A 132,818-nucleotide genomic window follows, 5' to 3' on the forward strand; every position below is an offset into this window, starting at 1 on the left:
ATCCAGCAGCAGCTGGACTCCTCTCTAGGAAAGAGTTTAGAAAGCAAGGGGGTTCTTTCCGTCCCTCATGACTCAGCAGAAGAGCTTCTCTAATAAACTTTAGCTGAAGCTCCCATTCTGCCCCCCACAGCAGTATAACCAAGGCCAAAATTATGCAGATCAAGAAACTCTACACACTTGTATCACACTGATTTTGAGTTATGGGAGGCCTGGGCAACCCAAACTGGGAACCAAAATGGTGCTGGGATCTGCACTAACTTGCATTCCACCTCATGTGATCCCGCTGTCTTTCGGCATCAGAACTGAAAGCGGGAGATGTCGTGGCCCTGAGCTCTGGCTCCTCTCTAGCTGCTGACACACGTTAGGGACAGCTTGGCAAACAGCTCCTCTACAGAGTGTGCTGAGGAGCCAGAGGGTCCCGGCAGGTGCTTTATGTCCTGTGCAGTAAGACTGAACAAGAGCCATACATTTGCCAGGGGACTAATTTGAAACGTATGTTTTGACTCATCGGCTCCACGCAGGCACTGTGATCCTGTCTGTAGCACCACAGAGGCTCTTTCTCATTATTCTCCTCCCTGGGCCACATAGTTTACATGTGCTTTTATCTTTTTTTTCGGTATAGGATTCTTGTCATATCATTTGTGGCTGAGACAGATCTACCCAAGGAAGCAGAGAGAGTTTCATTCTTGCGGCTTGAATCTCGACTCTGTATTCAAATCCCTGTGATCTTGTGAAGAGTCTGAGGGCAAGATGTGCATCACTGCTGCTCTGGACTGTCGCTGGTGGCACAACATGGTGCTTCTCAGGGGGACTCTGAGAACATCACAGTTAATGCCTGTGTCTCTGGGTCTTTTCAGCCAAATGGGTTTTCTTTCCCCACTGTTTTCAGACTGTTACACTGCAACACTGCTGCCTGGCCCCGGGTGCTGCTGGGGAAGTCCTGCTCAGCTGGAGGGAACTGTGGTGTGTCACCTTGTGTTCAGGACTGACTTCAACCTACCCCCAAGCTAACCAGCAGGCAGGTCAGTTTTAATGGTTTTCTACAAAAAAGCTGCGTGTGATCCCTTAGTTCATGAACTTCCCTGAAAACCGTGACTATATTTGGATCTTCTTGTAACAGAGGGAGGCTTTTGTGGCCAGACTAAGGAAGAGGCCTGCTCCCAAGCCTTGGTGGAAAATACTCTGGGAGGACTGCTCACAGGAGATGGCAGCTCAGATGTGGGTAGTGTCATAAATAAAGGACAGTTAATTTAAGAAGGGGAAAGATGAGATGAGAAAGTGTAAAGCACAATAACCAGAAGTTAAAAATCCCTAAGGAAAATATCAAGTCAATGTTAAAGGTCAGAGTAATTCTATTTTTCAAGCCAAATCATTGCCTTTACTAAGAATAAAAAGAAATGATAATGTAAATATCTTGATACTGTGTTTTCGTTTCAGGCTTGGTATGAATACTTGTATAAATCACTGTCATTCAAGTCCCTCCTGTATGGATCAGGCCCATCTTTTCCACATTGTTTCTGTGCTTTTTCCATTTCTATCACATCAGCCCATTCTGACCTTGAGGAAGTCTCCTCCTGTATCTCTGTTCCCTTTCTGAAAAATGAGGGTGATAGTACAGCAAAGCTTCAAGGAAAAAATGCCCTGGAAGTACAATTTCATAGTGGGTTCTGTGAACATAGCTCAAGGAAATATGCTCTCAAGCACAAGGTGAATTCAGGTTTCAAAACAGCTTTGATGACAAGTCGATCTAAAATTTCTGTTCCACTTGCCCTTGGCTTCTTGGGGTGTTCAAAACCATATTCCAGTGAAGGACCCTGGGGCAGCAGGCAGTGCAATGTGGCTGAGGGCTCACACTTGCTGGTTCACATCAGTGCCTTTACTATGTAGGGCTGTCTGCCAGTCAAAGGCTCCCCTCTTGCAAGCTCAAATTAACTTCATGTCGTTCAGCAATGCCTGCTCTGCATGCATCTGCTGCTTCACCTCTCATGTTTAGACTAATGAGGACAGAGCCCACACATCTTGTTAAATGTTTGCTGCAGTGTTCACTGTCACATTCTTGGAGAGGCTTGAAAAAAAAAAAACAAACACAAAAAATTAAGGCCAAGATTACCAGGTACCCTGAACTTATTATTGTATTTGGTAAGAAAAGGGGTTCCTATGTTCATGAAGATGCTGGGAATATCACAGAACATCCTGGAGACCCGAAGGACGTGAAGGTGGTTAGAGCTAGAAGCCAGCATGAATACAGCAAAGGAAACCTTACTTGTCAAAACTGATAATCCTCTGTGGTGAAATGACTGGGCTGGGACATGAGGGGAATACAGTGGGCATTGTCCACTTCAGGAGGACTGTCTGCCACAATACTCTCATGGAGAAGCTGAAGAAATGTGGGCAGGCATAGCAGAATGGGAGATGGTTTGAAAACTGGATAAGTGCTGGGCCCAAAGGCTGGTGGCCCAAAGTGGCACCAGGTTTATCAGAGATCAGGACCAGCAGTGAAGCCCAAAGCAAGGGGAAGTGAAGACCAACAGGTGGAAGTCTTCTCTATGTCCTGATTGCTCCCTTGTGTGTCTGCCATCCATAACATTCCTTGAGAAAGAGATGAGCTGCTACCCTGCTGTCTGTCCCTCTGCTCTGAGCTCTGCCCCAAGAACTGTGGGTGCTGAGTGGTGGAAAGAAGGCAGTGGGGCAGGAAAAAGGGGAGAATGACAGCAGCAAGGACATCTTTCAGCTGCCTCTGGCTGTGCTGAGGTGATGTGTGGCCACTGGGATGAGCTAGCGTGGGAAGGAGGGAGAGAGGGTCCAGCTGTGTCCCTTGGGGAACATAGAGGGTTGGAAAGCCACCAGGAACACCAGCACAGCCCTGCTGGTGGTGAGGGGAGGAAATCTGCCATGTGGGTCAGAGAGCCCCAGAGGGCAGAGGGTCCCAGCTCTGCCATGCCCAGGCTGCTGGGGCTGGCTGGCAGCTCCCCAGACACCCTTTCTGTGGCAGGGCTGCTCTGTGAGCACAGCCTGGCTTCTGCAGGATGACTCCAAGCAAAGGGCTCTGACTTCACCCTCTGAAAATGGGAGTCTTGCTGCTCACCATTTGAATTCTGGAAAAAAAGACAGGGTGGGTCTTACCTCCTGAGCTAACACATCTGCAGAACTGAGGATGGCGCTGCTGCCCTTTGCCAGAGGAAGTCGGTGCCCATCATGCTGCAGCAGGACAGAGGGAAATCCTTGGGACCCTTCCAGAGTGTTGAGCACTCCAGGTGCTGCCTGCTTCAGCTCTGTCCTCAGAACTGGGCAGATGGGTCCCTGCACCTCAGCTGAAGCTGGGAAGAGCTGTGTTCACTTGTCCCCTGATTGCTGTCATGCAAGTATAGACGGAGGGCATCTGGGAGAGAGAGGGCATCCACTGCACATGGTTCTGTGGGGACACACAGCTTGGAGGAGGGCAGGCCACGGCTGGACCGGGCTGTCCTGGCCATGTGCCAGCTCTCAGGAGCCTCCAGGCCACAGCCATGGTTCCAGCTGCTGGCTCCCTGCCCATCCTGCTGCATGGTGAACCCTGGGCAGGGCAGAGCTGGGAGCACTGCCTGGTTGTCTCCACTGATGGGCTCCTGCTCTCTTTTCTTTTGCAATGGGAGGGATCAGCAGCAGGAGGAGAAAGGGGCTGCCCTGGCCCTTTGGTCTGTGGCAGAGCCCAGTCACTGCCCAGGCTGCCAGAGATAAACTTCCACATGGGATGGTTTAAAATATTCCCCTCAAATGGAGCACCTGCTATTGATCACACGGAGCTGCAACTGGAAGATTTCATTCAGTTTGCACAGAATGACTCAACTAAATGGTCTGCTGTCTGCAGAAAGGTAATTTTAGCAAGGAGCTTAAAGCACCTGAGCTCTTGTGAACTGTGCTAGGTTCTTTGCCCTTGATGAGAATGGTAATGCTCCACACTTGAAATGAACCATTGTCAGGGTGCACTGACTTGTTAATAGTCCCAGACACTGGCAATGAGAAGAGGAGCACTGTAAATATCACTTTTTCCTGCCTTTGTGACTCCAATTCAGACAGACCAGAAGGGAATAAAGTCTTTAACAGAAGCAGAGATATGAGGGTGATGAGAGCTGGGGACCTCAAAATTTCAGGCTTGTGTTTTTGTGCAGCCACTCAAGTCAGTGCTAGAGAAATACAAAATGCAGACGCTCTGATTTTCTGTCATTTCTTACCCTTTGTGCATTTTGTATGAGGGACTTTGAAAACAAGAAGAGAGGGAGAGAGACTCTGGCATGAAGGGGGAGATTTGATGTGTGAATATGGCTTTCCCTTGAGAAAGGAAAAATGACTGCTTGCCCATGGCAAGCAACCAGGGAGATGCATCTGGTACAGTATTAGGAGTACACTGCATAAAGTGAGGCAGGATATCTGTGAGACTTTGAAAAAGATGCAGAAGCCAACAATGGGTGGAACAAATGCAGAGGGAGACCTTCATAGGAGCATTTTGCACAATATTACATGTGGAGATGAGGGGAGAAGAGAAACAGGATTGTTTTTCTTTTAGATCCAAGGTTTCTGGGTTCCTTTTGGTCTTCCCATCTGGGGGCATACTGAAACCTCTGTGTCTGAACGTGGAGAGATTTTCACTGAAATGCTGCACCTTTTAAGCAGCCTTATACTTACAGGTCTGATACAAAGCACAGACACAGCAGACTTTGAGAATGGCCACAGGAACCACAGAAGATACAAGGAGTTTTTAAATCCCAGTAGTCCAGTGGATAGTAATGCTGGAGGCAGGTTCATGCTGTAATTTGTATTCAAAGCCTGAACATTAAAGAGAGACCATTTCTAGCACCTGAAATTCAGAACAGGTCTGCTATTCACAGCTGGAAGTTAACAAATAGATATGATCTCTTATCAGTTTAATATTTGAAATGAGACACTTGAAGGTTTAATTTTCTCCAAATAATACAAAGCAATCTATGGGAGGAAGAGCAAATTGCAAAAATGAGTAAGAAAATATTGTTCATTCTTTGTTATAACTCAGGAATTAGTGAGAAACACATGAAACTATTAATCACAATAAATGAAACTAAGAACATCTGCACACAACATATAATTAATATATTATTGTACACCTCCTTGCCGCAGGATGTTTTGGATAGAAGCAAGAATGGGCAGAAGAAGCAATTAGACAGAATCAGTAAGAAAGGTCTCTCATGGTGCATTAAGCTCTGGGAAGCAGGAACAGGCTCCAGAAGACTGAACTAGTGACTGTCAGCAGATAGAGAGCACACCAGGGGAAGGAGCATGCTATGCTTATCCCATTTCTCATGCTTTTCTCCTACACACCTTTCACTGTTCAGCCTCAGAGACAGGATGCTGAGCTAAATGAACCTTTGGTATGACCCCGTGTGGCTATTCTCATGAATTATCCAAGGCACAGTTTATACATGCTAGGGATGCAATTCACATTCACACAGAGCACCGGCTTATGGCTCTGCAAACTCTGCTGGGTATTTACTGGGAGAATTTAAGCAGAGCCTAAGGACTGAGTTCATGCATTCATGTGATCCCATCTTGCCCTATCTGAAATTGCACACTGCCTCTTCTGTGGCTGCTTTTTGGCTTGGGTGCAATTTTAGATGCAATTAGTCAAACATCCTCTCCTGCCATATCTGCCCTGTTGTGAACAATTAGTGCTGCATAAGGGAATACATTCTGAAACTCAGATCCCGGGGATTCCTGTCAATTTACACTGATAGTATGCTTACAAGGAAGGAGCTGACAGTCCAGCTGGAATTAAGTGTTAGCAGCCATGGAGGCCACCGTGCACCAGCCCACAGATGGTCCTCCAATTCTTGCTCACATTTTCAGCTTTGCCTGCCTTGAGCATCCTTTTGTTTTTATATGTTACACAAGGTACTGAATATATTTGAATGTCCAGAAATGCATTTCTTAATGTTTCAGCCACAAACAGAGTTAGCAGATATTTTAATGTGCAACTCATGGGAAGAAAATAATCAGGTCATTAGTTACATACAGGACATTTTCTTCTTGCCAGAGGAGAGGGGACCAGCTGTTAGGAGGCTGACCTGCTGCAGTTCCCAGGGTGGCCAAGTTGCCTGAATGCCAGCTCCACCTAAAGAAGGGACAACTTGACTTAGCAAGAGAGAACAATTTGCTCTTAACAGTGGTTCTCCAAAAGAATCATGCTTTGTGGTGATGAGTTTTTCTGCACATTAAAGCCTGCTCATGGCTAGCTGGGTATCTTACAAACCCTTGTAGAAGTTACTTATCAGAAAGGAAAAAAAAAAAAAAAAAAAAAAAAAAAAAAAAAAAAAAAAAAAAAAAAGACAGCAAACTGCCAAGTCTCCCAAGTCTACCCTCATCCAGAGCTAAATTTTCTGGGGGAGGGCAAGAAGAGGTCGTTTTTTTAGTGATCAGAGCTCATGTGTTGGAAAAGTTATCAGATGCTGTCTTTTTTTAGCTTTGTAAAGCTATTTAGCTGTGTTCTGGAAGTAATTGCCTTTTAGTACTCCGGCTAATCAGATCCCTTCTTAGTTTATCCTGGACTAATTAACTCTCATCTCTTCAAATTATTCCCAGTGCAGCTGATCACCTAAAGACCTCCCATCCCCATGCAGCAGCTGCTGTCCATAGCTGATAAGGTGAGACATTCTTCATCACGAGCTGTCTTCCCAAGCAAAAAATAGAACTAAATGCTAAGCAGTGCCAGAATAATGTACCAAATAGCAGCCTTTTCTCTAGCTGCAAATTTTTCCTCTCTGGGGAACACTGCCTACAGTTCTGGATGCTGTTTTTCTATTATATGGGTTGTAACATGTTACCAGGAAACAAGACTCCATGCACAAGGGACAGCTCAGCCTGATCAAGCATCTTTGCCCTCTCTGGCTGATGACCTGCTTGTGGTAGAAGACTGCAGCTCTACTTGGGTTATAGCATGAGGTGTGCTATAAAACACCATTTTCCAAGCATGAGCAGCAATCCTGGGTTACATATCACTGCTCCTCTGCACCTCTTAGACACGGGTGTGGATGCAAAGGATGGGTAAATTAGCTGAGGCTGTAAGAAGAAGACAAAGCCACACAGCAATATTAAAGTTCAGGATTTGTTGCTTTGGAGACCTTTAGAAATTTCAGGCACAAAAAACCACCAGTTATTTAATGCTAAAAGATAGAGTGAAGTGGGATGTTCTTTGGAAAAGAGAGAGTGGAGACCATTGAAAGAGTTTGGGTTAAACATTCTTAGGAATGCCATCCCAGGGGATTTGTATTTCCAGTGCCATAGCTGTGAGTCTATCGCCAGAAATTCCCTGAGAGCACTCAAAAGAGTCACAGAGAAGCTATGAAAGTCCACTGTTCAGGAAGCTTTTGTTAATCTTTCTCTCTCTGGTGCTAAAAGAGAAGATGTAACCTGTCTGTTACTTGTCCCTGAATTCCAGTCCTGAGGCTCAGTGTCATGTAAGGGAAGGTGGCACCAAAACTGGCTGAAGCTGTTTGCTTGTCAAAGCAGTCCCAGGTGGTGATGCAGCTGCTCTCTCCACCCAGATGGCCACAGAGAATCCTTTGATATCTTTTCATATGACCCCTTCTGATTATTTACCTGCCAGCACTTGAGTAGTCAACCTTGGCATCTTCAGCACTGGAACGGAACCCTGTGAAAGCCTTGACACTGAACCCAAACTTTCAGAAGGGCCCTTCCTATGTGAAGCACCCAAAACGAAGTTCTGAACAGCTGCTGTAATCAGTGGTGTCTGAAATCCATCTTTGGATCTGAGCATTGCAGCACGGCCTGCGAATCTGTGAGTTATTAACCTTCCAGATGGCAAGCTGAGGACACATCCCTCGAAAGATGGATGTACAGTGAAATTTTAATTAACGGTCAATGACCTTTAAGAGTGAGACATAGTGGTCTATGTGCTATACAAGACATCACAGATACCCTAGGAAACTACTGAAATGATGAAAAATACTTTTCTTTTTTTGAAGTGGAACATTTTTCTAATAAGATTTCAGCAATCTAATGCAGATTGGAAATGTTGTTTTTCTGCTTTTTTCCTCAAGGATTTTAACACCTTCTCAAACCTTCAGCAGACGGATCATGAGATGATCAGATCATAAGATGATTGGATGGTCCCCCAATGTAGATTTATCAGTATCCAAATCCATCCTTTATCTTTACTTGTCCCAGGACATCAATGGGGAGTTAATCCACTAAGTGTGTCTTCTTGAGTAGGTTCAGGCGTGCTTTGCTTCATTCATATTCAAATGTCTTCCACTCTTACTCCAAGTCTTCCAGATACGTCAAGCACAGGGTCTGAAGTTTCTTGAGATCAATGATCCCTTTTCTTAGGGTTTTGCCTGTAGAAGTGTTGAGACCACCAGCACTGAGGGTACATCAGTATTACTCCAAGTGGTGGGTTGCACACCAGGTCTGGTGATCAGCATCGAAGGGAGAGGAGAGGATTTCTGCAAAGGAGCCGGATCCCACCTGCTGAACAACCACAAGGAGGCAGGAGCACTTTGAAGTGTTTGGTTTGCAGGGAACTGCTCGGCTGCTGTAATCTGCCTTGCCTGATAGCTACACCTCCCTTGAGGAGGCAGCCCCACGACATTGATAGTATTAAGTATGTGATTCCTCTTGGCTGCGATTTTTCTGGATTAAGAAGACATAATTTGCACAACGCCATCTAAAAAGGATGTAGATTCATCTGTGTGTTCAGACTACATCTAGCTACTTTGAAATTGCAGGAGGCAGTGTGGAAACTGGAGTTTGGGACTGTTATTTGATCCCTAGTGCAATAACTAGCTTGAAGAAGCAGAATGGATAAGATTTCCACTGTCATTTAGTCATACCCACCAACCTTTGCCCATAGAGACTTGATGTGTGTTGAGGGTTGGGGAATAATTAGATTTCTGTCTGCTCAACTTCTGAATTGTTATGACTCAGCATGACCAGTTCAGCTGAACAGTTCCCCTGATGTTAAGGGATTCAACTAAAGAAAACTCAAGCTCATTTTAGAAAGTCAAATACATTATCACTAGTTTTTTTCACAATGAAAAGGAATTAATAACATGCAAGCTCATCCAGCTATCTTTCTACTGCAATGGTTGCAGCAAACAACATTCCTGTTATAAAAAGAAATTAATTTCATCATACCACTGTGGCATTCCCTGTTTGCTCTATTTAAATATAAAAGATTTGTTTTGGGCCATATAATTCAGCCATACAGATTTTGAAAGTTGATAAATGGTCTGAGAACTGAGGTATTCAAATTCCTACAACACAGAAAACCATTTATGTTTACAGTGAGTATCCTCACAGTAGTGGGAGCAGTGATTCACCCCACAAAAAACTGCTTGCTTCACTTATCTCTCTGTCCAGCAAATCTGCAGGGTATTATCTAGAAGACCAAAAATCTTGGCACTAGAAGATATGAGAACCTCACTATTTAATGCATACAGAATACTAAAAATGAAGAGGGAAAATGTTAAAGATTTTCATTATGCCTAGTGACCCTCTCTGGATTTAAAATTTGGATATCCTGTCCAAGATGCCTAGAAAACATCTTATTCCCTCCACTCCCAACAAGATGAGACTGTTGAGATGTATATGAAGTAAACCTTTTTACTCTTTGTTCTGGGATTAGCAGTAGAATGTGGGGCAGCGTTTTCAGAAGTTATTTGAATAAGGCTCAGTGAACTGCACATGGAGAGCAGCATCCTTTTGTACCTGGATGTGAGTTATGATTGCTTTTTTATGTGTTTTCTGCTTCAGGCTTTTTAGTGCTGCTGGGTACGAAGGCTTGCAAGGTTTTAAACAAATGCTTATTTAAATTAAATGTAGAACTATATCCATGCTTTGTTTCTTATAGGGGCTTGGGTTGGGCTTTTTGCTATTATGTGTTTTAGCCAGTGGGGAGAAAGTAAAGAGAGAGAACCAGTAGCTTGCTGGCTTCTCTCTCAAAATGAATGCACACCTGACTGCTTTGTACAGGGTGATATATCCACTTTGCTGTTATAGATTCTTCAGTGACTGCACCCTAAACAAAACATAAACCCAAATATTGCTACAAGAGGACTTTTTTCCATAGCTTTTGAGTTTTCAGTATGAAACTTATCATTTCATAATTGTGTATGTTCATTTTTGTCTAAGAGACTAAAGAACTTTCAGATTTATCTCAAGACTTTGGAAGAAAATGAATGTGGCAATGTGATGTCAGAGCTGGTATCTTTCAAGCATGTTTCTCTGTTGTTTTCTTCAGAAACTGGTGGATCATTTCTATGAAAATAAGCACATAATCATTCCTAACTCAGCTTTCCTTCTCATCAGAGTCAAACTTTATAGAGAGCAAGAAATTTATGCAAGACATAAACATAAACACTATAATGTGATTTGGTTTTAATATATTCCCTCCTTTTGCAGTTAGAATGGGATTGAAGATTATTTCTTCTACAAAGACTGTAGACTGGTCAAGTATTTCTTCTGTTGTGCAGAAAACACTTTTATTTTACTGGTGTCAATGCACGGCCTTTAACTTTCCAATCTGTAATTCTAGGCAATTGAGCATGGTGTGAAGCACTTTACATGGAAATGCTCACTTGGGGATTCTCTGAGCAGGCAGCAGACTCTCAGACTTCCTTGGTGCCTGCAGTGGCAATGCCCACTGTGGTTGTGCTTTTCACGGCTGGAGTCTTCCCTCACATCCTTGAAAAGGTTAATCCATCATCATAGGAAAGTAATAGGAAATTCATTATTGCAGTCTCTGATAAGCAAAGCTGGCAGCAAACTTTCGGGGAGCTGGCAGGGCCAGTCTAAGGACAAAGAGAATTCAGCCAGAGGAGACTCAGTCTCGGGGCATTAAGCAGTTTAGCTTCTCAGAGTGCAGGAAGTCTTCTATTTTAGAATTATTGACAACAATTGCACCTGAACCAAGAAATTAGAGCTAGAAATGACTCCAGAATGATTATCACAGATGGATATGTAATGTAACAGCCAGAGGTGAGAAAGATAATGCAGAGGCTGAAAAGAAAGTGGCTCAGATCAGAAGTCCTAGGATGCTCATTTGTTCTGCGACTAGAAAGAACAGAAGCCACCTTGAATTTCTTCTTTTCCAAAGCCATTCAAGACATTGCTTGATTGGAGTTGAAGTGAAATCAGAGCTGATGTGAGTTAGAAGCACTTTGGACTATGGTTAGTAAAAATGTTAGGGCTATGAACATCTTTTCCTGAAGGAACAGAAGTAGAAGCCCAATTCAGCAGCAGCTAAAACCTCATTGTTGCACAGTTGGAATTAGAAGATCTGTGGGCAACGTTAAATGAAGGTATCATTCCTCAATAGTTTTAACAGTACAGTGCAAGCATGACAATGATGAGATAGGAGGCAGATATGGGTGACAGCCTAGGAACTAAATCTGCTCTAATCTACTTGAGTGTAAATCCACTTACTTCAGCTGGTTAACTCTTATGGAGTGATTCCAGGGTGAGAAAACAGAATTTCACCCCACTGTACTCTTTTGTCGTTGTGTGTTTTTCTTTATGATTTTTACCTTGTAGTCGCAGCAGATAAGGTGAAACTGTAAATTGTTTATTCTCAGAATTGTATATTCCCAAGGACTTTTCTGTTTGTAAAGCTGGAATGTGTTCAAGCATAGGAGGTACAGTCGAGATAACCTGTGCTAGTACAAACAGGAGCAAACAGAGTGCTGAAAGATTTCAGTAATGATCCTCTAACTGCTGGGGACAAAGGCAAATCCCCATGAATTACAAAGGACTTGTGATCTGGGTTTCCAGCAGGTGCCTAAAGCTGTTGTGACAATCCTGCCTTTGCTTGGATAGCAGTGAGAATAAACAGACTTGTGAAGGGACAAGGAAAATAAAGCCTCTTTCTACCAGGATTATTAAACAGTTCTTCCTTGCATTGTGCACGCTGATTTTAGGTGGAGACTCAACACTCTGTGGGTTTTGCCTGGCCTCAAAAGCAGTGTCTGGGGGATGTTCGCAGCTCTGCCCCAGCCACAGCCAAGGGCTGCTGAAGGAAACAGAGTTGGGATGCCTGGGATGGGAAGAGGACATGGGTGCAACATCAGTCCCCCTCCTCACAGAACAATTTGGCAATGTGATAATTGTAATCACGCTTCAGGATATATTCTGAATAGCCCATAAATTCTTATGAATCAAATTGCCTTAGTCAGCACTGCAGCTTGTTAGCATTAAATTACCATGGTATATAATCCAGAAGGTAAAACCTCTAAATCTTTTGAAAGGTTTGTTCTTCTGACTAGTAATTTAACAATCTTGTAAGAAGCCGAGATATAAGAGCTTTCTGGCAGAGAAATAGAGCAGAGGCAATGAAAAAAGTGTCATGTACTCATCTGAATCAATTGTAGTGTCTAACTTACATTTCTAATGAATTATGAAAGGTGAGATGATTTCTTCCATTTTATTTTAAACTAACCTGAGATCAGACATTGTGATTAAATCTGTATTGAGCCTTGCTCCCTTACCTGTATGTGTGTGTGTGTGTGAGAGAGAGAGAGAGATATCCAGTGTGTTTTTTTGCAGGACAAAATATATATAAAATCAGGATTTTAATGTACTGTGTGTGCTTTGTTGCATTTGTTTGCTGTGTCCTGTCCATGCTTATGGAGATGACTGAATGATTATCAGTATTTGATGAATGTCTTCATTTCAGTGCTCCCTTACATGTCTCTTGGGCTTTGCTCTGTTTGGGTTTCCCACTGGTTTTGAAAATTATAACCTAAAAGCTTGACACAAAGCCTAAAGAAATAAATAAGCATATTTCTTTGGCCTTGAATGACTGAAGAAGTAGGCAACATGCTAACTCACTACAGGGTCAGGCAGCTTTTAGTTTTGCTTTTCCTATGCTGATATTTTTCCTCTGGGAATTCTGTAAATGTTGCCTAGAAACACCTGTGCCTCAGAAGCATCTGAAGCACAGCAAAATAGCCATAGAATCAGGTACGTGGAAAAGCCCATCTGTTCCCACCAAACTAAATTTGAGGAGACAATTCCCATATATTTGTACTAATCAAAACAGTGTTTGACCATTTTTTTTTCCTCAAAGGTGTTTAACTATGTCTTGCATCATCCCCTAAATTTACCAGTCAACCTTGAAAATTTAATAAGTGCAATGCATTAATATAATATTCTGCTCATTCCTGAATAGGTATAAGTAAAGGTTTTAATTACTAAAATTATGCAGTTACAAAAAATGATTTAATGAAATTATTCTTCCTATTTGCATTCAGGAGCTGTCTGTATGATGAGGTGTGGTAAATGGCACTGAACTGTGGTGGAATAATTCCCAGAGCTGTAACTCTACCTGAGGACTGAGCACCTCAATGGTTTCAGCTCCCAGCAAAATCAAACCACGGGGAAGTGCTCTGAGTGCATTATAAGGAGGGCTAAACATAATGTATGGCTTTTGAAATCACTCTCCTTTCAGTTTTATTGATGGCCTTAAGATCTTGGCATGGATAAAATGGTCATAATCCAAAGGGAAATGTCTCTGCTTTCAGCAAAGTCCTTTCTGCAACATTTTTAGCCATGACTGGTGCAGAACACGTGCCTTGCAGGAGAAGGGTTCTGGATGATGCCTTAATTAATGTGCATCCTCTCTAATCTGCAATGATGTCTGTTTATTTCAAAACTAATTACTTCATTATGCATTCCTCTGCTAAAAAATCTTTGGTGCCTGAATGAGACTGCAAACTCTTTGGGGCAAAGACCACATATAATGAGATAGCGTTATGTTTGCTAAATAATGTAAAAGGAAGAAAGCTTGTGAATAAAATATATGCTGAAGTTTTGTAACTCTGGTTATAGGTAAAATTTCACAATTTATCCTGCATTTGTAGTCATAAATAATCCTTTTTCTCAGATTTATAAATAAATCACCAGCTGAAATACAACCTGCTACCCAAACAGTCTCAAATGTTAGAAAAATAATTTCTGACTTGACAATGATGGACTGAGCAAGAACTCCTGGATTTAAATTGGTTACCACAAAATTTCACCATTTCCCTTTTCTTCATAATCTTTGTGTAAGGAAAGAGCTGCAATATCCTTCAAGACTATTCCAAAGGCATTTTTTTCTTTTCTAAAAGTTGCAAGTGTAACTTTCTAATCTTGAGCATCCATCCCAAACAAGTCTGGACCCTTCTGTTACAGGTAAAGCTAAGTGGTCAGCCATGGAATGGTAATCACTGCTTGCCAGTATTTACAATGGACAAAAAGAAAATAGACTTCTACACATTTCCAGTGTTTCAGAAGGACTAGTTTCCCACAGATGAAGAGAGTGATAGTGAGAAAAAAATCTCAGAAGGAGCAAATGTGATGGAGAACTGTGAGCTCTTTCAAGAAGAGCTCATTAAACAGCCAAAAAGCTGTGATTCCAGTGCCAAGAAAGATGACAGCATTGCCTGAAAGCCAGATTCTGAAAAAAAAAAATAATTAAAAAATGAAAGCAGTAATTAGGAATAAGCAGTGATATGCAATCAATAAATAAGGGCAACATATAAGGATCAATTATAGATGAGAATATATAAAGTGTGCGGAATGGAGGAGGGAAAAAAATACATGACAGTGAAATCTTTCAGCTTGTTTCAGGCTGGGCACAAGGCAGTTTGGGCTTTTCTTTAGGGGCAGGACAGCCCAGTGCTGGGGCTGGTGGCTGCCCTCATCAGCAAGGAGAAACCCCTTTGAAAAAGGGGCTACTATGGACTTCTCAATAGTGAAACCAAGCCTGAGGGTTGAAGCTCCAGAGAAGAGAAGGAACCACCTCTTAAAAGAGGAATGTCTGTCTCTTCCTGCCCTTTCCTGTCAGGACTGAGCACAGTCTTTTCCACCTCAGAACAGTCTTCTCCCTCCCTGCACAGCAGCTCACAGAGCCAAGCTGCTGGCAGTGGCTGGCAAAGGTGGGGACTCAAAGCCCTCCTCTCCTTGCTGCTGATGATGCAGGAGCCAGCTCAGCCAAGGCCTTCTCTGCCCAGCAGTGCTTCCCCTGTAGTGCCACAGCAGTGGTGAGCACAGAGGTGGCTTGAGCAGGTCCAGACCACATGGGCCACCAGCTCAGGCATGCCTCTGTCACAGAACAGAATCAGAGAATGATCATCTACACCATCTAGGAGTCCTGCCCCTGCTCAGCCTTCTCTGTGCCAGGTGGCCCTGGAGCTGCTCAAACAAGCTCCTTTTTAATACTCTCAGTGTGAGAAATTTGAAGACCTCGCTCTTACCTTAAAGGATCTTGTGAAGTGCTTCAAATGTGGTCTTGAAGTATTTTCATGAGAAAAAGTACAGTTGTGAAGGGACTCCAAATGAGGGTAAGGGGAAATCCAAGTGAAAAAAACCTCTGAGAAATCACTGTTTGTGAGCTGAAACAGAAAAATCCAGTTTGGATAGTTGGAAATCTTATTTTCATGTGGAAAGTAACCGAGTGTTTGAACAAAGTAACACAAGTAAACTGGATGTCCTGGAAACTTCGGTTTAACCAGATACCAGAGAGCTTCAGCATGCAAAATATATTGGAGCAACTGAGAGAAACAGAGAGGTAAGGGACATATGGAAGTTTTGAGCTGAAGAAGATGTAACTAGCATTAAATTTTGAAAGCCTGTCATGTGAAAGTTCTTGCCATCTCACCACCACACATTGTCTGTGTATACCACACATGTCCATGTATTTGATACCTGATGCTTTTTTCACCAAAAATGTGTTGAAATTGTTATTCCAAAAAAAGTCCATTTATGTTTCAGTTTGTGTTTAACACCTTAAACAAAACAATCACATATAAATAACATAGCCTTAACACCTAAGTACAAAGAAGGGCAAAGCTTTATGTGGCACTAAACTTCATGAAAAGGAATAATTAATATTATGACAATTATTCTGTTGAGGAATATTTAACCTGGCTGGATTTGCTTTTCATTAGAAAGCATGAAAAATCAGATGACTCCCATGGGGATCTAAAGATCTGAAAGTCATCTTATGCATGACAAAAAAAAAGCAGAATTCCTTTCTCTGTACAGCTAGGCTGGGTTTCAGCCATTGCTCTGGGGAGCTGCTGTCCCTGGAGGATGCAGTAGACCTTGTGCAGAAGAGGCAGGGATATGAAGAAAAGAAGAAAGCAGCACCATTTCAGAGATCTTTCCAATCCATGCTGTTGCCACTTGCAATAAACTGTCCCTGGCAGGCTGCTGCCCTCTCCTCCAGACAGTGGAGGGTTTGCTCTCACGCCCATGCTGTCTATTCCCAAACAGATTATCACAGGGTAACTCACCCCAATTTCAACAATTTCCTTTTTTCCTCACCCTCTTCTCCCACCTTCTGTTGCTCCCTACCCACAGCTTTGCCTCTATGGACCAGAGAGGGCAGGGACAGCCACCAAAGTGACAACCCCACATAGAACCTTCAGGGCTGGCTGGACTTTTCCTGACCTTCTTGCACCCCTCCTCTCAGGAACTACTGGTATAAATTTTTTGTTGTTGTTTGTTTGTTTGTGGTTTTGTTTTGTTTAGAGTTTCTTTTGTCAAAGGAGAATAGCTAATCGAACCTAATCTAGTTCAGGCTTCAATTCAAGCTAATCCTCTTGTTGCTATGAATTTCAGGGTGGCAACAGCAAGCAGGAATGGTGATCATATATTTTCCAGACAGCTTTATATTTGTTATTATCTCACCTGATAAGAGCTGACAGATAGTAAACTACAAAAATGTGTCAGCAAAAAGGAAGAAAAGGATGACATGTAGGGAGGAACCTGAACAAACCTGAACTGTTGCTTATACCGAGAGCCAGATGAACAGCCGATACAATTGGCACAACTCAGTGGTAATGTGGCTACAGCAGAAGAGAGTTATTTTTGTGTCTGTGTGAAAAAGGTAGAAAATAAACATGGAAATTAAAGATGAGAACAGCTCAAATCCAAATCTCTGCATATTCAAGGTCTGCTCATATCGAGTTATGTCTAGGGTCTTTCTTTCTGCTGCCTTTCTTCTGGCTGCGCTAATTCACACTAAATGGCTGTTGCTTCACATTGTGGACTTTTGGAACAGTTTTGGAGCCTGATACTGTGGTTTTCAGTGTGTGCATCAGAACAGATGCCAGAGGAAGTTACAAAAATTTGAGAGTAACACTGACAGAACTATCCTCTTGCAGCTTTTCCACGGTTTTGCTATGAAATGAAGTTAATGCAAATTGCTGTATGCCTACCAAGAAACTTAAAAAATGTGTAGACATGGAATACATAAGATGCATGTAAATTAATTCTTAATTCTCTGAATTCATATTTGACCATATGTTATGAAGCTAAGGTTTTGCATGGCATTTAGTGAGGACTCAATATAAAAAATTTCAGCATCTTAGGAAGTCATTATGCAGCGCTATAAAATTGTGACATTTTAAATTTTTCTGTTATTCTACCTTTAGGATTGCAAAGGTAGAGATATTTGCACTGGAAGGGTTCTCAACCAGCTGCTCTATTTTTGTCACAGCTTTTCAAAGAATATGTTTGAACATATCTGCTTCAGCTCTCTCATTCTCCTCTCTCATGGGGACTGTGCTGCAATTCCTTATTCTTCTTTCCTTGTGTCCTCAAGGAATACATAAAGCTGCTCTCCATGCAGGGGAAAAGGTAGTGCACAATTTTTTACTTTGCTAGGTGGCTTAGTTAAATGCTTCTAGGCAAACACACTCTGTCTACACCAACTCTGCAGAGACATGAGATGCAAGGGCCAGAATCCAAGGGCCGTGGAGGCCGATTTCTTCTGTGCCTGAGTGGAAAGCTCAGCTTCTCTGTTTGGACAAAGGAAGGCACATCCCTTCTGGTTTGAAAGACATTTTGCTTATCAGAAGCATTGTGAAAGCTTCTGTGAATCCAGCACATAGAGGTACAACCCTACCAAACCAGCCACAAGATCCCTGCTGCCAGGGCTGAGCCCACAGCCTGAAACACAACCACAAACTCCTGGGAATTTTTGCTAAGAGATAGTGAAATGCCTTTGATTTAACTGCAGCTGAGCTGGGGTCTGGAGGCTGCAATTTTGAATGCAGGTACCTTTTGGGGGAGCTGAGTCTGAGGGACTTGGTTGTAGCTGTAAGTTCAGGCAGTGGTGGGAAGGAATTTGTGTCTTGCTGTCCCTGTGCAGCTCCCTGTGTCAGGGGCTGTGCTGCCCACCCCAAAGGCACCGTGGCACCCAGGTCTGCTTCTGCCAAACTGATGGAGAGGTCTGAAAGTGTGATTTGGGAACTTTTCCAGGGGGTAAATGGATGGGGCTGAGTACCTTAATTTAAACAGACCAGTGAGTAATAAACTTGTGAGCTGAAGGTGAAAGACACTGGGATCCTCTTATGCAGAACTTCAGGTATCATAATGCAAAGGAAATGAACTGTGCCAAGTGTGCTGTGGGCATAGGGAAATTGATCATGAGTGTATCCTTAAGGGTGATGAATACCATTCAGGGCTTAGAATGGTGTTGCGAATAAAACACTACATATTGCATTTTGTGTTTTCAAGCTCCTTCTCGAAGGAGAGGGGGGAAGAAAGGTCTGGGGAGGGGGTGGGGGATGAAATGAAAAGCACTCATAATTGATTTAAATAGTTTCAGCTCCTGGAATTGTTTAATTTTACATTTTTCTGCTGGAAATTACTGGAAAGCAAGGGCCAAATGCAGTCATAGGACTAGTGGAAAGTTCAATTTGTCTGTAATCAGAAGAGTACAAAAATCTCCATGTGTTCAGCTGAAGAATTGGCCTCCCAGTATGTGTGATTTGGTTCTGTTCTCCAATTAGCTAGGTATAATCTATTTCTGTGATTTCCTGTAAACTATGCTGATGGAAATAAAAATAAAGTGTGGTTTTCTGTTAACTAAAACTTTTCATTAGTAATGTAGGTCAGTAGGAAACAAAAAGTAGTTTAAACTCCATCCTCCCTACACTGCCTGTTCTTCTAATGAAATGTAATTAGCACTAATTGGTAAAACTACACTGATGGCTGGTTATTAATGTTTGTGTATTGGTCCCAGATGTGAGTTTAGGGCTGTCAGTACTAATGGCTCAGTGAAGGAAAAAGAATTCTCCTTTCATATTCCTGTCATTTTCTTCTGGGTGACCCCTGCTCCCTTCAAACATGAGTGATTATGTTTAGGGAAGAGAAAGGTTCTTCTTAAATCCTAACTTTGTGAGAAAAATAATTCCTTCAACTCTCCTTTGAATTTGGTATGATTTGAAAGGAGCCAGCACGATGTAACATCTGCAGAATCAGGACTCTGCAATTTTAGGGCTGCTTTTCTTGAGCCATCATAACTGTTAGTGGTTCAGAATTCATCAAAATAATTATCTTCCTAATGGCTTACCTGTTTTGAAAGCACACTTATGAGGGAAACCTCTCTTATAAGCAATCACCTTAAAGTATTCTGTTTAGAATAATTGCTTTCCTGCAATTCCTGCAATTACTGCATGTCCAGCAATCACCCTCTTCATGCTGAGGTAGGTGAGACAGCTGGCCTTTTTAGACATGGATGGAGGGAAATTATGAAATCAAGGTTTCCAGTGCAAATCTACCCAGAGACATGTTGGGGGGGCGGGGGGTCAGCCTCCTGCAGAATCAAGCAAAGGCAATGTCATGGTGAAGAGGAGGGTCTCCAGGAGTACCCTTCTGGGGACCAGAGCACACTTGGGAATAGATTGGAAAGCACTCAGGAACCCATTAATTCCTGAATATTAACAGTAGGGCATCACCGCTAACATCTAAGAAGATAAAACCTTTCTTTGCAAAGCACCTATTTGTTCTTACATGGTTTAATAATGGGCAACTCCCCAGGGTCACCCATGCACACCTTATTTTTGTGAAATATCAGCTCATTAATATTTCTAAGTTGAAAGGGAAATATGGTGTACTCCAGGTATGAAGGAAGTGACTGAATGCCTTATCTGATGTATAAGGGAGTTCAACAAATGAGTTTTTACTTGAAAATGCCTGAAACTTGAGCCTGTTAAGAATACAAGTAATACAGCATATCTCAGGCTATTATCTTTCATAAGGACACAACAAGGTCATTATGAATCTTAGCCCTGAATAGTTTTGTGCCTTCCAATGCATTCAGAACTCCCTTTAGCAACTCCTTGCATTTTGTTAGATGACACTTGAGCACTTTTTCTTAATTTTGTGTGCAGAATTGTGTTTACACCAGTAAATACCTGTGAGCTCGAGGCAACAGCTCTTCCTTGTGGCCAATGAAATGGGAAGCTGGTCTGTGGCCAGGAGGTCTGGAGGATGTTTTGCAACAATATGTACTTACAGTCTGGATTGATGCTCTGCAGCCAAATCTCAATGCCAGTCATTGCCATTTTATATTTTAAAATAATTAATTGCAGACTTCTGTGTTAAGCTGTTCTTTTCCTCATGGACTGACCACACCTTTCTCATTCCACTGCCACTAACATGCCCTGGTGTCTGTTTTTTCACAGTCCCACACTACCACAGGTAAATTCTCTTTCCCTCAGCTACAATCCTCCCCACTTCCTTTTCACCCTTTCTGGAGCCCAGTTTAAGGATGAAACTTACCTACCCAGCAGCCACATCACCAGGACAATTCCTTCTGGCCTTGTTTTTGAGCAGGTAAGAGAGAGGTAAAATAGAGAAGGAACATCTTAATGTGGTAATTAAAACCCCCAAACACTTAATCCAATACCCAATAATTTGGGTTACATTTTGCTAGCAAATAAAAGATGCCCATGACCACTCATGCATGCACTGAGGCCAACCAGAGCGTACCCAAGAATTTGGAATGCAAAGCCTCCTTCCCAGCTGACTCTTACCACAGTGTTCTGGTTTTGGCTGGGACAGAGCTGATTTTCTTCTTAGTGGGTGGTAAGTGCTGGGTTCAGTATGAGAACAGTGTTGACAACACACTGATGTTTTAGTGCTTACGCTAAATCCAGGCTTTTCTGTTTCCCGTACTCTGCCAGTGAGGAGCTGCACAAGAGGCCATGAGGGAGCACAGCCAGGACAGCTGATCTGAGCTGGCCCAAGGGATATTCTACACCATAAAGAGTCATTCTCAGGATATAAACTTAGGGGAATTGGCCCAGAGGGACAGAACATTGCTGGACATCAAGGGTGGTGAGCAACTGTGTTTTGCATCACTTGTTTCTCTTGGGGCTTATTCCTCTTTCTCTGTCTTTTTCTCTCTGTCTATTTTTCTCATTCTAATTATTATTATCATTAGTATTCTTACTATATTTTACTTTGTTTCAATTATTAAACTGTTCTTATCTCAATTATTAAACTGTTCTGATCTCAACCCATGAGTTTCTTCTCTTCTTTCCCCAGTTCTCCTTCCCTTCCTGTCAGGATGGTGGAGGACTGGGTGAGTTCATTCATTCCCTGGCTCTTTTTTTGAGTGAATGAATTTGTTCCCTTTGAAACAATACCTATCAGCAGTTGATAATAATTGAGTCCAGACACCTTCCCAATGAGCAATGTGAATGAGACTACAGCAGATTTGGCTTCTCCTGTCCCACTTTCGTCCTGGTTTTTGAGCATTCTTGGATATTTTCATGTTCCATGGCAGCAGCTGTGCAACACAGGTTCATTTTGCAAGGGCACCGCTTGGATGGGTGATGCCACAGACTCTCACATTGCCTTGGGTGCTTTGAAAGATAGTCCCTACTTCTTGACATACAGAGAAAATGACTGTATTGTATCCAGAGGGACAAATGCTGCGTAGGGTGGGCATGGCCTTCATATTCCTAGTTCCGGGCAGAGTCAATGTTGCTGCTCTCTTCACTTGGCTTGGGGTGAGGAGTCACTTTTAGGGTTGGATGCATTTAACTGAATTTTCCAATCTAGTTCTTTACCCAGTACAGACCTTAGAATAAGATAATCAATTACAAGAAGGCATGTGAGAAGATAAAAATAAAGAGAATGAAGCAGATGGGTGTGTATGGCAAGACAAAACTGAAATCCTGCAACTACAGGAGTTATACACACAATTGTTTATTCATGAAGGCGACTACAGAACCCCAGGAGAAGATGAGCTGTAAGCCCACAGCCAGCCAGAATCTGGCTGGGATGCCCACCCTGCACTTGCTAGAAGCAGCCAGGAGCTGACTGTGTGCACCAGCTGGAGCAGAGCTGAAGCCTCTTCCCTCCAAGGAGAGTGAAGCTGGCCAGGAACGCCTCTCACCACATGGCAGCACCCACAACCTGCCACAAGGAAGATGTGATCTCCCCCATTCCCATCACTACCTCGATGTTCCTGGGCCCAAACAACAGAAACCTGAGTCTGGAGGGTGCAGATGAGCACTGGCACTTTTCATCTTCATTCTGAGGGGTGGCATTTTTTAGCTGCAGAAGCAGTGCAGGGAGATGAAGCAGTTTTGTGAGTACACATGAAACAATAAAAATGTCACATAATCTCTCAGACTTGTTTCCAGCCCATCTGCACCAGCACCAGGGAGGGTTTATCCCCACCAGAGGCAATTTAGGGTTAGTCCCCACAGGTTTGAGGCTCATCTGTAACCTGCTTAAAAAAAATAGTGGAGGGGAAGCCAAGTGTAGGAAGGCACAGAAATCATGACAGAAATCTGGGTGGGATAATCAGGGGACAAATCCTCCTGTATTTTACAGTCAGTGCTATGTAACAGCAGCTCAGAGATTCAGGTCCAGCCTGCTGATCACTGCTCTGGCCCCACTTCAGCTCAGGAGGATGCACTAGAATTGATTACAGATGTCAGATTTGGTCACAGAGCGGTTGTAGCCCTTCAGGCAATCCATCCATCCCTTCCAGAAAAAAAGTCCAAGCCAAAGTGAAGCAGCTCCTTCCCCTCTGCCTCTCTGTCGTCGGGGCTGCCTCAGGCTTCATCCTCCTCCACCTTTTGCTGCTCCTCACTCAGTTTAGGCTTTCCTGGGCTGCAGGAGCCCTTCCCTGCTCTTGGCTGACATGGATTCCTGCTAAACTCCTTCAGCCACTGGAGGGATTCCCCCAGCCCCTTCAGCCACTGCCACTACCTTGCACATACATGCCCTGCTCAGCAAGAGGTGAATTTTTACAGTTCACTAAGATTTTGAAGAGGAGCTGCTGCACAAGAAAATCTTGATTTCCTGGTGCTGTTTGGACCAGTGGTGCTCCCCCTCACGTGGGGTGGCTGACAGGTGCCTGGAGCACTCAGTTGTCTTTCCTCAGGCTGAATACTGTCAGAGGTACAGCTGCCCACATAGGATATCCTCTCACAGGGGACAGGAATAAATGGCAGAAACAAGGGTTAAATAGTAACTATCAACACTGACAGACATTAGTTCATTTGCCTCTTCCTCCTCAGAAGTATCTGGGTGCCCCATCCACACCGAAGGTAAACATTGCATCCAGCACTTTGCATTTTAATTGATGGAGAACACAAATAGCACCAGAATGCTCAGGATATTATCTCTTGCTATTTTGATTTCAAAAATTAAACCTACCAAACTAGTAAAATAAAGATCCTCTTGTTACAGATAATAGGAATTGCTGCATTATTGTTCTGTCCTGCCACTTGTAGTAGCCAATGGTTTATTGCTTTTGAAGAACATCTCTGTCATGTAACTGTGCCTGTGCTGTATTTGCACAGCTTATGAGGGCTATTTCTGACCTGAACTCCCTCTTTGGGCTGGCTGGGGAAATGAAAACTGACCTGATCAGGAAATGATGCTTGGTGAAAATGCTCTTTAGTTTCCAAATTTTCCTGTTTAAAAGGAGCAGCAAAGGTATTTCAGAGATAGTACATTCTCTTAGCTGAACATTGGCCACATACTTCCCCATTCTTAGCAGAATACCTGCATTTTACTGTGAGATGCCCATTTTCTTCAGGGGAGATAAAGAACCGTGCTTCTTATGCTGGCCTTTGAACCTATAAATGGTTTGAACTAAAATCTCTCATGAAGAGCCTTAAGTTTTAACTTGGAGGAGACAGCATCAGGTAGCTGAGACACTTGAAAAGAACTTCACCGGTATTTACTATTAACTTTGAAGCATCAGGATGTGCTATATCCACGTGCTGCTAATATTATCCCACATACCTTTGGGTCTGTGTTTGTACTGAGCGTAGGTATGTTTCATTACAAATGTGTATTTCCCTGTGCCTGGTTTTGCTCCACTTGCTGTGTCCCAGGAGTGTGCCAAACACCTTCATCTGCTTAGCAGAGTCCTCTTCAGCTAGAGGACACCCTCTGCTACCTCTGAGCAAGGGAAGAGATGCAATGCCCGGCTGCGGGCAAAGGGGCGATACCCCTGACAGCACGCTGGGAATGGCAGCAGGAAACACAGAGCTACCACAGCTGCTGGAGCCACGAGACCGCGTCTCTGATTCAGTGATTCGTGGCTGTGAATTTCACAGATTCACTAAATATAGCCGGATGCTGATTCCTAACAGCAAATCGCTCCAGCCGGCAGGCCCAGGCGTCCTGCCGTTCCCCAGCGGCAGCTGATGGGTGAGAGTGCTCAGGAATACACCTTCCCACTCCCAAAAACTGTGAAAGACGCAGCGCTGCCACCAGCGCTGCTAAACTGCGTCTCGTATCTAACGTTCTGCCTACGTGACGAAGCACAGGGCATTCCAAAGATGCTCCCTCAGAGCTGCGCACCACGAAACCGCGTTTGAGGTGAAAAACCGGCAGAGAAACGTAGCGGAAACTACCGGGAGCGAAGCCTTAACTTCGCCTTCCCCTACCCTGGGCAGCGTTGGGGCGCCCCCCGGCGCGGGGCCGGGGTGTCCCCCCGGGCCGGGCCGTCCCGGGGTGTCCGGGCGGGCCGGAGCGGAGCGGCGGCGCGGCCGTGCCCGGCTGCCATGCGTGCTCTGCACGCCGGGGCTGCCCGCGCTCCCGCCGCGCACGGCTCCCCGCGCCTCCGCTCCGCTCGGGCCGGCCGGGCGGGCCGGGCAGGTGCGCGCTGCGGCGGCCGCTGCCCCGCTCCCAGGTAGGGCCGGCGGGCTGCGGGCTGCTGCGCGTCCCTGTGTGCGTGTGCGGCGTGTCGGTGTGTGTGTGCCAGTGTGTGCGTGTGCGCTCCGCCCGGCCCCGGCAGGCTGCCGAGCCGCAGCGGCGGAGGCGGCGGCAGCAGCCGCGGAGGTACCGCCGGCTCTGGCGGGGGGGCCCCCGCAGGTAGCGGCGGCGGCGGCGGCGGGGGCAGGGCCGGGGGAGCCGCGGGGCCGGGAGGGCGGCGGGAGCGCGTCCCGGGGCTGGCGGGGGGCGGCGCGGGGGCAGCCGCGCCACGGGCGGCGGGGGCGACCCGCGGAGCCGGCGCGGAGCCCCGGGCAGCGGCGAGGCGGAGCGGCTCTCTCGTTGCAGGTGGCGGCGAACCGGATGCCTTTGGCGGGCAGAAGATGTGTCATGGGAAGCAGGCGAGCGGCGGCGGTGCCCTCCCGGCGGCTCGGCGGCGGGCGCTGGCCGCTGCGCTGTGGCTGCAGCTGGCGCTGAGCCTCGGCCCGGGGCTGGCGGCGGGCGGTGAGTGAGTGAGGGGCCCCGGCCCCGTCCCCGGTCCCCTCCTCCGCCCGGCCCCGGCCGAGCCACCCCATCCCCGGCCGCCCCCGCAGCCCCGACCCGGGGGGAGCGGGGAAAGTTCCCCCCCTGCGCCCCCCACCCTCTCCCGTGCCCGCGGCGGGGGCGCGCAGCCTTCGGCACCCTGCGTGGGGACCCCCGGCAGGAGAGAGCCTCACCCCGGCCCCGGCTAGGGAGCGCTGGCTCTCTCTAAGTACAGCTTCGTCTTGAAACAGCGTAATTTTTTGAATTTAAAGAAAAAAAAAAAGAAAAAGAAAAAGCCGCCTTGCCCCGCCGCGGTCCGCTCAGACATCTCCTGGATGACTCTTAGTGCGAAATCCCCATGCAGCAGGGGAAAGCAGGAATTTGGGGAAGAAGCTGGCGATTCGGGTTAGCAAATACAACGTCCTTCAACACTCTCCTAGTGGAGAAGCGACCCAGCCTCATTTGGCCTTTTTAATTTTAATTACTTTTTTAACACTATCATTTAAATTATTGAGCCTTTGAGATATTTTCAGCAGGTACTTTTAATTACAAAATTGTTTTAAATTGATTCCATAATTAGACTTGGATTACTGGAAAAGTCTTAAAGTAAACTGCTTTGCTGTAAAATGAACTTAGCTGTGATAATGAGAGCAGCTTCACATTCCTGCTCCAGCATGGTATTATATATTTGTGTTGGGGGAATAAGCCATTTTATGATTGAATCGCATCACTAATGGCAGACAGAGCCCAATATAAAAATTGCTTGGGCTTCTTCTCATGCCAAAGACTTATGCCAAAATTTTCTAACTCGAATGCCTAAGCCCCAACAGCTCCAGTCCAGATGTGCTTTCTGTCACTGAATATGGACTTACAGGAATACGGCTGAAGAGGACTTCAAAAGGTCATCTTGTCCATCCTCCTCCTGATGTGATTCAGTCCTAGTTTTCTCTCTGGAGACGATAATGCCATTTTCTGATAGAAATCCCATGACTGCAAATGTGATTCCAGCTAAAAAAGCTTTTAAACTGTTGCAGTCACTACATATCTCTCTTCAGAAATCAATGGCTTTTTTTTCTTTTTTAATTTTATTTTATTGCAACTGTGTAACCCTTGATTTCCTGGGCAGCTCATGTTTCGGTGTGGTGGTGCTGTTCAGCCTGTCCTGTGCCTTTCTCAGGACTGGAGTTGTGCGTGCTCCTGTCCTTCTCTAACCTCCTTCTTATGGCTCCATTCATAAAAATGAAGCTATTCTAAGGCCCCCTCCTCCCTGAGGCTCTGCATATCCCACAGTTTGATTGTCAGCGCTTATTTAGCGGATTAGTGCAAGAGGTTCTTCAGAATATGGTTCATATCTCCCTCGAATGGAATAGTTTTCATCACAGCCTGCAATAAATTGTTGTGCAGTGCTGATCGTTATTAATGCTGCTGCCTTTCACCTCAGTAGTGTAACTAATTCTGTATCGAATTTCATTTGTAAATCATTTTAGCATCTTTCAATAATTTGGGGTTTTTTTTTTGGTCCACAGTCTAGGAAAAGGCAATGCACTGAACGATTGTGCATAATCACCAGTGAAAAACATTCATTGCTGTTCTGATTATTGCTATTATTTTCCACTGTGGTTGTGCTCCGAAGGTAGGCACTGTATAAATCCCGGCAAATGTAGAGTCCTTTCATGTGGTAGAATATACGGTTGTTGGGTTTCTTTCACCCTGAGTCATTGGAGTGGTAAAAATAATGAGCTTTGTAATTAGAACAGGGGACTGTGAATTAGCATCCCTCCTATTTTAGGCTCTGTTGTATCTGTGAGCAAGCTCACTGTGCTTACGTCACTTGCTGTGTTTGCTGTGAGGGCTCAGCTTCTGGGTCCCCAGCCCATGGCCCAGAGTTTGGGAACTTGTAAGCAGCTGTTGACCAAAGTTGTGACTTCCCGGGACCTTTGAAAATTTCATTTCTGTTGGACTCTCATTTTATGGATTTCTGTATTTAGACACAAGGCACGCGGCATTACTGACTGGTTTGGAAAATGTAGCTCCAGTCTCTTTCTATCTTCTCATTATCTGTTAAATAAGGATAATCATACTTCTCTCAGAGATTTGAAAAGAGCTTTGATGACATTTAATGAAAATAATATGGAGGTGGAAAGAATTTGTTTCTAAAGCTTTAGAAAAACAGCACTGACAATATGCTGAAATAAAAACTACCTCACATATTAAAACATTAGAATGAATAATTTAGGGTTATTTTTTCTAGAAAGCAATCCACAACTTGTATTTTGGATCCCATTTACAGCTTCTTCCCTTCCTTGGCTGATACCAGGATTTGTCTCCTGTAATAATCCTGTCATGACTTGTGTGACTCCTTCTATTTTATATCTGACTAAGCTCTATTGATTGTCACGTTCTACCATTTCACCCCAAATCAATACTACTTATAACTCTTTTTTTCTTGTCAATAACCCTACAGAGAATAACTTTGTTTATTACACTTTGACTTTCGCAAAAGTGAATCTAGCGAAAAAATTTGCTGTAGAAGTGAACTCAAGTGAGCAAACCTTTCATCTATCAATATCCTTCATTCATCCCCCATGTATTTAAAACCCTGCTGATACTGAGGATAAAGTGTATCTCTCATACTTCAGCCTGTGTCTTTCATCTGTTTATTTTTGTTTACAGAATCACAGAATCTTTTAGGTTGGAAAAGACCTTTAAGATCATTGAGCCCAGGTGTTAACCCAGCACTGCCAAGCCCACCACCAAACCATGGCCCCAAGTGCCACTTTTAAATACCCCAGGGTGGCTGACTCAACCACCTCCCTGGGCAGCCTGTTACAGTGCTCAACCACCCTTTTGGTGAAGAAATTTTTTCTAATATCCAATCTAAATCTCCTCTGGTGCAACTTGAGGCCATTTCCTTCTGTCCTGTTGCTCATTACCTGGGAGAAGGGGCCGTCCCCCACCAGGCTACACCCTCCTTTCAGGTGGTTGTAGAGTGATAAGGTCCCTCCTCAGCTTCATTTTCTCCAGGCTGAGCCTCCCCAGCTCCCTCAGCTGCTCCTCATCGGGAGGGACAAAAAAAGAGACAAAGAAGTTCAATTGTCTTCTGTTTTTGAGGTTTGTTATGTGGTCCTGTACCCAGATGTGACTTGGGCATGTGCCTGCTTTGTTGTTGTGCATCAGCTGGGTGATCTCTGTTCCTCTGCAGGGCCCAGTGGGGAGTCTAAGGGCTGAAGCACACATCACCACAGGCTTGGAGAGGGCCATGACCTTGTCTTGCCTCCTGGCCTCGAGCAGGGTCAACATTCTAGCTGTCTTTCATGGTCTGTTTCATCTCTTCCATGTTCCACTGCAAAAATGCACACTCCAATTCCTCCAAAGCCTGGATTGGTGCAGTTTCTCTGAACTTTTCCTGCGTTTTTTGTCATACTTTCTGGATTGCTGGTCATTCAGACCATGAGCTTGCTCTCATGGAACCACTTCCCTGTGGAATGTGCCTCGCTGGCAATGAACAGAGCTGAGGAATATTCTGTGCCATGGAGCTCTGCTCCTGCTCAGATATCCCAGGTTTCTTTGTTGTTATTGTAGGATGATGCTGGGTTATATTCAGCTTCTGGTTTCCTGTAGCTCCCAGGGCAAAAATTGCTCTTTTTTTGGCACTGTAATCAATATATGGTGTTTCTGCATGTTCTGCAGGCAACATCCCTGCACATCAGTAGTGCATTTAAGCTGGGAAGTACATCATGCGTGATGGCAAAGAAATCTGGTGTTTTGTGAAATCTTCAAATGTACTGAATTTTAGTGATTCCATGAAGAATAGCAGTGAGCTTCTTTCTCTAGACCAAGGCTGAATTGTTACTGCTCTGTGATTGTATTGCATTTGATTGAAATTTTGGTTAAGCCGTGGTTATGGTAACTAACAATTGATTTTGGATGTAGTGGCCATCAAAAACACATCCCTCAGGTTTCTGAGGATGGTGGACTGGTTCCCCTGGGGTAATACAAGTTTTTGATGTGTGCTGATGAAGCAGGTCTGTGATAGGGCTGAGTTTTTGGAAACCTGCAGTTGTTTCTGTCAGGAAAAGTCAGCCAGAGATTTCCCATAACTACCTTACATGTGATTTTGGGATTATAAAGAAGGTTTTCTGAAAACTTTGAGTATTTTCTGATACCCTCTTACTAAGTCTGTGGTTAATGTATTTTACTGTCTCCCTCTCAGTGTGTCTGCTTTTCTTATCAAGCAAAATAGACATTTCAGCCTTGAATTCCCTGCACATTTGATGAAATCATCAGTTATTTAGCAGGATTGTTTTTAACCTCCAGCTTATTGGAGAAGCTCTGTGTTTTGGAAGGAAAAGATTTCTCCCATCCTGACAGGATCTCAGTCCCAGCTGTACCTCATGCAACCTCTGTTCTCAGCAGTTAAGTACCATTCCAGTGCTGCTCTGATTGCAAGTGGCAAGGCCTGTGACATCAGAGGATGGCAGTTCATCATTTGTCTTAGTGGCACATCCATCTGCCTACAGCCTTGAGAGAGGTGGGCATATTTGATAGATTAATGTTAAATCAGTTTCTTAGCACTCTGCAAGAAGGAGCTTTATCACTGATGTGCCGTGTCATTTGGAGACTGAGGTTAACTTTTGCTTCTCTGCTTTGCTCCCTTACTCCCAGGATTGCAATAGAGAATCTTTGATCTCTATATTAGGGATGATTACAACTTTAGGAGAATTAATTAATTATGCTTTGCTTGATTTTCTCATCTGTAAAGTAGATAAGTGATGTATTTTGTGGGCGTGCTATGAGGGATTTTGAGAACCTCCCAAAGAAAATGTCCCTGGAATGAGAAATAGGAATTTTAGCAAAGTATAAACTGAGCTTTATCAAAGTAGAAGGTTCTTACTATTCATGATTTTTGTTGTTGGTATTTGTGGAGTTTAATAATTAAACATTTTTACCAGAATCAGGAAAATGCTATCTTCTTTAACTTTTATGGATTCTTATGGATTTTTTTCTGCAGCATTGATCATGTGCTCAACTTTTTCTTTCAAATATCATCAAACTCTGATTGCAGCTCATTTATTTTTATAACAAAATGCACATTATTAGAAGTAGGAAACCTTGTACTTGTGCTGTGCATTTCCATGAGGTTTTTGGGCAGGAAAAGGACAAAAAAGTGGCCTGAATTCATGTTTGCTGTGTGCCAGTGCAAATGTGAATGAAGGCTGGGCTACATTTACTGGTGAGCATTGCTCAGTCAGAAAATGAGCTTGAGGGATAAAGTGGTGTAGTGTGCACAATTTGATTCACTAAGTGGAAAAATTTGCTTTGCTAACATATTAAGGGACTGAAGGAACAGGATCCTACCAAATTCAGCAATTTAACTGTGAAACTGGCATCTCCTCACTTGGTTTTACATCTCCTCAGATGCTTCCTTTGAGGTGGCACAAGCAGAGCATTATGAAACCAATTGTGGGCTGTACATCTATTAATTCTCACAGTGGCGTGGTTTGTAACAGCAGTTTTTGGTGTCCACCTTCTATCTGACTGTGTTACCCCATTGCTTCTGTCGACACCAAGTTTGGCCTCCTGCTTTTCAGAGGGGGCTTCCAATGGCTTTTCCTGAACAGCTGGGCTGCTGATGGATTTATCCAAGTCGGGATGTTTCTTTCTCCTTGTACTGTAAACAGTGAAAGAGGTCGGTAGTGCCATCTGTTCTCACTGAGGTCCTGTGGGTCAAATGTGTTTCCACATGTGTGACCCTTGAATCTTTTAAATTGAGTAGTGTCCATCCTGGGTTCCTCTTCTGTTCCAGAATTTATCAGGAACATTTCTATATTAATTGATTTTGTCAATATGACCAGCTTCAGAAAGGAGAATAGGGGCTTTTCTGCCAGCACCCCAACTTACTTTTCATAAACATACCTCATTAAACCTATAATTTGACAAATATTCTTGCTTGTGGTAGCTTAATAGTAACAACAGTAATAAAAATGTGACTTTTTTTTCATATAGCTCTTCTCATCCATGGAGTTCAAAGTACATTATGAAGGAGTGTAAGTTTTATTTTGCTCCTTTGTAGATGGAGAAATGACTGTAGGGAGATTAAATGTCCTGAAGACACTTTTTACGTAAGAAACAGATGTTGCCATATACAGGGAAGAGATCCTTTGGATCTTCATCCGGCACTTTCTTCTGTAAATAGAATTTAGGGAAATTCCTAATCCACATTTTTATAATATGGTCTCTATAATAGGATTTTTTGGCTGTGACTGTCTTCTGATTTAGATGAGCAGCTGATTTCCTATTCACTTAAATTGCTACTTAAGCAAATCACAGAGAGTTTTTCCAGTGTGGTTTATTTGCCTGACTCCTTTATGTCTGAGATAGCACATGGCATTTTTCCAGACACCAAAAACATTTTCAGAATAACAACAAAAAGAAGTGTTATGAGTTAGGGCAGAGCCCTGAAGAATGGTATTATGCAGGTTTCTCATGGTGTAAAGCCCATATTAACAGGAAGGGTATTTCTGCCTCGCTCAGTCATGTGGTTCATGATCACAGTTTACATGAAAGGGCAACATTAGAGAAGTACTGCATGTGCTTTAAATTAATTCTAACATACTTGAACAGTTAGAGAGCGGAAGATCATTACATGACAGGGAGCTCCATGCAGGATGTGGCATGAGTGCCATAGCCTTATACTGCCCATCCCACTTTGGAAATCGGTGGATGTGTAATGTGCTCCCATAAAAATATGGGTTCAGTTTACAAATGTTTGCTCATGAAAACGTAAGATGTAATGCAGAGGACACAGAAGGCTGAAACAGGTCTGGTCCCTTGACCCTTTCTGCAGAGGTGAGGCACAGCTAAGGGTGCAACAGAGTTTCTGTGTAAAGCCAAATTCTGCAACTAGAGAAATTTACATAATCTGGAAAAAATAAATCTGGAAACCGAAAAGAGGAAACAGCTTAAAATAGCCTGAGGAAGAAAACAGGTTATGTTACTAAGGGTTAGATTATGTAGAAGTTGGGTTATCAAGGGTACCATGAGATAACATCCTAAAAATACACTCTCTTGTACACTGCTAAAGGAAAAAATGGGATATGGCATGCACATGAATCAGAGGAATCATTATATCACTGGACTTCCATTCTGGAGACCGAGAGAACACGCTAAAAAGAAGAGGCTGTCTTTGAAAATGCAAAGCCTTCAGATCTTTTTTGGTACTGCAGAAAGGCAGCAGAACTCATAGCTGTTTATCTGTCAGGAGGCTGGAGAACACCATACAGATTCAAGAGAAAAGCTGCCATACATGCTGGGAGGGTGGAGAAGATGCTCAGAAAAAGAAGCCTGTAAACTTGGGGTCCTGTTCTCACTTCTGTCATTAGCACCAGTGAGTGTGTACAGCAAAAAACTATGGAACAGCAATTTCATTGCCTTCTTTCAAGGCATGGGACAACACACTTGAGAGCAGAGTCACAGAAATAGGACGAGCTCAGAAGTGCCTGTAGTTTGTCCTCCTGCCCAGAACACGGGAGTCAAACATTTACCTCAGGCCTGTTACCATTTGAGACTTTAGGTTGGAAACTGTACTGTTTATCCAAATGCTTCATTCTCTAACCTTTATAAAATGTTTTTGTCAAGTCTAACTCAAATTATCATTGCTGTAACATAGCTGAATCTGAGGACTTCCATGTCTAGGAAGAGAATCAAGTGTTTACTCCTATTCCCAAGTGTTACTTCCTCCACTGTGCTGCTTGTCAGTGCAAATCCATCAGTTCTGTGTCTTGGGCCATCCTGACTTCTGCTATCGCTTTCCTGGGTCAGGCTGGAAGAATGCAGACTGTCTGCCTCAGCAAAGAGTCTTTCAAAAGAGTCTTAATCATTAAATAAATGGATTAATTAACAGCCTGGGAGCTGAAGTTTAGCTGTAGTTGCCCGATGCACATGTGCTGCTGCCATCACAGAAGGAGCTGTTGTGATTCTCGATGGTGGAACTTCCATTTTTCTGGTTTAGAGAAGGTCACAGCTAAGTTTGTTCCTAACACAAGATCAGATATTTTACTAGCAGCTATCAAAAAGGTCAGCTTTACCTTGCTTGTTCTGAAGGGCTTGCAAGGATTTTCCAAAGTTACAATTGGAAAGCATCAGGAATAAATCTCAGAGCCCTCCCATAAAAGATGCTTATTTACTCAGTCTGTTCTCCTTGGGGATATTAGACCAACTCTTTGTACTTGATCATGATGTAAACAGTATGGTTATTGCCACAGTAAATTGCACCCAAGTGAATTTGTATTTTACTTCTGCAGGCTGAGTGAAGTTGTATATACTGAACAGCCCTGTGGTGATAGATTAGATCCACACAAAAGCCAGTCAATAGCTCAAAACTTCCATGTGTTTGCAAATAAACAATTTTAACTGGAATTTTGAAATGCAGCTGCTTAACAGCTGTCAGCCCCAGTGCCTGAGTTCCCATTTCCAGTGAAATGGTTGCTAATTGTGGGTATCCAGAAAGACTGTGTCATTCAGGAATGGCAGGGGGAGAGGTGGGGAGTATTGCAGAGTGCATGGGGGTGAGTTGATTGGTTAGGCTAAAATGGAAGCTGGGTTTAGAGCAGCACTAAGAGCTGGGTTAGCAAGAGGAGATCTGTGGTAGTGTGGGGACTGAAGTCAACAGCACTACTTGCTGTAAGAACTTTTAGCTGTAAGAACTTCATGGGATACAGTGGGGTTTTTTTTATGTATTTCTAGCAGTCTGTGGAAGCCTACCACGCTATTTCTTGTGTTTGTGTAAGAATGATTTGTATTCTGAAAGCAATGGGTACTTATGAGACAGAGAGGCATTTTTCTGTATCTCTCCACTTAGTTGACATTTTTAGGGATATTTTGTACACATCATCTTACTCAGAGAAAACACAAATGATCCACTTAGAACTGAAAATAAATAATAAATAATTTGGTCTCCTGTAAATTGGACTTATAAAATAGCTTGATTGCAATTACCAGCTTTGCAGTAATCTTGAAGGAATTAAGATGAAATGGTGTTATCATGAGCAATAGTAAAAATGAAAATACACAGCCATTTGTCTTGATCTTGTGAAAGTGCAGAACATTCTTCTCTCCTCCGAAGGGGGACCATGGCCCCCCAAAAAGTAGAGTCACAACCATTCTGGGGCAGCACCAAGCAACCACAATCCTGGGTCCTGCTCTATCCCTCCTTGGGTTCAGAGATAATCATCCTGGGCAGTTCTTTCCATTGCTGACTCATAACACCACATGCTCTTTTCTCTGCACTTCTCCAAGGCCTGAGGTTCTTTTGTGGGGCCAGGGAAGAAGTATGGAGGATACAGTCTCTTTTCCTTTCTGATAATAATAATTCAGGTTAATACCATCTGGAGTTACGTGGGTGAGCTGGAGGGTGTGACATGGTTGTGACAGCACAGTACCCACATTTTAAAACTCCCCCTCACTCTACACGGTGGGATTCATGTCCCAACAAGTGAGGCTGTTGTTTCAGGCTTTGTCCCCTTGTCTTTTGACACTCAGAAATGTTTCCCCAGATGGAGGAATCCACCTTTCAAGTCTAGCAGAGTCCTTCCCTGCTGGTAGCCTGTGCATCATCTGTCACTGCTGCCTTTATCCAGTGCACCTGTCTTAGAGACCAGAAAGGTACAGCCTAGGACTGATTTTGTCAAGACTAGGCTGGTCTGTAGAGGGCTAGGATATTTAAGTTCAAAGGGAAAATCCCAACGAAAATACTAACCAGATAAAATATATGAATGATTGCACAATGTGTGCAGATGAAGCCCAACTCCATTATGGAAATTAGGTCATGATGGGACATGCCTCTGCACAGTGGCTGTAAGAGATGCCAGTGGAAGAAATTGCAGGAAGGGGCATCTGGTTATAAAAGATGGGTACATATCTGTCTTTACACGCAGGCATGCACTAATGCACTTAGCATGCACCTCATTAATCTTATGGATAGGTGGATGGGTAGCGAGGAAGATAAATAGAGAGATGTATGCACATATGCTGAGTAAGAGTAAGAAACAACAACCATAAAAACCAAACCAAAACCACAACCCAGGAATGAAAAGGCAAAAAATATACTGCACTCATTGACACTCTTTCCAAGGTTCTTATGCTGGTTTTAGCATTTACAAGGTTGCTTTTTCCTCTGAAAAATGGATGAGTGCTGCCTCTAATGCTTCTGTTTAGGCGCAAGAGCGATCCTGGATTCATGTGAGGGATGGAGAGCGGGATAGTGTTGGTATATTTAGATTCTATTTCATTTTTATTTCATATTCAGTAACGTTACAGAGACGGACTTCATTCCTCATTTCAAAGAGAAATCCATCAGATAGATTGTGTTCACTGTGGGGAGAGGAATTTTGTCAAAACCAAGATGAAAGATGCCTTTCTGCAGTAGCCTTGATGTACTGGGAGGTGTGTTTCCTGAATGCTACTGGTAGGTGTATTTTTAAACTCTGGGTTCTGCATGTGGAAGGGTTTTCTTGGTTCTTCCAAAAGGCTGTCTGAGAAGCCTTGTACTTAAACCAGGTAGATCTATGCTGCTCAGGAAGTCAGTATTTCAGCTAGGCCAAGGTTACAGGACTGAAAAAAAGAGTATTTTGGACTTTTTTTTTTTTTTTTTAGAATGCCAACGTTATGAGAATGTTAATATATGTAAGGGGGCACTCATTTAAAGTAGCTCAGAATTATGTCGACTAGAGGTTTTGCTGCAGTGCTTTAGTATCACAGGTAAATGATTCATGACTTTTGCCATCCTGGCATGTTTAAAGCTGTGATTTAAAAATGCAGACTTTCAGGGAAAACACTTGTAAATCTGGTGTGGTTTTTTATATATTTTAGAAATTATAATTATTTTTTTCCAAAGGAACAATTTAGCAGCTCCCAGCTGCAGCTCTGTAGTCATCTTAGCATTTGCTTTTTATGATCCCTTTTTGCCATACTTAATCTCAGTTTAATTCTTTGGTTGTTTTACTGGAGAGGGAATAGTCCTTTGGTAGTGCATATATACCTATAGTGTTAGAAAAAATATTTTCCATATGCTGATGTTTTCTGTCCTTGCAGTCAAGTGATTCTGTTATCGTAAAATCTCCTCTGAAGTGCAAACCCAAGGCAGTGCAGGGAGCTGCAGCAGGGTGTCAGGAGCCAATGGGACTGGCAGCTTACTGTGAATGTTAACATGAGACTGCTGTTTGTTAGCTTGGAAATCCATTTGCTAGTTTTTCCCTGATCTGAACGTGTTTGGAAATGGGATGATGTAGGCATTTTCCTATTCATCGGCTTTCCATTTCTCCTGTGAATTTCCTGTCTTACTCCAGGGCAGTCATTCAGGCTGTGGGGACTCTGGTCACCAGTGGCACAGCCAAATTTCCTACAAGAGCAAATCTGGATCCTCTGTATTACCTTTTATACTTGACCTTGGGAATGGAGGAGGCAGGGGTGAGAGCAGTTTGTATGAGATGAAGAGATTTGACCTCATAATGAAACAGTTCTAAAATGATGCCCCCCTCAATTTACATGCAGGGAAGAGGAAAATCTGCTTTTTCTACAACACAAGATGGTGCTGATCCTTCTGGTTGGATGTACAGCCTCTCATTTCAGTGTCTGAAGACCACTCGTTCTTTCTTTCTCCCTCACATCCTTGTCAGTCCATGCTTATCTCTTCCTCTGACTTATTTTTAGAAGCACTTACCTGAAAATAAAATGAACAGGTGGACTAGTACCTTTTCTGGGAGATTCTGTGGGAAGCTACAAGGCAATTAAAAAATGTTTAATTTGTCTCTTTTTGTAATTTGGCTCCCATTCAGCCTTCTCCAGATCATCTAGTCTCTCTGCTGTCTAGATCCACTAGCTTTTAAAAAATGTCTTCATGCACATTTTTTAACCATTCACCTTGACCAGAAATACAAAAAAAAAAAAAAAAGAGTCAGAGAAACAAGACAGGAATGTGCTAGATGGGGTAAAAGGTAGTCAAGGGCTGTATTATTCAGAGCTTTTTGCAGAGCTTCCTTTTTCTTCCTAGTGGTAATGGTAGTTTCACTCTTGATTCTCTTATTGAACTTGACTGTATTCATTTTGATTGTTCTGGGCTTAGTGAGTTTTGAAAGCAAGGGCTGGTCAGTGTCCAGTCCTGAGTGTTCCTTACTATCAGTTCATATGATCCATGGTAGGAAGGGAATGATTTTGTACATCCAAGCTTAATAACCTGAATTTGTAAAGCTAAATAGCAAAACTGCTGCTTGCATGGCTCACTATTATTTTTAGCACTGAAGAGGAGACAGTGGAGCAAAGGTTCATCTTTCCATACCAAATGTGCCTTTTGTTGAACAATGTGGTATTGCTGAGAGGCTAAATGTTCATCTTTCTCTTTTTAACCAGGTTTCTGTGAGATGCCATGCATCTGTTGGGCTTCTGTTCATAATGAGCTCATTCCTTGAGAGAATGGCTCTCTGCTCTTCTGGTACTGTACAGGCCCTTGTACCTGACAGAGACTTTGCAACTTGAATTGTTGCTGGAAACAGCCAAAGTAGAAAATGTGACTGATTTAACTGAAACAGCAACATAGAAGTCTGTGGATTTGGTTTGTGCTGTTTAAAGTATAAATGTTTTCTCCATTTTCCTTCAGAGTGCTAATTATTTTATATTTAAAGAATGATTTGTGGAGGTGAGACAGTTGGTAGTAGTGGTATAATAAAGGAAAAATCACATTTTCCTGTGGAATAACTGATCCAGATTCAGTTTGGAAAAGTGCACTGATTTCTGAAAGCTTTTGCTCCCAATCTCCTGGAGTGCTGCAAAGCCTACCAGGCTGCATGGCCTCTGCTCCTGCCAGGGTTACCTGGGGAATACTTGGTCAATAAAATCCTCTGTTGCACCCAAGCAGTTACAGTTTCTAACACTGGATTTCTAAGCAAAAGAGAGCGGTGATACTGTCAGATTTGAAGGAAAAAAACATATTTGCACCTTAAAAAAGCAGTGAAGTGACTTGGGAGTTTAAGAACTGCTTTAGAATTAACTTAAGGGCTGAAATAAGCTTGGTCTTTCAGTGAAACAAAGGGCCTGAGCTACTGTGAAGGTACAGGGCAGACCAGAGAGGTTCTACTGCCTTTGGGACACTTGCTAAGGCTGTGGCTGAAGCAAAAACCTGCATTCAGATCACTGAATAGTGGGGTTTAGGTCCTAGTCTGTGGCTCATAACTTGATAAGGAGATTACTGGTTTTATGGTGACTTGTAGAAAAAGAAATTTTTTTTCATCACTTTAAGAAACTGCACATACAGCCACTTTTTAATGGAAAAACCCCACCTTACCAGGATTTAAATCTAATTTGAATTATCTCTTAAGAGGGACATAAGATGCTGAATGTCAGCTGAGTGATGCTTGTATGTTCTCTGTAGTGAAGTCTTGGTCTGCTACATATGGAAGACTTATCTGAGCCAAAGAGGGAAGTAAGGACAGAGAATAAGGAGCACAGGGGAAGAATGTGCCTTGCATTATCAGGGGATTGCAAATTCAGATAAAGTAAGACACAGACATTTTGTCAAAGAAGTTGGGTATGTAAGTTTAAAGCTTGCTCTAGGCAGTTTAACTTAGCCAGCACTTCCAACAGCTGATAACCTAAAGTGACACTGACCTTGGCAGACTTACAAGGGCAAGACTTGTACAGGGATAAATTATTTCTTGATCAGTTCCTCAAGTACATGAGATGCAGTCCAGCATTCCTTTGGTATTGATTATGGATGTTTGTTTTATCCCAGAACAAACATTCTGATTGCATACTGCAGAAGTAGAACAGTCTCTCTGTATGTTTGAGCTTTTCTCTATCCATTTTATTATATCCTGGGGCATGGTGATGCTACTGAGTTTGTGCTGTGCTGCTCTCTCCACTTGCCTTCTTGACTCATCTGTTTTTAAAGCTGTAATGCACAGAGTAGGAAGTAGAGGTTTTGCTCAGTAACTATGTGTATAATCAGGATTTTTGGCCAGATTGTCTTTTTTTCTGGCTTCATTGCCTTCATGCCCAGGAGATGTTTTATGACCTTGGTGTGTGGACATACAACTCCAATAGCACAGATAGTTTTCAAGTGGCTGCTTTGAGGCTGTCGGTGTTTAGAGACACAGTGGAGGCAACTTAGCCACAACGTCACTATTTTTAATCCACCCTCTGTGTACTGAATCACCGTACCTCTTGCTAAATCCGTCAGGGTCTGTGGGTGGTAAATGCTGCTAGGATGTAATTCCTTTTTCTTGTGAGGAGCTACCCAGACTCAGGAAATAAAATGCCATAGTGGTAACAGAACTCATCTGTACCCTCCCCATGCTCATTGTAGTGATTTCTGTGTAGCAGAATTGGGCAGTTCTGTAGTCATAGACCTTTCCTGGAAGGTCATCATTTGTGGCCCAATGGACAGAGCCTGTTGATTTCTTGGACTAACTGAATGCTGTCAATGCCAAAAGTCCCACAGATATTTTCAGCTTAATATATAAAAATCCCTGTCATAAAAAAAACAACCAAACAACAAAAACCAAAAAACCAAAAACCCAGCCCCCAAAAATGTTATGTGATACCTCTGGGAAAGTGACAGCTGAAGAGTCCCTTCTAGATCTTCTGTTGAGTGACTTGCTGGGTTCAGAGATGCTTTTGCACATACTACTTTGCCCATCTGTTCTCCCTGCTTCCTCAGATCCCCTGAGCAGACAGAGGAGTACAACTCAGAAGACTTTTCTCTCTGCTCTTCAGAGAGAAGAAATTGTGTCAACTGCAATACACTATTTGGATGCAAAAAACCCTGAGCTGGCAGGTAAAAAAATCCCAGCTAGTATCCCTGATGTGTGTAAGGTGAGCTGCCCAAAGAATCCCAGTCCCCTTGGTTTAGCAGTGGTCACTGAATTACAGACCTGACATTTTTGGACAGTTGTGTTTTCTTTGCTTGCCCCTCTGTTAGATATTTATGTGAAGGATATAATACTGAGGTGAGAAATGGTTTAATTTATACCATTTTCTTTACCAGCACGGCCTTTAAGTCAATAACATGTTGTAAGATTCAAGCTCTTTCTGAGCAAAATCTCTGCTGACAGCACATGATTGATTTAATTTTGCAGATGGGACAGATTTCCGTGTTGTGTCTCAACCTGTCTTATGATTACTTGCACGCAGACCTAGCCACTGACAACCCAAAAATGTTAATGTGGGTGAATGCTCACACATATGCCTTACACATATGTGAACACCCACTCCTTTATGCGTTGCTGGAGGAAAAAATATACTTGTACACAAGAATCCTGTTCTTTATACATGGGGAATAGAGGATGCAAAGTTATGCAGCCAGAAATAGGAGCAGGGGGTTGAAATGTCAGCTTCTAAAAAAAAAAATATAAAATTAATATTCAATGGTTGTATATTCAAGAGGGCTGAGCATGACAGGGATTTGTACTTGATCATCAATACTTCTTCCTTCAGTAGGTCAGCACTTGTTAACTCCAAATCTAAAACTCCTTTCACCTGGAGGCCTTCTCTTACCACACTCTTGTGGGATACCTGTCTGTCCCACAGCCCTAGGCCACTTGACACTAATTCCCAGTAATTGCTGTCAGTGTTGAAGGAAAAGCTGGTACTGAGTCAGCAAAGAGAGGGAATTGTTCTGCTGTCCCTGGAAGTTTTACATTTAGCACCACATTTAGTTGTCCCACAAGGCTGCTGTGGCTTCCCCTGTGTATTTTCTGAGTGTTGTCTGGTTCAGTGAAGACCACAGGAGTTCTGCATCAGAAGTAAAATGTCACAATTAAGCAGAGAAATTCAGGTTCCAAATTTTAATGGAACAATTTCTTATTGTAGAATATTCTGAGTTGGAAGGGGCCCACAAGGATCATGGAAGTCCAGCTCCTGGCTCTGCAAAGATTGCCCCATGGATAATCCATTTAGGATCATACTTTTAGAGATACACTGAAAGCATTTGAAAATATAAAATATGGCTCACTTTTCAATTTTCTTTAACTTAGTGCCAATTTAGAAATTGATATTTCTGTTCAATAGACTTAGGTTGTAGTAGACTAAAGCCTCCACAGCAGAACTTTTCTGCCCTACTTGATCCTGTAACTTATAAAACTGAGCAGGGGAGACCTGGGTCTCTCTGAAGGCTAGATTATGACTCCAGTTTATTTGCACAACTGATGGCTTGAATTTCTTTTAGGTTCCAGAGTTTGTCCTCTAAGCATTTATTTTCCCATTTAATGAAAAATCTTTGCCTGGGGCTGAGCCCTGACACATGAGGTGGCATTTCAAGATCAAATGTTATTAATATAAAAAAAAGCAAAAAACGAACCACTGGAGACTACTGATTTAATTGAAGGACTTAATTTTCAGAAGTGATTTATCCCAAATTTCTATAAGTCCATGGAAATTGTGATTTTTGTGTCATTTTTTTGAGACTGGATCCTGACCTGAGACACTTCAATCATATGGCACCATCAGTGAGGAAGGACTTCTGGCCACTGTACTGAAATCTCTTTAAAACGTGACCATCTGCCTAGTGTTCTGCAAAGGCAGGAAATACTAATTAGAGAATATTCTGACATCTCTGGATTTGTGACACAGCTGAATCTGACCCAGTATATTCACAAAATTGAAGTTGATGCATATTGAAAACTGCACAGCTCAGTAACACTTTCTTTTCTGAACTGCTTTACCTTTGTGTAAATGTCTTTGTGAATGCCTTTTAAAAATATACTCATTTTGTCTAATATATTAGACAAAATGAGTATATTTTTAAAAGGCGTTCAGTTCAAATTTGCATGAAAATGGTACTGTTGCTACAGGATTTATTATGAACTGTTACATAAATAATCTGCTTTTAAACAGCCTCTAAATACCTATTTATGCAATGTAGCAGTTGAAAAGTTAGTATATATTTTCAGACTGACAGTAGCTTACTGTGTTCAGCATCTTTGGCTTGTACAGCAGAACATTTTTCACTTAACAACATATTTGAAAAACCAAAGCAAATAGCAAGAGACATACTGCACACACACACACACACACACACACACACACAGGATTTAAATATAAAGTTCAAGCCACATAATGAGTCAGCTGTGAGCAGGAAAGTATTAAATCTGATGTTTTTTTAGTAGATGTGTTCCTGTGCTTAAATGCTATAAAGGTTATTTGTCAATAGCTAATGCTGTACATGCGATGAGTTGAGTGACCTGAGCTGAAAAGGTTTCTAAATGGATAAATGTTAAGCACTGGAACTGCACAGTCTGATCCCCTTAGCCAGGCCCATGAGAGGACTCCTCTTCAGCCACGCTGTTCAGCTCTGCCTTGCTCTGTCTGCAGAACTGCTCACAGACCTGCTGCCTGCTTAACAAGGGCAGTGCCTGCATCCTCTTGCCCTTTTAACAGCAGTGGCTGTTAGTGATGTCTCCCTGCTTTTGAATCCAGCTTCTGACTCTGAAATGAGAACCTCTCCCATGGCCTGTGGGCGAGGTCATGTGTCCCCTGCTACCAAAACCGACTGCGTTCTGTGAGTGGTTTCACCTTTTGTTAGACCATTAATGAATCTTGCTCCAAACATCAAGCTTAACAGCAAAATTGCAGGTTTTTAGTAGGCAGTGAAATAATCTTGACATTGCTCCAGGCTTGTATTTGTGGGATTTTTATGCAATGTGCTTCTGGAATGGAGTGGAATATTGTATTCTGCCTACTCATTCTTCTGTTCTTCATGTAAATATATACTCAAGTGTTTGCTGGAGGCAGTGATTTTTTAAATCAAACAGGTTATATTTATTTAAGCGTGGATCTTCTATCCACTCCACCCGAGCAGGTGACAGCTCCTAAGATTTATTATTCAGGATGAACACCTCTCCTGATTCGTGAATATGTCTTCTGCATGTGCAGGAGGGCATTTGTCCCATTCTGAAGCAGTCACCACTTCTGCTCCCAGATGCTGTCTCTGCTTTGGCCTCGCCATGTGAATTCTCCAGGCACTGCTTCTGCCTCCAGGTGCCCTTGGAGCAAGTTGCCATAGTGCAGGATTTGTCTTGTTCTTAAGTTTGTATGGCCACGCTGAAGAGCTGCTGTGTGAAATGAAGGCAGTGCCTGTCCCTGGCCTGCCCATATGGGCTGATCCACAGCGATTCCAGTGCATGAATGGAATGCCATGCAGGAACAGCTGAGAAGTCCCTGTGCACCTTGGTTCACTGGGGCACAGTGGTGAGAATCCAACCCATATCCTGCCTGCGGGGTGAGTTTGTTTCAGGGGCGCAAAGCTGTGGCTTTATATTTGAAATCTGGAGGAATAAGTAGCTGAAGTATTGTTAGTAAGTTGTGTTTCTACTCAATTTTGAAATGAATATATGATTTTTTCAGGTCTGTGTTAACAGTGCCAAGTGGGAAGACTCCTTGGGCAAAAGGTCTGACTGCTTAGAAATTAAAATGGTGCAGAATAGATGTAATATCTAGAAGATGATAGTTTTATCCTTTGGGCATATGTCTGTGTAGGCTGAAGAAATTAGTTGAGCTGGTCTCCCACCTCAGTTTTCTTAATGCCCTGTATGTGTTTTATACAACATTTTGGTTTTATAAGCAATCATGCACATGTGGTTCCTGATTGCTGTGTTTCAGACTCTGGAAAGTTCTGACTTGTATAATGGGTGTGGAATTATAAAGATTTAAATGGTGAAATATGTTAAATAAATAATACATTTCTTCAGAATCGTCCTGAAGACTCAAGATATTTGTTTTGAATGCCTCTTGAAGACTAGCACTTTCCAAATCACTGTCTTCTCAATCTCTTGGAAGCAGGGTGTGATCACCTGTAGCTTACAGTCTGTCCTTGTACTAGGTGCAGTCCTTTGAGATGCAGAGGCCATAGGTAATCAATCCTGCATTCATTTTTCAGCAAAAGAATTAATCTGATTGAAGTTCAGTAGAATTTTGCATGGAGAGAGAACTGCAGAAATACTGTGAACCATGCACTTAGACTTTCACATTTTTAACCTGTTTGCCCTTGTGCATCTGTCTAATGTGTGCAGATGTCTAAGACTAGCACTTTCTTTGAGAAAAAAGGTCAGAAAAGGAAACACTGACCATATATATTCCCCCTTTTCTCTGCAGTGCATTAAGCAAGAGTGCAACGTGGCAAAATTTTTATTGATGCTTCTTCCATTTATTCCCACTGAGAAAATTCCTGTAGAATCGTGAACTATTGTGACGTGAGCCTTTTGTTTCATTGTGGTAATAGTAAATTTTGAGGTCACAATCATACTCCATAGGTGAGGTCTCAGCAGAAGAGGTGGAATTCTGCCACCCTTTGTCACTGCATCTGTTGCATCACAGGTCTTGTCTTTGGAATCTTGATCCTAAGAACACCACTGTGGCCATGAAAGGGCAATTTCAGGAGAGGGTGCAACTTCTCACTACATGATTTGGAAGATCAATTTGATTTTGGCTTGTGGCATACTGGGTCATTGAGAATGTGTTCTTCCTTCCCTTACTTATGAGCTCTGTAGCTTCTGTCTGCTGCCATGTACCGTGGGAGAGGGTAGTTGATCCAGAAGATCCAGAGTTGATCCAGAGAAAGATGGTAGTGTGCTTTGGCCATGTCTTCAAGTCATGGAAGAAGCCTTTAACCATGGAAGGAGGTTTTATAGTTACAGAAGCCATGTGGAAATTGAATTAAGAACCCAGAAGACACTTCAGACTGCAACAGGCTACTGACCACTTGCCTTTGATTTTGGACGCAATGTTCATGATGTAGCAAATTGTGTAGAATGTTTTCTTTTCAGGGATTCACTTTTTCCTTGGCCAGACATGGGAATTGAGATAGCCCAGTGGAAGTTTCATCTCTGTTGTTGAAATGATGGATGTAGAAGGTTGAAGATGAGTTGTCTTTCATAGGAGGCATAAAACTGCTGTTCACGGGTATTTATCTTCTTTTGTTGTACAGGAGAGAGTGGAATCTTATCAAACTACACCAGGGAGATGTTTTCAAAGCAGAAGACTATAACTGTCTGTTTTGGTCCTTTGTGAGTGTCTGAGAGGAATGTTTTAAGTCAGGGTAGCTGCAAGCTGAGCACTTCTCTTAAAGTCTCATGTTTGACTCATCAACACTTCACAGTTGGCTGTAACAAATTCCACTGCCTGGTCTAGTCTGAAGGAACTATTTTTCCTTTGCTGTTTGTGCATCAGTATCCAAGTCTGGTGTTATGCAGGCACACATTTTAAAGGGGAGCTCATTTTCAGACACTTAAGATGTTATTAGTCAGTCTGGGGCTGAGCAGATAGAAAGCAGCTTGGGGGAGAGAAGAAGCTTGGGGTCCTGGTGGATAAAAAGGTGGCCATGAGCCAGCAGTGTGCCTTTGCAGCAAAGGCAGCAGCAGCATCCTGAGCTGCACTGGGAAGAGAGAGGGACTGGAGCTTGTTTCCTGTAAGGAGAGGCCAGGAGAAGTGAAGCTGCTCAGCCTGGAGGAGAGAAAGCTCGTGGAAACTCTTACTGATGTGTGAAAATAACCTCAGTTAGGAGGACAAAGACAGAGCCAGGCTCTCAATGATGCCCAGTGGCAGCACGTGAGGTAAAAGGCACAAACTGAAACACAGGAGGTTTCCTCTGAACTTCTGCAGTCAGTTTTTCACGGTGAGGCAGACCAAGTGCTGGTTTCCCAGAGAGGTGGTGGAGTCTCCATCTAAGGAGATATCCATCTAAGAATATATGCCTTACTGGACACAGTCCTGGGCAGCCTGCTCTAGCTGTCCCTGGTTGAGCTGGGGCTGTGGACTAGATGATCAGAAAGTCCCTTCCAGCCTCAGCAGTTCTATTGTTCTGTGATATACCACACATCAGAGGAAGCCTCTCTGTCAGATTTGTCCATCAGTCCTGTCAGGGAAACGGGAAGTGTGGGAGACTGGAACACTGTAAAGTTCTGGAATGGCTGAATGCAATGTGCAGATCACGTTCAAAGTACATGGTCTTACGACAAGGGTGTGCTCAGGACATAACGAAGCAGATGAAGATGTCAAGCTTGCTATTTAAAATTTTAAGTGTATCCAGCAAGATTTGTATACACACATGTGGACATTTTTGCTCATCTTCCAGAACCTGGATAATTCCAGCCTGGAAATATGGCCTAAGAAATACTTAATTTAGGCCACATGTAACTACTCTTCCTCCCCTTTCATATCTCTTCTAACTTTAGTCCAGAAAAATGGTGCACTTGATCCGGGTGAAACAGTTTAGCAACCCTTTCAATACAGAGTTAAAGATCTGTATTGCAATCTAAGTGAAGGGAATGACAGAAAATTAAAATGATGAAGACATTAGGCACAGCAGTGCTATTGTGGTTTCCTGTTAGTGTTACCAACCTTGTTATTGCTGTTATGAGTGGCATAGTTGTTTTTAGCATAGCCTGGCTACCATCCTCAGCTGAAATTAGGAAGTTTGTTGCACTGGTGTCTTGATGAACACACGACATGACCGTATGCTGCCTTGGCTCAAGTAGGACCAAACTGCTTAGGCACAGGTCGTCTTCTTCAGTGTCCTTGTGTTGCTGCTTCCGTGGTAGGAACAGATGGCATAGCAGGAGTGTTCCTGGCTTGGTTAAAACAGGATGCAGAAGGTCAAATGACCTGGCTTTCATTGGAATATACCGGCTATTACAGTTAGGTGTTGTCTAGCAATCAGTGCTAGATGTAATTCTCCATTGCACAGATTATACCAAATATCTCTCAAATAGGGTGTGCGCATACCACACAGAAAGGAAGATTTTTAGAAGCTGCAAAGTGAGTGATTTCACAGACATTTTCAGATATTTCTTCCCATATCTGATTGTGAATGTGTGGATACGTTTTTGTTGTGCAGCAATGAAATGGCTGCTCTGTTGGCAGCATCTCGTAGTTGGTTACATAAAAGCCATCATGGCCTTGAAACCTTGAATCTGGACAGAGGGATGAAGAATATTATATTTTAAGCTCATGATTCAGTGACCTTAGTTCAACAGTGACAAGAGATTCCTGCCATCTAAGTAGATAATTAAATGAACTCACACATGTAAAATGGATTTTCTGGTTGCTCAGATGTCTGTATCCCACACGGTCTCCTCATGACCTTTCACAGTTTCATCAGAGGTGCCAGTTTTGGATGAGATTGTGGAAGCTGAACAGTGCTTGGTTGTAGAATTTAACCCTTTGGGATCAGAGAGTGCTGCTGGGGCAACGGGAGAAATTTGCAATCACCCTCTACTACGGGTTCTGTTCTACTTCATAGCATTTTACATCCATGTGAAAAGGAAAATGATTTTTACACTTTTTCAGCTATATTCAGTGGTGTTTGCTCGGTGTATTTTGGTCTTGTGGATATGCTATTAAATTTATGGTGGCTTGTGATTTCCTGTTGTACTTGTTCCTGAAACTGGGGAGGGATCTGCAAAGTGATTTTACCTCATTTTCTCCTTGATTGCTTTAGCATTAGATTGATCTACATTCTCTTTGTTCTGGCATGCATTTCTTGGCCTCTTAATTTTCAGCATAAAATGTAAATAGTTACTCACTGATCCACATGTATATGAAAAGGTGAAAGAGGTCAGTGAAGAGTCTAATGATGAGAGGGAGAGGAAAAGTGCTTTTGAAAATACATTTCTAGTTTGATTAGATTTTACCCTAGTTCAAAATATAAAATCTTTGCAAACTTGTAACTCCTGTAACGAGGTTTGGTTATATATTCAATCAATTCAATCTTCTGGCCAGCACACCATTAAGGAGGCATTTTCTAGTTCATAAATGCAGGAGAGACAATACAGAGACTTTGTGAGGAAGGCCTTGTGTGACTGTGAGATGGTCTGTTTTTTGTAATTATCTTAATTGGTCTAGTAAAATATATTTCTTTTCCTGACAAATGCCTTGATGTATCTTGGAGGCAATCACAGCTACAACAGTATTACTGCTTCTCTGAAAGTCACAGCTGAATGTGTCAGTGGGAGTCAAAGTAAAAGGTGCAATAGAAATGTTATGAATTATTATTAAGATACATGAGAAAGCTCTGCAGGGAAGAACTGGAACATCTTGGGAAATGGTCTGCAGTCAGCCAGCTGGGAAGGCTGAAGACAGAATGTTAATAGAAATGTTGTTTTTAAAAATCACCATGACATCAACATTTATATCAAGTGCCTTGTGCTGGAGCTGCTTATATAACTGAGATTATATTAGGTGTGATGAACAGCTGTGTAGTCGAGAGGGGTTGTGCAGTGTTGGGGAAGGTGGAGTTGGCAGCGAGGCTTGTAGCTAAAGCTGCTTCGGTAGGAATCCTTATTTCAGTGCCCTGTAACTTTTTACTGAAGCATTTAACTGAAATTCTCTGTTCTTGTTTTATCTCTGGCTTCATAGCTTCAGATTTCGGGACATATTAGGGCAAGATTTTTTAAATACCTGATTGTGCTCACTGTGTTACCCCTTGGGTTGCCTGTTAAGAGTTATTTTGGATACAAGAATTAAAGATAGCTTCAACTGACCAGTGTTACTGGTGGGGGTTCCAGTAACATATTTTTGTCAGTTATAGGAAAGAAAAGCCCAGAACTGATAGGTACCATCATCAGAGAAATCAGTCTGGTATTTCCCTGGCAGTATTGCCCTCCATTAGTAGGAAGAGAAAGGGAAATGTAACAGTTCCAAACCAAGTAAACGAAAATGGAAGTTTTTGTAATTGTGAAGTAAAGCCCCTCTGGCAAAATTTATTGGTTACAGGTATGATAGTTAAGAAATACCAACATATAAAGTCTTTATATTGTGAGTATCTTCTAAAAAATGACATAAGCAATTCAGAAGTGGTTCAGGGACTAGAACAAGTGATGAATATTTCACTAAATGTACTGTTGAAGATACTAGTTGCAAACATACTATATCCTTTTTTCATCCTTTAAGCAAAATATGCTTTAAGGCAGATTTCTTCTCAAGAGCCATGGCAGGAATAGGATATAAAGCGCAGATGCTACTCTGTAGAAGTGCACTTTTAATATTGCCTATTTTTATGACATTTTGAAGGTCAGCTGTCTAGGGAACATGATCAGGTTATGCAAGACGTTGAGAGGTCTGAGAAAGCTGTGCTGTCTTTTCTGGAGAGCTGTGGTTTCATCCCCCTTCTTGCCAAGGCAGCCGTGACATATAAAACCTGTGTTCACACAGACTTCACACAGAGGAAAGAAGCTGCATTGTTTTCTTTTGCAAAACCCATAAAAAAGTTTATGTCTAGATAATGAAAATCTGATAATATTCTACTACCCTCCTGTATTTAAATATGAATATCTGCTTGCAAAGGGCTGGCTCTCTTGAGTAACCTGCATTGCTTGTGCTACTCACCGTGGCTGAAGTGTTGCTGCATTTTTAGATAAAACAACTGTTAATTAAAGTTACTCTCATCCCAGTCAGATTTTTGTCCTTCCTCTTTGCATATTGAAAGGAGAGAGTTATGCCATAAATTACATCTTTTCACAAAACCTTATGCTGAAATAGGATTTGGTCTTAAGGCAAAGTCACTGCTTCTTGGAATTCAATTTCTCAGCTATAATTATTTTCATTAATTTCTCTGTCACTGTCAATAGCTTTTTCTTCTCTACAAAGACATCAGAGGCTCCCTCTCGTGGCTGTGTTAATTTCATTTGAATTTCAGGTTTTCTTTTTTTAAAGAAAGCTGAAAAAAGCAGAGCGCCTCCTAAGATTGAAAGCCCAAACCAAAATAATAATAATAATAATAATAATAATAATAATAATAATAATAATAATAATAATAATAATAATAATAATAATAATACCTGTTGTACAGAAGCAGCAATGTAGATTCAAAACAAAGAGGGAAAAGGGAATTTCTTGCAGGCAAAGCTGAAGCATATTTGCAGCACAATACAAGCTTTAACAGATTCATACCTCATTGCTAATGAACAGGTGCTTAGATAGGAACAGGATTCATATTTCTACTGAGTGAAAATTAGACCTGTTTCCTCATTTAGAATGAGAAACTACTTTGATTTTTTACTTTTCTTAAATAGAATTGTAATGCACAGAGGTTTTTTTGAAATAGTGATGGGGTCTGTTGTGCTCAAAAAATGCATCACCCAATTCCCACTAGTAATTTATTTTGTATTTATTTTCCTCCCAGGCTTTTCAAGCATATGTAAAATAATTCAGCAGTTGGGTTCTGCTGCTTGTTAGGAATCCATCTGGTAAATAGCATGGCTGCAGGAAGTTGAAGCCAATGCATTTCATCTCATGGGCAAAGAGAGCGCACAGGCTGCTGTTGCTGCAGCTCAGCTGCCACGCTACATGTGCAAAGGGGATGGGACAGACACCAGCTCCAGGCAGCCCCTGCCAGCCCTAGAAGTAGCACTGACCCTCCCAGTTGCCAAAGCAAGGCTTTTTTTAAGCACCAGTTTGAAGTGCCCTTCCCATTTGTACCCTGGGAGTTTGTGCTGTCCAGTTCATTCACTTTCTGTAGGTCATGAAGGAGCTGTGCTCCCTCCTTGCCACCTTCTGCCTCTCCCCTTTCACTCTAAAAACTGCCCTCAAACACAGCAGCCATAATATACAGCTAAAGCCCTTTAAATGGCCCACTGGTTTATAAAACTGGCAAATTTTCTGCAAAAGTTTGATGGAGCCTAGAATCTGTGACAAAAAAGCACAACCGAAGTGCAGAGAAGCTTGTGGGTTATAACTGGATTTTTATACAGTCGTGATTCTCACAAGGATTTCAGTTTCACTGGAGTCTGTAACAGTAGATGAGACAGTTTAAAACACTTCAGAACCTTTCTCCCCAAAGAGAAAATGTATCACACAATGTCATTACCAAAAAGAATATAACTCTTCATTGCTATTATAAATCACACTAAAGCAATTTCCTCCCTCATTTAGGTATGCTGGGTTTCAAAAGTAAGTGTAGCCATGTGGGTTTTTGGCACCAGATTAAGTTTACCTGATTACTGATTAAATGAACTGTGAAAGAAAATGCTGAACTCATCCCAATTTGGAGTATCTGTTCTTGTAATTTTTCCATACCACGTAGAACAGCTGATAACCCTGAGAGAGCATCCCTTGCCTCCTGAGAGAAAGCTGAGATATTTCAGCCAGGATTGCATACAGAGGCTTTGAGAAGTAGCAGTTTCCTCAATTTTTCCATGGGATACAGTTATTTTACCTCAGCCTTCACTCTGTTTCCAGTTAGACTTGTGTATGTGGTGTACTGTGTGTATAATTGTATCTATAGGAAATATGCTGAGTTTTGAAATGCACAGGGGCATATATCTATGCAGTTTTTCCATTAAGATAGTGGAAAATAAAAACAATACAGTTATTATTCACATATATATATATATCTCATATATATATATATATATATCATATATATGCATGCCTAGTTTCAGCAGGCTGCTGATCAGGCACAAGATGCTGCATTTTACAAGGGCAGAAGGTCTAAATGCTTGGAGGACAGGCCTGCTTTGTGAGTGGGAAAGAACTTTAGGTGAAGTCATGTGTGATATCTCAGGGAACTTGCAACTACCTGTGCATGTCACTCCTGCCTGATGTGTGATGATTGATGTGCCTTTGGTGAGCAGTATGTGGGCTACCAAGTGGCTTGAGTCAGAAATCAGGAGCAGAGAGGGTTCTTTTCATCCCAGGAACAAGTATTTCTTAGCAATAAGCCAGAAGAGATCCACTGAAGTCTCTGTGTTTATAGGTACAGCAATGTATTCACAGACAATTAATGACATGTGAAGAAAGGTGGTTTTTTCCAGGAACAAATAGTTAAAAAGTTAACATTTTAACTTTTTAAACATTTTTTTATGTTAGGTCAGACTATGTCTGAGACCAGCAAGTGTGGCAAGATGCTTTCTTGTCTGTGGATTTTATTGCCTAAACTCAAAGACCTCATGGAGAACAATCCTCAAAGGGGAAAGCAGCTTGGTCTGCCAAGAATAAATGAATTAAATGGAGTTTTGAGATGGGGTTTAAAAGACAACTGAACTTTAAAGGGGAAAAATGGGGGAATAGGAAGGTGTCATAAAAAGATAAATTTAAGCTTGAGGAAAAGCAAAGCAGCCAAAACGATATCCTGGGGAGAATGTGGAAGAAAATTAGGACACAGGAAAAATGGAGAATAGGGATGTATGTTGAGGAAGAACAGGCTGAGGGTCTGGAACTTCACAAGGAAAAGAAAGGAAAACAGTGAAGGGAACTGGGGCTGTGCTCTCATTGACCAGGGTACAGTCCCACAGGGCTTCAGCAGAGCTGGGGGCTGGTGATGGGGCCCAGGAGCAGCCCCAGAAGCAGCCAGGGGATGAACCCAGAGCAGCAGAATGTCCTGATGGGTCCAGCATCGCTCCAAGGCTCACCCAGAAGATGGGGCTGGAGACAGGCACAGCTCTACAGCGTAGCCCAGGCAAGGTCTGGGAGCCCACGGCTGAGCTACCCTGGAGCTCCTGGCCATGGGCAGAGGGGGTGAGTGGGGGATTCCAGGTGGGGCCAGTCAGTGCCCTCAGGGTCCTGGCAGAGATTGACACAATGGCAGAGACATTGCTGGGAATAACAGAGGCATGGGATTTAAGGCAGTTCTAGAGAGGCGGTTTTGGCACTGGACATTGGATCAAATCATATTGGGCAACTCCCATCAGTCAGAATGGGAAGGAAGAAAGGCAAATATTTTAATAGAGGTGTTTGGAAGGTGGCACCCAGCAGAGCCACAAAGGAAAGTTACATAAGGATAGAGGAGACATGGGAACAAAGGGGCATTATTGTTCTCAGGAGGACAATAAGATGGGTAATGATGAAGAGAAAAGGGTCAACATAATGTGGTGGTCAGGGAGCTGGTGCAGGGATCATATCAATATTCTTTTCCCACCGGCATTATCAGCAACCAAGCTCAGAGTTTTGAGTTGCTGGGGGCAAAAAATACCCATGTATTTTATGTAACAAAGACAAATAGTCTGCCTAATCTGGCAAGGCCTCCAAGAATTTTGCAAGAATGGGGTGGTGAGGCACTGGCACAGGTTTCCCAGAGAAGCTGTGGCTGCCCCATCCCTGGAAGTGTTCAAGGCCAGAATGGATAGGGCTCTGAAATCCTGCTCTGGTGGAAGGGTGTCCCTGCCCATAGAACAGGGGCTTGAACAAGTTACTAAAAACGAACTTGCTTTTAAAATTCTTTCCAACCCAAACCATTTTATGATTCCATGATTTCTGACCTTCCTAAAGCAGTTATTTCTGGTCTCAAACAAGCTCCAGATCTAGTGTCAGATCATGTAAAAAAAAATAAATAAAGAACCTTCAAAGGTGGTCAGAAACTGAAAGTGGGAGTATATTCAGGCGTGTTCATCTCACTTTTAGCCATTATGTTGTGTGACACACTGGATGAGGCACTGACTGGCTGGGGTTTGGCTTTCTGCTCACCACTGTCCCGTTAGCCCATGCTGCTCATGACCTCTGTTTGTCTCCATGACCCCCACGGATTCTGGTCATCTGTAAGTCTGTCTTCATTACAAGGTAATCTGCAGCCTGGTTATAGGAATTAAAAAAATCATATGTAATCATTAGATTAGGACTGGCATGCTGTAGTCACAACAGCTGCTGAAAGGCCACGCTGACTTTGTAAGCTGCTCAGCTAACTCAGTTATTCTGGGTACATTTGTAGAAAGAGCTTGTAAATGTAAAGTGTAGATATAATAATTAGGAAGAACAGGATTTTCTAAATAACCCAACCACTCTTGCAAGTCAGGAAGCTTGATGTGCTGCTCCTATCAGGGAGACTGCAATTCACCAAGTGCTGGAAGGCGGGCTCGGAAAGCTGTGCACGGAAAGAAATGGCTGAGCCAAATATTTTGTAAAAACAAAGTAAGATTTGAAGAGAGAGACCCTGAATTAAATCAGGCAACCTATTATGTGCGTGGCTGGAGTCTGGTGTAAGGAAGGAGCCAGACTCCTGCATTTATTTAGGTCTGCTTACTATATAATTCAGGGTAGTGAGGTGAACTAAGGATGAAGCATTAGCTTCAGCATAGAATTTTTATTCTGATCACTGGAGCCTAAAGTTATTAAAAGAACAAACACAATTATGATATCCTAGGGGACTGGCACAGATATAAATCTGGATATGCTGCCTGTTTCTCACAAAGCGTATGTATGGATCTGTGTGCTGCCTGCTCTTTATTTTAACTAGGTTTGCTGCAACTGTTGCTCTGAAAATAACCATCTAACACTCTGGGGAAAGAGAGGCTGCAGAAATCATCAAATGAATATCTATTAAGAAAAACAAGTTTCAAATAAATTGCTTGTGTATATGGTTAAAACTCCTGTCCCTTGAATAAGAACGAACTATCACTTTACTAGCTGTAGGCCTTTTCTAGTTCCCAGTTAATCAACTTACAGTACCATAACAATTTAATAACAGCTTATTCTTCCTCTGTTTCTTCAAAATGATGAGAAACTATTTTCATGAAAGGTAGGGATGTGAATGCTTTCCGAAGAACAAAAGCCCATAATCTTTAAATTTAACTAGCATATTCGATTTTCAGATTGGCTTTTCTGAAAATATTTTGAGCATCAGGTAGTTCAGCAATACCTATTATCTGTGCACAAGAATACCCTAACTCTCAATCTTTCAGCTGACTAATAGTGATGTGTATATGTTATATAAATTGTATTAGACTTGATCTGACAGCCTCAACTTCAGTGTTCTCAATTCCAAGCACTTTATGTAGTCCAGTTTTTAGAGGTGTCATCAGAAAAAAAAACTAAACATGTTTTTCTGATCCAAAAGGGTAGGCCATTAACCTTTGAGGAGGCTCCCACAGTATCTTACCAGCCTCTAAAGCTGTCCTGTGGGGCACTGCCCATCTCTGTTGCCTTTGACTGTGGGCCTCTCCCTCTCTTCCCTCTTGTCCCTCTCCAGTTCCATGTTTTAGTGTCCAGTGAGCCCTGTTGGGCTGCTTCTTGTGTTCCCACCTCCTCCTCTCTGACCTGCTAGTGGTATCAACTTCCAAACAGCTCTCGGTCACCTTCCAGGCTAACATATTTCTGTGTGTCCCTACATCCCAGTTCTGTGCCTTTGCCAAGTCTCTCCTGCTGCTCCTGCTCCAGTTCCTTTGGATTCTCTTCCATCCTCAGCTTCCTCTTCTTCTGCCTAAGTTCGCTGCCATAGAACTGAAATGGAGCAACTTCCAGTATTTCCCTAAGATGCTATCTGTAATAGTCACAGGTTAAAGGGGAAAAAAAGAAAGAAAACCACAGGATCTGGCAATCAGGGACTTGGATCTCTCACTTCAAAATTTGAGATTTTAGAGTTGTTTTAAGGTAGTGAAGTTAAAAATATTGGAGGTATGATATAAAACAAAACATTGCTGTATTAAAAGGAAGGTTGTGTCAGAATAATCTGTTAATCTCCTGAGAAAGCAGCTGGTTTCTCAAGGATGGAAAATATAGCAGATATTGTCCATCCTGACTTTTGTAAACTAGTTTAAGTATTTGTGAAGATCTGGGGTCATGGAAGAATTGGGAGAATTGATAGAAAACTGACTAGAGGATAAACAGACTGATTTGTAAGGGGAAATACTGGACCAGAAGGGACTTTGTACACCAATGATCTTTTGGTGATGCCACAAAAATTGGTTATGCCATTGGAATTTGTCATTAACGTTTTTCTGGATTTTTTTTTATTTTAGGGGGTTAAACATGGTGGCTGCATAGTTGCACAGCATTTTAATTATAAATGTTTCCATCTTGCTCACTGTCTCTTCTGTGACTTTGCTGAGTTGCTTGTTCTGATGCTGTGAGCAGCCTCCCATCGCTTTCTATCCATTGAGAGTTCCTTGGAAGGACTTTATGAGGAAAATGGGCACATGAGGATCAAGTGTAACACAATTATGAATCAAAAAGGAAGGGAAGAAAAATGTGTCTGCATCATCTTGACCTCCCACTGATTTTTCCAGTCTTCTCAGTATGGACAGAATAACTCACAGGACAGAGCACTAAAATGAGTAATTTAATTTAAAAGTGTTTGGGTATGATGACAATACTTCATTATTAGTGCCCAGCCAGACTCCTGCTGCCTTTCTGTACAATTTTAGGGTTTATCACATACTTGGAAAAGAGCAAGATGATTACGTTCCATTTTTCTTCAGAAAATGCATTCTCATGAAGAGAAACAGAGTAAAAGCTGTGTTTTATGCTAACAGTACTAGCAGAACACAGAAGCATACAGGAACTTTTCAATATAGAAGAAAATCAGTTCTCCTTGGGTCCAGATTAGGACCAAAATCAATAAGGGTATTATTTTTTTTTCCCCAGTGGATCTTATCTGCTTGCTTTCTAAAAGCTTTGCTTGAGCAGAAATGCTTTGCAGGGTGATCTGAAGCAAATGTGGAAGGTGCAATGCCAGTCCTCATGTAGGAAATACCTGGTGAACCCACAAGGCCACCACGTCTTCCTTTACATCTTCTAGACCTGTAGGTAAGTAATATCCCAACTTTGCAAGGCTAAGTAAATAAGTACCTGCAAGTAAAGCACATACAGAGGAAAAGGTGAATAAAAAATGTATGGCTGTGATGAGGTTGCTGTTGAAGAGGAAAGGCGGTGGTTTCATGGGTAGGTGCATATAGGGAAAAATCACCGTAGGGCATAAGAGCTGTCAGAGTACCCAGCAGCACCAGAGGATTTGTGATAAGAAATCAGTGCAAAAGCTGGAAACAGTGTCTGTCTGCTCTCCTGTTTTAGTATGTACCAGCTTGTTAAATCCCCTGTCTCTCAGTCTTCTCTGGCGTGTACTTCATTTAAAAGTTTCGTATTACGATATTCACACATTAATCCTGATTGTCCCCATATCCAGTTCTGCCTGGTCTTGGGAAAGTATAAAATCCATTTATACAGCACAGCTGAAAAGCAAAAAATGCTTGGATTACCATACTGTGGTATACAATAAAAATATAGAGTTATCTAGGGAAGCCTGTAGCTGATGAGAGCATAAATATCAACCCCCCAGCTCATACCCCTGAGTATTTGATTCCAGCATCTTATAGAAACAAGCATCTCTGCTGAACAGTGTGACATTTCATCACTTTGGATTTGCTGTGATGAATAATATTATATGCTATTGGTCTAGAAGAAGTATTGTTATAGTAACTAGCTCATGATTCATTTTTTATGGGTTTTTTTTGCTATATTTCCTAAGGGTTGCCTGTCTAGACTGAGATTGTTTAAACTAACTCATGGTAATTATTTTTTTCCAGAGTGCTAAAAATATGGGACAGATAAACAACAATACTTAGGTACTGCTCTTTGAAAAACACAGCAGACCCATAAAATTCTTGAAATTATGGGAATATTGTTGTATTTTATTTGTTACATTTTTATTAATGGCCTCTCTATGTTGATATTAATCCAGTTTAGTGACCTAAGGCTGGATTCCCGCATTGACAGTATTGCAAGTCTAATGAAATCCTTAGACAGTTAATAATAAATGTTACATCTGAGGATGAAAACAGAAATAGGGATGGTTGGTTTAAATCCAAGTAATGAGCTCACTTACTCATTTAAATCAGTAAAAAGAAAATCTTGGCATAAGTGATGTCTTAATATTTTATGTTCTGGATTTGTACATATTTAATTCCTTATGATGGTGCTTATGGGTCACCAGTCCACAAACACACATTGGCAAATATCATCTTTATTACAGTGTCTTATCAGCAAAATGAATAGGAGGATGTGTTAGGTATTTGCCCATTTACTGAAGCATACAGAGAGCTTAGTGTGCATTTACTGCATTCCTGCTTTTGCTATGGTAAAAGGTGGTGTTTGATTATTTTTTATAACCAGATTGTTTCAAAAATTAGTCATCCTTGTCAAACCATGTTTAGAACTTTTCATAGATAGAAATTAGAATAAGTAAAATAAATAGAAACTAGAATAAATAAAATAGAAATTAGAATTCATAGATGTTCAAGGTTCTGAAAAGAAATGTGGAACTACCATTTCCAAGAAGAGCCTTTTAAAAGCAATTTAAATTACCTTAAGGATAATAAATATGCACACAGATAAGCTTATTTAAGCACATTTAGTATTTTAAATTAACTTAGAAACATGAAATATTATTGGAAATTGAAGAAGTCATTTATTCTCACATACTTCTTTTTCACAGAATAGGAAAAAACCTCTCTGATTTTATACTTTTTTAATTCCTGGTGGAGTTTGCAGCTTGAATAGAACTAGTCATTAAACTGAACTGGGTGAGTAAATGTAGATTCAGAAAATATTCACCCTATATTTGCAGAAAGCTGACCAAACTTTGTCTTCAGGTTTTTAATTATTTCTTCCTAATACTTGATTTGAGCTTACCCCAGTCTAGGCCTCAGAGTACCAGTTTTATAATTTTCAATGGCTTTATTGGAAAAGTAAATATCCAGTTTAAGAGTTTAGGAGCTGGGAGGAGGTTTTGGAATTTATTGTGTGGTAAATTGGCTTTTTTCACCCTGAATTATATCCCAGGATAGCCATGGTAACTTTCTGTAACAAAAACACAGAAGAAGTGAGCTCTGTCAACAGAACCAGCAGTAAATTTGCTTTCTGCCTTTTGTTTTTCATTTAAGTGATGGCAAGTTCAGCAGATCACAGAGCAGCACATGACATTTCATAAGGGTTCATAAATTATGCAGTCAGACTTGTTGTATTACAAAAGCCTGGGAGTAACAAGTGCTTCTTGCATTATAAATGAAATGGCTTATTTACAAAGATGACATAGCTATATTAATTGTGAGAAGTTGTGATTAAAGGGATAGGCCTGTGCAGTTTAAGATGTTAATTAGAAGAAACTCCTTTTCCAGAAGAAACAAATGCATGTTTTTAGTTTGCTGTGGGTTTACTGAAGAGCTTTGCTGATTGTATTCTGAATCACCTTCCTTTTCCAGCAATTTTAAGTGGTTTTTCCTTGTGTATTAGCCTGATGTCAAGGCAGTAAAAGAATCCTGCATCAGGGTTCACATTCAAAATTAAAACTGGTGATGGTTTCCATGGGTAGGAAATTCAGCTTGTTCCCTGCTGTATGACACTGGTCAGGCACCAGCTGGGGTGTGCTGTCAGCTGTGAGTGTTGAATGGTAATTGGAGTAACTAATTGGAGGCGTGACCCCTGAAATAAAGATGCTGTTATTACATCTGCAGTCGTCTATGCAGTGCCCAGGAACCTGCCCTGCTGACACTGCAGCTTGTGCTCCTTTCTCCCTGCTGGTGTTCCCAGGCAGGAGCAGTTCCTGGGTGGTTCCTAGAAGAATCCATTTTGTCCTCTGAGGATGCTTTGTCCTGCTTATGGCTCCTCACAGTCCTTCCCCCGTACCCGCCCTGGAGGGAGCAGCAATTCTCAGGCTTTCTTGGGAGAGATGCCAGTATGTTTTAGCACAAAAATGCCCAGGGACTTGTCATACCTGGCTAGGGATTTTAAGGTTGAGCTGATGGTCACCCTTAGGAGCACCTGTGAGTGACTGCCCCTTTCCAAGGGCCCGCTGAGAAGAGGAGAAAGGGAGGTGGTGAACATGGTGGTGGGCAAGATTTGGGAGCATGGCTGTCTTCGAGGAGAGTGCAAGGGCAGGCGGTGGGTTGTGGTGAAGGAGGATAGAGCAGGTGGGAGGCCAGGGCTCTGCGAGGAGATGAAAGATCAGGAAAACAAGGAATTGCAAATGAGTCAACCTTTCAGCCTTTTGAATGAGCAATTGCTTCTCTTGGAGTCTGTTGCCCTTCATGCAGAGCTTTCATGTTTGTTTTTTACTGCAGATGGGTCAGTTTGGCACTCATGAGCTGCATTGCACACTGATCTTCTTTTTTCTGCTATGATGCTCTTGTGTTATAAGAAGGATAAAGAAGCTTAATGGTGTTCTTGATTTAATAGATCAGCTTGTGACTCAAGCAAAACACCTGCCCTTGGAGGTCTTTTTTGCTGTTCTGTTTCTCCTGCAAAGTAACTTGAACTTCTCTGTTTCTCCCAGTGGCTTGTTAGGCTGCCCTGGGCAAGGCTTAGCCAAGTGAGGAGGGATTTCCAGCAGTGCTGGGAGTTGGGAGCGTGTTCTGCAAGGATAGCAAGGGAGGTTGTGATTCACATCTTAAACAGGGCAGGGGTTTACAAAGCTGCTGAAGTCCCAGGGAAGCTTAAGCGTTAGTGACCCTTCAGGGATTAAGGAGAGTTTGGATTTTAGCAGGCATTTCACTAATGAAATCATAGCTTTATAATTAAATTTCACTTCCAAGTCTAGAAGCTAATCGAAGCACATCTTTCCTTTTCTTGTTCCTGGGGTACATGGGTAGTTCAATTAACATCATCAACAGCAAGGAAGCAAAAACAGCCAGAGGCACACAGCGCTGTGCCTGCGTGGCTTTCACAGAAACGGGGCAGAAACTCCTAAAGGGATGAAAATGACTTTCTCTTTGTACAAGACAAGCAAGCCCTTGGCATGTTTGCACTCATGGCCCTTTTGTTTTAGTCCCAGAATGGCTTTTTGCTGAGAGCTGGCCTAAGATAACCTGTTCCTGCAGCGTTTACACACTCCCTCTAAAATGTGCGTTCAGGCAGTCTGGTCCTGCCATACTCTGTGAAGCCTCTGCCTCCCTCTGCTTCTGGCTGAGACAGATTTAGTGAACCCAAATGCAGGTGTTGATGTAAAAGAAGCCCATTCTCTATCCTGCTGAAGACAAACACTGAAAATACTCTCTATCTTGAATATTATTGCACATTATATGTCACTTCTCATTCACTGGGTGTATGTAACAAACTGAAATGAGTGATGCCTCTGTTTAAGAATGAGTGCAGCCAGTTCTGAGCTCACATGCATCATCAGTGTGTCACTGAAATGTTTTATAGCAGCTTTAGGGGCAAAGAAGTCCATCAAATCTAGATTAGAAATCACCTTGCCAGCACCATGAATTTACAAGGAGCTGTAAGATATGGAGGTGAGGGAAGAGGGAAACAAGGAAAACAAAACATGAAACTGAGAAAAAGAAACAGAGAAAAACAGATTTATGGAATGAACTGAGGGATTCTTCCTCATGCCTTTTTTTAGGCATGTCTGAAGCTCAGTTGTGGCTATCGTGATTTTTTGTCATCACACATATGTAATTTTCCTCTGGATTCCAACATTTTAGGTTTTTCATTGGGGATGAGATGAATCATTTTATGTTTGAGAATGTACAATGCAGGCAGAATTTTAGGAGCAATCTGATCAAGCTTTTTGCAATGATTCATTTTATACCCCAAGAACGGCATTGCTTGTTTTTCAATCTTCTCGTTGACCTTGCATTATTTTACCTGACTGACAATACCAAGTAATTTAGGTAAAGTAAGCATCCATATAATCTGCTTGAGATCCAATAAACATCAAATAAACAGCATTGCTATTTTCTGGTTAGTCCAACAGTAGAAATGTGGTAGGTTGGTAAATACCATACCCAAAATACATTCTGTATCAACTGCATGCTTTGTTGGTGATGATGACCTTATGTACTCATTAACTTTGCAAGAAGACATTATTTTCTATGATGTTTTACACCATATCCCTTAAAGGTGCTGTGATACAGAAAGTCTGCCACCTGGACCAAGTATTAACCTATTTTGATTACTGAAATAGTCAGTTCCAGCAGTAATTGTGTAGTCTTTGCTTTAGGGATTTAAAGCCAGGCAATAGCATCCCATAAAGTTGCTGCTAATGATGCAGTATTGATTATGATGGCTTCTGGCCTTACTGAATTTTTACTATATAGGCAACATGAAAGTTTACTACTTTATTTCACAAGTGTGTTGTATGATTTTTACTAGTAGGTGGTGATAACGAGTTCCCCTTCCCAACTTTTAACCATGAGAAAAAGTCCAGTAATCTTCTTTTCCCCAAAGACTCATTGAAAGGTTTGTCAAGAAACAGAATCCATTGTAGTTCTAAGTAACTTTTTACCTTATTTGATATACCTTTTTCCTGAAGGATAACAGCTTTTTATTACAGCCAAAAGATTGTCTTTCTCTTCCAAAGATTTCTATTGTGGCTCTGGCTGAGAAGTTTTTTGGCTTTTTTCATCAGGTTCTAAAGGGATTGGAGCATAAGATGTCTATAGCATCTCATCTATAATGTAGGATTACTCCTGCCATTACAAAGTTACTGTATCACAACTTGGAGTAGCTGCTCTTAAATCAAGAGTTTTGAAAAAGAAAAGAAAACAGAGATTGTGAGAAAAATAAAAAATTACCAAGCTGTATCTCATTGAAGACACGTATTTACAAATTTTTGATAGGGTGGAGCTTAACTAGATGAGATTATATGGAGAGGATTATTGTGTAAAGGGTCCAAGTCTGCTGTCATTAAGAAGAACTGGAAGATGGCAATTCTCAGGGATGTTTGAGCAGTGTTGTTCTTGAATATTGTACCAGAAATTTTATACTTAAATTGGAAAAGACTGATGGACTTAGCTGTCAGCTAAATAAACTGTAGAAATTTCAGCACAGCTCTTGTGCAAGAGAGGAGCAGCCCTGGTGAAAATCAGAGCAGTTCCTGGTGTCTGAGTGGTGGCAATTGCCCCTTTGGAACACCTGCAGTGCCTGTTGTGCACTGGAGATCCTCAGCCCAGAGGCAGCCTCCCCACACCTTCCTCATCCGTGTCCTTCCTCCTTCCCAGCCCAAGCACAGCCCTGGCTTCACTGCTTTGTGCCTGGATCGTCTGGATCATCATACAGGTGCCTTCCACTGATTCCAGTAGGACTTTGATTTGGGCCGAATCTACTGTTGCTACCTATGGAGCAAAGAGGGGATTAGGGTATTGTTTGCTTTGCCTTCATGGCTTTACCACGAGATGTTCCCATATTGCATGTGCTGTCTGCCTAACTGGCTCTTCCCTGAGGCTTTTTCCTTCTCCCTTGCTTCAGGAACAAGCCAGGAAGCAGTGATCCAGTACCAAGTCCATGTGTCATCTCTTATGCAGTAGCTGAATAAAAGCTGGCTGCTGGCTCTGTAGAAACTAGAGGGTGCATAATTCAATTTTCCCATTTGTGTCCCAGTTCCAGAATTGGGAATTCCCTTTGGGGATAGATTTGTCTGCTTGCTAACTGCACTCAAGAAAAAAACCTGAGAGACCAACACACTGCAAAAGGATCCCTAGGAGGAAAGAAAATCTTAGCTTGTGAAGGGTCACCAGAAAAGTGGCAGTAGGGTCACAGAATTAGCCTGCACCAAGAAAGAAAACATTCTTGCCTTCCATGTTGGGTTTTGTGCTGATTTTAGAAACAAAATCTCTAACTTTGCATATTTGACTTAATGAAAACTGAGAAATGAGCTTGGCTCATTTTTTTTTTTTTACCAGGCAAATTGTGTGTGACCTCAGCACCTTTCCTTTTTTGATGTTGTTGCAGAGGCAAAGTAGTAGGCAGTAGTGTACTTTTCCCTGATGCAGCCAGTGAGAGAGGACACATATCTCAAGGTGGGTTGCAATATTCCTCGCCTGACTGCAAATTCCAAGATTACTGAAGTAACAAAATTGATCTAAATGTCATGTTATCCCTTGGTTTAATGGGAAATAATTAAGATCTTTGCTGACATTATTAAAGGACATGGGTTTGCTGTCTGAAGCATAAGAAGCTTATTTTTAATCTCCAGTAAAAATGGACAGCCTTTCTCTGTTAATAAGTGTTGCCTACAGCGTGTAATCCCATGATCATAATGATGGTGCTTCTTCTTGTTCATCCCATTGGCAAATGACAGAGAGCCTGGGGCGATTTGCACTGGAGGAGTTGAGATGTGTGGCAGATGAGCAGGCGTGGGTGGAATTCAAGGATGTGTTTGACTTGGTCACTGCACTGACCGTTCAGTTCCCAGGACAAACTGCACTGGATGGAGGAGTAAAGCTGCTCTGCTGCTCTTGTGCTGTTTCAGCCAGGAGAGGGGATGCTGGTGCAGAGAGAGGTCCATGGGTGTTGGAGCACTACAGAGGGGCACAGGCTGTTGGTCATGGAATTCAGGCTGGGTTCTGTCCATCACGTCACATCCTTGGGACTGTAGCCTGGCTGTGTTCAGCACAGGACCTGGAAATCAGGAGTGCACAATCCACCCTGGTGACTCCACAGTGTGTCCTGCCTCTGATCTCACAGGAGCAGGTAATGGGAATGGGACACAGTGGCTCAGTGTGGGCCTTCTGCTTCTCCACTAGAGGCTGTCAGCCAGGGGACTGAGCAGAGACATCCAGTGCTCAAATGCAAGAGCCCTTCATCACCTTCAGTGCTCTCCATTTGGCTGCCACAGCGTCACAACAAGCTCTTGGCAGAGGCAATGATTTAGCCTCGGGAAAAGGAGATTTATTTTGAAAAGTCCTTTACTATAATATCTTCCTTCTCTCTGACTGCACCGTGGAGTCATCTCAATCTTATCATGCAGGAAGTAGCTGAGGCTCTCTGATACTATTCTTTTAAAATCAAAACATTAAAACTACCATGCAATGATTTTCACATTTTCCAGGCATCCCTCCCGCAGGCATTAATTGCCCCCCTGCTGTTCCTGTTCCAAAGCTATTTTCTCTTTCTGTATGCAGCCCTTGTTCAGTGCTGCACTAAACCTTTGCTGCTTTGCAGTAAAAAAAGCTTCCACTTCTGCAAAAGACATTGAAATGAGCTTGATAAAGTGATGAGCAGTCACATTTAATGGTTGCAACTTTTGGGGTTTAGTTTGTTATTTTACGGTTAATTTTGTAGAGGTAAAGGATTTTACAAACTCCCTTCTGGTGTCAATGAAACAATACAGCGCTCCCATAACAGTTTTTGGAAAGTGTGGTAGGGCCACCAAGCCAAAATGATAAGGGGGTCACATTCATCCAACATCACAGTGTCCCTTTCCCCTGTGGCAGATCGCCCTCCCATCTTGAAATATCCCCGTACTTAGCAGTTCTCTTGTTTCAATTACTGTGTCTTTGGATGGCAGTTAAGTTTTATGCCTCTTTACTTCCTCTTCCTCTCTGCTTCTGACACATTATTATTCTTACCAGTGACTGCACGAGACCTCCAAAATCCCACAGTCCCCAAAAGTAATTACAGATACATTACTGAGCAATCCCCACTGGTAGGCTGGGTCAAGTGCTTTATTTTTATCCAGGGCAGCTACCAAGGAGTGTGGTTGACTTTTGCTTCCCAGTAGCTGCATGAAAAGACAGGAGTGCTTCTGTCAGCTGAGCATTTCAGCTGTAACTGGGGGTGGGTCCTCTCCCAGCTCTGGAGGACCTGGTGCCCAAACAGGGTTGTTTGTGATCAATATGGAAGATACAAGGTCCTCATGAAGGTGATGGATAAAGACAGAAAAAGCATGAGGAGTACATGAGCACAGTTTGATTGTACCTTTGTCTGGCGCAGGGTTTGATGACCTGCAAGCGTGTGCTGATCCTGGAGCTCCTGAACATGGCTACAAGACGCCCAGCGCTGGTGTTTTCTTTGAAAGCGTGGTGGTCCGGTTCCATTGCCAAGAAGGATACAGGCTCAATGGTACTTCCAAAAAACTTTGTGTGAGACACTTTAATGGCTCCCTGAGCTGGAAACCCAGTGATAAACCTGTGTGCCTACAAGAAGGTAAGTCAGTTTTCTTCAAGCTCTTCACCATGTCGGTTCTCCTCACTTGTCCATGTTCCATGTCTGTGTGTCTCTGGACAGAACACAGCAGGCTGGACTCCATTTCACTGTGTCTTAATGGATACATACTTCAATTTTTCATCCATAATCCTTGTTTGTCAGTTAAACTTGTACTGCGAGAGGCTGTGTGTGTTGAAAGGGCCATAAAGAAATGTGAAAACAGAATTTAACACCACCTTTTAACTAGTTATAAATGGATGCAGAGAGGAAAACCAACCTCCATCGTCAGTTAACTGTAACTATTTATTAGAGCTGCCCACTTAATATTGTTTTCTGCAATATTTTACTAGCAAAATACAATCAATTTCCAATGCTACTGCTCCTGCTAATCAGGAATTTTAAGCAACAGTATTTTATGATGTATGCATAAGTCAAGTAGCAAAATCAAATGCACATAGACTGCAAAAGTTTAAAGCCAGGGTAGAAGTTTGCTCTGAGATAATTCAGGCTCTTATGGCATAATCCAATTTATTTTTATTGTATATTTGAAACTGTATTTGGTTTTAAATACTTAGGATGTTACATTGCTTTCTTCTTCTAGGTCTTAGAGGCAGGATTAATTTGAATTTTATAACTGTAAATTTTGGCCAAAGTATGCCCAAGCAGCACAAATTATTTATTTCACCAAGTATATTAAAGATATAACCTGTCCTTGTTGTTGATTTATTTTTGGTCAACAGAGCTATTAAAGTCAAGAGACTTGAAAAGTGTTAGTTAAATAAAGTGTTTACATTTTAGTGTTGTGACTTCTCCACTGAAGACATTAACCATTGGCTCATTGTCTTCATGGTGGAGCGAGATAAATTCTACTTCAGGTTGCCTTTCACCATTTAAAATCAAGTAAATACATGGACTTTATTCAGAGGCATTTGAAGACTTACGTGGCTCACAGACACACTTGCTGCATAGGATCATGCATCATTTAGCCTTTATAAAAGCTGCAGGTACTTGTTTGTGATCCTGGGGGGCTGGGTATGAGAATCCTGTGCCAGGACAGGGAAATGTGCCACAGCAGGGACAAGCACAGCACAGTCAGGATGTGCATGTGAAGGGAACAGCCCTAAACAGTGGCCAGTGGGAAAGAGGTGCGTGGGATATTGGAGAGAGTAGTCAGAGGCAGCTGGTAAGGAGTGTGTGGGCTTTCAGGCAGCTGGCCTGTTGGCAGGAGAGCTTTTGGCAAAAGATGTTCTCCTGGACATGTGTGAGGCCAGGGGCTACAGAGCCATGAGGGGCACAGTTGTGAGCTGTCCCATGAGGTGACAGCTGATGTCTGGAAGTAAAGGCAAAGGGGTGCCAATAGCACCTCATCATATGGTCACACGGGTCAGCTTCAAAGGAACAACATGTTGCCTTTAAAAATAACTATATATGAAAATTGTGCCCTCTTCTGTGACAGTCACTTTTCATAAAAGACCTTGTCTCTCATCTCATGGTTATTTAAGAAAAAGTACATAGAGAGTGACAGCAGCCTGTGTCTAAACTGGCTATTGGAACTACCAGGAAAAGCTTTAATACTTGAAAATTCTGTTTCCTTCAGTACAGCAGGGAACTAGGAATGTTGATGTGCATCTTTGAAATGTTGCCTGTATCATCCACTGCAGTTGTTAAAATAAGCATTAATGTGTTTTACTGAATATTCAAACCTCTTCCCAGGCCCTCCAGCCCAGTGGAAATCTGTGGAGGAAGTTTCTGATCACAATGCCATCAACAAAAAATTGCCACTAATGTCATTGTGATCAACACTCGAGCCAGGTGTTCTCAAAAAAGAAAGAAATTGGAAGATGAGGATGTGATGGATGATGTGACAACAGTTGCTTTAGAGATAATAATTACTTTCCAGCACAGAACGCTTAAAAAGGATTGCTAGTCAATGCTCTGATCAAGCAAAGCACTTAAGCTGGAGCATAACTGTAATTATGTGATTAGTCTTGTTAAAGTTCTGTGCTCAAAATTAGGCAGATGCAAAAATGCTTCTTATTATTTGGACCAAAGAGTAGGACCCTGATTTAGGATTTAGTGAAGCAAGTGCTTAAGTACTTCCCTGATTAACATTATAATAATACCTCAGGTATTAGATTACAGCATTAATTCTTCTTTCCAATGCACAATAGCACCACTGATTCAGAAGAAATACTAAGCAAAGGCTCAGTGGCAGTCCATGAGGCCTAAGCATTGGCTTAAGTGATTTTTAGATTGATCCTTTTGCACACTGGGAGCAGAATATTGAGAGAGGGCCATGGCAGGGAGGTGGACAATGTAGGAATGTGGCACATCTGGAGACGAGTTAAGAGTGAATTACAACAGGGTTTGTGACTCTCAGCTGTCTAATGACATACATAAAAGTCTTCATTGCAGAAATTCTGTAATGATATATAGAAAGAAATTTGAAATTTCTAGCACCTGCTGGAGAAGGGAGAAGTTAATGTTTTCCCATTCATCATTACCTATCACAAGGTGAAATAAACTTTATGCTGCATTTACCATTTACAGCAGGGGCTGGCTGCTCCACAGGCTATGGCATGCTCTACATGCCTCTCATCCCAGCATCTATAAATGTCAGGCAGTGCCAGCTGAGCTTGAACAGTAAAAACACTCTGTACTTTGGAGTTCATTTATCCTCAGGAGTTTGGATTCGGCAAAGGATAATTATATGTCTATATGTTATGTACGTTTAATTGTCGTTATGTGTTTACTAGCACAATCTCTAATCACAAATGGATGCTATTTACCAAAGGAAGCAAAACAACCTGTTTCAGAATGTAATTGATTTTAGAACTAATACGTTTGCCTGGAGCTCTTCACCCAATCAATTTGATTTTATAGGTCTGTCATTTCTCGTTAAGAGGCAGGAGATTTTAAGTGTCAGGACGAGAATTAAGTTGCATGACTTGGTGCCCAATGAATGCCCTGTCAAAAATCTGTATGCTTAGAGTTATGTTCTTATGTTGATCTACAGCATGTTGTGACTGTACCTTTCATCAGCTCTAATACCGTTATGCACATAAATACCAAACCTCTGAGGTAGGAATTTTGTATTTACTGTTTAAGAGCAGTATGTCATGTTGTTCACACTTTAATCTAATCTTCTCCCACTGTGATAATGTGGCTGCTGAGGCTGTTGCCCTACTTGGAACAAATGCTAGCTCTTTCCTATGAGATTGAATCTAAATTTACAGTCTGCATGGAGATGGCAACGAAGCGAAGAGCTGTGCCCTCCTCTCCCTGTGCTTCTGCAGGCAGACACCTTGGAGATGTTCTCAGTGCCTCATTCTCCCACTGACAGGGATGATAAACCTGTGGTGAAAGTAGTGGACTAGTAAATGGTTTGGCTACAGCTTTCCTGTCGGACGTTTAGCCCTCCATTTGCTTTGCCTTTGTCCCTGAGTCTGTGAGATGACTGGAATATTTTTATTTCCCCATCTCTTTTCTGTCTTGCTTGGTGTTTGCTGATTCTTAAGTCTGGTTATGAGCACTCTGATATTTGTAACCAGGCTACAGCTTACTGTTGCAATACAAGCAAAGACAATAAAGTGTTGTTTAATATGCACTAAAATACTGTGTTTGCCATCCACAGAACAATCCTAATAACTTGATACTGTGGGTTTAACACTAGTTTAAAAAAAACAGGAGACAATATTGCTCTTAAATGTGTACTTTAAAGAGCACACAGTGTAGATGAGCTGTGCCTGCATCAAACCAATTCTTCATCATACTCCTTTCATCCTTCCTCCCTGTTTGTCTGTTCCCAGCCTGCCAGTGGTGTGACTCAATGTAGTCAAGGCTTATTCAGAGATTTGGCCATAGTGAGATACATGGGACTACCAGACCTCTGCCTTTGAATTTACAGACAGATAGTAAACAAAACTGTGCCAGAGCAGGGATTGGGACACTGTTCTTCAATTGTACATGCTCTTACAGTGTTGCAAAGGTCCTTGACATGGTTTTGACCAACATCCAGCAGTACTCCCAAGTAAATCCTACATGCACCTTCTTGGATTAGCATGGACCAGGGATGATTTTTGCATGGTAAGTGCTCACCTGCAATAGATACAAGCCATCCCAGGGCAGCTGGTACCCATGGATGGTGTGGCTATCTCCATGGTGTCTTAGGTCATGCCTTCCTGCTGAGTTACTGTGGTCCAAGTGCTCTTGGGAGGAGGCAGGGTGATCTTCCTTCCCCATGGCCTGGAAGGAACAGTTTTGAGAGGTTCTGCATGGTTGGCACCTGAGAAAAACACTCTAAACTCTACTGTTAACAAATTTTCTTCGTCAGACTGATATTCTGTGATGGGGACACACTTGGTTTGCTAAAGCCATGAGTTCCTAATGTACAAATCTTCATGAAAGTTAGGGCAAGGTGAGCCCCCGTGCGTGTCAGGCTGTTGAGCCTGCTGGCTCTACCCCACCTCTTTCTGCCCCTGCAAGATAAGAAACGTGTCCTTTAGGCTGGCTCATTTTGATACTCACACAGTAGATATAAGCAGATCATGTAAGACTGCCAGAAAGGAGTGTAAGTCATAGCCTTTGCTGTTTGATGCTGGTTAAAGGCTGTATATTCCCTTAAATGGTTTAGCAGCTTCCACGGATTTGCTGAGAAGGACTTAGAATAAAGCAGTTTATTTTCTAGGACAGGACATTTTAAAATTCAGTCACTTCCTTCTAGCTTTTCCAAGCAGAATTTGTGCCAGCTAATCCAGTTGTTTGTGGAGAGGTGGCTACTGCAGTTTATGCCTGACTGAGTGCTAAACAATATGAATTCAGCCAGTGGGAAAGCATTTGCTTGCAAGGCATCAGGAAAAAGAGCTGTAATATTGTGGTCCATTGGTCTGGTGTTTAGCTGGGGCTTGTAATAAGCCGGTTATCAAAGTCAGCCAGGATGTGGCAGGCGGAGGACGGAGCAGTCTGCAACTTATCGCTGTTCTCTGCCAACATCTACCCGATTAAAATGATCCCATCTACAGCTGCTCCTTGGAATAATAGGGATGGAGTCCCTGTGATAGATCATTGTTACAGAATCAATTTCCCCCACTTTGAAAGTGAAATCTCATGTTTTACTGTGCTGTGTGTACACACACCTCCTTTATTTGTATAGCAACAGAAAGATGTTGTGGCAAGAGAGGGAGCTGTTCACTGACGTTATCTTCTGGCATCCATCTCCAACCTCCTGCTGCGTGGCTGCCAAGCAGGTTCTCCATCTCTCTCATCCCATCCTCAGGGGGTGCCCAGGACAGCCTCTTCATGACAGCATTTATGGCTTAGTGCAAGGCATTTCTTCTGGGACATCCTCCGCTGTCTTCTCTGCTGATTAACTTTATAGAGAGAGAGAAAACTGTTCCATCTTTGAAAGTAATGGCTGCACCCTTGGCAGTGTATTTTACAACCTCTAGTTAGGGCATGGATCCTCCCAGACTTGTGCATTTATAAATGAATAAATTCTAAGGAAACTTCTTGCTGCAGTTTCTCTGCTGGCCTGGCAGGCTGCCAGCCCTTCCTGCTAGCAGCAGCAGGAGGCACCTGCAGCAGCTGCCAAGAAGCTAAAAAGTAAAAAGAGAAATGGAAGAATTTTTAACTAAGAACGTGCTCACGCCCCATACCAAAAAGTTAGCTAAGTACAATGCATTTTAGAAACATCTCTGTGATGGGAAGGTACAAAGTATGTTTTAACTAGGGGAGCAACACTGTGCCCCTTCAGGTCAGTAAAATTTACTGATGGAGTCTCAGAGTAATAGACCCCCACCTTAGTTTGCCTAACTAAATAAAAACACTATGAAATATATTTGCTCTTGGTAGTTTGTGAGTGCTGTGCTAAATGACAGTTTATCTTCCTTGTACTTGTGCTTCTAAACAAACAAGCTGTCACTGTCACTTTGCTTAGTGCATGCTAACAATTAATTGCTAAATACAAATTTAGCTTTGCCTTTTCCTCTTTAGCAAGAATTACCCATGAAAATGGCAGAAACTTTCGCTTCTATGCAAGTCTCAAAGGATTTATTTATTTTTTTACCTTAATAAATACAGTATTCCTAAATGCATATAATTGTCTCATAGGAGAAGTGTTGGGGGAATAAAACAGCGTAACACAGACTTATAATATTTTTTCTGTCTTTCTTGTGTTTGAAATACTTCCTGGGTTTTGATGCCTGGAAACTTTTATTACCATCTCTGTCATGGATTGACTGCTGGCAGACAAATAAAATTTTTCTCCCAATATCTAATCTTTCCCTGTCTTCTGTTTCATCTCACTTTGCCTTTGTGATGAAGATGAACTTTGAGGCACTCAGACTATTCCCTCATACCCTCTTGGCTTGTTTCTCTATTATTCAGTATTACCAGGGGATTTTTCCCCTGCTTCCACTTTCCACATCACACCACTTTCAGCGTTCTGAGTTTCATTCTGTATTTTAGTGTCTTGGGCACTGGTACCTAGAGTGAGATCTGTGACTGTCTGATTAATGTGTCACAGACAGGTGCTGGAGCCCATCCCTGTATATCACTTCAGGTCTGCAGTCCCTTCCTGAGAGTCTTCTACAAGAACTCGAAATGCTGCTCAGGACCCTAAAAGTCACCTCCTCTAAGGGCATATGAATGCAGGCACACAAAACTATCTGGTTTAAAACATAGTCAAAGAGATTTAAAGTGAAGGCATCCTCATAATGAACTCTGTGGAATGGAGCTGGATAAATCTTTGTGAATGTACCTGATTTTCATCTGTCTCTCTGCTAAAACTGCAGCTTTTTCTGTGTTCCTCGTGCCATATCTGTATTTATCTTTTCTTTCGTCCTGTCCTTAGTGCTGTCAGAGTCTGCCTTCACCTGGAACCTTGGGATAGTCAGACTTTGGGGTGTAATTTGCACACATGATGAATGGAAGGTCAAAATTAACCACGGTCTTCATAAAGGCTCCTAATTCTGTTGGCTTTAAAAAGGCTGGGGGAACGATTCATTACTGTAGCACCTCACTTCTCCTGCAGTGCTACAGACTTCATAAAATGGTGGTTTACAAGGGAAAGGGCACGTTTACTGAATTGCATGTATTTTCCAAACAATTTAAGCAGAGCACTTATATTGAATGCTAACTTCTGTTTAAGAGCTTGATTACTGAATAGCTAGCTATGTTTATTTAATTAAGTTACTATTTCTTTTTCTCATGAAGTCACAGATTGCCTTGTTCCACATGTTGAAGATGCAGAGGTTCATAACAAGACATACAGGACTGGCGATAAGTTAATAATCAGCTGTCATGAAGGATTCCAGATCCGTTACCCTGACTTAGACAACATGGTTTCCATATGTCAAGACGATGGAACATGGGATAATCTACCCATATGTCAAGGTTTAGTACTCCAGCACGTCCTGTTGTATAGCTCATGCATCTTGTGATAGTTTGCCAATATATTTTTTCCTGCAGTTGTAAGAATGTCAGTGATCTGATAAACTCCACAGTGCAGTGTTTGAGTAGTGCTGCTGCTAAGATTTTTTTGATTTCTCCTCCCCTTTGCTCACTGCAGGAAAGATGTCGCTTCTTGAACATTCCCATGCTTATAAAACTACTTTAAATACTGCTTTTTTGTTTGCAAATCTCAAATCTGACACAGATACACTGATCAAAAAGTAAAAAAAAACAGCCAAGGTAATGAGCCATAAGTTCTGATGGGCATCTTGCATTTTTCCAGCAATTAATATGTGGAAAAATTTAAGCTTCTAACTGCACTTTATCTTCCTTTACCTTGTGCAGAAGGCAGGAGTAGAGGAGAGAAACTGGAACCTGTTCTTCTGTCAAAGTTTTCAGCAGAACTGCTGATTAGATTCACAGTCCATTAAACCTTTACGTATTGACTGAAAATTCAGGGTGTGCACGGGGATGATTTTGGCCAGAAAAGCCATTAGCTGTAGAACTAGAAATATCAACAGCATGGGATCCCAGCTCAGCTTAGACTGTGAGAAATGGCTGGGGGAAAGCCAGCTTTAGTGAATGAAAATTCAATAACCCTGGGCTCACTTTCCCTTCACATTTCTAATAAGTGCATCTGAGTAGCACTGACTCCGTTTTAACCAAGTCACGTCTTGGTAACAAGCTTGTCCCACTGAACAGCAGTGAGAGATTTTAACTGAGGAGCAGACTGGGGTAGTCCCAACTTTTCCTCAAACCCATCTGCTGCCTTGTAGGGCTAACACTTCTCTGTAGGCACTTAATTACACTGTCACAGCAATTTGCAGAGTCAGGGCAGGCAGGCAGGGGAGCTGGGACACTTCTCAGCAGCAATAGCACATCAGTCTGTCCCCCAAGATCTTGCCTTGGGCTGTGGCAGAAACTCAGACATATTACCAGGCTAGCTCAGCATTTTGGATGCACACATTGTATCTGAACAGGCCTAGCAGCAAAGGGGAGGCTTTGCAAAACCATAACAGAACAGGCACCAATTTTGGGGTATCCTATCAGCGATGGTGTCACAAGTGGCGGTATGAAGTGTACAGCCCCTTTCTGTGGGGGTGCACCTCACACCTAATTTAGGTAGATTAAGACTCTTGCAATAAGGGGAGATGAATGCTTAAAAGTTTGATTTGCAGATGCTGTATTTGCCAAAGATCCAGGTGCAAACTTTGTGACAGGCAATATTTACAGAGTAAGCAGAAGTACCCCAAGTACCCCTTGGCTTGTTACTTCTGCTGCTGTGTTTATACTGTGAAACACAATCAATTTCTCCTACTCTACAGTCAATATAAACTGCTTTTCAAAATAAAAGCAGTCCTAATAAAAGTTAAGAAATCAACTGCACAAGACCCAAGTGCTGTGGTTACCAGGCAGGCAGAGAATAGGCAATTCAGATTCCAGACCCTGCCATATTTTGCCAAATTCCATAAAGTTACTGCAGAATTCCAGAATTTTCTTTTTGCTATGTCAGGGACTGTTAAGATCAAAGACACTTGTCTACTTGCTCTAGGTAGGCTGCCAGTTACATTTTTACGGCCCTTTCATTACAAAAGAGTCTTATGACACTAAAATACCGTTTTTTCCCTGCCAGAGCAGTGGGGAAGGATTGTACAATGTATAAGAATCTAACCTCTTTTTTTGCCATGAGATAATAATATTAATTACTAGTATTATAATGATAATTGTTATAATAATTTATATTATTATATTATATTATTCTACAATATAATCTTACTTAACTTATTATGTATAATATAACATGATATGATATAATAATCATATATATTAGTGTATATAATATATAATATATAATATATAATATATAATATATAATATAATTATTTATATCTAATTAATATATAGTATTATTTATATTGTTATAATTCTTATAATTATGTTATAATAACATCATTATGTTGCTTAGCAAAAAACAGAAAAATTAAGTTTTTCAAGCAGGTTGACTTGTTTGGAGACCTAGGAATTTTCACAAATGCTTGGCTGTCATACAAATCCAAATAAATCTCTGTCCTGCATGAACAGGAACATAATGAGCATTAAAATTCTGAGCCAGCAGGACCAAATTTTCCCTGCTGCAGTTCAGAGAAGAGTAAGCTTGGTCTTGCTTGGGCAGTCTGTGCTCTTTCTGTCCCACTGGGGGCTGCTTATGTCGTCCTGCTCGATGGGCTGCTCAGTTTGCAGGAATTAGTGTGTTGTGTGGGGCATTCTTGATCAGAGTAGAAGCAGCAGCCAGCAGATAGGATGTTTGAAGCTTTATTGAGCAGAGACATAACCAGCTGCTTGAACAGCTACAAAATCATTGCTCTGGTGGTACAGCATGCTGAAAAAAGCTTTCAAGCTTTTTCTTTTATTTTCTTTTGGGTTTGTTCCTCTCCCTCAAAAGACCATTGCAAGGAAATGGCTGCTTGAAATACTGCTGAGGCTTTTTGTTTTAAATGCCACTATCTTACAAGAAGTTCTCAGACTGATTTTTGTTTTCTTCTCTAGCTTAAAATTATGGGAGTCCTATGAACATCCTTCACAAATTCCTAGTAGTGGCAACAGACCTATTTATAGACTGCCATAATGCAGCTTCCATTAGTCACATAATTCTAAAATACTGTTTTTCATTCCATGATTACTAGTCATCTTTTTTCCACATTATTGCAAATTAAAAAATTAAACAGTATCAAGTATTACCCAGAGGGTCATTTCAGGGCCATGAGGAGTGACATGCTGCAAAGACATGCCATCTGTTAAATTCACTGCTCTTTGTTGTCCCAAGTTTGGTTGGTGACCATTTAACTGTCAGTGCTCAGTACCAGCCATGATACAAATCCCTCAGGAGTAATTCCAGAAGCAGAACTGCAACACAGTCTCTGATTCTGACTACATTTACAGTTTCTGATGATAACAGGTGCCTTAACTATTTGATAACCTTGTCTGAGACCTCACTCAATGTTTATCATGGGACTGCTGCTAGGAAGTCATGTCCCTTTAAACTTTCTCAGACTAGAATTTCAAAGGCATTAATTCTGCCTGCAAATCTTTTACAGTTGCGTGCACATTGTCACAGGACCAGTTTTAATATTTAAGAGGGTTTACATGCCTGTCATTTTTAGGAGGAGGAATAAAACTCACCATTTATATCAAAGACAATCTTCATTTATTAAAGATTCTACCTCAAAAAGAAATTGCCATCTGCTGAAATGGTGAATGTTTGTTAAACAAAATACCGTCAGTTTTGGAAAACCTTTCCTGGATTTGTTGGGAGCTAAGCCCACGCTAGCAAAGCGTGTGGGCTAAACAACAAAAGGCTTTGAAACAGGATAATGAGGCAGATATATCTGAGGGAGATGATGCAGACATGCCATTCATAGTGGAGAGGATGAAAAACGGCACACTCCTCAATTTAGAAACTGTAACTGAGATGTGTGAAGATGACTGAGATAAGCACTTGATAATAAAAGAAACCTCCCTCTTCTTAATTTGCAGGTTGCCTGAGGCCGTTGGTTCTTCCTCATAGTTACATTAACATATCTGAGTTCGGGGCCTCCTTCCCCGTAGGAACAGTGGTGTACTATCAGTGCTTTCCTGGATATAAACTAGAAGGGGCAGAGATCCTTGAGTGCATGTATAACCTTATCTGGTCAGATAGCCCACCTAGGTGCCTTGATGTGGAAGGTAAATGTCTTACTGTTTGTTTATCTTTCCAGTTTGCAGGATCTGCATGCTCTCTGTGATTCTGTCTCAGGGCTGTAGCCACGGTTCCACTCTCAGTGCTGTTTCCACTGGCTGTGCAGAGCCTGTGTGGGTTCTGCTGTGTGCAGCCTGCTTTTGGTGTTCCCCAAGTAGTGTTTGCTCTCGCAGTGTCCCAAGTGCAAGAGGGAAAGCTCCTACTGACTGCTTTGCCTTTAAAATGCAAACTCTCTGCTGCCTTTCTGATCAAAACACTGAAGAAGTTACATAACTCACCTTGCTGTGCAGATGGTCCGAGCTCCTACACATATGGGTAGATTTCCATGATCAGCTAAAAAATACTCCACAGAAGCTCTTGGTTTGGGCTGTGCCAGCTGCAGTCATTATTCAGCGCCACACGCCGCTGCACACTCGAGTATTCGCTGTCTCTCGTAGTAGTTAACCTCAAAGAAGGATTGACAACTAAAACGACTGAGCTAATTTATTGATGAGGAACATAAAAACCATTCAGTGTGAAACAGGTAGATCCTACTAAGCCAAAAGGAATAATCTGTGACTAGAGCTGGGATGGAGGGTGTTGTAGTACATTTGTATTTGCAACCTAGACATTTAAAAGAGTGATACCGGATGGATTGTTCCATACATTGCCAAAACTGCATAAAGTACCCTCCTCCATCTTTACATCTTGAATGAAACATCCTAGGGAGTCATGAGAATCCAAATACATCCTCTGCATTTGGTTCCCCTGAAAGAATTACATTTTTGTTCTATTTCAAGCCTGTAAGGACGCTCTCAATGTGTAGAATTTAGCGAAAAGCAATTAGAGGAATTCATATGTGATGCTTATGTCACTGAACTAAATGCTAAGCATTCTGGAAGTGCAAAAATTTGCCAAAAGCATCAACAAAGTGGTAAACTGCACAAAAATAATTAAATGATCCTTATTTTTAGCTGGCAATTCAAGTTCCAAAATTCAAAAATGCCTTTGCAGTTTTGGAATGACAAAACAAGATGATTTTTTTGTTTGTTTATTTAGCTCACCATGAAAGATTAATCCTCAATCAGCTCTATGTAAGCCATTTTTGGAAGGCTTGTTTGTTGTTGTTTATAGCATGGAAAACACATTAAAAATCAGAAGGACCCTGTTAGGCTTAATCCAAACAATATAACTGATTTGATAAAAATGACAGATCTTCAGTTAGAAAAATAAGAGCATGAAAGTCAAGCATGTGAAGCAGAAAAAGTTGTGTCTTACTGTCACTTAACACAGGTGAGGATCCCAGCTGCTATCAAAATACCAAGAAAACTCATGTGCTCAATGTTTCTTGCTTGAATTATAAAGTCACAGAGAGGCTCTTGTTCTTGATAATTTAAAACATGAGGCAAGAACTTCTGCCCTGACAGTTCTGCATTTTCAATCACACGTCAAGAGTTACCATTCTCGCTGAACTGTGATGATCTGTGATGGAGAGACCGGTGTGTGCCAGACACTGAGCCAAGGCCATCGGGGAGGCCTCCTGAGTTCTGGTTTCAATTCAACCTCCCTTTGATTCACTTTCTTACTGCTCTCTTTAAATGCCAAACCTTTCTGTGGTGGTTTCACGTGGGCATCCCATCACTGCATTCGTTAAGTAACCACAGGAGACCAAATCTGGAGCACAACACTTGCAAGAGCTGGTTCTGCTCAGCTTTGAGGGAGAAGAGCGAGCTCCCAGCAGCACTGAAAGGTCACTCCTGACAGCTCCCCTTGTGAACTCTGCTGTGGGGCTGCTTCAGCAGGTGTGCAGTGATCTTCAAAAAATCCAGATAGAGTAAATCAATTTGAGATGCCCTTGTTTGAAAGTGCTTGTTCAAGTGATTTATGCAAAGAGTGCCTGTCTCCAGGAATTTTTTTGCAATCCACTACTCTTAATTAGTGGACAAAATTCCTTCCCTGCATATTTTTTTATTCTCCACCTTGCATTCCAATGTCAAGCTCATTCTTCAGCATTCCTTTTACATGTGCGGTGTAATCTCGCCAGGCAGTGTTTTTCGCAGAGGGAATCTTCAAATAACAAATTAATTCCATTTATTTCTTTCCATGTTCAATTAAAAATGTATTGTAATGACATTTCCTGTTCAGTATTTTAATATGGTAATGATTAAAAGCAAATGACTGCTAGAAAGCTATAGCAAACCATTTGAGAGCTTCTATTCTCCTATAAACAATGCTGCTTACAGCTTCCTCATTTAGATGTATGTTCTTGTTGAAGCCTCCACAGAAGGGATTTCCTAAATTTGTGTGTATTCACAAAAATACTATACATCAATCTGGTGAAGTTTTTCCTCTTTGTTAGGGCAAATAAATTCTGAATGAAGGGTTTGTAGCTCTGTTTAAATAGAAGGTCACACCAGGGACCACGTGGCTCCTACTGGACAGGCTTTCTAATGTTTCCCAGCCTCCCCTCAGTATTGCTGAGCACAGAGCTTCCACCAGCTTGGGTGAGAGACTAATTTTTGTTTCTTAAGTTTTTGTTAAGTTTTTTTTTTCTGATAAGTGAAATCAGTGCTGCTGTAGTCAGAGCAGAGATCAGGGTCTGTGTCACCTGGCGCTGAAGTGCAGCCAGCAGTGCAGAGCCAGCAGCGACTGCTCGGAAACAGCTGTTTGCATCTGGCCAGGGCACTGGGTATGGCTCTGGCAAAAAAGGATGCCTCTAGCTCAGATTGCCAACTGTTTGCTGGTATGAGATCCTCCTCTTAAATGCTTGTACCTTTGCCAGATTTGAAACATTTGGATTGATTTTTCAGCCTCAAGCTGAATCATTTGGGCGGCTTCAGTTGAAATGGTTGAGCGGTATCAGAGAAGGACAGTAAAGGAAACAGTGTTGTTTTACCAGTTCTAGAAAATTTTACAGTCATTTAGAAGATAAGATGAAGCATCTTCATACTGGATTTTCTTCTTCTTTAACTTTCTTAATTTCCTTTTTTTTTCTAGTGGACTTCCACAATTATGCAGAAAGTTTTTAAACCTTCTTTTGTACTGAAACTCAGTAGACAGTTCCAAGAAAATTGAAGGAAAATGGGATTTGGGTTTTTTAATTTGATTTTTAAATTACCAATTTGGGGTTAATTATCCATCTGTAGAAACTTATGTAAGTTAGTGATTGCCTTCTATAAAATCTGGCGTGCAAAACTCGGGTGCAGAATTAATGAGAGTGAAGAATACCACATGGGGTATAAATATTAATTGTAAAATAAATCAAAAGGCTTCCAAAAACATCAGAGGAGAACAAATACTTGAAAACATACCTGTATGGAACTCTGTGAAATGAAACATTTAAAACTAAGAGATGTTTATGGTACTTTAAAGTGAATTAAGATGTTACACAGGATTTTGAGGGAAAAAAAAAAACCAAAAAAACCCAAAGACCCTGAACCCAAGAAACCCCAAACCATACTGAAAAAAAAAACCCTTGGCCATGAGTACTTTGGGAGCATGATCTGCATATGATTACATTTCTTGCCATCTGGAGTCTGTATTTTAATATTTCATGCCCTCTGGAAATCTTCCAAGGAGATGTAGGGAATAGTTCTTATAAAGAGCTGGGTGGGAGTGGCAAGGGAAGCAGATAAAGAGAGGAAGGGCTGGTAGAATTTGATTATAGTGCCAGAAAATAAAGCAGTTGTGTGGATAGGGTCATTGGGAATTCCTGGCTTTGTATTTAAGAGTAAAAGGGAAAACAGGTTGATTCAATTTGCAAACAATAGACATGATCCTGTTATCTAAAATGTCTTGTTTCAGCATCATCCCAGCTGAACAGAAAAGCTGCTCTTGCAAGAAATCAAATATATTTCAATATCAAAACTTAGTTCTGCTTTCTGGGACCAGCTGAGGTTAAACTTGAAAGAATGTAAAATAGAAAATTTCAAATTTTTGTACATAGATTCAAAATTAAAATGAAACAAATATGAGGAATAGACTTCAAAGGAGAGATTCAGTAGAGAGTAAAAACACAGAATAAAACCTGAAGGTATTTCTGAACTCTGGAATAAAAACCCACTTCATTGTGAGGGTAGATGAAAAGATACAAAGCTAAGCAACCATTAAGATACTGACAGGATTCTGAAAACTATAGAAACTGTGGAAGAAAGGTAGGAGAAGGAAAGAATTAAGAAATTTTACAACAAAGCTGGAAGTGCAAGGGAACCCAGCACCTCTTACCTGGGCACCAGGAGATTTCTGGAGAATAAAAACAGGTTAGCCAGATGAAAATCAAAACCAACAAAGTATGCTTCGGAGAAAAATTACTCTGGAAAGACAGGTAAAAATACAGAACAGAGCTTTAAAATTTTTCTTCTTATAAGCCTGGGGATAGACACTCAAGGAGAGGGGCTGATAATTCTGACTTAGAACCTAGAAAGTAAAGGGTATGACAGAAGGGGGTGATATTACAGATGAAATGCCATAGCCTAGTAGTAGTTCAAAACAAAATAGCTGAAACTTTGTAACCAGCTCCATGCTGGACACTTTGAAGGAAAGCTTCACAGATCTACATTCTTCTGTAACAATTCCTAATGCCATGAACAGTGATTGACACAGAGCTGTCGGTCTGATAAACTAGGAGCTTAAAATCCTTTAAATTCCTGAAGGAACAGAGCCACACTCTGAGAAAAAAGGATAGAAGTCAGCCTGTAATCAGTTATGTTCAGGAGATGGGATGAAGCAAGCAATCCTAAGCCTGAGATGTTGTGCATTGGTACAAATGGATTTCTCTCTGTGCTTCTCTGCTGACTTTGAGAAGGGTTTAGATAAATTCCAACATGACAGACTGATGTGTATCCTCAGGGATGATAATGTTGATGCAGCATATCTCCAACAGATAGAAGTCCTGCAGAGGGAGCAGAGGGCAGCAATACAAGCAACTTATGAAACACTGTGGTACTGAGAAATTAAGTGAAGTAGATACCAGGATTCTGTTTTAGGTTTGCACCTACTCAGCTTGCAGGCAGGAGGGAGAATAAATTAAATCTTACTCAATTGCCAAAGAGGTCATCCAGGTTAACTGAGTTAATGTTATCATAGGACATATTGATAGCCTGGTTTTTAATAGCTCTGACTACAGTGGTATTTCACTGCCTACAGCAAAATGTGTGACTCAGAAGCTACAACCAGCAGTAAATGTTCAAATAGCAGCAGACAACCATATATCTAAGGACCTTTACTAGGGCAATACCTTTATGTCAGTGACATCTTTAGCCTGATACCCAAAGGATGAAACAGGCTGACAGTGTCTCACCCTGGGGGTGCTTGTCGTGGAAAGCAAGTATGATGAAGAAGTTTAAGAGTATATTTTTCTTTAGAAAAAGTAATTCAATAGCTCTGCTTGTTTCTGCACGGTAGACAGTTGTTTCATTCATCACCCAGGAGTTCAGAAATTATATGCATCCATGTATGAGTGTGGAAGGTGAGTACTTTAACTTGGAGTATCTGGATTTTTGTGCTGCTGGAAAATGCTGAACTTGATCTGTTACCCACTGAAGAGGTGTGGAAAAGAAATGAATTCAAAAGGAGCACAGTGACATGGAATGCTAGACAGAAAAGTCAAGTCATGCTACTAAATAGTCATCCAATCTCTTAACTCCAGCAGCTGCATTGCAAAGTGAAACATGAAGAAAACTCATCCAAATCCACGATAGAAAGGATACACAACAAAGTGGGCTTTTTGCAGCTCTTGTTGTGAGGGATGGAGGGTAGAGAACAGACTCCCAAGTCAAAGACATGGAAGAACATAAATAGCATTATATTTCTAAGTGACTGCTCCTTTTTTGCATTGCAGAAATCTTCTTTGATTTTGGCTGGGATTGAAATAGGTGCTTTCTCCACTGTCCTTAGTTTTTCAGGAAAGCAACAGAATGACATCTTGTAATCAGTTTCTTTCATGTCTTTGGTATTGCTTGTTGCACAGGACTGCCACAGTAAATCACTGTTTTACACCTGCTCTATCACCTCTGTAGCTTTCAAAAACTCCTTAGCATTTCCAGAATCATCCAATTTGTTCATGGAGCCATAATTTCTGCCCTGAAGTTCCATATTAGCTGCCAGATGCATGTAGTCTTTTACCCATAGTGCTTTAAATATGCTGTGGGTTAGGTAGGGGAAAGCAGACAAAAATTCTTCCTGAGGGCTATTTTATGATATTAATCTTTATCTGACAAGGCTGCTTGGAAGGGAAAATAATGCATTGCCTACCTTGAAATCAAACATCTCTGTCCTTTATGGACATGTTAATTAAATTTGGCCACACAGTGCACTCACGGAACATCTTCCACAAATGGAGGGAGCTGTAGCTATGGACTCTGTGCATCAGGAAGTCTACTCACCTGTTCATTTCCAGAGATAAAACCCAATATTTAAAGGGTGGCACTTTCACCCATCAGTGTAGGCAGGCACTTGGGAACTGAATATAAATAACAGAAACCAGCACTCCTCCATGCCTTCCTGGCCTTGTAAGATGGTGTGTGAAATTACACTGCTAAGATCATCTGCATCCCCCCTCTTTTTTTAGCTTGTAACTCTCCATTGGGAATGGGACCTTGTGCTTTTTCCTTCCTTATGTGGTATAGCTTGATTTCCTCTGCCTTCAGGTAAACCCTGGATTACAGCTTGTCTATTCCAGCATTCCTTGTCTCCATCAGTCCCTCATGACTGTAGGTAACCCCACACAAGCTCAAGGGATTCTTGCTTATAGCAAAGAGGAAAAAGCTATTCAAAAAACAGGGATTAAAGTAACATAAAAACCCACTGATATATCCAGCTTTCAGTGAGCATTGGCTTTTTCAGACATTCCTGACAGGAGCCTTTGGCTGTTTGGTTTTCTTAGACAGCTTCCTGACTGCTCTCTCTTCCCTCTTCTATTATACTTTTAACCACTTTGACCTTTTCCAGTCCTCAGGTTATCCTGGGATGCCTTTCAAATACCCAAGCCTTGATTTATTTTGGAGTTTTCTAAGTCCTTACTGCAAAGTGTCTGTGTAATCCCAGCATCAGCTTCTCAAAGTCCTAAAAAGACCTTTGCTGATCATAAAGCCATTCATTCATGAGGGAAGGAAAAAACAAAACTGGAAGCAAGTGATGAAGAAAACCAAAATTATCTGCTATAAATGAGACCACAGTGCTCCAAGCACTCACACATTAATAATGAATATAAATATTTCCTTAAATGTAATTGCAGGCCATTTGCTAGAAGTTCTAACTATTTAGCTGCAATCTTGTTATAATTTTTTTGTAGTTCTAATGAAACTTTCACTGTTTATCTTGTAATTTATAGGAAGAAGATCACTTGGGGTGTGCTTCATCTTGTATTTGTTGTGAAATGCATTTGAAGCTAAAGACTTCAGCATTGATATCAGTGTTTCACAGGATGCTGTGCTGGGAAGGGCAGAGCTGTTGAGGTTGACTGTGAATTTGGCATGATGCTCCTGTAGGAGCTCAGCTGACTGGAACTGCAAAACCTTCTGTGTAATTTGCAGTTCCAGGAAGGAAGTGTGTACTGTAAGTGATTGTAAAACATTGTCTGCTTCCATTTTGGAATCAGCTAATATTAAATTATTATTAAAACGTGTTTGAAAATAGTTTTATACTGTTTCATGAAATTCTCAGCGAGATGGTTTGTCAAAGCTAGGCCAGAGAAGCGGCTTTTCTTTAAAAAATTAGCTATTCAATTAATTTCATGCTCTGTAGAAGGTGAGAAGTTCTTCTCACTGTGTGCACATTGAAAGGTTTACCCCACTGTCAGAGCTGGTTCAGAATTACCCAGGGGTGGTTTGCTAGGGGTACAGCCAGCAGTCTGGAGCCAAGAGACCTGGGGTATGTTCCTGCCTACTTGAACATTTACTTGCTGAGTGGTTGAGAAGAAATTATTTACCTGTTAGGTGTCTTTCCAGTAGAAAACATTGAAGTGGCATTGTGAAGGTTAAGTAATCAAGAAAGGTTAAGATTGAAAAGAATTTGGATACTATTGGCTAAGAATACAATACTGTTAATAATCCTTGCTCTAGGCTTTCAATAAATAAATTCTCTGGCAACTTGAGAGTTCAAAGTAAGCATCTTGTATCTTCATTACTTTACATCTTCAGTCAGGCTTAAATAGGATTTACTTTATATATGAGTAGTCAGTTGTTTCCCCCAAACTTTCTATTCTGTTATTACTCTTGGTGCTGTTGTTTTGCTGTGGGAATGAGTAATCAGAAAATTTCCTGAAAGCATGGTGTCCCTTTCAGAACACAAATTCAATGCTCTCCAAGTTTGTTCCAGTATAACTGTAATAGGCACCAAGCCTCCCTTCACAGTGCCACCAGCATTCGTTGAAGGAATGTTTCATTGGGTTATTGTGAAGCTGATGTTCACCATAAATGAAAATTTACTCCAGTAATGCTTTCTGTTCTGCTTACATTCCTGAAGAGTCTCATTTAAAAAAAAAGTCTCATTAAGAAGCTGTTCTTAGAACAAGATGTTTTGACAGGGCTTATTTTAAAGCAACTGGATTTGCTATTTCCTTCCTTTTACAAACCTGTAAATTTCATCTTCAAGCTTTTGATTGGATACAAGCAGTTAAGTCCTGTAGTTTTTCTTCCATCCTACTTAGAATACTGAACATTTTAATGGGAATTTTTGTTTTGCTGTTTTAGAATTTAAATACATTGGGTTTTGTAGATTTCTGTAAATTGAAATCTAAGTATAGAATAGAAAAATCCCTTTTTTAGTATTTAAAGTGCAGAATTCATTTCCTCAGGCTCTGTACTGTGCAGTGCAGGTGTGATTAATTTGCTGGTAATACCTGTGGAAATAGGTCTGTCAGGTGAACTGGACAGAAATTCTTTTGAGTATGAGAGAAAAACTTCTTGGTTGATGATTTTTTCTATTCTGAATGTATGAAGGGTGATGACACTGAGGGAACCAAGAAACCAAGGTGTTTTTATTAGCACAGTGCTCATAAAGAAACAGGAAAAGGAACAAACATAATCTTCATCTTCTATGTTCCTATAAAAAATATAATTTTCAGATCTTGCATCTCTAAGCATGTGCTTGTTTGGAGGGAGTATGTGGAAAAAGATCCCTCCTTAGGCCCCAGAAGCCAGCCAGTAAAGCTTCAGGTGGGGACCTGGCCACCCTCGATGGGAAGGGTCAGACCTGCTGGGACGTGCGCAGCTGTGGTCTCGTGGAGTAAGTGCAGCTTGAATAAAACACTGGTTGGGATGCAGTGGCAAGGTGACAGCTGTCCAGATTCCTGGTGATAATTAGTGTCCTGATGTGTACAAAAATGACCAGTGAGGGTCAGGAGGAACTCTTGTCCTCTTCCAGTTTGTGAGGAAAGCAGACAGTGTCCCCCCCACCGTGAGATGATTCTCTGAGTGAGACACACCAGCATTTTCCTGCACAGTGGAGCTGGCAGGTTTTTATCTGTGTCTTTCTCATCTGGAAGTTTCATCTTAATCTGTTCTCACTCTTTGCATAATGAGCAGGCATTCACCATGTGTTTGGAAGAAGTGTTATTCTCTACAAGGTGTAAATGTCTCTAATCCTCTCCATCCCTGTGTCAAACAGAAATGGCTGGCCTTACACCGGGGTTTTCTGCTAACCCAGCTAACCTAGAAATTAATGTCCTACACAAAAGGTGAACTGGTAGCTTGAGACAAATAATCACTGGTGGAAAATCAGCCTGCTTGTTCCTATCCCTTTTTTTTTTTTCATGAGCAAATGTCCTGTACTTTAAGACATTTTTGCTTTTAGTTTTTGGCTCACATAAAAAACTCTGGGCAAAACCTGAGTGATTTACCACCTGTCTACTGTGACCACAGACTAAAACCACTAGCCTTTGAGCGTTGACTAAAAAACAGGTTTGAGCAGTGTAAATATCTGTAACTCCACTGTTATCTCTCTACCAGTGGCTTTTAAAAAGTCATGCAGTGTCTTTATTCTCTGCCACTGATGTTAATTGAGAATATGCTAATGCCAGAAAATCTTCCCTCCCTCCTCCAGTTCCAGTGTCAACATTGCAGAATTACTGCAGCATCCTCAGGGCAGAGTTTAAAAAGCTTCTTGACCATAATGGGTAGGAAAAATCACTGGGTGAACCTCATTAATTCCTCAAGTGCCCTCAGCCTGTGCCACCCTCTGCTGGCCCTGCTCCCGGGGATGCAGCTCTGCGGAGGCTGTGATGGAGAGGATGCTCCGTGGGGCACACCAGCCCAACCACTGCTCCAGGCCACAGTGTCACCCTGCTGGTAACACAAGGCTCAGCTGCCCAGATTTTAAGCTCTTCTTGATAGTGCTAGCCCTTCATTAAAATCAGCCAGAGCAGAAAGCTGATCTCAGAGGAGAGCCCTCAGCTCCAGCAGCTCCTAGGAGCATGCAGGGAAGTCCATGAAATCGAATCAAATCAGGAATTCTTCCTTTCAATTTCCTTGAGTAACAGGACTCTTGAGCATCCAGCAAGGGATTTGTTTGCCATATAAACACAATTGCTCTTTCTTTTTGATGAATGATTCAACTTTTCAGCTGAGAATGCTGAGCTATAAAGTTCCTGTAAATCCCCTTACAGTCTGTGGCCAATTGCTGTACAAAGACAGATCCAGAGACCCAGGATCACCTGCTGCAGAACCACCAGCAGACACTGTTTGAATTATGTCCATCCCTCTGCCAAGCTCCAAAGTTAAGGACACAGGCATGTGGTCTTTTAATGCTGGTCGTCAGAAAATACTACTGGATTATCCATGCTGGATGTTGTAATTAGAGCATTAAAGTCTCCACAGCCTTATAAAGGGAAGATGCTGAAAGCTGTTGGTAGTAAAGATTTACTATATTTAAGAACAGCACTTAGGGCTTTTTTTGATCTGTGGGAACATTCTGAAGTAGAATTCCCTTGTTTCTGTGATTATTGTGCATCCTGCTATCGGCAGTGAAAATGTACTTGTCAGATATGCTTTTATTGTAATCAGTTTATGGCTCTTTTCATTCTGTGAGTTTGATGTGTTTGCCTGAAGTCCATGGCTTGTAATTTCCAAACACAATTAGCATTCATCACTGGGAATGCTAGAATTTTAACTTTCCTAAAAAACTTCAGTGGCCTTAGGTCACCTGAGTTTCCCTCCACATTTGATCTGACACATTCCTTTCATCCGTGTAACTGGTATCATATACTGGCACCTGGCATAAATAAGGGTTCAGACCCCATAAGGTGACTGGCTCTGCACTAAAAATTTTCTGGCCAAGAGCCAAGAGAGTTCAGCAGCCCTCCAGACTTCCATAATCTTTCTTTCCTGTGGTCAAAACCAAGGCCACTTGCTGGCTGTCCTTCCACTGGCTTTAAAGGACTTTGGATCAGGATGACCATGGGAATGAAGTGAGTTGAGAAGAGGACTGAGTGTACGACTAAGAGCACAAAGTGAGTTCATTTAGGGTTGTTTGTGGCACATCTTTGACTTGATTTATGAAAAGAGGCTTTGAACCTGAGTACTATGAACTGTACGTGTGGGCCAGTTTGCCCATGGAAGAATCCCTGAGTCTTGCAGCCCAGTTGACATAAGAATGAAGCACTGTTTCAGCTGAGCTAAAAGCCCTGTTCCAAACCTGTGTCACTGCATCTGCTGCTTCCCAGTGTTTCATGCAGGAGCTGTTGGCAGGTATGACTCCATAAACCTTGATTAATTCGTGACTAATGCTTGGCAGGGCAATGAGAAATTGTTTGCAGGAGTTCACAGGCAGCACCAGTACACAAACATTTCTCTTGAAATATAGATGTGTCCGTGGAAGGGGTGGCACTCTTTTTAGTGCTGGGACATATCCTACACAAAGAGTGATCCTCTTGTTTTTGGGTGTTGTAACACACACCTCCATTTGTAAACAGACTGACAGCTCCATATCTGGGTTGTCCCCACGTGCTTTAAATCTGCCTGGAAATGTGTCATTCCTGAGCTGACCCACATTGCTGGGATGCCAGCTTTGAGGGATTTTTCTATTCAGCAGGCTGCTTTGGCTCTCAATGACATTAAAAGGTTAGGGATGATGTAGCAGCTACATTGCTGGAGGGGAAAATTAGTTTCTCTGAGTGTTGCTCTTAATGATAAGGTGTGTTCTGCTTGCTCATTGCTAGAAGGGTTGTGGGCATCTACACATCTCTTGCACATTGCCAGAGCTTGGCAAAATTCAGTTGCAGAGAGCTTAAATTGTTCTCTTCCTTTATTCTCTTGCTCTAATAATGGGTAATAAAAAAGTACCAGGTTTCCTTATGGTGGGTCAGGGTCATGGTTCTCACTGATCATTTTCTTTTTAATACAAGAATTATTAATAGGTGCTTTCCTATGATTTCAGTCTGACAACCTCGCTCTAATCTTAAGAAAATTGTTTTCAATATTGAGTTGACTTCCCAGTAAAGTATTCCTCTTTCTTGTGGGCCCAGAGACTTTGGAAAGTGTGCAGAGCATTGAGGATGTGAATTTTTATGTGAATTACTTACTCTGATTTCAAGTTATTATTAAGCCTTGCCAGTGAAAATGCAAACAAAACCATGTCTCTAGAGGATGGGGAATAGACATTGCTGCACATTGTAATCAGCCTCTCTTGAAGATTCATTTAATATCTTGTGTATTTTTTTATGAAATGCATTATTCATGTAACAAGATTCACAGGGAGAAGCAGCTGAATTGTAATTTCTGGGAAGATTCTTCTTCCCAGAGATGTCATTTTCATTATTTAAATCAATGCAGTAGGTCTTGTCTGCATGAGAGGCATGAAGTGAAGGGAAGGGCCTGTAGATGGGGCACTGAGCCAGCTGGGAACTGCCTCTGAAGGGAAATAAAAGCAGCCATCCAGTAACTGAAGCCACTTTTGGGTCAGTATGCAGTCATTTGAAACATCATTACACTTTGTAGGGTTTTTTTTTGCTCTGTGCTAGAAGCACTTAAGAAAGCAGTGATCAACCAACACTTACACAGTGGAAAAGTTTCCTCTCCTGTAAAAATACTGCTTGTGAGCTGCTTTTCCCACTGCTCTTTTCCAGAGTGCTCCCTCAGTTCTCCATGGAGTTAATCTGCCTGGGCTGTCCTTCCAGGGCCGACAGGAAAAGCCCCACATGTTTATATTGCAATTCTTTCTTATTTACCTAACCCTAAGTAAACCACTCTACTTAATTAATACTAGCTCAGCCTCTGCTATATTTAAGACCTCACTCCACCAGTGGTCCCACGGAGATCAGTCAGGCTGCTCAGAAATAACAAAACACAAATACCACCAGTAGACTTTAAGCTCAGCTTAATAAAATTATGGTGATACAGACCGCACATGCTTAAGCAACACTAGGTGCTTTGCATCTCTTGCAGCACTGCTGATGGCAAACTTATTTTTAAAAGGAATTTAATTAATGCATATAACCATTTAATTATGTTAATGGAAGAAAAAATAGCATGTTACAGCTGAATTATGAATGCTTCATGAAAAGCATGGTTCTCCTTATTTTGGCTGCCCTGCTCCATCCCCATGCGGCCACCTGATGGGCATGTGTCCCTTTTGTCTTCCTCTCACCCTCCTCTGCCCACAGAGGATAGGAAGCTTCTCAGATTCCACCTCAGTGACCCCTGGCATGTGCATCCCTCCACTGGTGTGGCTGGGCACCTGGCCTGGTGCCACTGGGACATACCCAGAGGTGCAGGGAGCTGAGAGGGAGCCTGAAGTGTGCCTGCTGCATTTTGACCCTCTGAAGCTGCCCAGCGGTGGGTCGCTGGCATTAATGTCTTTCTCCTTTTCTCTTTGTTTGTTTGTTTGCCCAAGTCTGTCCACTACCTCCAATGGTGAGTCATGGAGACTACATCTGCCACCCGCGGCCTTGTGAGCGCTACAACCACGGGACGGTGGTGGAGTTCTACTGTGACCCTGGTTACACCCTCACCAACGACTACAAGTACATCACCTGCCAGTATGGAGAGTGGTTCCCCTCCTACCAGGTGTACTGTGTCAAAACAGGTAAAGGTTGGTCCTCCCCTAATAGTCCTATCTTCTCATGGTCCCTCGATTTGGAGCAAATTTGTAGGTTGGTAATGCCTGGTGACCTTCATCTATTTCATGGTTAAGTCATGAGCATTGATTTTAAGATGCTGCTATTTTCAAACTGATTTTCAAGAGTCTCAGGTTTTGAAAAAGGCTAAATATAATGCATTCCCGAGATCCTGAATGATTCTAAACCATTTTGATCATTACCTCTATAAATGTATTTTTTAACATCTGGATATTTTTATGTGCATGCAAGGTAAGGTCATGATTGCATGTGTAAAAGACAAGTCAAGGGGGAAAAGCAAGATCCAGCCTCTGTGACAGCCTAATGTTATGACTGCTTTCAGTACATGGCAAAGGGTTTATGTGTGTTTTTACAAGTTGCATATTAAAATTGTCTGGTCCTAACTGGCACTTCTGAGTCGTGTTGAATATAAAACAACAACTGGAAGATACAAGCACAACTCTTGCATTGTCTTTCTGTTACAGAACAAACCTGGCCAAATACACAGGAGACCCTCCTGACTACATGGAAAATAGTGGCATTTACTGCTACCAGTGTTTTATTAGTACTGCTACTGGTTATTTTAGCCAGGATGTTCCAGACCAAATTTAAGACGCATTTCCTTCCACGGTTTGTACTGGTTTCTTCCTTATTTTGAAGGTTGAGGGCCTTGATTCAGTTTTCACACTCAGCACTCCTTGCTGGAGAGATGGAGTAGCTCATGAGCCTTGCAGATGCTTTGTTCTGCTCTGAGCAGAAGTCCCTGAACCTCTGGTGTGGAGGGGCATCCCCAAAAACCTGCAGTAATCCTTCATGCAGCTAAGATAAAAGGCAAAGTTTGCCAGATTCACTCTGGGAGTAATCACCGCTCTTGTACTGAGAGCTGCTGTTTCTGTCTGTAAGAATAACTGACAACATTTTTAAATACTCATTTTCAGGTGCTGGGGGAATTAATTTTTTAACTACTGTAGACTTAGTAATGTAAGGTTTAAGAAAGAATTTCTTTTTTCTCTATGGAGAAATTTATATTAAAGGTTTGCTTTAGCTTCATTAGTGTTATTTTCATCACAATCCATAAACATCTCCTGCATCTTCCTTTATTTCCATAAAATATCATGGAGCTGGCAGCATTTGTCATTGATTGACATAATGTTCCTCATGAGGAAGGCCTATGGCCTGGACTTGTCTAGCTTACTTAAATGACTTTCAGTCCTCTCCTTTTCAGATGTTTTCATGTCTTAAAAGTACCTGGGACCAATTCCCTCCTGCCTGGACTGTACTCTGTTTAATAGGCTGCTGAACAGATACTTTAGGGTTTAATGGCCTAATAGAAATGTTTTGCTTAAAAAAGAAACCAGTTTAATACTGGTTAAGGAAGCCTCCATCCTTTGAAAGCCAGGCCTGAAGGAGGCCACAAATCCTGCCACCAAACCCTTGTCATCCAGCAGTAGTGATCTCAGTGCCTGTTTACTTGGGCTGTAAACACTTTTTTGCTCTAGCATACATTTTTCCAGGGGTTCAGACACTTCTGCCTGGTGAACTACATCTGTGATCTTATATCCTTGATACCTACTGTGCACAGCACAGCAAATGGTGCTCCTTATCTCTTCCTCTTACCTGTTCACCTTCCCTTCTTGGAGCTGTTCTTCCCATTACTGGTATCATTTTTTTCCCATTGTAACAGATTCCACCTGTCAACCCAAGCATAGTTTGGCAAACATTTCTGTGATTGTTAACGACCCTGTAGCTTCATTTGGCATGAGTAGAAAGTGCTGTGTTTACTGAAGTTCAGCTGTTGCTCCGAGTTGCTGCTGACACGCTCCTGCTCTCTGCGATAACCTTTCTGTGTTTGACGCAGAGGCAACCAGGAGGGCTCCATGGGCGACCCCGACTTCGTGGTGGTGGATGGTGTTCCTGTCATGCTGCCTTCCTACGATGAAGCTGTCAGCAGCGGCTTGAGTGCCCTGGCACCCGGATACTCAGCTGCCGCAGACCAGGGGCATATTTTGCAGACAGAAGATCAGAATCCTCCTGCTTACCCTGGTCCCAGGATTCCAGACACGCAGCCCAGTGAATTTGAGACCTGTGACAGTAGGTCGGGTTCCTCTGAACTGCTCCAAAGTTTGTACCCATCCCTGACATGCCAAGCAGCAGCGCTTCCTGGCTCAGATCGAACTGACGTACCCCACAGCACTGATGGGGACGCTGCATCCACGAGTCCCCGGATCGATATCACAGATGGTGAGTCTTGCATAGGTGCAATAGGTGAGTCCATGAACAGGGGACATCATTTGTTTGTGCTGGCAGAGCAGGAATTCACCCGGCTGACTCGTTTGTACTTTCTCCGTGGTTTTGTCTACGCCTTAATCTGAAACTTCTTTGAAATCATAGAACGCCGTGGTTATAGAATTTCATGTCTGTGGTATGTCCTTGCTAGCTGTGGTGCATGTGATTTGTATGCCAGGCCAGGAGGCTCCTGTCCAGACCCCAGTCTCATCAACAGGGATGTACAGCAGCAAAGCCAACCCTCATCTTGCCTGTGCTGGTCTGTTCATCTGCTCCTCAACTGCTGCGTTCACAGCTCCTTCACATACCCTGGCTTTCACAGCAAATGACAGGATTTTCTCCTTGGAAAAAGAAAACAAATCATCTTTTCATACTGGGCCAAAACTAGCAGCCTTTATTAACAAACTCATGATATCTGTGCATCCAGCAAAATGTTCCTTCCCTCTGAGGCATGAGCCTTAAGCTATGGACATGGAAGTCACAGTGTAAGGAGAATGTGCCCACAGGTCCCTGTGCCAGGAGGGAGCTTGCCATGTATTATTACCTGCCTTTAAATCGAACATGAACATGTACTGACACGGTTTCATGGAGTTCTGATTGGTGCTGCTCAGGCTGTTAAGGAAACTAGATGGCTTTCCTTGGAGACATTTAGAGAGAGAGTTTCACATCCCACTCTCCATTGTCTCTGAGCTGAAGCCCAGTGTCCTAAATTCAGTGTCGGTGAAGGTCTGGGTGGAGGAAGTGTTCTGCTTTCAGAGGGGTTTGGATAGTTTTACTGATACCACAAGGGGAACAGTACACCCAGGAGAGGAGGAAATTATGGGGCTGCCAGTTAAAGTCCCTGCCACCTCTGAATGCTGCTTCAGTGATTAATGTAGTAGCAAGGATTTTGCATTTAGGTTTTTGTGGTCCCAACTTGTTGGAGAAAATCTGTGTCGTTTTAGTTACCTAATTTTCATAGGGGTGCTAGAGTCTGAGCGGGTCTAGAATTGGCAATATCCCATGTCTTGTTCAGATATTTGCAATTTGCAGTTATGTCCATTTCTGGTTTTATGGAATTGGTAACAATAATACTCTGCAAAAGTGAAAAGGGAAATTTGCAATCAGCAGTCAATGCTATTTCTTTGTTTCTCCTAGAGATTCCTTTGATGGAAGAAGACCCTTAGCCTGCACTGAGTTGTGTCTTCATCACATTGCACTGTTGGGTGACATGAATCATGAGGATTCAGAGATAGAAAAGACTCTCTGTGGATTTGGGGAGGGTGTTTTCCTACTTATCAATCTTCCACGTGATGATATCACCAGGTTGGGTGTATGTCTTAATCCACAGCAGGGATAACAGCGTCGGAATTTGGAACAGCAGCAGTTTTATGAATGAATCCTGGGGATTTGATGAGAGCAGATGTAGAAAAACAACTGTGGCTTTTTAGAAATGAAATGTGTATCTGCATCGCAGAAAGTCATATGGCTCTGTAAGAAATGCTATTGGATTTTGATACTAACTGCCTCACAAAAGCATGTCAAAATATGTAAAGTTGCTTATAAAGACTGCTTTAAATGATCTATGGACCTCTAGTTTATGAAGAATCCTTTCAAGTTTAAAAAATATCCGTACAGAAACACACACAAAAAAAGAGGAAAGATCCTCTTTGACTTTCCTATGATAACCAGGAAATTTTTGATTTAGTTGTTGGTGACTTTGCTTCAGACCATGTCTGCAGAAAATATAACAGAAATGATTGGATTCATATATACTTTGATGTACAATAGCAAATATATATAAATATATATATATATTTAAAAACTCTTAAAGAGAAAGAAAAGGAAAGACTCCCAGGTAACATAACGATCTGGAGATTTTTTTTAAAGGTAAGGCAGAATTTATATAATAGAAAATATTCAAAGTATCAATATTTGTATTTATGCAAGACTTCTGTGACTACATTGCATTTGATAAATACTACTGTAATATGAGAGATCTAGAAGATGTTAAAATTATGAAATACATGCTTAAGAAATGTTGAACTGCTGTGCTTCAACCTTTCTTAAGCTCTTAAATATATATATATATATATATATATATATGCAAATAATCTACAGTCATAGCCCAGAGCACTGCCTTGTCCTGTACATTGTGGTAGTATTCTGAGCCATTATTGTAGAATACTTTTTTAAAAAAATAATAAAGCTGAGTTTCAGTTCTTTTGACTTATCTGACTATTGTGTAGTTGACCTTTTTTTCCCTTCCTCACTTCTTTCCCCAGCTCCTACCTGAAGGTAGGAGGTAGCAGAACACCCGTCCTGTGGCATTTTCAGCTTTACATCCATTATCCAGCTGGAAACTGAGAGTGTGGTTCTGGTTCAGCAGAGCACACGGAATGGGTGCAGCAGTGGCACAGCTTCTGCAGATGCAGTGTGGGTTTTGTTAAGGGTTTGCTCTGCTCTGCAGGCTGCGCCAGAGCATTGTGCTAAAGCCTGCATGAGGGGTTCACTCTGTGGTGTTGCAGGCTATTTGCTCTTTGTCAGGAACATTCCTGGCTGTTTCATCTACTTACTGAAATCTAAGCAGATTTTCTTGTCTTATTTTTGGTATTGTGCAGATGAAACATCCTAAACTGGCAGTGTTTGGAGGAATAACTCACTGTGCGTTAATGACAGAGATTGCCGTCATGTGGGCTAATCCAAACCAAAGGGGAAAATAAGTCTAAGTGCTGATTTTATGTACAAAGTAAATTAATAATATCTCTATTGCTGTAAATAGAGGATCACTACAAGCTGCCCTATTATTTTTTTATGATTGTTTAATGATTTATTTGTATTGTGGTAGCATTTAGTGGCCCCAATCATGAGTCAGGCTAGTGGAATAATAGATGTGCCGCAACCATTCAAGGAAAGTGTTTATTAGCATCCTGTCAGCAACTGTACATGACAGCAAGAAGCAAAAGCAGACCAAAAACTGTGGTGAGCTGAAGTAACTATGTCAATTATCCTATGGTAAGATTGATGAAAACACAGCGATTGGTACTGAAAAATATTCAATATGAGACATATTCCATATTATCCTCATTCTTACTTACACAATATTTGCATTTTTCTTCTCCTGAATTTTCTCAGTTGCAGCTGTATGTTCAGGTTTATCCCAGATATGTATCTGTCAAGGTGTTTGTATTTTCTTGGCTACCCCTTCCTTTTTAGATCTCAAGCTTCCCAGAGGTGTTTGCACAACCAACTGATGCTTGGAATTATCAAGACAGGAATGCTGTAAAACCAACCCTGAAGTGAAGCATGCCCCAAGCCTCCAGTCAGTTACGTGATTTCAGTTTCATAATGCCATTGAAAAGTATTGAATTTACTTTAAATGCCTTATAAAATATTATGAAGTCCATCTTTGCTGGTCTTTTAGCAGCTCGTGAAATTTCATTCCTTATTAAATTTTTTTGCTTCCATTTATTAACTTCTGTTATGAAAGCTTCTTGATTAATATTTGGAGCTCTGAGGTTTTACAGATCTACACTGCTGTGTGTATTGTATTGCAGTCATTTCATTAAGGGAGCCAGACAGGGTAACTTAAGAAATGTAAATTAATGACTTATTAGACCATTTTTATTTTAAGAAGTGCAGAACTGCAAATACACCAGAAAACATGAATGTATTAATTTTGCCTGATAGCCTCTTGATTGCACTGTGCTAAAAGGGAAGAGAGTTTTACCATTTTTTTGCTTATGTTGGATAAGACTTCCTGAAAAGCTACTTTTGGGGGGGATTATTTGAATGGTTGAGTTTAGGGGGTTTTGCATGCTTGAATATTTGGGGGGAAAAGAGAGGACTTTTTTCTCATGCTAATTTTTTTCCACATAGGGCTTGAATTCTCACGAAAGAACTGCCTGCCCCTGGATCCACACCTGTGTCCCAAGCCACAGGGTGACACCCTGAGTCGGGGGCTGTCTCCAGGTGCCCCCAGCCTGCCCAGCAGCCTGGACACCTGGAGAACTCCACAGCTCCCTGGCCTAAGCCCTCAGGATGTTTTTGGGGCCTCAAGAGACAAGAGGGCTGCTGTGATCATGGCAGGATATTCACTGTGTAAATGAGACCAGATGGGAGGATGAGCACATCTTATGCAGATCATAAGCTGTTTTCCCTTGAGCTAACTGGATGTGAATTAAAACAGATCCAGGAAAACCCTTGTTGGTGAGGGGAAAAGCAGCATGTTAGTGAAGATGGACAACCCATGTGCCTTCAGCAGAGAGAAAAAGGGTGTGTACTTTTTCCTGGAGTGAGAACTCCAGGAAAGAAAAACAAGAACTAGCTTCACCCTGCCAATATTTCTAAAAATGAGAAAAGAGGAGCAGAAGTGAGCAATGTGTCAGTCTTCGACACTGACTTACAAACGGGGACTTGACCTGCAGAGTGCTGGGTGAAGGGTGGGGATCCAGGGTCTCACAGGAGCTCTGCAGGGAGTGAATCACAACCTGAGCATGAGTCAACAGAACCTAGCTGTTGTGAAAATGTTAAATGTCAACACAGGAGTGTTTACACAGAGCTGTAACTTATAAAATGCATGAAGCAATCCTTCAGCTGCACTCAGCACTCATAAGGCCTCAGTTACAGCTGTGTGTCAAATGTTGAGCAATTTTTTTCCTCTTCAAGGGAAACATAGTGTAACTGGGTGGCAGCCAAGCAGAGAGAATCAAGCAGAGAGAATTGGAAGAACCTGTCCTGTCATCACAGGTCACAGATTTTGTAGCATTCAGTATGAACATCAGAAGACCAAAGAGAACACAGAAATTCAGTTTTCTGTAAGAAGCATATTTTGCAAAGAAGAAGGATTTTATCCATATAAGTAGGACAACAATAGTCGACTTAATTGAAGCTTGAGAGAATTAGGTTAGATATTGGGAAAAACATTCTAGTCACAGGTTTGGTTACTGGGAGGGAGTGATGGTCTGAAGAAGCTGTAAAAACCTCTGAGAGATTTTTAAAGACTGTTTTAAGTAGAGGCCAGGAAAACACTGGGGGAGATGGACAGTGTGAACTTTGGGGCCCCTTCTCATTCTGTCTCTGCATGATTCCCAGCTTGTGAGAACTATACTTGGCTGATGCCCAGTTTTGCCCATAGACTAATTCCAAACTGATAGTACTGGCACAGTGGTCAGCGCTCATCCAAACCAGAGCCAGAAATACTCTCTATTCCACCAACAGCAGCTTTCATGTAGCGTGGGCTGAACTCCAATAAAATCCTGTGAATTAAACCCTGTTGCATTGAAGTGACATTGATTTCAGAATTTTGTTCTGTGACAAATCCAAACTTGGGATTTTCTGGTCTTCATGTCTGTCTTAGGCAGTGAAATGAATGCAGCCCTTCTAATACTCCCTGCGCATGAGGTGAAGTAAATCCTCTCTTGGCAATTATCTGAAGACACCTATTGAGTTCAATGAGAAACAGCAGCTCAGGCAACTGGAGCACAGAGCCCATTGTCATGTTTATGCAAAACTTGCTTCTCATGCCCAAAAGCTGTTTGTTCCTCCCTGCTCTGTGCTGTGGATGGCAGCACAGCTTGGCATGTCAGCTGTCAGAGGGGGAGAGGCACATCTCGAGCTCCTGTTCTTGATCTCTTGTGGATGCCCAGGCATGACTTGGGGGCAGAAAGAATTACAAAGCAAGTAAACACCTGTTCCAAACCCAGGGGAATCTCCCATAGTCAAGGACACATCCAGTCCCTTCGCACAGCTCCCAAAGGAATTGTACTACACTGGAGGGGAAGCTCTGTGGTGGAGGGGAGAGGGGCCCTGCTTTGCCTATCACTCTTCCAGGCCAAGGTGAACAACCAGAATAGACAGACAGCTCCTTCCCCCATATAATGTATATAACTTCATGCATTCAGATTTCTCTCCTCACTACTATTATATATGAATTACACATTATATATTGTATATTGTATATTATATGATGTAATAATTATAGATTATAGGTTATTTAAATATATATATACATATATATAAAAAAAATACCATATATATATATATATATATATACACAATACTATTCCAGTGGCACACAGCCCATTCTTCCAGCCCTACATTTTCCAAGACAGGAAGATAGGTTATTTAACAACAACAGAAAGGGCTGAGATCGAATTATGTTCTGTCCTGGTGTCAGAGCAGACTTTTAATAATTCACAAAGACCCCATAAAGAAATTGGATGGATGAGGCTGACTGGGATTACTTTTCCTCAGCAAGGCAAAGGGGCCACCCTTCAGGGCAGGGGCAGCTGCTATGTGAGGACCTTTTATAACCCAGGAAAATTGCATTCACCTGCTAAAATATATTAAGCAAAAACTTGGAGAAAGAAGAAAAGACATTTAAATTTTTATAAAGTCCAGGGGACATGGATAAATTCCCCATCTTCTCCAGTAAGAACAGAGGGAGCTGTTTCCAAGTCCTGGAGCTCCAGCAGCCCTTTTCCTTCACCTCTTCAATTCTGCCATCAGACTGGTTCTGCTTACAATAAGGGCCTTGGTTTTGGTTTGGATTCACTTTTTCCATTTTATGTGTTTGCCTTCATTTCTCCTCTGCTTATCCTTCTATTTGCTCAGGGTTTTTTGTTAACTAATACTGCTGTTCCAGTTTCATTTTGCCACCCCAGTCATGCTGGGAAGCAAAACAAGTTGCTTAATTGCAGTGCAGTACCCAGCAGGACACTTTCCCTCCTGTATAAGAGGTTGCTCTTATTTGTCTTGCTCATTTAAGTTCTCAGCAGAAAGGACAAGAAGGGACATGGAGCTCCTCATTCTGCTGGCAAATGGTCCATGAAAATGGTTAGAAAGAGGCACTGAGGGGAGCCCACATTGCTTAGTGAGTGCTGTGTCTATGCCTCGGTCCCAGGACTGCCAGCTCACCAGCTTTCACCAGGCCAGTATTCACAGGTGAGTGTGAATGCTCCTGTAAAAAACACAGTAGCCAAGGGTTTTAAGGATCTGCTAATGTTTTAGGGTGTTGTTAAGGGAATACCTTTTTAAAGACCCCCTCCTTTCTGAAACTGGTGAGCTCACATCTTCAGAAAATTGGCACTGATACGGTCCAGTTAGGGCACACAGGGTGCACAGCAGGTCACTTCATCTGCCTGCTTCCTGGTGCTCCAGTATGAATTTCTTGTCCCCTGGATATCTGCTTGAACTAAAGAGTTGCCAGTTGCTGAGCTGTCAGGTTCACATATTTCCCTTTTTCTTTTTTTTTTTCTTTTTAACCTAATGAGGCTGGATTTATTTTTAACATTCCTTATTACCATCCACTTCTGACTTCCATCCATCTACTGCTGAGTACATGCTGCTCTTGCCAAAGCAAGTGTCTTTGAGCAGCTCTGTGAGCCCCTGGAACTGTGCTGCCCTGCAGGGGATCGCATTTGCCACTGTTGTCCCTTCTATTAATTCCATAGCAGCACATGCTGCTCGCCCGCCTTGTTCGGTGCTCTCATGCTAATAACTCTGCAACCAGTTGTTATTTCTTTCATAACCATTACCATAGCTGCCTGTTGTTAATAATTCAGGGTTAATTACTTACTAAAAAGTTTAGCAGAACGATTTAGCTTCACTTAGCCTGTTCATTGATGGAGACTATAAATGTCTGCTCTGTCACTGATAGAGCCATTACTGGAGTTCAGTATAATTGGCTTTTACTGAAGTGCCGCAGCAAAAATGAGGCTTAGTCCAACTGGCAAAGGGAGCTGTCTGCTTGTACACCTCCACTGGATTTTGGGCAACCACTTGGGAAGAGAAGTGCCACAATAACTTAGCAAGTTTTCTTACATATCCATTCACATTGCAGCAGCGTGCAGTGTAGACAGAGCTACAGAATTGCTGAAGCCTGGCATTAAAAAAGACATCATGACAACTGTAAAGTGTCTAGCTTCTCAATTAGGCCTAGGGTGCCGGGCTGATCTATCACAAATGTGTCTTATCTGGGGATAGGCATACCTACAGCAAGGCTTAGATGATAGTATTCTCTTTGGTTTATGGAAAAAGTGGGAGGAAAAATTGCCAAGAAGAAGCATCATTAAAGATAATGATGCCTCTTCAGTAAGTTTTCTCTGGCCTGGGAGGCTCCTTTTCCCTGAATTTTTGAATCTAGGAGCTGTTGCAGACAGAAGGCTCTGGATATACATGCTGCTCTCAGTTTCCAGTGAAATGAATGAGAACTGGGACCCCTTTCAGCAACGAGCTCTGTCTGACCGTGCAGTCAGGAGTCCCCATCTGATTCTCAGAAGCAGAAGAAAGGCCATGTGTTGCCTTCCACGGGAAGGCAGGGTTTAGCATTACACTTTAGAGCTAAACTGGACTCTGGAAAAGTCTACCCAGATTTCTGATTTTACTGACAGCGTTTGCTGTGGTACTGTGATTCATTTGAGTCTTCACAACACAGGGCTGTGCAACAGGGCAAGCCTTTGGTGCTCTAGGCAAAGACAAGCAAGGAAAACTAAGACAGTTTCCCTCTTAGATACTTATATAGCACTGCCTTCACCTTTGGATGCCTGAGTGTCCTAAATATGCCTACATATTTTCGTATTTCAAATTATGGGCAAGAATGTGATTAACTGCCCCCCTGACCTTCAGTTTCTTCATTGAGGCTGTGTCCCCAAACTGTATTTTATGTCACTAAGAGACAGCAGAAGTAAATCAAATATCTGCCTCCTCTAGAATATATAAAAAGAGAGGAAATCAAATGAGAATTCAAGGAATGTCATGAAATGAAAAGACAGGAAAGGAAACATAAAGATAAATAAAGAATAAAATAAAATTTAAAAAAATCTTAGGAGCAGTTAAATTGTTGAAATGGACTGGAGTGAACTGCAGTGCAGTGAAATGAACTGAAAGTTACTGAATTATACTCCTTGAAATCTTGAGATTTCATTTAATGAAAAGAAATTAAATGAGAAATCAAGGCATGAAGTGAAATGGAAAGACAGGAAAGGGAATAGAATGAAGTAGAATTAAATACATATAAAAAAGAAAATACTGAAGGGGAAATAATGAAATTAAATGGAATGAAGTGTAGTGAAATGAACTAAAACAAAATTATATTTGTTCAAATATTGTGATTTCATTTCCTTGCATGAAATGAAGAATTTTGCATTCATGAAAGGAAATTAAATGAGAAGCCAAGGAATGAAGTGAAATGAAAAGACAGGAAAGGAAATAGAATTAAATTAATTAAAAAAAATAATTGTGTAATGAAGGAAAAATAATGGAATGGAATGGAATGGAATGGAATGGAATGGAATGGAATGGAATGGAATGGAATGGGATGGAATGGAATGGAATGAACCTTGCTGAAATGATACTTATTGAAATCTTGAGATTTCATTTCATGAAAGGAAATTAAATGAGAAATAAAGGAAGGAAGTGAAATGAAGACAGGAAAGGAAAAATACTTAAATGTAATAAAATGCAGAAAAAGAGAAAATGGTGAAATTACATGAAAACTGTTGTGATTTCATGTTCACAACCTCCGGACCAGACCAGCTGGGAGTTGTGTGGCAAATAAGGATGGGTGTGCCTGGGTTGCCCAAAAATAAAGAACTTCAATAATGCATAAAATAGCAAAGGGTAGAAGCTGTACACTGTATGGCATCAGCCTCAGAAGACAAGGTAATGGGTCAAACATCACAATATATGTGTAACACAAGCAACCAATCATGAAGGAGAACCACAAACACTACCATATGTGGCAAACATACTTATCCAGTCATTAAAAAGAATTGAAAACATAACCTTTTATAGAACTAACATATTAGCATAACTATATCCACAATCCTGTTTTCTTCATCATAACCTACTAGATGTTTTCCATGGCCTTAAATCAATACTTAACTCCAGATGGCCAACTTTCACAGAAAAAAATTAAATTAAATGGAATGAAGTGTAGTGAAATGAACCAAACCTTACTAAAATGATACTGCAATCTTGAGATTTCAATTCCTTGCATGAAATGAAGAATTTTCATTTTACTGAAGGGAATTAAATGAGAAATCAACAAATGAAATGCAATGGATAGAAAGGAAATATAATTAAATGAAATTAAATTTAATTGATAAAATATAAAATTCTCAGAGAAATTTAAATCAATGAAATAGAATGGAATGAAATTAAATTAAGTGTGGTAAAATTGTATTGGTTTAGCATTGCCTGGTTTTGGTAGTTGGTGGGACTACAGGAGTGGCTTCTGTGAGAAGCTGCTTGAAGCTTCTTCCATATTTATTTTCCATAGCAGGCCCAGTTCCTGGTGATTCCAAAGATGGTCAAGGCTGGGCCAATTAGAAATGATTGCAAATCCTCTTAGGTTTTTGACTCAGCAGTATTCAGCACTGTCAGATCTTTGTATGAGGATGTCCATCAGGCCTGGCTCTGTGAGGCAGTGAGTATTTCCAACTCCCAATCATCTCCAAAGTGAGTACCATTGAAAATTAAATAAATGTTTTTTTAAAAATAAATAAATCAAGTTTAAGAGTAGTCTCACTGTTATGTTGTCCCCATGCATTCATTTTTCTCTTCACATTAGTCATGCACTTGAAGAACAGGAAGTTCATAATAGGGAAGCCAAATCTCATGTTCCTAATTTGGACCCTGGAAAGAAATCCAGCTGGTAAACCAGAAAAATATTAGCCCATGATTACACTGAAATCTCAACACTTAGTGCAAGATGTGTTCATAAATGCTTTTCCTAGGAAGCAACAGCCTCTGCCCTGAAATTACATATTTAAGCTCTGTGTAAAAGCTTTGTTTACTGAGTGAGAAAGGCACAAATCCCAGGCTGCTGGTCAGAAAGAGTCCTATGTAATCATCAGGATTACACCAACACAACAGTTCAAAGACCTTTGACATTTGACGAGTATTACTGTTTTTTACAGAGTGAAGAGAGCTTGGACCTTAAAAGGAAAGTGAACTGAGGCTTTGATTAGCAGAGCCACAAAAACAGAAATGAAGAATGACTTTGGAGAGCCATAAGTATACACTGAAAGCTTACGGGGAAATTGCTGCCAAGCAGGTTGTGATACATTTTAAATTCCAAATGTAGATGGACTCGTATTTGCAGATGCCAAACACCACTGTTTCTATATTACTTGAAGAAGGTAGGAAATGCAAGAAACCCTGAAAAGCACAAATTTTTGACAACTGGCAAATGTTCCACTTGAGCAGCTGCTTTACCCCTTGGCATGGTCATAGAGAATTGATTCTGCTCTCTTAGAAACAACAGCTGTTCACTGCTGAAGTCTATTTCTGGATTTGCACCATATACTTTAAGGGCAAAGGAGACAGAAGTTTATACTGATTAGCCCATCTGTACTGGGCTTTGACCCACATAGCTCCATCAGTACCAGTGCACTGGCCACAAAAGCCAGGAGCAAAGGTGACCAGGCACCAAATTCTCTCAAATGTACAAAGAAAACAGTATCAGCAACATGTGGGGTGACTGAAAATGGCAAGCATGCTCTTTTCAGGCAAATATTATTTGTGAGGTGATAGTTGCTTCAAATGTGAGTCACAGAAGTTTCTTGGCATCTACAGCATCTCTCTTTTCTTTAGGCAGTGATGCTCTATGGCAGGAGCAGGTGTAGATAAGAGCAGTGTTTTAGGGCTTGTGCTGATAGCACAAAATAAGCAGAAACTGCTGTCACATCAAAACAGGCAGAAAAAATACAGGAAGAGGCCATACAAAAGTGAAACACATTTCATGCCTGAAAGGTTGGACTTTCAGGTGTAGATGAAGCCAGAAGTGATGTGGCATCCTGCTCCAGGCACTTTCTCCAGTTACTTCTGGCTGGCAGGTGCTGTCTGCATAAGATCAGGAGTGCAAGGAACCACTTAGTGGAGTTGGGCTAAACTGGGCGAGGTGGAAGGAACTGCAGAACACCTGCTGCATTTTTCTATTCTCTACTCACCCCATCAGTGTGATTCCCTGCTGTGGGGCAGGAGCTGGAGTGGATGGCCATCTCTCCAGACAGGGCTATGGTGCCCACTGGGAAGCACAGCCTCTGGCACAGCTCTCTGGTGGGTGGGTCCTGCTTGTCTGCACCACTCTGGGACCCCTCCTGCCTGGACATATGTCGCCCTGAGAATTAAACTTTCTGATCTTGTTTTCATAGTTTCTAGCCACTTTCCCAGGAAAGTAACTATAAACATAGATGTTTATACATTCCATTAAAGAAATGTCTTTTGATGGACATTTCTCACCACCAGTGTGTTTGGGAAGGTGGAAACCTAACTATCCAGTCCCTGGTCATTGTCAAGAGTCTATAAATACTGGAGTCAAGGAAATAAACTTCTTCTTTTTCCCTGTCATACATTGAGCCGTGTCTGTGTGAATCATTTTGTGTTCTACAGTGACAGACATAGGAGCCAGAGGCAGCAGCAGCAGCAGAGAGGCTGCCACCCAGCAGTCCTCCCTCTTGAACAAAGGAGTACTTCCATCTGCTTCTTGGTAAAAATGTGATCTAGTATTGAGACTTCAGGTTATTATTTTAATGCCTGCAGGAATCTTTCCATGTGAAAAAAAAAAGTTAAGGACTTTTTCTCTAGGATGTCACATGCTTTGCTACTAAACCACTCTGGAGATCCTTAAATGAATAATGTTCTGGGAGTGCAAGAAATGATGTGCTGGTTTTACGCTCTCCTCATCCCTTGTGTTTTTGAGTGGCACAACATGACATGTTGCAATTCATGTACCCTTTTTACATTTGGAGAAGTGGCCAGGAGGGATGGAGCCAGCCATCCTGGCTGAGTGTGCTGTTGTTGACTGACACATGTCTCAAGTGCCACGGGAGTCACAAGGATACAAGGCTGTCGTGGAGGTGCTGCCTTTTAAATCCGAGCTGCCTGCACAACCCTGGCATATTGTCAGCATGTCCAGTTTTCAGTTTCATGGGAAATTTCTTCTGGTGTTACCAGTGGATTTTGCTTTACCTTCAACTCCCCTTTTTGTTAATACTGCAGAAACTTATGTCTTGAGGCTCTCTCCTGTCTTTCCCAATCCCATGTGCACTGTGTATTCCCAGGGGGTTTCCGCAGCAGAACCTGAGCTTGCACGAATGCTTCATGTGTACTCTCACATCCCCGTGCCAGACAACTGAATAACATGAAAGCTGTCACAGGTCATTTTGCTACAGCCCCAAAGCTTGAAAGGCATTTAGGTTAGAATAAAACCAGATTTCAGCTCCAGTCAGCCTTTTTTTGCAGGATACAGGGAACAGCTGGCTGGTGGATGTTGCCCGAACAAAGGTCTCCTTCTACTCCAAGTGGCCTCGGGGGGCAGCTGCTGCTGCGTCTGGCTGGCCTGACAGCAGGGCCCAAAACAGGGATTTATCCTGTACAGCTGTGGAGGTCAGACAATCCAGGGCTGTATTTTATCCATAATGAACTGTGGGAGTACATTTTTCTCCTACAAACTACTCAGATCTGGAAGAGAAACAGAGCAAGCTGAGCCAGTTCCTCCATCACTATCCTTTTGCATATTTTTACCTTGGGTTTAAGAACCTAAACCAGGGTAAGCACAGCTCTGAGGGTTTCTTTTTGCCAAGATCTGACCATGTTAGTTTCAACAGAGAAACTTTGCTTTCAAAACCTCAGTTTCAGTGTGTGCTAAAATGAAAATATAATCCTTTTCAAGCTAAAATGTAATATATTTAATTATTCTTATGTTGAGATGGATAGAGCACTTTATTCAGTTGATCAAGCTTTGCTCAGTTAGTCTTTACTGAACTTACTTTTCTCTTCTTTGCTCAAATTAACACAGTCATATTTGTAACAGAAGTCAGTGGTAGCCAAGGCTCTAAAGGCAGATAAATGCAAAAAACTGCCTCTCCAAAGCCTTTAGTCTCACTAAGAAAAAAGTTCACAGAAGGAGACTGAGATCAAAATCAATGCTACCTAACCCAGGAAAAAATTAATTTGCAGAAGTTCATTTTGGAGCCTTCTAGATACATAAACAGAGAATAATTAAGTTTGTACATGGAGAATTTTATCTTTTCTTATTCTCTCCATTATGTGGACAAATTGTTGAGTTCTTCTTTGATAAAAATCTTTCTGTAACACTTTAATTATTCCCAAAATACTGTTTTTTCACCCTGTCCCTTTTTTTTTCCTTAAAGTTAGAGGTTTATTAAAGAGATCATAGATTTTCCTATGTTAGTTATGAAATCCATATGAGAAAAAATCAAATCATTCTTGGCATTTATTATGATAATTTTAACTGGGACTCATAAGGTAAAGGAACTTAATGGCATTAGCTCTGCAAGATCTGAGAATGTGCATCTCCAGAAATAATGACCTTATTACAGCGTTGATCTTGTGTGGGTGGAAGCCTGGTTTAGAAGGAGCCTGGGGGAAATGCTCATGTATTTCACCTGCCTATTGTACATTATAGGTGAGCTCAGAGGTACAATAAGATACACATTTGGTAAGTGTCTTACATGTAAGAAATGGGTAATTTAATGCATTAATCACTGGAGTGCAATTACAGGCCTTAATTTAGAAGGTATTAGTCACTTGCCATAGATAACCTTCTGTGGCTATTAGAATTTCACAGGCTGAGTATATTACACCTGGCAAATGTCATTTGCACAACCAGCACACACAAGGGGCTGGTTTTGGCTGGAAGCACTCTTTTTTTTCCTATATTAAATCCACTCTATTAAATACAAGAGAGAGCACCTGTTTGGGTCTTATTTCAATAAAGGCTATATCCTGGCTGCATTTTAAGGGGCTTATAAAGATTGCACGTTATGTATTTTATGAACATGTTTAAGATGGGGTGGGATACACTGGAAATGTTATGAGCACATCAGTAGAAGACATTACAGCTGGTGATAAACCCTGGCAATAAACAGCCTATTAACCTGGTGCAGTCTTTATCAAAATGTGAGACAAATAAGTATAAAACCTGTTACAGCATTTACTGATCTTTTATAAATGAGCCTTCATATATGGTATTTTCTTGAAATTACTAGCATGCTTAAAATTAGGTCTCTCAGTGCTTAATTTCAAGAAGCTGCACAGATCTAGGAAACAGTAAAATTCTGTAAGTAATTGTTCCTAATTTTTGGTGGTTTTCCCATGCATATTGGAGAGGAAATCTTTACCCCCTCTATCTCAATCCCTTTTGGTGCCTGCTAGATGTCTAGCTCACTGTGTGTATGTGACTTGCATAAGACAAGGGAGGAGCAAGAAACATGTCTGCACTTAACAGAGGCACCTTGGCAGGGAGACAACTTTTGTTTTTGTTTCCATAATTTCTTTCAAGTGACAGAATAGCATGAGAGGGCTGTGTAGGTGTGCCTTTTGTTGTCAAAATATAACATGCAGGACATCCTCATCTGCATCATTTGGAATTGTATTATTTCCTCTGTGCTAGAAGGCACTGAAAGGTGTCAGCACACTGCTACAGAAAATACAGCTGCATCAACAAACAACTTGGCTGTTTCTTTCCTCTCTGAGAGAGAGAACAACCACAGTAGCTGAATATTTTGGCATCTTTATTTTAGACTCTTGTGATTTATGCACATGAAGCCTGGAGGTTTTTAATAACTGGATCAAAAAGATTTAATCCAAAAGTCGTCAGCTGTAATAATGGTGTGCAGGCATCGTTCAGTGACAAATCAGCCACTGCACCAACCCCAAAAATGTTCCAGGCTGGATTCTCAACCCTGACTTAGTAAGAATTTTGCAGAGAAACACTTGTGTAAATTCATGACCATTTGTTAGCAGCAGGTGATTGTACAACAAACAGCAGTGAATACATTGCTTCCATGCTAAAAATGTACATTATGTATTGAACAAAAAGGTTTTCAAAAATTATAGCCATGAAAGGATAACAGTCCTGCTTACCTGCTGCTTCAGCTGCTTCTGAAGTTTTCACAGACTAGAACTGGCTTAGCTGGCACCTAAACTGTCACAGCATTTCAGACCTTGTTTTAGTAATGTCAATATAAAATATCTCAGCCTTTTAGGTATATGGGCTAACAGCTGGAGGCCCAGGCTGACAGGATCTACAAAAACCGAGATGCTTCCCACCTGCAAAAACTGGATTATAAGTGAAGTATCTACATCAGACAATTGTTTGTGGCCTGTGAACTGGGTGCAAGCATGGTTTAATCATGATGCTGGCTCTTACTGTCACCACATAAAAAGAGGTGCTGTGCTGGTAGACTCAATAGAAAAGAGACTTACTACAGGCTTATTGTCTTTTCTTACTCTTTACAGCTAAGAGTAATCCTGAAAATATTCAGAACTGGAAGTATCCAGTTTCCTCTATTCAACTATAAAAGGGAGCAGCAGGACCAAAAAGAAAATAAGTTATGTTTTTGAGCATAAATACCACAACCATTTCCTCACGTTGTAAATTTGCACAAAACTATTTGCTGCCAGATCCTTCTCTAATATCCCATGTGTCCTCAAAGAATTGTGTAGGACTTTTCCTGTATTTGGCTTTCTTCAATTCCCTGTGTTTTCTTAAAACATGCTATTCCAAATTTAGCCAAATTACTTGACTTCAAGGCCCCATTTTTTGTGGCCTTAGGACTGTTTCAGTGCCAGATCTGTCACCTGATTCAATGTAAGTAGGATATATCCCAGGCAACCAGAGAGGTGTACTAATACAATTTCATTTCATCAATTACTACTCCCGTCTCCTCAATTCACTTCATTCCCTGATTTCAAAATTTCAATGAGTACAATTTTTGCAAGGTTCTATCCTTTTCTCTGCACCTCGTTTCATCCCAATCCATGCCATTGGAGTTCAAACTGGATTTGACCAGGTGGTTCCCTTTCCCTCTCATTAGCCACTGAGGCTCAGGAAGGGGCTTCCTCCAGCTATTGGAGATGCTTTAAGGAAGGCTCTAGGGAGGGCAGTGGCCAGGAGTGGGCAAGCAGGGGCCTGGCATGGTGGTTCATGCAGCCAAGGTAAGCAGGCTGGGTTGCAGTCATCCTCCTCATTGTGAGGTTTATATTTTGTGTTGGGATTTTGTTTGCTTGGGGTTTTTGTGGGGTTTTTTTTGGCTTTTGTTTGTTTGTTTTGTTTTTTGTTTTGTGCATTTTTGGTGCGGTTGTTTGTTTTTTTTGTTTTTTTTTTTTACCCCAGCAATGGTCTCCAAACAATTAAAAGCTATGGCTAGTAAAAGTGTACCAACCCAAACAGACTCTCCAAAGGAGGATTTGTCTGTCCAGGCCCCTTCCTGTAAGGATTGTTTGAGGCTGTCAGTAGTACAGGGGACAGTGCAAAAGACACCCTCATGTAGTGCAAAGAGGTGAATGATCTCCTCTGTCTGGTGCCAAGCTGAAGGAAAAAGTAAAAAGAATTAGGAGTATTAGGGAAAGCGAAGGGGAAATAGACTGGTGGAGTTTTACCCTTCCATCCCAGAAAGAAGCCCCCCAGGAGTCAGAGGACCCCCAGTGCCTCTTACCCTCAGGCAGGAGGAGACCTAGTAGGTGAAGGGGAGGGGAAATGGATCCCTACTTGGCAAGATAATAAAAATTCCTCTGGACCCCCACCACCTACCCAGGTGCCATTTCAGAATAGGTCTGAAGCCTTGGACCCAGAGGGTCAGCCAGGTGCCATCAAAGAAAATAATCTGCCCAGAGAGCCTCCCAATTACATTTTGTCTGTCAGATGGATCACGACCTCTAACATTAAAAAGAAAAGAAGAATAGTAGGTGCCTCCCTTCTGAGGGGAACAGAGGGCTCTGTATGTTCCCACAAGGAAGTTTGCTGCCTCTCTGGGGCCTGGGTATGGGGTATCAGCAGGAGACTCCCTAAGCTGATTCAGCCTTCTGATTATCACCTCCTGCTGATACTCCAGGTTGGCAGTGATGAGACTGAAGAATACCAGGGCAATTAAAAGGGTCTTCAAGGCTCTGGGTTGATTGGTTGATGGGGCAGGAACACAGGTGGTGTTCTGCTCAGTCCCTTCAGGAGCAGGGATAAATGATGAAAGGAGCAGGAGAACATACATTATCGACTAGTGGCTTAAGGGTTGGTGCTATGGGCAGAACTTTGGGGTTTTTTATCATGGGGAAACATTTATGACACCTGGCCTACTAGAGCCAGATGGGCACCATTTAACTAAGGAGGGCAAAAGGATTCTAGCCCACGTGGGGGCTGACTGAGAGGGCTTTCAACTAGGTTGGAAGGGCAAAGGGGATGCAACCAGGCTCTCCAGAAACAAGCCCAAGGAGGGTAAGCCAGAGTCAGGGGTGAAATCAGCAGCCCAGCTGAAATGCGTGTACACTAATGCACGGGTAATAAACAAGAGGAGCTGGAAGCCATGGTACAGCAGGAAAGCTATGATGTAGTTGCCATCATGGAAATGTGGATGACTCACACAACTGGAGTGGTGCAATGGATGGTTTACAAGCTCTTCAGAAGAGACAGGCGAGGAAGAAAAGATGGAGGGGAGGCTCTATGTATTAGGGAGGCTCTTGATGCCATGGACATTGTGATTAACAATGATAAAGTGGAATGGCTATGGGTAGGAATCAGGGGAAAGGCTGACATCCTGGTGGGAGTCTGCTATAGACTGCCTAATCAGGATGAAGAGGTGGATGACTTCTTCTATAAAGAGCTGGTGCTTGTTTCAAGATCACCAACCCTTGTTCCTGTAGGTGACTTTAACCTGCCAGGTATCTGCTGGGAGCTCACCACAGAAGAAAAGAGGCAGTCTAGGAGGTTCACAGAGTGTCTGGAGGACAATTTATCACAGCTGGTGAGCAAATCTACCATGGGGAGTGACTATGCACAAACTGCTGTTTGCAAACAGAGATGGGCTGGTGGGAGATGTGGTGGTTGGAGGCTCTCTGGGGCACAGTGATCATGAAATGATGGAGTTTTCAGTATTTGGTGAAACAAGAGGGAGCATTGAGAAAACATCCACGCTGGATTACCAAAGGGCAGAATTGGCCTGTTCAAAAGAATTACTTGGTGAGTACCTTGGGAAGCAGCCTTTGAAAACAAAGGAGTCCAGGAAGGATGGGCTTGCTTCAAAACAGAAATCTTGAAGGCACAGGAACAGTCTGTCCCTATGTGCCAAAAGATGAGCCAACAAAGAAAATGACTGGCCTGAATGGGCAAGGACCATTTGAAGGAACTAAGGAGAAAAGAAAATGGGTGTATCACCTCTGGAAGGTGATGTTAACTCCCTTAAATGTTTCCAGTATCTCTGGAAATGTTTAAGAAAGTTGCTAGGGCATGTAGGAAAAAAATAGAGAGGCAGAAGCCCAGTTAGAACTCAATCTGGCCACTTCTGTGAAGGATAATAATAAATATTTTTATAAATACACTAGTGGCAAAAGGAAGGGCAAGAACAACCTCAATTCTCTATTAAATGTGGGAGGGAATTTAGTAACTGAAGATGAGGAAAGACAGAGGTGCTTAACACCTTCTGTGCCTCATTTTTCAACAGGACAGGTTGTTTCCAGGACAACTGGCCTCCTGGGCTGGCAGATGGTGTTGGGGAGCAGAATAGCCCCCCTGTTATCCAGGAGGAAGCAGTGAGAGACCTGATGAGGCACTTAGATGTTCACAAGTCTGCAGGACCAGATGGGATCCACACTAGGGTGATGAGGGAGCTGGCAGATGAGCTTGCAAAGCCTCTATCCACTGATCATTTATCATCAGTCCTGGCTCATTTGGGAGGCCCCAGATGACTGGAAGCTGACCAATGTGATGTCAAGAAAGGGGGGGCCAGAAAGAGGATCCAGGAAACTACAGCCTGACCTTGGTGCCTGGCAAGATTATGGAACGCATCATCTTGAGTACCATCACGTGGCACCTACAGGATGGCTGGGGGATCAGAACCAGCCAGTATGGGTTTAACAGGGACATGGTCATGCCTGACCATCCTAATCTCCTTTTACAACCAAGGACCCACCTCGTGAATGGAGGGAGGGTGGTGGATGTTGTCTACCTGGACTTGAGCACAGCCTATGACACTGTCTCCACAGCATCCTCCTGGAAAAGCTGGCAGCCCACAGGTTGGAGAGTTGCACTCCTCACTGGGTTAGAAACTGGCTGGATGGCTGGGCTCAGAGAGTGGTGGTGGACAGTGCCAGTCACAGTGGTGTCCTCTAGGTATCAGTGCTGGGGCCAGTCCTGTTTAACATCTTCACTGATGGTCTGGATGAAGACATTGAGTCCACCATCAGTACATTTGCAGATGACATCAGGCTGGAAACATGTGTCAATCTGCTGGAGGATAGGAGGGCTCTGCAGATGGACCTGGACAGGCTGGACAGCTGGGCCAAGTCCAGCAATACGAGGTTCAACAAGTCCAAGTGTGGAGTTTTGAACTTTGGCCACAACAACCCTTTGCATCGCTACAGGTTGGGGGCAGAGAGGCTGGACAGTGCCCAGGCAGAAGGGACCTGGGGGTGCTGGTGACAGCCAGCTGAACATGAGCCAGCAGTGTGCCCTGGGGGCCAAGAAGGCCAGCAGTATCCTGGCTTGGATCAGGAATAGCGTGGCTAGCAGGAGCAGGGAGCTCATTCTTCTCCTGCACTCGGCACTGGTGAGGCCACACCTTGAGTGCTGTGTCCAGTTCTGAGCCCCTCAGTTTGGGAAGGATGTTGAGACACTTAACCACATCCAGAGGAGGCAACAAGGCTGGTGAGGGGCTTGGAACACAAGCCCTATGAAGAATGGTTGAGGGAACTGGGGTTGTTCAGCCTGAGGAGGCTCAGGAGAGACTTTATCACTCTACAACTCCCTGAAAGGAGGCTGTAGTCAGGTGGGGGCTGGTCTCTTCTCCCAAGCAACCAGTGACAGAATGAGAGGACACAGTTTTAAGCCATGCCAGGGGAAGTTTAGGTTAGATATCAGGAAAAATTCTTCACTGAAAGAGTGACTGGGCACTGGAATCATCTTCCCAGGGAGGTAATGGAGTCACCATCCCTGGAGATCTTTAAAAAAAGACTGGACATGGCACTCACTGCCAAGGCTTAGTTGATGAAGTGATGTTAGGTCATAGGTAGGACTTGATGATCTCAAAGGTCTTTTCCAACCTAGTTAATTCTGTGGTTCTGTGATCCCATTCCATTTTATTGTTTTTACTTTGGTGCAAAATTTCCTCTTTCTTTTTCAGCATTTCATTTTATCAATTTTTTTTCCTGTCCTTTTGTTTGACTTCATTCCCTGATTTTGGGATTTCAGTAATTATAATTTTGGCAAGCTTTAGTCCGTTTCACTGAAACTCATTTCATACCAATCCATTTCATTGTAGTAATTCCATTTCCAAATATTCTTTTCTTTATATTTCAATTGCATTTTATTTTATCATATTGTCATTCCAGAGTGTTCCACTTTCTTCTCTGATTTCAAAATTTCATTTCCATTCATGAAATGAAATTCTTCATTTCATGAAAGAAAACAATCTTGTGAGTTCAATCAGGATAAATTTGGCAAGGTTTGGTCCTCTTACCTACATTTGATGTCATCCTATTCCATTTTATTGGAGGTGGCACCCCACTATCAGCCAGTGCGATTGGACATGAAAAGTGGCCATTTTCCATGTGAAAAAAACCTTATTCCTCCAGTGTCTTCTGGTCAGCTCAGAGGTGATGTTTGGGGCTGCAAGGGCAGTCAGAGTCCTAGTTGTCTAGCTGTCCTCCAAGCTTTTGTCTTGGAGAAATCCTGTGATATTTGTGATTTTAGGAGGTGGCACCCCACTATTGCCAAGGTGCAACTGGATGCTAATAATTACCATTTTCCATAGGAAAAATAACTGGTTTCCCCAGTGTCGTCAGGTCTGAGGTGGCATTTGAGGCTCCAAGGTCAGTTGGAGTCCTAGTTGCTGGCAGCTTTTATCTTGGAGAAGTCCTGCAATATTGTGATTTTAGGAAGCTGCACCCCACTGTCCATGGATGGCACTGGACATGAATACTGGCCATTTTCCATTGAAAAAATCACTAGCTCCCCCAGTGTCCTGGGGTCAGGCCAGAGGTGATGTTTGGGGCTCCAAGGGCAGTCAGAGTCCTAGTTGCTAGCAGATTTTGTCTTGGAGAAATCCTGTGATGTTTATGATTTTAGGAGTCTGCACCACACCGTTCCAATATACAATAGGAAGTGAATAATGGCCATTTTCTGTGGGAAAAACAACTTGTTTCCCCAGTGTCCTGGGGTCAGCTCAGAGATGTTGTTTGGGGCTCCGAGGGCAGGCAGAATCCTAGTTGATGACAGCTTTGGTTTTGGAGAAATCCTGCAAAGTTTTCAGGTTTTTTATGCGGCGGCCCACTGTTGTTCCGTGTGACTACATGGGAACAGTGGCCATTTTCCATGGGAAGAAGAACTCATTTCCCCAGGGTCTGGGGGTCATGTCACAGGTGGTGTTGGGGGTTCCAAGAGCAGGCAGAGTCCTAGCTGATTGCACCTTTGCTCTGGGAGAAATCCTGCGTTGTTTGTGAATCCAGGAGGTGGCACCGCAGTAGACTGGATACGAACAGTGGCCATTTTCCATGGGAAAACCAGCTCATTTCCCCAGGATTCAGGGTGAACTCAGAGGTGGCCTTTGGTGCTCCAGTGGAAGCCAGAAATTTAGGTATTGACAGCTTTGGTCTGGGAAAAGTCCTGCCAAGTTCACAACTTAAGAAGGCAGCAGCATGCTTTTGGCCACTGTCTGCTGCTCATAAAATCCCATTGACTTTTATACTTTTATTGTTTTCACTTCATTGCAAAATTTTCTTTTTTTTAAAGTATTTTATTTCATTAATTTAATCTCTTGTCTTTTTGTTTGATTTAATGTCCTGATTTTGGGGTTTCAGTAAGTATAATTCTGCTGTATTTTTGTCCTTTTCACTGTACTTCATTTCACTGCAATCCATTTGGTTTTAGTGCTCCATTTCTTGAAATTCCTTTTTTTTTTTTTAATAGTATTTTATTTCATCATATCTCCTTTCCAGAGTGTTCGTTACACTTTATTCTTTGATTTCAAGATTTCAAGTGCAGGGAAATGGACCAAATGTTGTCAAATGGATCCTCATATAAATCGCAAGATTTCATTTCCTTTCATGAAATGAAGAATTTCCTTACATGAAAGGAAATAAAATGTTGAAGTCAGAGAACAAAGTAAACAAACTGACTGGGGTGAAATTCTAATGAAGTGAAATTCAGTTTAAAGAAATAAAATTCTGGAATGAAGTGATTGTAATCCAACGTAATGAGATTACATGAAGCACTCCCCTTTGCATGCCTTTTGTAGTTGCAATGTCCCTGGAGGTCTAGGCTTTATGGTATGCTATCACTTATAAGTACTTAATACTTAATCAGTATAAGTAATTAAAGGTGCATAACACAGATTAGTAATAGGCACTTTGGTGTCATCTCTGGCCCAGTTGATGCCATAGAAAGCAGAATAGCTTAGGCAGGAAAGAGTAAGAATTTCCTGTCTAGATATTCTCATCATCTGATGGGATTTCAGGGGACATCAGGGACAGAAGGAGAGCTGACATCCTGTTATGAAGAGGAGGGCTCCAGAAGGAGCAATCTGGAGAGGGGTCCACAACTTGGTGTGACTTGCAAGCAAGAGCTGCCTTAGGCTCTTAATTCCAAAAGAGTTTGAGATTTATGCAACCCCAAGAGAGTTGAGACTAATTTTACTTAATAATCTTATAACATGGCCCTCAGAGCTGCATTTCCAGCTGTCCAGATTAGGTAACATTTTGTTTAACAAGATGTGTGTTTTAGATCCAGTGCTTTAGGCTCCCATGTCTCCCATGCAATGTTACTGAGTCCCCAGCTCTCTCCTGTGGGTCTGGCCATGCGAAAGTGAGCACAAGAGTTATCTCAGGGGTGGTCATTTTTTCAAACAGCATCAATTTCCAGAAATTTTATCTAAATGTAACATGAAAACCTAAATTACTGTAATTCTTTTAAAAATGGAAGTTACCCTGTCCTCTCTTTTACCTCCCCTTTTCATTCCTGGATTGCTCTCTAAGAATTACAGTAACAGGCAAATAAATCACTTCAGTTACAGACCTATAATTCAATCCTAACTTCTTTAGGAAGCCTAAGTATTCCACTTAGTATAAGGTAACGTAGGAAATGGAGTATAATGGCCATTAAAAATATGATCATAATGTGAGTGGAGGATCACCTGCTTACAGTTATCTTGGGTCAGAGAAAGTGCAGATCAGAGAGTCAGCAGTACTGGAGGTAAGAGACAGAGATGTGCTGGCTCTTTCTGAAAGAAGACTAGAAGAAACAGCTCAAGCACCAAGCAGCTGGCGAACACAAATGTTCACCTTTCTTAGACTGAGATGAGTCAGCCTGATCATCTCCTATAGATTAAAATGTAGCAAAGCCCATAAAAGCTGCCTCCTGTGCTCTGGCTCTGCATCCCTCAGTCTGGTTTTCCCTGGCCTGACCCTCTCCCATGGAATATGGGATGGTTTGGTTTGCAAGGGACCATAAAGAGCACCCAGTTCTGACCCCTCTGCCATGGGCAGGGACACCTTCCACAAGACCAGGCTGCTCAAAGCCCCATCCAACCTGATCATGAACGCTTCCAGGGAACAGGCTTCTCTGGGAAACCTGTTCCAGTGCCCCACCACCTTCACAGCGAAGAATTTCTTCCCAAAATCTAATCCAAATCTAATCTAAATGTTGCCAGTTTATAGCCATTCACCCTTGTTCTACCACTATATGCCTTTGTAAAAAGTCCTTCTGCTCTCTTGTGGCCATCCTTTAAGTACTAGAAGTGCTCTAAGGTCTCCCTGGAGCCTTCTCTTCTCCAGGCTGAGCAGCTCCAGCTGTCTCAGCCTGTCTTCACAGGAGAGATGCTCCAGCCCTCTAAGAATCTTTGCGACCATCCTCTGGATCTGCTCCAACACTTTACTTCCTTCTTTTATTGCGGCCCTAGAGCTCGGTATCCAGCAGCCGATCTTGGAAAGGCAGGGAGGAAAATTCTGCTGGGGAATTTACCTTCCAGTGCTCCTTCACTGATGATTCCACCTTTTAATTTTTTTTTGTTGTTGTTGGGTTTGGTTTTTTGTTTTGGTTTTTTTTTTCCCCGGTTCCATACCCATGTAATCACTGCTTCCCTGTACTCCCTACCCCTGCGGCACCCCAGCTCGCCGGCTCTGCCCTTTGTTGACTCTGCCTTGCGTGAGTGAGCAGCTCGGCCGCGCAGCTCCGTCTCCCCGGGGCTGTGCTTTTCCCTCCGGAGGGATCCCCGGCAGGTGGAGGAGGCAGTCCCGAGGAGGCAGTCCAGTCCCGAGGAGACAGTCCGGCTCCAGCAGCCCGGTGTGTATGCGGGAAGCGGGCGGGACGCGGGGCCGGGCTGCGGGCGGGGGGGAGCGGCAGCCCCGCACGGCTCCAGCACTGCCCACGGAGCTCCGAGGAGCAGTTCCAGCCTCTACCCACCCTCGACAGCCCCTCTTTCCACCGGCCCTTTAAGCCGCCAAGAAATAAGGTTCTCCACCGCTAGGAGAAGGTTTTGGCAGCACAACTTCTCGTTTTTCACTATGGAATTGAGCACTCATTCGCTTTTTCCGCCCCCGCCTTGAGGCGGACAGGGATTACTGCACTCTTTATGGGGGGAAAAAACCTAGATCAGTGGGGTACAAAGTCCCCAAGAGTCACAAAGGTGTTGGAGGTGGGACTTGATAAGACAGGGCTGCATCTGCACCTGGCCTTTGAAGAGCTCGGTTTGTGGGGTTTCAGCAGCTCCTGGACTTTCAGCACTTGAGGACCAAGTGTTTTGCTTTTGCAGACAGCCAGCAGTGCCCAAGTCTGGCAGGGCTGACTGGCCAGCATCTAATCTGGCTACACGGCATAGGTGTTCTCAGGTAGGCAGGTTTCTAGCTCAGACCTAGCATAAAACACAGCAGTGTTGTAAAATGGAGCAGTGAACTGTTGCTGTTATTTCTTTAATTCCGTGACTTACAGCTGGGAGCATTCACCCAGGTCATGGGAGAGTTCAGTCCACAGATCTTTGCCCGAGGATGAATGAGACATATCTCTTCTGCTTAATTTGCAACAGGCTAATTCTGGCCTCCTCTGGCTTCCTTGTGAAGCTGTGTCATTATGTAAGAACTTTCAGAAGCTGAGTGAGGTGGTGAAAGACAGGAAGTAGAGGGCAGGGCAAGAAGGACCTCCAGAGTGTTCTCTGAGGGTTGAACACATGTGTTATCAGAATATGGAAGCAGCCCAGAGCAGATCTTCTCTTTTCCTTCCCTTGGCCCCATACAAAGCATCTCCCAGCCTGTTATTAGGCTGAAACATGTATTTGATTTAGAGAATCTTGAACATTTTTCACTCAGCTGGAAGAGATATAACAGAAGAGGAGAGTGCCTCCTGTCCAAAATAACCAGTGCTTCCACAGATAGTGGGTATGAGCATGAAAAAAGGGTTTGGTGTTGCATTGTGAAGAAAATAGAGCTGACTGCAGCTGTTTTACTTGACAGATTAAATTGCTAAATAAAGACATAGCTGGCTTTCTCTCTGGAAAGACCTGGGTAGGGAGACAATTTAAAATATAACCTCCATGGGGATTTCTGTTTTGGCAATCCCTCAGTCTCACCACAGGTCTTTATGGATTCAGAAATCAGGTGCATGCTCTGGATGCACTGCATGCAGGGTGTAATTCAGTCTCCTGCTTCCACTCTAAATGCCTTTCCTGCAGCTCAGCCTGTGTTCTTCCTGGCTGGGTTGGAACTATCATGTATAAGGATAATCAGTAGATAAACAACTGATCTGGGATATAGGCAGGTGAGCCCTAGGAGGACGCTCCTGCCGTGCTGGGAGCCAATGGAACACCAAGAGCCTCCCACAGGAATGGTTTCAGGAAGGCTACCAGCTACTTATCCACCTTCTTCACTTGGTAGGTCTTCATTTCATCACAGGCTCGACAGTACAGAGTTTTGTCAGCCATACTAGTGAGTGAAATTTTCACAATTTTCTGCTCCACCACTAAGAGCAAATTCAAATTCATTCAGATCTAAAGCCTATTTCAAATAAATCCAAACATCTCAATTCCAGGAAAGTTTGGAGCAGGTTTCTAATTTTACCTGAAAGCTGGGCAGATTTTATCTCTCTTTGTATTATATTTATGGTCCTTTTGTCACTGGAGCAGCTTGTTGTCTTTTGATTGCTTTTTTAAAATGCATGTGCAAAAAAAATACTTGCAAAAGTGAACATCTCTTACAATTTGTTCCATTTGGCTCCACACATTCAAGAATCTGTTTCCATACTTTTAAAACAATTCTTTAATAAGTAATGTGCCCAGATTTGATCCCAGAAGTGCAGGAGTGGTAACCATGTCATTCCCCCTCTGGCTGGTCACTGTTACTCATCTTTGCTGACTTCAGGCTAACAAACAATTACCACTGTTTTATGCCTGACAACTGCTTCACGGGCATGACAGCAATGATGAGCTTTATAAAAAGGTGAGACCTTTAAAAATAACTGTACAGAGTTCTGCTTGTGTTGCAGTCTGAATGCTGCTTCTCCACTTCGTCAAGAATTCGCTGCTTCCTGAAGAATTTCTGTCTCATCTGTGAAAGCTGGCTTCCTGTAACTTAAAAACTTGACTGTCATTCCTAAGACTCCTTTCCTATTATCACTTTGATCTTTTCCAGGTGAGAGCTTAAATCCTGGCTGCTTCTAATTATCCTGCAAACAGAAAAAAGGAGCATTGTGTCCCTGGGCTAAATCCACTTTGTGAAAAACACAGTCCAAAGTTATAGCAAAGAGGGAAGGGAAACTAACAGGAAAGAGACTGTTTGTTTGTCCCCCAGGGTGGCTTCTAATGTAGACCAGGCAGTTCTCACATGACAGCTTTCAAAAAATAAGGAAAACATGGGCTCAAGATGTGAGGTAAGAATACCTGAGTGGTGACTGTGACTGCCCACAGGTGGTTTGTGCAGCTTTGAACGAGTGTCACTGCTGGAAAACAACAGGAGCAAAAAATTTGGCAAAAAAAATTAAATAAATAAACAAGAAACCTCACCAAACAAAAAACCCCAAACCTCCAAATGAATCTTCACTGTCCTCACTTGAAGCCCTGCTTTGTTAGGACCTGGAAACTGGTTGTTGGTCCTTTTCTGAGGCCCAGCTGAGGTTCTTTCTGCCTTTGTGGTGTCCTGTGACACACAGGGCAGAGCTGGGCTGTCCAGGGCTGGCTCCTGGGCCAGTGGCCAGTGCTGGGGCCTTACTGGAACAAACCCAGCTGGCTGCTGGGCAGGGAAAAAGGAGCAGACTGGCTCTGCTCAGCAGGGACACACTCAAAACAGTGCTAGAGGCTAAAACCAGCTGAGCTGGGGCCAAAAGCTGAGGTCTGGGGCTAGGGCACTCTCTCTCTGCCTATCCAATTTATTCCTGTCCTCCACAGAGTAGCCCAGAGCATGTTTTAGTCTTTATTTTCAAGTTTATTTTCCTATCCTTCTGGGGACTGCTCTCTTGTAAAGAACTCTTAGACTATAATTAGTGGAATCACATCTGTCTTTGTGTGTTTGCATCTCATCATATAATCTGATGGGATAGAAAACAAACAAATAAATACAAACAGGAAGTAGACCATTACACCCAAACCAGTACTGACTTTTATGGTCCTTCTGCTCTGTCAGGTCATTAAATGCCTTATTGCCTTATGCTTTTCTCCATCAATGATAGGAACTGTCACAGTGCTCAATTACATTGTAAGATGCTTCCTGATATTAATAAGAAAAAATAAGCTATATTTGGATTAAGCATCCTGACAACTTAAGGGAGAGGCTGAGGGGGTGGGATGGGGCACATTCATTAATCATCTGATGAATGAAATAGTTTCTTTTTTAGATCTTAATTGGCTAGAGGGGCCCCATGACAAAAAAGTTTACACTGCACAACTTTTTATGAGCACAAATGCATATATTATGATGGCCTAAAGCCCAGGCAAAAGCTTGAAGCTTTATTTTTGTTTCACTAAGTAGATTTGATCTAATCAGATAACAGCAGAAATACAAATTTTCATTCATAGCAGTTGGCCTTTATCTGACCAGTCTAAGAACAAAGGCTTACTATTTCTCAATATATTTTTCAAGATCTTTTTTATGGCCTAAATAAATATTACAAACTCCTTGTCAGTAGGCTTTCTGTTAGATTAAAAGAAAAAAGATGCTCTTTGAAGGTCTTTGGGTTTGTTTTTTTTCTGAGAAATTTTACCAAGCACCAAATATGAATAGTCCTTCACAGTCAGTGAATATCATCAGCCTCTGGGAAAGATAATCATAATTTTTGCCATGAGTGAGGAAAGCATGAATGATACTAGGGCATCAGACAATGATGTTTTGTTCTGCACTTTCTCCAAGAAGTAGGAATGATCCTCATTTCCCTACAGAATTGTGACTTGGGAGTATAATGGGAAGACTGCACAAGAGAGACTCCTTTGGATGGCTGGAAGGCACCCAAGGTCTGAAGAAGGAGATTGAGAGACATTTGTCTATTCATGTGAATTTTCATGGGGTTTAGGCAGCAACTGCACAGCAACTTTTCCAGTGCATTTCTGTAGGGGGTGTGGAAAGGGGAGCGGCAAGTGCTTTCTAAATCTCCATGAGACAGTTGCTACTCTGGCATGAATAGCAAAAAGAGACAGTCTAAGCCCTCCTTTTCAGCTTTAGCCCAGGCCCTGCTTACTGACAGTCTCTCTGGGTGTCCTCAGGCAGGACCCCTTTCCCCCTTCCCTTTACTGCTTACCCTTTCCAACATCAGTGCAGTAGAAGGAAACAAAATCTCACATGCTGGGCTCTGGTTCTCTGAACTTCAGTGCTCCAGTTTTCAATAATGAAAATTCTCAACAATTGACAGGACAAGACAATATAGACTCAAGCTCCACCAGGGAGGTTCAGGCTGGACATCAGGAACAATTTTTTCACTGAAAGGATATTTAGACATTGGAAGAGGCAGCCCAGGAAAGCAGTGGAGTCACCATCTCTGGAAGTGTTCAAGAAACAGCTGGACTTGGCAATCAGTGATACAGTTTAGTTGGCATGGTGGTGTTTGGTCAAAGGTTGGACTCAGTGATCTTGGTATTCCAACCTTAAAGATTCTGTGACTCTGTGATTCTATGAATTAAACATTTACACATCCCTTCATCTCCATGTCCCTGCATAGATATGTAATTGACTGGGGTGAACCTCATTTTGTGGGAAGAGTGTTCTTCCCAAAAGGTTTTACATGCTAACGTACAGTGGTGAAGGGTTGCAAAAATTGCTACATGATGGGATTATGATAAATTGCGAGTCTTTGCTGTCTTCACAAGAGCAGTAAGAGACATTTCTTACTGCCAGCATCCCACTGCTGCCCATGGATTCAGGGGATGAGGTCATAACTTAGGCAGAAAGGGAGCAAAGATTTTACAAATGAAATCTTGCTTGTCGCCAAGCCAGAGAAAAATTGGAGTGTAACAACTGCTAAAAGATTGTTAGATGTTTTTTTAGCTTACAAGAATGTGGAAAAGCAGGTCAATGTAAAAGAAAATATGTCCAAAAATATTTCCCTGTTTTCTTATATTCTCATAACAAAAATAAAACTACATTTTAAAATTTAAAAACAACATTTTCAAGCATGATTCTTGCACCCTAAACATTCTGAGCTTTTTCTTGCTGTCTGTTGTACACATATCCATTAAATATTGACTTTCAAAGTATTTACTCTTTGTCACTGCTTTTGATGATGCTGTGATTTTGCCCAAACTTTAAAAGCAGCCATTTCATCTGGGATGAAAATGTAAATGTCTGAAAGATAAATGTAATTTAAAATTATTTGTGCTAAACACTTTATATCAAGGTGTCAAGAAGAAGCAATATAATAGTTATTGAATATTAAAAGGCTAACTTGGTGTTTTGTCTTTATGGCTCAAGCAAAGAGAAAAGTAAATAAGTAAACAAGATCTTGAATGACCTGCTGTATGTTTAGCTGTGTCTTTTTTAATAACTTACAATATTCTGTAGTCACAACAAACATCATGTAGTTTACTGCTTATAAAGTCCCCTTTAAAAGTGCATGCTAGGTCAAAAAAGAGGTTTGTAAGTACAATTATTTTTTAGTACTTGGAATTATTCCCCATAGAAGAAGTTAACATTTCTTCATGTTTTTTCTAAAGTACAGTACACAGACAAGCCCTTTAGGGCTAATAAATTGCTTTGCTCTTTACTATGCTCAATAAAAGAGAATTTTGATATTCACTGCCGGCAATTTGATTTCCTTTGCGGCACAGCCTAAATTCCTTAGTGAGACAAAACACAAATGAAGTTTGAATGCCAGGGCTTCAGAAATCAACTCTTATCATACATCCCTAATCTCTTTTACTTTCAAGGATCAGAGCTTGTCTCAAGCACATGAGATTGTCTTAAAAATGACAAGATCACTATTTTAAGTTGTGAGCTATGTGGGTTTCCCACTTAGTGTTTGAGCCTTTAGGGTGAAAAGTCACACAGACTCACTCCAGCAGTCAAAGCTGCTACAAGTGAAGGTTTTAATATAATCAGATGACTTGGACAACATCAGCAAATATGTTTGATACAGTGGGATCATGTCAGATATGAGACTGGAATGTACTGTAGTATCCTTGTACTTTCTATGGAGCAGATAGTCTCTAAAAGTTGTCTGGATCTTTCCTTTGGTATTTGCAGTGGGAATGTCATAGTGGCTTCTACTGACATACTTTCTGATTTCCCAGGAATCCCATAGTATGGCAGCAATGAGCCTAATTTTAATTTAATTTAATGGTGAAATATTCTGCAGAAAGTTTTGTACTTGTCCTTTAAAGAGGGAGGCATGCTCAAATCAGAACAGTAATCATTCAAAGCCCCACTTTTTTCCCTCTCTGAAGTAGATTTACCTTGCAGACATTAGATGGCTGCTGGGGGTTTGGTTCTACAAGAATTCACACTTACCAATCTTTAAGCAGATTGTGCTGGAGGACACAAAAATTCACCCATTGGGTCTTCATTTCATTTCAATAAATGCTTGGCTAAAAGCAGAAGCAGATGGTTGCAATCTTAGTTAGAATGTTGGGAGTTATTTTAAAGTACACTACACAAACAACTACTTTAGGGCTAATAATTTGCTCTGTTCTTTACCATGCTAAATAAATCGACCTTCCTTGCTTTGAAGAGGTTTTTGTCTCAGATAGAAAGGGCGACAGGCAGACAGATGGCATAATGCAAGGAAAATACAGAGTGGGAATAAATGGATTCATCAGCAAGCTGCATAAATTCTATGCACCTGCCTCAGTTTAGGGCAAATTTGGGAGGAGACTTTTGAAGGGGTCCCTCCAGAAAGCAAATTCAAGTGTCTCTTTTCCCTACCTCTTCAGGAGACATAAATTTCCTTCAAGAAAAGTGGAAAAAACTGTTTATTTAACAAGCAAAGTATTCACAAACGTGAGAAAATGAGTAATACTAAACAATGGAACCTTTAATTTCTCAGTTTTGAAGAGATGGCAAATTTAGAGAGATTTTTCGTAGGGTGTAGCTCGGCTTGCTCAGTCTCTTATCAGTCCTTATCAGAAAAAGGAAAACCACAATTTTTGTATAAGTTAGGAATTTACAGTTTGGGAAATGTAGTTTTTCATAAAACATGAAATCTTGGAGCACAGTTTTAGGTTACTGCTTTTTTTTTTTTTTCTTTCCATCACTGGTAGTCTCGTTCCTGCTACACTTTCAGATCTATTTCCAGCTGTTTCCAGAACAGTTGCACATTGTCAGATTAGTCTGAGGCTCAAGGAGCCCCAAAAGATGTTAAAAATCTCGTGGCTGTTAGGCATGAATGACATGTGACAACTCTGTGTGACAACAATCTGAATTCCAAACAGGTGATTGTCCAAACAAGGAGAGCACTCAAGGAAAAAGTGGCTTTTGCCTGCTCTGTTGAGATGACTGGGAGCCTGCACTTTACTTGGACAATCCAAACTGTTTTAGTCTTTCTGGAAAAGCTAATTAAGGAGTGAAGCTAATACACCAGCATTACCAGTTCCATGGTGTAGATTAAAAAGCCGGGCCAAGATTTTTACTCTTACCTGGTGGGTTTTAAGGAACATAAAGGAGAGTTATATTTTAGGTCATAGGAGGTCCTCACATCTTTTTGGGATGCATTTTCTGACCAAACAGCCTATCAGGAGATGCTTGTTAGACTTCAGAGAAAGGATAAATCCCAAATCACAAGTCATTTTTAGGGTGACATTAGTCCTCTATTCTACAGCTGTTAAAAATGTGCTCTGAAACACACTGCAAAGACAGCCAACTGCAGAACTAATTCTCACTATTGCTTTTTTTCCGCATAGGTTCATGATGTTGTGCCATCAGCTCCTCCTTGTCTTTGGCCTGTCTCTGGCTAGTGGGGTGTGTGCATCTAGAAGGTGCTACTCAGAAGACCAAGTCTCTATGTATTTATCCTGCAACCTCAGAGATGTTCCACCTGTGCCAAAAGATACAGTGAAGCTTTTCCTAACTTACAACTTTATCAGACAAGTGACTGTGACTTCGTTTCCACTGCTGGAGCACTTGTTTCTGCTGGAACTCGGAACCCAGTTTGTCCATCCTGTTACCATAGGAAAAGGAGCGTTCAGGAATCTGCCAAACCTTCGTATCTTAGACCTGGGAGGCAATAAGGTTCTTCAGCTGGATCTTGATGCTTTTGTGGGCTTGCCAAGCCTGACTGTCCTCCGTCTGTTTCACAACTACCTTGGAGACTCCATCCTGGAAGAACGTTACTTTCAAGATTTGAGGTCATTAGAAGAATTGGATCTTTCAGCAAATCAAATCACAAAACTTCATCCTCATCCCTTATTTTATAATCTAACAGCCTTGAAAAGTGTGAACCTGAAATTCAACAATATATCCAACTTCTGCCAAACCAATCTTACCAGCTTCCAAGGAAAGCACTTTTTATATTTTAACCTCGGTTCTAATAATTTGTACAGGACAGAAGATGTGGCCTGGGCCAGCTGCCCCAATCCTTTTGAAGATATTACATTTAGCTCACTAGACCTTAGTAACAATGGCTGGAGCACAGAGAGAGTCCAGTATCTCTCTACAGCCATTAAAGGGACTCAAATCAGTTCTTTAATATTTAGCACTCATATAATGGGTTCGGGATTTGGCTTTGATAACTTAAAAAATCCAGATATTTCTACTTTTGCAGGACTAGGAAGAAGTAATCTTAATTTCTTTGATCTTTCACATGGTTACATTTTCTCTCTCAATTCTTTAATCTTTCAAAATCTTGGTAATCTGGAATCACTAAACCTTTCCAAAAACAAGATAAACCAAATCCAAAGACAAGCATTTTTTGGCTTGGGCAACCTAAAAACTCTCAACCTCTCAAGTAATCTTTTGGGTGAGTTGTACGATCATACTTTTGAGGGTCTACGTGGTGTAATGCATATTTATTTACAGCAAAATCATATTGGGATGATTGGTGACAAATCATTCAGGCAATTAGTAAATCTGAAAATAATTGATCTCCGAGACAATGCCATTAAAAGACTCCCTTCCTTTCCACATCTGACCTCTGCATTTTTAGGTGACAATAAGCTAATGTCTGTAGCTGACAGGGCAATAACTGCAACACACCTCGAATTAGAAAGAAATTGGTTGTCCGACCTAGGTGACCTGTATATTCTTTTCCAAATTCCAGATCTGCAGTATATCTTCTTAAAACACAACCGGTTCTCTGACTGTGTGAAGAGTGCTAATGTTATAGAAAACAATCAGTTAATATACATGGATCTAGGTGGAAATATGTTACAGCTGGTGTGGGAGAGAGATTTATGTTTGGACGTGTTTGGGGCACTGCCCAAACTTCAAGTTCTACATCTGAATAACAACTACCTTAGTGCTCTTCCACTGGAGATTTTTAGAGGTCTAACATCTCTTAAAAGACTTAACCTGGCTTCCAACATGTTGTCTCATCTTTCTCCTGGGCTTTTCCCGCAAAGCCTAAGAAACCTAAACTTATCTGGAAACCAGCTTTTTTCCCCTGAGCCTGAAGTCTTTATGACTTTGAGTATTCTGGATATAACACATAATAATTATGTCTGTGATTGTGCTTTAAAGAGCCTGCTAGTGTGGCTGAATGAAACCAATGTGACCCTGGCTGGCTCCCTCTCTGACAGGTACTGTGTGTACCCCCCTGCCTTTGAAGGTTTACCCCTGTCATATCTGACATACGATGATTGTGATGAAGATGAACTCCAGCAGACACTCAGATGCTCACTGTTCATCTTCTTCTCAGTCATTCTTCTCCTGTTTCTGGTGGCAGCCATCATTTTCACCCGCTGCCGGGGGATTTGTTTCGTCTGGTATAAAACCATCACCAAAAGACTGATAGACAACCAACGACGAGTAGCAGATAAAAGTGAATACAAATATGATGCATATCTGTGCTACAACAGAAATGACTTTGAATGGGTCCAGAATTCTTTGCTAAAGCACCTGGATTCGCAGTATTTTGATAAAAACAGATTTACCTTGTGTTTTGAGGAAAGAGATTTCTTGCCTGGGGAAGAACATATCAACAATATTCGTGATGCCATTTGGAACAGCAGGAAAACAATCTGCATTGTGACCAAGCAGTTTCTCAAAGATGGATGGTGTGTGGAAGCCTTTAATTTTGCCCAGAGCAGGTACTTCTGCGATCTGAAGGATGTCCTCATTATGGTGGTGGTTGGGTCACTTTCTCAGTATCAACTGATGAAACACAAACCAATTAGAACCTTCTTACAAAGGAGCCAGTATTTGCGGTGGCCTGAAGATTATCAAGATGTAGACTGGTTTTTAGATAACCTTTCTTGCCAAATTCTGAAGGAAAAAATAGTGCAGAGGAAAACCGGTGGCATAGAGCTGCAGCCTATAGCAACTGTCTCACATTGACTGTGTGAGTTCCTGGCAAGTAGCCCATTTCCAACTGTGCTGTGGCAGGAATAAACAGAAGTTGGCTTCATCTTTCCTTGAAAAGACATGCAGAACAATAACTGTTTCGGTGTAAATCCTTCAGAACACAGAGACAAAGCAACCAGCAGATTTATGAACGTGCAATTGTTTGACTACATCATGCATTTTCAGAAGAATTGAATGAATCACAGATGCTTCACATTTTGGATGCATCTTCAGGCACTTTAGTCCTGATTTTTTGAGTAATGCTTAATGGTCTGTTTCAGCTACAGAAGGATGCTCATGGTTGTTGTTTTCAAAGGCAGCCCATGGTACTGTCCAGGAGTGACGAAAAATGCTCTCAGGCGCTGCCAAACCTGTTCATTGTGGTTCCTGGACTACTTAATTCTTGCTGCACTGGTAATTTTTCATGTTCTGTTTCACGGTATAATCATTGTTTTGCACCTTTATGCTTTATACTGGTGTAACACAGATTTCATTTGTTTATTTTCTTCTCAATTAACCTCAGCTCAGTTGGAACATACAAACTTTGGACTCCATTCATGGCCTCCCCCTCCACCAACTTCTCTGCTTGGTGGTCTAACTACAGTCATGGTCTACAACATTTGCTACTTGTTCAGCTTTGGTGCTTTTTCACTTGACTTGCTTCCTGCCCTGCAGAGAGGAACCAGTATTCCCTTTGGATTTGAAACAAGCCTGAGCTTGGAAAGGAAACAAGAAACTACCTCAGCAGCTGTGCAGGCTGTACCCTGGTGACAGGGCTTTTGCATTCTGGGAGTGGGAAATACACTTTTACTTTGTAGTTGTCCAGTGTAATTTGGGTTGTCCTCGGCACATTCTGTGTGCTCATCAGTTCTAAGGTGTTTTCTTGCTTCTGTAGAAATGTTTTTTCTAGAGACATTAATGCTTGCCTCTCTCTTACTTCTCTAGTTATTTTACCACTGTCTGCTCAGGTATGTCTTCAAGGGGTTGTTTGGGGTCATTTCAATAAAAGTCTGACTCAGTGTTCACTGTTACAGAACCTGCACCTATTATTTTGATCGTGACAGACTCCTTGAGTGCACTGTTCACCTCTGTGCATTTACTCAACAAAAGCTTACTGAAATAATCTCAGTGTGGTCTCAGTGAGATTTTTTGCAGTAGTGAGGAGGCAGGAATGGGAGGTTTTATAAGTTGTCTGCCTCGACCTTAGCTGCAAACAAATAACATCATCTTAACTGTTTTGATAGAGATGAAAGAGTGTAATCCACTTTGTGTGAATGTAGTTGCTGGAATATAGATATGCCTGTGGCTGATCCAATTTACTCTCAGCACAGTATAGACTATTTCTATTGATAAAATTACTACAGCAAAATATCTCTTCATTCTCAATAAGTGTAGTCATTCAGGAAGGCAAAAAGAGCTAAACCTTGGGATGTTTTCCAGGCAGCACGGGACACGGGGCTGCAATGAAAGAAGGGATTGACTATGCTGGTGGAGCCCTGGGTGTCGCTGTTGGCTCAGGTAACAGCCCGGCTTTCCTGAGCCCCTCCAGGGCTGCTGCAGCTGCTGGCAGGAGGGGAAAACCCTGCCGCAAGGACAGGGCTGGGAAAGCACCAGCAGCCCTGGCTCCCCAGAGCCCCCCGTGAGCCGTCAGAAAAGCCACCACGGGCATTTCAGCTCCCTGCATTTCTTATATTTCTCTAAAAATGTCCAACTCTTTCTCCTTCTGCCCCGTCAACCAGTGCAGATATTTATGGGCATCCTTTAAATGCAGAGGCTGTACCAGGGAGTATTTCAAATAAAACCCACTGGCAGATAGCCAGGGCAGGAATGAATCTGTACAGCAAAGATCATCTGCAGGTCCAGGTGCTTAGTCTAGGGATCTGTGCATGGTATAAGAGTTGGGCATTTAAAAGCACCCTTAAGAAATTATATTTTAATGAGTATCACAAGATATTTTTGGTCAAGTTTTAGACCCCTCTCTGCTTAGGACCTTACTGTATATTTACAAAATATTCCTGTCACTTCAGATGCTTAAAACTTTCTCCTGATAACCTGTGTATGCAGGAATGACAAGTAGATAGAGGAGATGGCTTAAACCAAGGCTTTTCCATTTCATCTGAAAAGCTTCTCCCTATTTCATGCTTATGCTGCTGGTGGGAGGTGGCTACATAAGGTTTGCATTTACTTCAGGCTTTGGGAAGGTCTGACTTTTTACATGGAGGTTTTAATAAAACCCTTGGATGAAATTTCATTGTCTGCCTCTATCCTTAAAAACCAATTTCAAAACTTAAAGAGACAACACCTGTGCTGGAAGAGGACGGAAAAACTTCTGCCACTTCTAAGGCAACTTAGAAATGAAGAATTAGTCCAGCCTCCATCTTGAAAATTCTGTTACAAGGGGTCTACAAAAAGCAGCGAAAGGATTTTTGGAGAACATGGTACTGAATCCTTCCTGACTCGAGTGGTTGCAGGCAAATTAATAACTGCAGTGTCAAATTTTAAAGAGATCCAAAATAACTTTATTTTTTACTCTTTGTGAAGGCATTCCAAGCCCAAGACTCTCAGAACACATACAGTTGGTACAGCCTGTCCTATATGATGAAAAATTGCCTTCAAATACATCACATGGCCCTGATCACCACCTCTGTAGAGTCAGCTATCTTAAATGACAAAGCCTGGGGAATTGTTGAGAAAGGACTTGTGCTGACTTTATACTCCTCTGCTCAGCAGGAACCACAAAAGCATCCTGTACAAAAGTGGAGAATGACTATGCTTGATCAATTCAGACCATAAATTGAGGCTCAACCTCATAACTATTGATCGGATTTCCTTCAGGCTCACTGGGAACATTACTGCTCTATCAGAATTTTATGGCTCCTTAGTTAAGGATACTCTCATCGTTTTTACTCACCTTCCTCAGTAAAAAACATTAACTTGTTGGAGAGGGTCCAGAATAGGGTATGAAGTGTGGCACTGGCTCTAAAGCAAGCTATTCAGGGGAAAGCTGGTGAATGTATTCACAGTAGCAGCACAGGGAAGGACAGTGACTCAGTGCCCCACAGTATCAGCTCAGATATAAAATAGAAAAGCCCAGTCCTACCATTGCAACATATATTATAAACACTAACTGGTCAAATGGGCCGTGCTGTTCAACAGTGACATCTATCCAGCCTCTCAGAGTCCAAGGATTGCAAGGGCTCCTCCTTGAAATCCAGGCACTCAGGACCAGAATCCAGATTCTACACACATGTCCCTATGGAGACTAGCAGAAGCAAACAATTGTACATATTATTTCACATTTTACATCAT

General features: G+C 42.0%; 2 protein-coding genes across 4 annotated transcripts; both read left to right on the forward strand.

Moving 5' to 3' along the window:
- The first annotated feature begins 24,507 nt into the window (after positions 1 to 24,507).
- Positions 24,508 to 98,869, forward strand: SUSD4 (sushi domain containing 4). Of its 3 annotated transcripts, none has more exons than XM_015622935.3 (9): positions 24,508 to 24,654; positions 25,336 to 25,491; positions 65,908 to 66,120; positions 73,333 to 73,512; positions 77,104 to 77,292; positions 91,112 to 91,303; positions 91,820 to 91,964; positions 93,193 to 93,575; positions 94,758 to 98,869. In XM_015622935.3, the coding sequence occupies exons 2-9, from the start codon at positions 25,371 to 25,373 to the stop codon at positions 94,784 to 94,786; spliced, it is 1,452 nt and encodes a 483-aa protein (XP_015478421.1). In that variant the 5' UTR covers positions 24,508 to 24,654; positions 25,336 to 25,370; the 3' UTR covers positions 94,787 to 98,869. The 3 variants fall into 3 exon arrangements, with proteins under 3 accessions (XP_015478421.1, XP_015478420.1, XP_015478419.1); XM_015622934.2 differs by lacking the exon at positions 24,508 to 24,654 and adding an exon at positions 24,903 to 24,967; XM_015622933.2 differs by lacking the exon at positions 24,508 to 24,654 and adding an exon at positions 25,070 to 25,149.
- A 27,931-nt stretch (positions 98,870 to 126,800) lies between these two features.
- TLR5 (toll like receptor 5) lies at positions 126,801 to 131,755 on the forward strand. The gene has a single exon (XM_033513283.1). It carries the CDS (start codon positions 126,918 to 126,920, stop codon positions 129,501 to 129,503), a length of 2,586 nt encoding a protein of 861 aa, XP_033369174.1. The 5' UTR covers positions 126,801 to 126,917; the 3' UTR covers positions 129,504 to 131,755.
- The last annotated feature ends 1,063 nt before the right edge of the window (positions 131,756 to 132,818 follow it).

Source organism: Parus major, chromosome 3 (genome assembly GCF_001522545.3).
Source record: "Parus major isolate Abel chromosome 3, Parus_major1.1, whole genome shotgun sequence".
NCBI lineage: Eukaryota > Metazoa > Chordata > Aves > Passeriformes > Paridae > Parus > Parus major.

Excerpts from the sequence above, each read along its gene's own strand:
- SUSD4 (XM_015622935.3), top strand. The coding sequence starts at position 25,371 with ATGTGTCATGGGAAGCAGGCGAGCGGCGGCGGTGCCCTCCCGGCGGCT. Across the intron at positions 25,492-65,907 it reads CCCGGGGCTGGCGGCGGGCG|GGTTTGATGACCTGCAAGCG; the intron begins GTGAGTGAGTGA and ends TGTCTGGCGCAG. Across the intron at positions 93,576-94,757 it reads CCGGATCGATATCACAGATG|AGATTCCTTTGATGGAAGAA; the intron begins GTGAGTCTTGCA and ends TGTTTCTCCTAG.
- TLR5 (XM_033513283.1), top strand. The coding sequence starts at position 126,918 with ATGATGTTGTGCCATCAGCTCCTCCTTGTCTTTGGCCTGTCTCTGGCT.